The sequence below is a fragment of the Oreochromis niloticus genome, linkage group LG14 (assembly GCF_001858045.2).
Source record: "Oreochromis niloticus isolate F11D_XX linkage group LG14, O_niloticus_UMD_NMBU, whole genome shotgun sequence".
Lineage (NCBI taxonomy): Eukaryota > Metazoa > Chordata > Actinopteri > Cichliformes > Cichlidae > Oreochromis > Oreochromis niloticus.
The window spans coordinates 31,658,103-31,783,413 of NC_031979.2; the positions used below are offsets into that span (position 1 = coordinate 31,658,103).

The 125,311-nt window shown below is 39.9% G+C and overlaps 5 protein-coding genes across 6 annotated transcripts; 2 read left to right on the forward strand and 3 right to left on the reverse strand.

Moving 5' to 3' along the window:
* Positions 1–4,797: 4,797 nt before the first annotated feature.
* Positions 4,798–28,504, reverse strand: cog6 (component of oligomeric golgi complex 6). The gene is made up of 19 exons (XM_003450148.4): positions 28,354–28,504; positions 27,775–27,918; positions 24,533–24,604; positions 24,297–24,355; positions 17,965–18,076; positions 17,080–17,162; positions 16,781–16,851; positions 15,799–15,892; positions 13,099–13,227; positions 12,027–12,118; positions 11,718–11,782; positions 11,546–11,637; positions 11,038–11,155; positions 9,634–9,765; positions 9,314–9,481; positions 8,706–8,813; positions 7,056–7,109; positions 6,888–6,967; positions 4,798–5,297 (listed from the first exon to the last, which is right to left on the reverse strand). Exons 1-19 carry the CDS (start codon positions 28,486–28,488, stop codon positions 5,150–5,152), a joined length of 1,956 nt encoding a protein of 651 aa, XP_003450196.1. The 5' UTR covers positions 28,489–28,504; the 3' UTR covers positions 4,798–5,149.
* Positions 28,505–30,369: 1,865 nt separating this feature from the next.
* On the forward strand, positions 30,370–76,368 carry lhfpl6 (LHFPL tetraspan subfamily member 6). The gene is made up of 4 exons (XM_003450149.5): positions 30,370–30,686; positions 31,566–32,077; positions 72,201–72,299; positions 75,578–76,368. The coding sequence occupies exons 2-4, from the start codon at positions 31,693–31,695 to the stop codon at positions 75,694–75,696; spliced, it is 603 nt and encodes a 200-aa protein (XP_003450197.1). The 5' UTR covers positions 30,370–30,686; positions 31,566–31,692; the 3' UTR covers positions 75,697–76,368.
* Positions 76,369–88,302: 11,934 nt separating this feature from the next.
* Positions 88,303–95,532, forward strand: nek3 (NIMA related kinase 3). The gene is made up of 13 exons (XM_003450194.5): positions 88,303–88,648; positions 88,971–89,064; positions 89,177–89,274; positions 89,357–89,440; positions 91,278–91,345; positions 91,427–91,513; positions 93,602–93,656; positions 93,885–94,085; positions 94,291–94,405; positions 94,550–94,717; positions 94,805–94,924; positions 95,016–95,133; positions 95,321–95,532. Exons 1-13 carry the CDS (start codon positions 88,517–88,519, stop codon positions 95,379–95,381), a joined length of 1,401 nt encoding a protein of 466 aa, XP_003450242.1. The 5' UTR covers positions 88,303–88,516; the 3' UTR covers positions 95,382–95,532.
* A 12,076-nt stretch (positions 95,533–107,608) lies between these two features.
* lpar6a (lysophosphatidic acid receptor 6a) lies at positions 107,609–110,107 on the reverse strand. The gene has a single exon (XM_005455056.4). It carries the CDS (start codon positions 109,253–109,255, stop codon positions 108,200–108,202), a length of 1,056 nt encoding a protein of 351 aa, XP_005455113.1. The 5' UTR covers positions 109,256–110,107; the 3' UTR covers positions 107,609–108,199.
* A 4,753-nt stretch (positions 110,108–114,860) lies between these two features.
* Positions 114,861–123,584, reverse strand: rcbtb2 (regulator of chromosome condensation (RCC1) and BTB (POZ) domain containing protein 2). 2 transcript variants are annotated; one of them, XM_005455058.4, is made up of 12 exons: positions 123,323–123,584; positions 122,291–122,425; positions 121,482–121,632; positions 120,583–120,749; positions 120,345–120,503; positions 119,892–119,999; positions 119,534–119,676; positions 119,087–119,277; positions 118,117–118,243; positions 116,817–116,956; positions 116,575–116,705; positions 114,861–116,462 (listed from the first exon to the last, which is right to left on the reverse strand). In XM_005455058.4, the coding sequence occupies exons 2-12, from the start codon at positions 122,414–122,416 to the stop codon at positions 116,322–116,324; spliced, it is 1,584 nt and encodes a 527-aa protein (XP_005455115.1). In that variant the 5' UTR covers positions 122,417–122,425; positions 123,323–123,584; the 3' UTR covers positions 114,861–116,321. The 2 variants fall into 2 exon arrangements, with proteins under 2 accessions (XP_005455115.1, XP_005455114.1); XM_005455057.4 differs by having other exon boundaries at positions 123,342–123,583.
* Positions 123,585–125,311: the final 1,727 nt, after the last annotated feature.

The following is a 125,311-nucleotide window of genomic DNA, read 5'->3' on the forward strand; positions in this document are numbered from 1 at the left end:
CCGATTCGCCTGCTTGACTGAACATTGCCTCGGTTTCCAAAAAAAATCATCTGGAGCGTTTCTAACACAAGACTTTATTAATCTGTAATATTTGGTCTTATTTCATGTGAAAATTCAAAACGTGAATAGAAACACATCCACCCTTGTTTCACCTTGCAAAGATATTAGTCAACATGAAAGTTGATGAATTTGCGGCAGTGTTTTGCATACATTTATTATGAATATGAAAATTAAAAACTGAAATCTCATGTTCAAATCTCTTCTTCATGTTTGACAGAATATATGAGAAATTTGTCTGCTTGTTCTTGCTAATAAGGAAATGGGTGAAAAAATAAAGCCATTAAGAGTACTTGACATTTAGCTATAGGTGAAGTATGTTCTCATTCACCCAGTACTGTATTTTGTTAATAAAGCAAATCACGCATTTAGTTTTCTGAAGAAAAAGGCAGTAAATAAGATTTTGTAAACAGCATTTATCCCCATTTTATCCTGTAATAACTTAATAGTTGTTTTCCTAAATACAGTGCATTAGAACAACATCACGACACCGTGACAACTCTCACTTCCACTATTTACTACGCCTTGCTTGAGAAAGGTGAGTCAGTTCCTAATAAGGAAGCGGCAAAATTTGGAGCACAGATTTGCTGAAGGATTTCCACAGCGGCTTGAATTTCTCATTTTCCTTTCAAAGTTCCTGCTGAGGCAATAGACAACTGGTCACCTGATGTCTGTCGTTTGTTGCCAGTCACTGGAGCATGAGGAAGAAAAAACAAAAACTCCACATTGTCCTTTAACCCAGATTCTTTTATGTGTTACGCTTCAACTGGCAAAAGCTTGGTATCTGCTGCCAATGATGAGATGAATGCTTGCCACCAGACTTACTGCTCCCTGCCTCTAAGTGCTGACTCCATTACTTCCAGGTGTTTCCACACATTTTCCATTTCCAGTGCCAAACATTTTCACTCTCAAATTTCCAGATTTCTCTGTAGATTTTTGGAGACAGTATAAAATAAAACTTTCAGGTTTATTATGCAAGTAAATGTGAGTACGTTATTGCCACACAATTCCAGTTCTAGGTAGTGTAGATCATACAGATCAACCATCAACCGGAGAAGGCCGGGAAATTGTAAAAACAGCCAATTTTTTCACTTATGCTTGCACTACCTCAACATATTCAATGCTTATTATTTAACACATATTTTTACGCCCTTATGAATAACAATAGAAAATAGGTTTTAAAAATCTGGTTGATTTAATAGTGTCTGTTGGGCCTTGTGAATTCACTTTCTGTGAAAACTGCAGTGAGCATGGCCATTTTTCCAACTCCAGCTGTACATGGGCCAGAGCTGTTTTACCAACTATGCCATTCTTGCCTTGCTTTCCCCGCCACCAAGCTTTCTCGCAGACAACATCTCGCCATGAAGTGTCCTGCTTACATGGTCTCTTCATTTTTGGGAATTCTGAATTTTACGAAACAGAACAGGAGAATGGGTCTGAAAACAAATATTTCTCAATAGTACTTTTATTTCCCATGCTTACCCAGACCTAGAAATCACTAAAACGAAATGTCATCCTTTTCCAACCTGTGTAGGAACCCTGTAGCTCTCACATCTGCTTTCTCATTAATACAGCCATTGGAAGGGCAAAGCTTTCACATGCTGAACTGTGCAGGCCCACATATGTTCACATACAACTTATCTGCAGGTGAGTAAGCGAAGGCAAGCACTCAGTGTATTGCTACACACAAACAGCGATTTGTTATTCAATAACCCTGCTTCTCAAACATCACCGCACTTTCTGCCAAAGACTGCTGTGTAAAAACACTCAAGAACCCAGCTTTTTGCTGAACTGGAACAGAGAACTGGGCTATTTAAAAGGACTTAAAAACGCTGTCCAGATGCTGAACTTTGTGGTATTCCATTTATTCCTAGTACTCAATGTCCTGGCCAATGATATCTGAGTAACATCCGGTGACTGGGGAAATCCTGGGACTCAGTGCTGGCAGTGCTGCCAAGATCAGGCTTGCTGCCATGAACCCTGATGTCAGATAGCAGAAATGAAATGCTCCCTCTCAGACCACAGGCACAATCGATATTCTTATCTTTACAGTTTCAGCGGCGTTTTATTGGAGATTATTTTTGCTGGGCGGAGTCAAAGTTTTGGCGATGTGATATTATATGACGTCGCCAGCCGTGAAGTTTACTGTTGCAAGAGACTAAAAATACTACAAAGATCAACTGTGCTGTGCATGCGTTTATAAATAACTAAGACTGAAGTTAACTTAAGGACAATTCTTTTCACTTGCATAAGTCTGGCCAACCTTATTCCTTATTCTTTGGGTTTTATCGACAGAGAAATCCTATGTTCAAAAAGTTAAATATTCTCTGTGTCAAACCAAAACCCAGTAAGCCTTTTATTTCTACATTACAGGGAGTGCAGAATTATTAGGCAAGTTGTATTTTTGAGGAATAATTTTATTATTGAACAACAACCATGTTCTCAATGAACCCAAAAAACTCATTAATATCAAAGCTGAATGTTTTTGGAAGTAGTTTTTAGTTTGTTTTTAGTTTTAGCTATTTTAGGGGGATATCTGTGTGTGCAGGTGACTATTACTGTGCATAATTATTAGGCAACTTAACAAAAAACAAATATATACCCATTGCAATTATTTATTTTTACCAGTGAAACCAATATAACATCTCCACATTCACAAATATACATTTCTGACATTCAAAAACAAAACAAAAACAAATCAGCGACCAATATAGCCACCTTTCTTTGCAAGGACACTCAAAAGCCTGCCATCCATGGATTCTGTCAGTGTTTTGATCTGTTCACCATCAACATTGCGTGCAGCAGCAACCACAGCCTCCCAGACACTGTTCAGAGAGGTGTACTGTTTTCCCTCCTTGTAAATCTCACATTTGATGATGGACCACAGGTTCTCAATGGGGTTCAGATCAGGTGAACAAGGAGGCCATGTCATTAGTTTTTCTTCTTTTATACCCTTTCTTGCCAGCCACGCTGTGGAGTACTTGGACGCGTGTGATGGAGCATTGTCCTGCATGAAAATCATGTTTTTCTTGAAGGATGCAGACTTCTTCCTGTACCACTGCTTGAAGAAGGTGTCTTCCAGAAACTGGCAGTAGGACTGGGAGTTGAGCTTGACTCCATCCTCAACCCGAAAAGGCCCCACAAGCTCATCTTTGATGATACCAGCCCAAACCAGTACTCCACCTCCACCTTGCTGGCGTCTGAGTCGGACTGGAGCTCTCTGCCCTTTACCAATCCAGCCACGGGCCCATCCATCTGGCCCATCAAGACTCACTCTCATGTCATCAGTCCATAAAACCTTAGAAAAATCAGTCTTGAGATATTTCTTGACCCAGTCTTGACGTTTCAGCTTGTGTGTCTTGTTCAGTGGTGGTCGTCTTTCAGCCTTTCTTACCTTGGCCATGTCTCTGAGTATTGCACACCTTGTGCTTTTGGGCACTCCAGTGATGTTGCAGCTCTGAAATATGGCCAAACTGGTGGCAAGTGGCATCTTGGCAGCTACACGCTTGACTTTTCTCAGTTCATGGGCAGTTATTTTGCGCCTTGGTTTTTCCACACGCTTCTTGCGACCCTGTTGACTATTTTGAATGAAACGCTTGATTGTTCGATGATCACGCTTCAGAAGCTTTGCAATTTTAAGACTGCTGCATCCCTCTGCAAGATATCTCACTATTTTTGACTTTTCTGAGCCTGTCAAGTCCTTCTTTTGACCCATTTTGCCAAAGGAAAGGAAGTTGCCTGATAATTATGCACACCTGATATAGGGTGTTGATGTCATTAGACCACACCCCTTCTCATTACAGAGATGCACATCACCTAATATGCTTAATTGGTAGTAGGCTTTCGAGCCTATACAGCTTGGAGTAAGACAACATGCATGAAGAGGATGATGTGGACAAAATACTCATTTGCCTAATAATTCTGCACTCCCTGTATACTGAGAAAGGTATTGGCCACCTACACAACATTTTATGACATCTCATTCTAAACCCACTCGCATTTTTATGGAGTTGCTTCACCTTTAAAGCTACTGCAGCTTGCATGGAGTGTGTCTATGGGAATTTTCATCCAATCTCCATTCTGGTTCATCCCAAAGGTGTTCATTGAGTTTGAGGTTAGTGTTCTGTGTGGGCCAGTCTGTTTTTAAACACCAAAATCATCCAACCATGCTACTATGAACCTTTATCCGCTGGGGCACAGTCGTGCTGGAACACAAAAGGGCCTTCCCCAAAATGTTCCCACAAAATTGAAAGCATAGAATTGTCCAAAATGTCTCAGTAAACTGAAGCATTAAGATTTCCCTGGAGCTAAAAGACCCAGGACAACTCCAGAAAAAACAATCCCAAAGAATTATTAAATTCAATGATGTGTGACCTAATACATTTGCCCATATAGTGTTACTTTAATTTAAAGGTGTATGCCTACAAATGACGAGAAATTATACTGCACTTTAGGCTGAAAGTTAGTCTAGTTTTATATGTAAATGTATAGACAAATTACTGCTCTCAGATCAAATGTATGGTCAGCAACTAGATTCAGTCTCACTGAACTCATATTAAGGACTGCATGGAAGCCAACTGCACCCATCAAAAAATAAATTCTGTGTTAAAACCACAACTTAAAACAGCTGCGATTGAAATAAACATGGCCTTTGTTGGAGCTTCTGAGGTTCCCCCTTGAAATGCTGTTTAGTTTTTCCCTGTCAGTATAGTGAAGGAAAAATTGGACAAGCCTGTTAAATTATTTTTTGTTTTGTTTTATATAATGTTCAATATTTTCAGTACAGATACTTTACAGATACAATTATAGAACCCAAAGAGTACACAGTGTTAAAACAGATAGAAAGCCGCAGTGAAAACATCATACAGCATATACATATAATGCTCTCTATATTACAGGTCCTGTCTCTCTCTGAGGTCAGTGACCCACATCCCACATTTCCCAGAAAGTACCCCACCTTTACTCCTAGTTTTATATACTTTGATGTTCTTACACTATACAACCTATATGGCTCTTTAAATACCCCGACCTTTGCTGGGCCTGTGCTTCGCCTGGTGTATTTGAGATCAACAAAGTGGCACAAAAGTGTCTCTCAGGACAGCAAGGTCTGAACCTGCTGAGGGGATCTGGGCACCAGGTTTTCTGGGTCCTTGTAAGCATTAGCTGGGCTGGTCAGAGCTGTGTAAACCTCCCCGTAGGCTCGGCAAACCAACTCCGTCGACTGGCGGAAAATCTGCTCCCTGCACAAACAAATAAAACTCGTGAAAACCTAACCGTCAATGTTGCAGTGTCAAATTTAAGCTTTTCTTAATCGGGCAAGTGAAGGCATGTTGCAATTAATCACTGATCGAGAGCTGAATAAAGTCAGCCTTGAATGAGATGTGTCTTTTCATGTGACCAATGTGTGCCGCCACTGCTGTACCAAAACAAAGAGCAACAGTGTGTGGTGCACACTGCCATCTATGGACGCATATTACAGCATTAAGGCACAAGAATCAGGTGACTGCCACAACAACACATACTGACTTGGCAAAGAAAATACCGCTCACATGAGGGACTTTTAATCTCTTTCTCTGATTTCTGTTCCAATTTTACAGACGTCATAATTATGCAATTAAGATCTGGCGCCACTATTCATCTAAAGTTCTAAAGCTCTAAAATGTAGTAACAAACAAAACAAAACAACAATTGGCAACAAGTTTTGACAATTGTACTTATATTATAATAAAGCCATTTTTTTCTATTTGTTAGTATGTTGGCGTTTACAATACTGTGAAAGACATTATTTTCATATATTTTGGGGAACTAATTATAATTGGAAAATAACAAAAAAGGAACATTACTACGTTTTGTTTTAGTTGTGACTTCTTTACCTACAGACAGGATTTGTTTCAGTGTTGTCCAAGAAACATTAAGTGACCATTTTATTTGCAGTGCAGCAGAAACAGAGGATAGAACCACTGGGCTGAAGAGCCTGGTGAGAGGGCTCGGGCACACAGTGGGAGCACCTTGGTTGTATCCCACTCACGCTCTTGAGAATCCATATTTTTAATTGGCCCGCAGAGAACGAGGTGGCACAGTGCTGAGTGTAACACCACACACTCCAAACCAAGTGCACTAAGAAAGAAAAAAAAAAGTGAAGCGAAACGGGTCTAAAATCACATTCCCATTATTTGTGGGCTCCAGGAGCGTTTTTCAGAGTGCAGGCGGCTGTTTATATGTGTTTAGGTGAGCAGAGGAGCGGACGTGAGCGATAGCGGGGAGAGAGGGAGAAAGACAAAGAGGAGGGATGATTTCAGGGAACGAGCGAGGGTGAGAAATGGACCAGAAGCTAATTAATGGCGTCCTGCCCATCAGTCCTCCATGTCCATTAATAGAGAACATTAACCTGAGGTACAGAGTGCTCCTCAAGCCTGCTGCACTTTCCAGTAAACGTAACTCATAGAAAGAGCCCTCCAATGTAGCAGCTGCATTGAGCTAAAAGCATGTGCTTTTTCTGATCAGTAAGACAAATACAGCCAGTCCTGCCCACCGTGCTCTTGATGTGTTGGTGGCTTCAGCAATTTAGTATCCAAACTCTCTGTGCATTTATTCGAGTGTTTTGTTTAGAATGCGGTAATGATCATATTACATCTGAGTAAGTAATGAATGTTGAACATTATTAGGTCGATGCTCCTGTTCTATTTTTATTCACTCAGAACAACGCTCTCCACTCTGTTATTACACCAGGTGATTTGGGTAAACATTTAATTTGAGGCCTGAATATTGCATGTATGCTGTTCTCTGTGTGAACAGAGAAACACCTATCAACATTACGGACAGAAACTCACTTGATGGCTGCACTTAGCAGGAAGTTGAGCTGCGGCATCACAAGCGTGTCAGGGGACGACAAGTACCGATCAAACTGGACCTGTTTGCATGCGAAGGATAACAGCAGGGATCATGAATCAGGTATCCACATGGGCCTTAGCTTTATTAACACATTTAGCATAACTCACCATTGCCGCCTTCACAGAAGAGCTGTCCATGCCGGGGAGGAGGGACAGAGCACCCTAAGAAAAGAAAAGCAACCGTCAGTTCAGAATCCACCTCCAGGTCACAGCGCTCGAGCTGCAACAATGTGAAGAACTGAACAAAGGTAAGGAAGTGGAGGGTCTCCATTTATTCATGTCTGCATGCAGTACTAAAAAGGTTTCTTTGTGTACTGTCTATGCTGCCTTGAGCAGCACCTAAAACCTGCTCTTCTGGCCAAAACTTAAAATGCTTACAAAAAGGTAATCGTAATTGTGCATGGCTGAGCTGACCCCTAGAGAGCTGGCTGGAAAGATGATTTACATTAGGGCTCGATGATATGATCTAAGTGCTATATCATGATAAAATGTCACCTTTATCTCAGCATCTATAAATGTAAATATGCATCCGTGCATGACACTTCCTTTCTTGTCCTTTTTAAAGGCCTAACCGGGTTTGTTGGAGCTATTCCTGATTTAATTATACGTGGTTTAGATGATTTACAATCTGAAATCTGCAAAGACACTATTTTAAGTCAGTAGCCAACCTCTAATTGACCTATAAGACACAGAATGGCAAAATACCTGCCTGTGTAGTTCATCTTTGCAAAATTACTGAAATCAGAAATGCACGCCTCGATTTGTGAAAAAGAGAAACGCCCTTCCTAAATCCTGACGTTAACTACACTGAGTAAATAAATGTCTGACTGTGTGTACACAACAGCAGATACCTTTGAGGCAATTAGCTGCCACTGATTATCCAGAATGGTAACATTAAGTCAAGCTTAAACGCCTAAATTGCCAACATTAAAACCAGCAAATAGAAAGCAGTGCAAGGTTCAAAGCAAAAGAGTCGTTTTATAGGGATATGGATACATTAACAGACATACTATGAACCTACAAAGTCATCTGCTAGCAACAAGCTCTGTGAAAAGCGTCATTTATAATCATAGTTTTGTTTTGTTTTTTTGTTTCTGAAATTTAATGCATCATAAAAAACCCCAAAATACAGCACTCAGTATTAAGGAGTTAAACAGTTGGGATGGAATCAAGTGCAAAAGGCGAGATTTAATCTTTTTCAAAAGACAACCACAAAAAAAACAAGACAGGCCACCCGGGCAGAGAAATAGTCTGCAGAAGATCACAGTTTATGATTGACCTCTGTGTTGAACTGCAGCAGCAGGGTGTGGTGTGTACTGACATGACCCAGAGTCAAAGCTTGCATGCTAAACCACAACTATGGGTCTTAGTCAGTCCAATGGCAAAATGTGTCATAAAGAGGGTGGAAGGCTCACTAGCTCCTATCTGCACAGGACACTACTGGAGAGCCCATCTTTAAATACAAGCTGATAAAATCTGCCCTTCTCTGTTGCCTTCATCTGAAAAATCTGATGGAAATGCTATTATGCCCCAACAAAGAAACTGGTCATGTAACCATAGCAATAGTAAAACCTATAAATGTGTCTCAAAGCGGCAGTGCAAACAATACTGCGGGAGTCTGTATACTATTAAAAAAAAAAAGAAAAAAGAGGAGGACCATTAGTGTGTCTAACAAGAGAAATGACAGAAAAAAAATCCAGTTCTATAAACTCATAAGTGAGCACATGTGAACATGTGTTTAAGTGCTCCGTGTGAGACCTGTTCAGCACTGTGCTGCTGGACACAGTTGTAGATATAACTTAGTCCGGCTCTGGTCAGCACGTAGGATGCCTGCTCGTTGATCAGAGTGTCCAGGTGAGCCTCGATCTGAAAAATGTGGGAGAGAGTGGCTTCAAATTCGAGTCCAAGCCTGCATTGTGAATAAATGGTACTTGTGATTAATGGAGAATCACTGTGCTGTTGATAATGAAGCTTCTACTGGAGCTCTTGTGGTGTTCAATTACACAAAAAAAAGTGCTAAAAATAAAGGGATAGATGGACTATTTGAGCGTGAACAACAATGCACGATGCACACCCTTTTATGAGACAGCAAATTAGATCTCTTTAGTGAAAGATTTGGCCTCTGCGGATTGTAATGAAAAGGATGGGAATAATTATCAGCTATTAATAATGAACAATACAGATGCAGTAATGTGGAATAACAGAGACTTGTGATTCAATAAGTCTTGTTCCATACCAGGGTATGGTTTTTAATCATTGTTATTAGAATCACGGTGTTTACTTATTCATCAAATACAGATACATAAAATGAACAAAACAATGTCTAATTCGCTAATTATTTATGTATGTTTACAACTGGAACAGACCTGGAACTCGAGCATCTCAAGCCTCTTATCTGTAAATTCAAAGAGGGCCAATGTGGTCTTCATGACATACAGTGAGTTGACCATATATGTAGCCATGTCAGCTGTGCCAAGATTACTGGCTGACACAGTACACAACTGTAGGAGGGGGTCCAGTATGCAAGAAAGAACCTGGGAGAGAAAATGTAAAACAAAGCCTTAATCACTTAGTTAAATACGACGTTTTCTAAATTAATAGACGGAAACAAATATTACAATAGACAACAATAAAGGGAGGTTAGTTTAGGAAATAAATTTTTTTTAAACCAGAAACATGTATTTACCTGAGCAAAGTCAGCCTGACGAGCATCCAGAGGAACTACTGAGGAGTCGTGGGAGGCCAACACCTCCCTGAGAAGGGAGAGGGTCTGAGTGAGGGAGGCTGTAGGTCCCAGGTCTGCAGGTGGTAGCTCCACCTGCTCAGGCAGACGGCGCCATAAGACAAGATGTAAGCGAAGTAGAAAAACAACCAAAATGGCACTCACAAAGGTTAGTTGTGTGCAGGCTGTAACCTCCACACAGGCAAGTTGTCACTACACACAACGCTACAACCTGCTATCACACTGATCCTCAGTCGGTTGAGCTGCTTTTTTTTTTTAATGAAGAGGGTTTTGATTTTATTGGCCTCTGGACACACAATGTAGAACTGAGCATGGCCACCTTTGTCCAACTAATAGAGCAAATTATGAGAAAGCTGTGTTCCTGGCATTAGGTGGAATTGACACCAAAACCCTGAGGGCCTCCAATTTGATTAACAGCAAGCTACAGCGATAATTCTTGTAACTGCTATCGATCGGGACACAGCCAGCGTGTAATGTGGAAGAGCTACTGCTCGTGCTGAGGTATATTTGGATGCCAATTTGACTAAATGGTGACAAGTCTGGTGTTTCTTGGCAGCTAGCGCCATTTTGATGCTGCAGCCAGCAGGCCGAAATTGTTTACGAGCATAAGTGGTTCAGAAATAGCCTTGTTGTCTTTGAGGGTTTAGACGTAGAGCTGAAATATACAACGTGTGTCCACATGGTGCAATACTAAACTTCACTACACTGTCATTTAAACATTTTTATGAAAGAACATTGTGAACTTCTATCTCTTTCTTTAGTTAAGATGTCTTAAAGAGGCTAACCGATACTGGCTTTTTGAGGCCGATGATCTTTTTTAGGGGGCAAAAAAATAAATAAATACTGACATTTCACCAGATATTTATTATAATCATACACAAATAGTAAATTGAAGGTTTATCAAAAAAGAAAAGTGATGATGTGACTATTTATAAACTTTCTAACACAGTATTTTACAAACTAGTTTACAATATCAACGAAGATTTGTTACTAGAAAAGCTGATTTTGGCTTCTTCCTTGTCACAAAGAGTCTCCACATCAGGTAGCTCTGGATGTTTTGATTTTTACAACAGATCCCCTTCCTGACACAACCTCAAAGGAACGAGCTGTGTGTCCTTGTGGGATCGAACCAGGGACATTTTGCTTGTATGGTAAATGTGTAACACAAGAGTATATGGTACATAACTAAGACAGAGTGCTCTCTGCTGGACAGACAATGTGGTGACACCTTTTCTAAATTACACTACAAGCGTCCTATTCTGTATTATTATGTCTGCACTAGTGTTTTTTTAAACAGCCACTTCCCCACATATGTGTGAAGGAAAACAATACTGTGGATTATGCTACCTTGTCCATGAGTCTGCTTGCATGAAGGCTTAGACTGTTGAAGAACATCTTTTTGCTGAGTGAGTGCATTTCCTCAATAGTGATGAGCAAGGAGGCCACACTGGTTCCAATGATTGAGCTGGACAAAGACCAAATAGGGAGATAATCAGACAGCCACATTCAGTGTATGTTTGCATGATCAATTACCTTTTGTTTACCGTCCTTTAGCAGAAAAAAAAGAAGAAATCTCACACTTTAAAAGCTTAAGGTAGCATCTTTTGTCCAACCAAGGGCATGAAACCTGAAAGTTAGTGTAATGACTAATGGAAAATAAAATAGAAAAGAGACGAACTCCACAGTTTGCAAAAACCAGTCGAAAAAGCCACAACATTCTTTGTTCTGCACAATGAGTTCATTGATTATTTCATTATTGAAATTGATGTTTTTCAGGTTTTTGTTGCTGATTAATCAACCTTTCATTTCAGCTCTGCGGTTGCTGCTGAGTTATTTGGACCAAAACTTTAAATACCTGATGGTGTGGTGGTAGAACTTGAGCAAGTTGGACAGCTTGTAAAGAAGGACAGCGCCTGGCTCTGCTACTATGACTTGTTCTATCCGAACCTGAGGAACATTAACGGTGAGCAAATCAGTCAAATAGTGATGCACAAACAGCCGCCCAGTTGTTTGATGTGATTGCTTACTTTTAGCGGCCTGCAGACTCCTTCTATAATGTGTCCAACCACTTCCTGCATGTTATCCTCCACGCCTAATGCAAGCAAAAGGCACAAAGACAAAAAAATACATTAGCATTTCAGATCACTGTATATGTAATCACTGTATTCATAAATATACAACTGAGAAAAAATACATAATTCCTTAACTATAACATAGTTAGTGAATAGACCATTTATATGACTTCCTATTGGCATCATACAACCATAGTAGCCTTAGGACAGAAACCTGAACTAAATGATGGGACTATAACTGTGCATTGTATAATTTATCATTACCTTGCAGAGTGACTTGTTTCAGCAGAGCTTCCAGATGCTCTTTCTCTGAGGCAGTGGCTTGGTGCAGCCAGGCCAGCATATCCCCAACATACCTGAAAGGGTGACAAAACAGCATGTAAACAATGGACCGAGCCAAGGCTAATCTTTCCATACCGCGGTCACAGCTACATCAGTGGGCCATCGCGTTTCACTCCCCTCAGCCAAAAAACACACAGCATGAATTTTAGTGTTACATAATGGTAAAAAAACAGGAAAGCTAAGCTTAAATTATTATAGTGTATGTTTGTGTGACTGCGAGTGTGTGAGCGAGGACATAAGGAGTTGAGAAAGAACTTGATGTTCTCAGAACTGTTGGTGCTTCCTATAAAGTGGAGGTGATTTTGTGTTCCAAACATGGCTGGTGTTCTGAGAAAATCTCCCATTTGGCTCCTGGGCAGAGGAGGAAGGGGGAAGATGGAGTGTGTGGTACAACAGGAAACTCGGGCACACTCAGATCCTGTTATTCAATAGACATTTAATATCTTCCTGAATTGGGTTTTAAGAGTCCAAATTCGAAGGAGTAAGGAACAAACTGTGATTGATTTACGCTCTAGAATACTTATAGCCTAAATATTTTAAAGGCATGATTGTGCTTCTGAAGAACTGTAGAGTATTTCTTGATATACAGTGTGAGGCGTGTATGTGTCTGTTTATTAAAGTTCTACTGAATAATTTATTAGAGAAGCTCTCCTTATCATATCATCAAAAACTGAATTTTCATAAGTAATAGTTGTTCAAGATTCTGCAACTTTTCTTCCAATTTTTAAAAAAATTGATCTGTTATTTATGCAACAACATCAAAGAATTAAAGACAAACAGCCATTTGTCTTTTGAGATGTGCAGACCTAGATATTCCTGACGTAAAGGGAAGACTCCCTAAACTATAAAGGACTTACCACAGACCTGATAACTTAAAAATGATCATACTTATATGAAAATAAGCTCTTTTTTTTAAGATTGGAAAAAGCAGTATTCAACTCTTAAATCCAGTTTGAGAACCTAAAGTAAAATTACAGTGTGAGGGGAGTTGTACCTCAAAGGGTCATGTGAATGCATCTCTATAGGGCGGGGAGTTCCTCCTGGCCCACCACGGGTGAGGGCGTCGATATAACCTCGAACCACGGCACACCTGCGTGCAGTGCCAAACTCATCCAGAGTGTACCTTACAAAACAAAAGGGAAAAAAGCAATAATTAACAACCAAATGTAATGTGAAAAAAGCAGCTGTACTGTTGTGCAGGCTGCAGTGTGGTCAGCTGGTAAGATCAACAATGAAGGGAGCTTTTCCAGAAGGAAAGAGTTTAAGGTTGTTCTGAAGACCATGCAGTGTCAGGCTCTGTGACAGACTAAACAGAAGATAGCGCTGACTTAAGATTCCAAAAATTCTCCTATCTTCTCTCTAAGCCTCAACATCCAAAGCCAGAGCTTGACCCTGGAAACTTTGTGGGTGCAGAGACAGGTGCATTTCCGAGAAAGCAGGACAGACAATAGAGGTCTGCCACAAAAACAAACAAAGTGAAAAAAAAACAAAAACGTGTGAAACTTTCACTCGTCTCGTTAATCTCACGGTATGCCTCGGAAAATCTATGAGCAAATATTTGTTCTCTGTGAGGACGAATGACCTTCTCCTGTACTAGAAGGTATAAATTATTTGCAGATACTGATATTCAGTGGTTTAAAACACATGTTGATTCAGCCCTTAAGCTTTTCCTCTTTCTGTGAGTAATATGTTTTAATGTTATTGACTCACATGGTCCAAAACACTGGGCAATTAATTTTTTTTGTTCCTTAGCTTTTTCAATTTAACACGTTTAATTTGGAATTAATGTGTCAAGTCCTAGCTTTGGTCTGAGTGGATTTGCTTCAATAACACAACTGTGCGAGACAGTGACCAAAATGAATTAGCCTGATACGCGATGAAAATTTGATCAATTAGAAATTCTTTGATCCGTAGCACACCTTTATACATTTGAATGCATTTGGCTAATTTTGAGCACACAGAGCATTACCCCTGCATTCATTCTGTTGCTTCAGTCAAAGCATCGATATTTATGCGTGTCCAAGTTGTATTTACAGGCTTACTGTGGATTTAGACTAATGCGCTCAATCTTTGTAGAGCCTACAACATAACCTACATAAGTGGCATCACTGTTAAAAGCATTCATGCTTTTGCATGGAGTTTTATGTGTTAATTACCTTGTGGTCACGTCCCAGTGTTTTGAATCTGGTGTCAGCCACAATAGAAACAAACAGAAGGTCGGGACTTTTTTCCCTCCTGGATCTCCACTCTGTGTTGTGGTTTTTTTCCGCAGAGACAAACATATTTGCCCCTTGAGTTTGTAGCTTTGATATTTCTTTGTACATTCTGGCATTCAGCAATCTCCCTCCACAAATTTGCTGAAATCTGTGTCTTAGCCTCTACTTATGTTGAGGCTATGACTATAACTCCTTATATTGAATGATTGTTATTCTCTCACTGATAAATTCAATAACTGCAGCAAAAAAGTACCCAGAAATACACAGACAGTACTGAATAGGTCGTTCGCAATAGTTGTGGGCTACTTCAATGGAACGTGTAGTTGCATTTCCAGGCAGGGCACATCGGGTTAAGGTGTAGGTTATGTCTTGGTTAGAAAGAGTTTTGTGGTTAACACGTACTAACAGCATAGATTTGACACAGAAGTATAAATCCCCCGTTACAATCAAAAGTCCCTCTCTACTTTTCAGATTCTGTCACTGCTTCTCCTGTTAAATATTAGTTTTTTCTTCCCGCTGTGGCCATAGGGCTTGCTTATAGGGGGTTTTCTCTGTATTATTATAGGCTCTTTACCTTACAATATAAAGCACCTTGAAGCAACTCTTATTATGATTTGGCTTTATATAAATAAAACTGAACTGAATTGGAAACATGTAACTGTACAAAACAAAACAAAAAAACCAAGACTGATGACTATTTCTCTTTGGCTTATGAGCAAGAAAATGGTAAAGATGTTACACTGATTTCTGTAGACTGCAGGGGGAATGATGCAGATAAACAATCAGCAATGACAGAAAGAAAGACTGCTTACACAGTACATTATACTGTTTCAAGGTCTGTTGACTTTAAAAAGCACACAATGTGAATTTTGGACAGGAAAACCGAGTGCAAAGGAAAGTGATTTCCGTCTTTTTTGGATACTCCTTATAAAAACTATGAGTGATGTAGATTTGGAAATGCAAAATACAACCTTTGAATTTATACTACTTATAGAGGATTTTCCAGAAATTTGCAGACATATATTTAAGACTATTTGAGCATTTTTATAATTAGAGGGATTGTTTTTTCCCTTTTAGCAGACCTCCCCTCTCCTCTCCTACAGGCTGCACGAGGGCAACATTTGGTTGTATCGGGCCGTCATTTTATAACTTAGACGCTTTTTGCTTCTCTTTCCAAGATCACAGTGACAACAATGCCCTTAGTTCTCACTATTCACCACTGACTGCCCAAAGAAGACAATAACACAATGCAATACAGTCACTGTGAAAAATACCACATAATTTTGAAGTCAGCATGGATTTGCAATGAATGTTTGTAGATGTATTTTGTGGCCTACTTTGTTATTATTACTATGAAATCGAAAATAATGTTTTAGCCACAATATGATCCTGTGGTTCAGGACTTTAAGACAGGCTGACACAAAGAGAAAGACAAACACAGAGACGTGCTTCTGTTAGTGTGTGTGATTATATGTTACTTGTAAAGAACAGGTCGGTCCTGTAAGGCTTCCATGGCTTGAGTTAAGACAGGGCTGATATCACATGTCTCCTGGGTCAGTCCCCTGCATTCATCTATGGTGAAAGAAAGAAAATAAAACAAGAAATACTTCCACTGGAGCATAATCTGATGATTTTCACAACTGAAGTCTTGAGAGTTATGCTCTAGTCCTTGTTGCTAAATGTTGTGGATCATGGCGACCCTGCTGGGGACAGCAAATCAAGGAAGAAGAAGAAAACAAATTTTCTTTCGTCTTTTTCTTCTTCTTCTATTTTCCCCTGAATCTGGTGACTCTGCTTGTGTTTCACACAGTACAAGCACACAGCCAAGCTTCCAGACTGTGGCAAAACACACAATCCACTGTTGTCAATCTCAACTCAAGCTGGAAAAATAGATAAATCTGAAATTGTATCTGCAAGTAAAATTTGTTTCTCAGTCTTAAACAACTGACAAAAAAGATGTTTCCCCAAAATACATAATTCAAAAATGACCAAACAACGCTCTAACCTGGTGTCACTTCACAGTTAACAAACTATTATTTGACAAATCTCTGTATTTCAGGCTTTTGGCAGGTCTAAACCACAGCAAAACAAGCGTGTGTAGAGCAGCTCATAATTTAGCCGACGCTCTACATTTTGTAATTTCATGAAGACACAAATGAGGTTACTGTGACCTAAACAGTTTATTTCCAATCCATTTGACATCAGTGACAAAACACATGGCTAAGCTGCGGAAAATATTGCGGTCTGGCATTCTTTTGCAAAGACAGACAGGATATGAGTCACATGTATCCTTAAATGTATCCAATACACGCAATTACTCTCACTTGAAAGAGCAAAGTTTTCTGTTTAAATGTGAAACCAAAAAGAACACATCATGATCAAAAGCAATAGAAAATCATACTTTTCTTTGTTTTTTCACAACATGCACATGCCTTTTGTGTATTTCTACTCTGCACTCACTTTGAGCCCAGCGGTAGAGCTGCTCATATGAGGTCTCCTGTAACACTGCCATCTGCTCCATGATCTCTAACCTAGAAGAAGCATGCAAGCCAAGACCACACATTAAACACTCGAGACTTGCTGCATAATGTCAGAAGCACAACAGTGATGTGAATACACTTTACTGGTAATTCTTCCACTTAAATTATTAAATTTAATAGAGATGAATATAGCACAGATTAAATTACTGTAAGTGACATTCTTTTATTTCAGTGAAAGTGGAGACAAAAGGCAGCTACACAGTGAAATGTGCATCCTACCCTGCAGTTTGCTGGTTAGTTCGCAGGAGGATTTTCACATCTTCATGAATGTGCTTCACTCGGTTGAGAGCTTTGAAGAAATCCTGGCAAAATAAACAACACACATATTATGTAATCTGAGCAATAATGCTAGCAGAACTGCAAAAACAATCTGACATTCTGGAAAAAAAACTGCTGTTTTGGGGCATGACAAAACACATGGCATCCGGAGCCTATTCCACCCCGGACAGGTCGCTAATCCGTCCCATGGCTAGCACAGAGAGACAGACAGCCAACAAAACCTACTGTGAATTTCGAATCATCAAATAACTAAACAGTCTTTGGACTGTGGGAGGAAGCCAGAGTATCCAGAGAGAAGAGAGGCACAGGGAGAACATGTAAACTCAACACAGAGGGCCCCAGACAGCTGGTGGATTCAAACAAAGGACCTTCTTGCGATGAGGCAACAGTGCTAAGCACCACAACGCTTTTTAAAAACGTTCTAAAACACACTATGATATTATGTATATGAAGCTGAAGAAGCACTGTCTCATTTCAAAATAAGTGCCAGTCAAACAAAGTTAATTTTAAAAACAACAACAATGAACCAAAGTGTTGTACTCAGTAAAAAACATAAAAACCTGGACAATATAAAGTGCATTTGATCAATAATGCAGTTTTCTTTTTGTATTTGCATTCAGTAGAAATTGTAGTACTGTTCACATCTTACTATAGATTTCATGGAGTATGCAGGTAGTATAGCCTCTGGCAGAAAGCTGATTACTGAAGACAAGTCAAAAAAATTAGAAGTGAAATACAGTCGATCTAAGTCTCCTAAACCTTCCCCTGCAAAACATAAGATTTATCACTTTTTTAAATTCATTGTTCATGACAGTAGAGATTTACCTCAGTAATGGGTCCATCTCGAGACCCTCGTAGTGTGGCCATCTCCTCATTAGATAGCTGGAACTTTGTGAGGAATGCCTGAGCAACCTGAGCCCTCACCTCCAGACGCTGACTGAATGAAAAGAGATAAATGTTGCTCATTTCCTTGACTTGTCACTGCTGCACTGTAATAAAACCTTTTCTTATCCTTATGATGCACTTCTGTTTTAGTTTCTGTTCAGCAGGGTATTTGCTTATCATCATGATGTTTTATGTCTTTCTATAAAACCCTTGTGGATTTTTGTTAAAAAAAAATATTTTTTTTCTTCAGTCTTTCATCAAAGAGTGTTATCACAGCATTTTGTTACGGCCCCTTGTGTTTCCTTACTGCACAAATAAAAAGGTTTGAAAAACGACCTTATATGCCTTCATTTAACAAAAAAGGGGGCAAGCTGTCAACAGGGTGTAATGATCAAAATCCTGCAGCAGATGGCAATCACACTCTTCACACACATACACACACAAACAGAGAAAACTGAGAATAAAAGCAGGGTGGGACACAGGCATCATGTGAAGCAGCTTGAATATCAGAGAAAGACAAGAGACACAAAGAAAGCACAGAGCCAGATACCGGCCAGGTTTTGTCACCAATGACTGCAGAGCGATCGCTATCAGTGTCACGATAAGTGTCTTAACACAGTAGTGACCATGGAAACCGCCCCGGTTAAATGGGGAACTCTGTCACGGGATAGTGGAACAACAGCGTGTCCTCCCTCCATCCCCGTGTGAGCCAACTCCTCTATAATCTCTCTCTTTGGCAAAAGCGCAGAAAGATCAGTAAATCACTGGGTTATTTGGGTAGAACAGAAGAACCCATCTGACAGTTGTGTCTCACATGGCCATTACTAGTGCTCAGCCGGCTGAAAGTAAAGGGTTGTAAAACTGTTACAGAAACTAGTAATTCAGTATTTCTCTGTAGAACTTGCCAAGGCTCACACACACTGTAGGACCTCAAGCAAAGTCTTTATTGAGATTTTGCTGCAGCACACAACAGATCCAGCGGCACGCCTGGATTGCATACTTTAAAAGCTGGCTTCATTACAGCTACCTGTCAACATCAAAATTGTAAGTGGTGACTGTAAAAAGTTTAGTTTTTTTAACTTTTTCAGCAATAAAGCAGAGCAACCCCTACATAAACTGGCCTTTTGTGTTTCAGGTTTTCACCAGGAGATTGTCCAAAGCAGCTCTTTAGACTGTTAGAAACACCTAACAGTACAATATTTAGGTAAAGTAAAAGAACAAACCTATATGTTTTGCATAAGAAGTACCTGCGAGAAGAGAATGCACCGAACTTCAAAAGGCAAAGGGAGGGAAATGGAATGAAAATTGGCTGGAGTAAGTGAAAAAACATCACATTACTGTGAGATAACAAATTAAAACAAGAGGCACTCAAACACTGATATCGCACCAAAATAACAAGCTATGCTAACAAGGTCATTAACTAAACAGAGAGAAACCATTTCCATGTGAACATGCTGATCCTCACACAAACACACTCACTGTTAATTCAAAATCTGTAAACTCGTTTAGGGTGAGGAGCAATGGCTGTCTGAAGAAAAACGATTTTATCACTAATATGCAAATTTATGCAGCAGGCTTTGACAAAAATCTAATTGGATCATCTGTTCTACAGTCAGATACTGTGGTATAAACATGGAATTTCTATCATTTAAGGTACTTGAGTTATTATCTTCACAATGGGAGAGAGGGAATAAAAAGACAAACGCACGGATGTACAACAACAACAAAAAGAAAAATCATTAGCAATTTCTGAAAGGGAACAATGACGCTTACGTGTTTATTTTCAGTTATTATGGGTGAACCACTACTTATTATTTACTCAACTTCCAATTCTAAATAAAATACGACATAATGCGTTTCATCCTAAGGCAGCACTCATACCCCGTTGTTTCGCATCCTTAATTCGTCTTCGCTGTGTGGAAACGCCGAACTTGACAGACATGTTAGCAGCAGCACAAAAAAACTTTGCTCCCGCATCATCAGATTCACCTTTAGAAGATAAGAAATGCCCCCTCACATCCGAGCCAGGAGTGACAGACCCGTTCCTCCAGGATGTAAATCACAACAAAGAGGCTGTACAAGGTGAAAAGAGGGGGATTGTGGGAGCTCTCTTACACACCAAACAAGAGCAAAGGAACAGTGGAGCAGGAGGATCATTTTCTACAGTGCTGTCAGGACATGACACATTCTTCTCAAGACTGCAATTACTGAATACCAGAGAGAGGCAAAGTACTTGAGTGAATCGGAAACAGCACACTGTAAGTATGACTAGAGACTATGGGCTAGTGGTTCAGAAGAAAATTAAGTCAATATTTTAACTTTGTTCTTAACAATATCCAACACCTGCAAAATTGAATTAGAGCTAGGTTACATGACGCGATGAAAACAAGTCACAGTCTGTGTCTTTGCTGGCGTGTGCTCAGATTTACCAATAAGGCCAATTGATTTAGTCTCTTCAAGCATGGAAATTGTTTAAGCAATATAACACTGCACAAGCTCATAAACAGCCTTGTCAGTACCTTCTTAATTACCTCACACTGCCAAGCTCATAGCGCTGCACCAAGTTTATAAAAACTGACAGCCTGATCGCAGAGCACCGTTTACCAATTCCATTTGCTCTTATGTAAGGTGACTTGTTTAAAAAGAATTGCAATATTGCTTAAATTGAAAAACGACTGATAAGCATATAAGCATAAAAAAAGAAAAGAAATAGTACAACTGCTCTCCTTAATAAGCAAATGTCCAATCGTCTCTCACGAGTTCAGAAGCATGTAGGTCGATTATGCATTAGCATCTATCAGGGGCCATTTCAAAGAATTGCAGGGAAATTTGGCACTCACAAAGCTGTTAGCCATGTGCCAACGATCAGAGAGAGCATGCAGTTACATCAGAAAGCACAAAGGCATACTCACAGCCATGTCCTCATTAGCAGCAAGCTGAGTCTTAATAACGCTCAAGTGTCATTTTACACGGGTTGTCATTGATGTCCCTGATTGTTCTCTAAGGGGTTTCAGCACTCTTGTATTTATTAATGACCTGCACCGACATCGTACTGAGAACATTTATTCTCAGGGATCCATATTTGATCATTCATCACATGCTCACGGAATTAATGTGGTAAATGAGTTTCTGCCACAACGGAAATGCAGGTAAATCTTAGCCATGCAGGCAGCCAAGTACGAGTATCTCAGTAAACGGCTCCAACAGTTCATGCCCTTCAGCTCTGGCTCGTGCGGTTACATGGAAACATCTGTTTGTGAGATGTCTAAACTTGTTCAACACCATGACATGTCACACTAAAGCAATGATCACACAAAGCAGTACAGGTGGGTAGCATTACATTTCATTACGGAACAGCACACAACATATCAACCTAATGTGCTCTTGCTGACAGCATCTTTGAACAGAACCAGCTCGAAACAAAGGAGCTCTCTGCTCCCACCTTTGCTTCTGCACACTGTAAGTGATCTGCTGTTGCCTTCCATTTCATTAGTGTTGACAAATGACACAGTGCCACCGGCAGATAAGACAGCAAACAGTAGAGGATAGGCCTCCTCGGCCAAGTAAATACAATTTTGGAGCATCTGCAGACCTTTGAAAACGATTACACTCTCTCAGTAGAGCTGCCCTGTAAGCAAAACATGGGGGATTGTGCGGCAAATGCAGCACTGCTATAATAAGTGTCAACAGGACAAAACATAAAAAAAAAAGAAGAAGTGTCTCGGGACTGCAGAGGGTTGTGTGACCTGAAATAGATCAGACCAAGAAGACTGGAGTGGGGTGGTGCAGTGAGCTGAGTGGTGGGTGGCTGAAGGAAGACAGCCTGACTGCACACTTCCCTTGGCAACTCTTCTGGGACAAAATTGCTGAAGACAAGGTCATAGCCCAGCATCCACACACCGTCCAATCTCGTTGTGGGGGCATTGCGGTTCTGCAAATGAAAATGTCACACAGACAGACAGCAGGTCCCACGGGACTGCTACGCAAAGAAAAAGACAAGGCAAGAGGCCACTCAGAAGGGCATTCTTGTAAAACCTCTGACTGTTCACCTTCAACAGGACCCACTGCACAAAGCGACACATTGTTTTTAAAAAAATTGCCTGCACACGCTCACTGTTGGCTTTATCCCCACCGGTGTCTTTCATTGCTCTCAGTCTCGGAACTCATCTCCTTCCTCTTCAATCTTGCTGCCGCTGCTCCCATGTCACCTTTTTGTCTAGGAGGTCCTGAAGCTGTGCCAGTGGAGCATGGAATTGCCGCAGTACATCACAGCTGTCAGCAATGTCTTTTGCCAGAAATCTACATTATCTACCCCTGCCTCCATGTCAACTCGCAAGGACACTAAGCGCGGAGGTCACATCTGGCACAAATGTTAATGAACCCCACCCAAATTGTCAGCCATCAGCCAACAGGATGTTGGGAGGGGGGGCATTTTATTTTTGCATTGCTGCCAGCACTCTTGTGGCCAAATTCAGATTAATGAAACCTAGATAAAAAATTATTGGAAGCCTTTCAACCAAAAAATATCGATCAGTATTCCAAGAGCTGTAAGACAGTACCCAATATACACTGCGTGTCTTCAGTTTGACTCTGTATCATGAGCTGTACTGGATCTGCATATCTGATAGACGTTAATATGTGCTGTCAGCAAATCTTAATGTACACACACACCCACGCAGGAATGTACTGACGGCTGCTCTCCAGTAAGAGTCTGGCTTCAATTAGATCTGAGAGCGCACAGGAAAAAAACCCCGAAACCTTGATTTTGAGATTTACATTTACATATAAGAGAAGACTGTAAGGATTATTAATACTGTGTCTTGTTCTTCTGAATCTTAACTGTTAATTATTTTACAGTTATATTCAAAGTACAGTTAAAAATGCAGCAACCTATCACAGGTATCAGTAAAATCAAATCACCTAACTGTCTTGTGCAGTAAGGTTTTTAAGTGCAATAATATTACTAAGTTAAAGCCAGAACTTTAAAAAAGCTGACTTACTAAAACATGCAATTTAAGCTTGATTTTGACTTCTGTGGGAAATATTTATCTTAACTTACAAAGTAACCAGAAACTCCTTTCACCCCTACACCGCAAACTTCCACACCATTCAAGTCGCTGTGCTCTGTGTCGACCCATGTAGTTACCTTTCTCAGAAGATGCATGTCGCAGAAGGTTACAGCGTAGGGTTAAAATAGGGTTCCGGTTATGCTGTTACAATGTAGTTACAGTGTAGCTCTGACGCAGAAGTACAGTTCATGTTAGCGTGTAACACTATCACCTAAATGAGTGACAGTCAGAGAACTTTCAGTGATAACCTTCTACTTCCTTTGTATCTAAAGCTGGGATTATACCCGTTGACACGCCACTACTGGAGCCCACCTTGATGACTTGCAGTAGTATTCACTGCAGTATAAACCACCAAGCAACTCAAGACTAAGCTGAGCCCCACATACTTGTGGATATCGAAACTGTAACACTGGAGTAAGTAGGACAGCTGGAAGACAGATGGTAGTTGTCCAGATTTGATTCCCATTGCCCCCGATGGTGTGTGTCAATGAATAAATGAGAACATTGCTTTTTGCAGAGGTGGTATAGAGGTGTTACAGATTTATAAACCATTTATGTGTACAGTCAGCTGAATTAAGAGATATTTCAACTTTTACTTTAGTCATTTAAAGTAAGTGTTAAATAAGTAATAAGCATAACTGGCCTGAATTTGTAGGATTCTGTATTAGTTTTAGTTTTATGGCCTTTTATTGTCTGCTCCTCTTTTGCTGCCCTCAGTCTTATATATACTATCTTATATTGTAAACAATCAGAATAGCACTAATACTACACTTGTATTTTTTTAAAACATGTTCCAGTTAAATGGAGAAGTCCTCTTTGGCATCTAACAGTACGAGACAAATATGGGAAAACAAGAAAGTGCTACCCTATCCTGCATGTTCTGTTTTTCCAAAAAAACCTGGGTCCAATAAAAACCCATCACTTTCAAAGTCAACCATCTTTTTCCTGCTGCAGAATTTTACTTAAGTGCATCAGTGCACTTAAGTATACGCAAGTTATTCCATCCATTAATGTGATAAAAGATATTAAGATTGTCAGTCAGCCATTAAGTACAAATGATAGGCATCCAACTGAATTGTCTATTTCTTTTTGTTTATTCTTAAGGACAATTCACAATTGATTCTTCACCTGTATCCTTTTTCAAAAACATAAATATACATCAAGTTACATAGCTGATCTCCACACACATCCAAATCTACTCACTTTTCTCCTTGCAGCTTGTTGGTTTTCACTATGAGGTCCTGTGTTTGCTCTTTTGCAGCCTGTAGAAGAGGAATTATGTTTAAAAGAGAGTTTACAATAACTATATTCCCAAAAGAAACTCTATAATGACTTGAGTGATGTTTTTGACACACGCCATCAATCCCATAAGACTAAACTAGGTCATGTTTTTTAAACTTACAGGAGAATTTTGAAACATATGGAGCTGATTAACGTACCTTTAATCTATTGGTCATTTCTTCACAACATGTGCTCATCGCCTGGACATCCTCGTGAACACTTTCAAGCTCCTACAGATCATGTGAAATCACAGTTACACCAGCACTGATGCACCTCTGATCACATTCAAAAAGCTAAACACAAGTGGTACTACAGTGTGCCGTGAGAATAATTCTAAAGCTGGCCCAGACCAAACATTTTTGTGTTTTGGATAAAGAAAAATCAAAATTTTAAGCATATTTTTATTTTATTTGACAGGGCACTAGATTTCTGCAAGTCATCTGGGCTCTAAACTCAGATGAGTGACTCACCCAATAACTAGCCTTTTCGCACAAGATCTAGTGAGTTGCATAAAGAGAGATAAAGTGTCTGTAGGACAGATCTTGGATATCAGCTTTCGATTAAGGAATGCACTAATGTGATATTTGGATTGGATAGCAGCCTGATCCTTACTCAAAATGCTTGATCTGGTGTTGTGACAAACACTGATTTAAAAGGCCAATGCATTTAATTCAGTTCTTAGTTTACAGCACCACAGATCAACTGCAGTGCACCAGTTTCTAATGGGAGAGCCAACATAGCAGGGAGGAAGCTCACATCAAAAGGTGAGAAGTTTGGAGGCTTTTCACATCTGTGATGCTAAAAGCTTTTCTCTGTATGTTTGCAAAAGCTTTAACCGTTAACTGTGGTCAAATGAGTTGACATAACTGACAACATCCAGCATGCTTTCCCTAATACAGAAATTCCCCAAGTATGTGAGGAATCAACTCATTAAAAAAAATAAAAATAAAAACAAAAAAAATTAGTCAACTGAAATTTTTTTTTTCCTTACGCAATTTAAAAACTTTAAGCAGATCAAAACACACAATTCTGAAAGCTGAACCTTTTCAAATTTTACCTGACTTACTTCTATAGGATAAAGGGTAAATCAGATTATAGTCATTTTGGTCCAATCCTTGCACAGGTCTATAAAATAAAATTCTTTAGGATTGGCTCCAAATAATGAAATTAAATTTGTGTGATATTCAGAGTTGTGACTACAGGTTTGACTGCATGGCAGACAGTTTTCACATGTCAAAGTGGGCCACAGTGGTCTGAAGTTGGGGGAATAGCTGCCCTCAAGGCACACTCACTCCTAATCTTGTTATGTTTACCGCATCTGTATCTTCTTAGCTCCACTCAGCATGTTGTGTGTGTATGTGAGGTGATGCACCCATAGTGTGACTAAGAGCAGGGAAGAGGAAACTAGGATGACCATGAATTACAGCCATATGCAGTGAAGACTTTAAACTTACCCTAAATGAGACTTGTGCAACAAAATTTACAAAATAACATGAATGCATTTTTTTCCTTCTACCAGTTCATCATTTACCAGCAAATACCAACTCTGTAAAGTTATATTCTTGGAAGTATTTACATTCTACATTTAAGTTCAGTAGGATATGCTGTTGCTTTAAACAAAAGATGAAATGATTCCCAGTTCTCTTCTCTCCTCAGAATAAGTAATGCAGTTTATTGAAACAACAACTGTACTGGATCAGTACTTGATATTGATACCACGGTATCAGTATTGTACTGTACCCTCTCGGTGTATTGTATTTGTGGCCTGAGAGGTCAAAACCACTGGTAAAAACATCCGTTAATTGAATAAATGCTGAAAAAGCACACAAAATACAACTGAAGAAAAATAAGTTAAAAAAAATCTTATAAATAATAAAAATTGAATAAAACCAAAGCTCCCTTAACTGCAACAGAAGTGATTTAAGGGAGATAATAACATGAAGTAAAGACAACATCGTAAAGCTGCTGAAGTGACAGAAACTGAAAGATGCAACGGACTCTACTGAGACACGCCTAAAATAAGCAGGGGATCTGTCAGTGTTGTGAGAGAGAAAAACAGGAAATGCAATAAATAATAAGTCATATAATACTGTAGATATATATTTGCTGTTAGCTGTTTACTGCAGCTGTTCTCTCACGTTATTGTCTCCTCTAAATCACCCTCGATGTGTGTGTGTGTGTTCTGTTGCGTGTTTTGTGAGCTTTTTATTTGTCTGTGCTTTTGAAGTGTTTTTACATTTTAAACTCCCTTCATCCTAATGCTGTTAAAACTGAGGTTCTAGTGCTCGGCTCCTACAGTTTTTCTAAGGAGCTTGGTTAGAACATTGTCGCCCTTACCAATAACAATAGATCGACACCTCACACAGGTCACCCAGTCATGTTTCCTTCATTTCAGAAATATTATGAAAATCAACTTTACAGTCATTCAATCATCTTTAACTTTTAGTACAAACTTGATTATTGTAATTAACTTTTCACGTGCATCTCTTGGTCCTCATTGGCTCGTCTCCATCTGGGGCACAACACAAGCAGCAAGGCTGCTAACAAAATCTAGGGGGTGGTCATATATTACACCTATTCTTGCATCCCTTTACTGGCTTCCAATGATATTTAGAATCCACTTTAAAATTCTGTTATTAACATATAAAGCTCTACATGGACAGATCCCTGCTTATATAGCAGAACTTCTAAGACCTTATCAATGCACTCAGCCTCTCAGTCTAACCAAGGTTATTATTATTAGTGTTATTATTATTATTATCATCATCATCATCATCATCGTTATATTTTCTTAAGTCACAGTGCATTTTTAATTTCTCAGGGCTACCATAGCCTTGTATCAGAAACGGAAAAAACTGAATCAGTGCTTCCTTAGTTTGAGAACAAAAACTAACTTTAAATTATTTTTGGGGCATTTGAAGTATGCACATACCTGTAACTGCCTGCTGGTAAGGGCTTAAAATAAAGGGAAGAGATGTCTATGATTGAATGTTGGCATTTTTCTCCACAGAAGCAACTTTAAAAGTATTAATGAATTAGTTTTGAAATGACATTGGCACACAGAACTACATAAAAGTAATGACTCATTCTTTGTCAGAACAAAATATCAAGTATTAAAAGACTATGAATGCCCAGATAAATTGTTTGGAAGTAGTAGAAGTCTTAATAAATCACTCTTCTCTAATTTCACTCCCTGAAATTTTTTTAGAAATTTTTTTTTAGAAATTAAAAGTCCTAATATTTACTGTTTTTATAAAATAAAGTTAAGAATTAACTGATTCACCTGCTCATTGTGGAAATTCCCAACCCACCTCAGTTACTGCACATATATTTTATACATTTTTCTGGCTATGATCCCACAGCATTTAGAGCTCATCAGTAATAATAAACTCCGTATCACCTCTTTTACTTCTTTAAATATTAGCGCAAACTCCTCGTTGATCGCCAGACTTCGCCTCTCAATATCCCCGCGAAGATTTCTCCTGGTGCGTAAACTGTTTTCAGTGAAGAACACCGACAACGCCTTCAGAGCCTCAAGCATCTCCTGGAAGTACAAAGCAACAAAACCATTACTGTCAGCTGCAGTGTTGTGACAACTGTAATGTCCCAAGCTATCTGCTGCTTTAGCTGACAAATCCACGTATCTCAAAATGAACATAAAATGTGGAAATAGTTTTGTGGCCTGCATTTTCCCACTTGAAGTGTATATTTACCAGCTTTGAGCTAAATAACAAGCACTTTCTGGTGGAATTACAAAAGTGAATGGATGCAGCAAAAAGCTAAGTCTTGGACAGCTAAAGATCTGACCAATGTTATTACTGAGCTTTGATAGAGTCAGAGATGATCAACTGCCACCTAGAAAGATTAACTTCGAAAAATCATTCTAATAATAATGAACGGCTGATTTAAACACGACTTATTTCGTTGCTACATTCAGCTAGTTAGCCAAACAGCAAGAAGCTAACGTCTTCCCACTTACCTTGTCGTTGTCAAGTCTGGTTTCTAATATCTTATTAAGCTTCCTCGACAGAGGATTGTTCGGCTGTGAAGCCGCATTTGCATTTTGTGCTGCAGTCGAGCTGTCAGCTGAAATTTCTACTTTAGTATCAGCCATTGTACACAAACACTTCCACGTCAACTTTCGGAGAGATGTTGTGGTCCGTTTGAAATAAACGTCCGTCTGAATTCCTGACTAGAAACGATACAACGTTCCATCATGTGTGAGCTCAATATTGGCAATAATGCGGAATTAAAATAGAGACTTTGAAAGTTTATATACCCTTTTTACACTCCCGTGCCTTTAAACTACTATAGAGGCTTTGGCTAAACTATTTAAATAAACTTGTTTTTGTTAATTGGCTGCTATGTCCTCGAAAATACTGCAAGTGCGGGACAAGCGCTGAATGAAATGGTCATATTTACTTTTACAAGGAATAAAGTGGGCCCAAGAGGCTTCATTATTTCCAGTTTCTTGTGTCGTCAGTCATATCTGTGTCACATTAACGTTAACACATATGAAGGATGACACAATAATGTAAAGAATTATAGCGTGTTAAGGACAGGCTGAACAACTTCCTCCATCTAGCTGCCTTCACACAACTCACAGGGAGCAATGCTGCATTTAAATGCTTCTGGCAATATTCCACTCTTTAAAATTCAAGCATGAACTCGAATCAGAAATGAATAAATGGGAAAAGCAAACACAAGACATTGTTACTAATCTGAAAATGTTGAATAACCCGCTTTTGCTCGACTGCACCAGACAGTTCAAATGCTTCCTTGGTTTTATGCAATTAGGATACTGGGTAAAAACTCCAAGGAGTTTAAAGCAAAGGAAAAATAATAAAAGATGTGCTTGAAATATCTAACACAAACTTTCAAAGAAAGACAAACTTCCAGGTAGAGTTTTTAGAAAAGTGCAGCCAGCTCTCAGGTTTGTCTTAAATGGAATATATGAAAAATGCATCACAAATATCCTGATTATAGTATTTTTATGATCATTTGCTTTCAGTTTAAGAGAGAAAAAATAACCAGTAATGATGCATAATTGGCACAGTAAGGACGTTTAAGAAGCTGATGCACTCTGGTCACAAAAGAAATTAAACTGGGTTGTTGCAGATCCTTTTTATGAGCAGTTATTACACTACCTTGTAGAGCAATAATTCTACATGTTATGTTTTTGTTAGATAGATAGATAGATAGATAGATAGATAGATAGATAGATAGATAGATAGATAGATAGATTACTGAATGGAAAGTGGAAAGTGCCACAGGTGCCTGACAATAATAGCCTAATAATAGGCTTGTACTGTGAGATGATATGAGCTGATACTATGAGTGCAAAAATGTATATACACAATTATGATAAAAACCAAAGAAAAGTCCAAATTCAGCTAGATTAAAAAAGAACAGTAATAGTGAGACTGAAATTGTAATAGGCAGTAGTGCAAATTGCATTACAAAAAAATATGTACACCATAATTCTATGAAAAATATGTGACCATATGCCTGACAGGTGTGGGGGGTTTTGAGTGTGATTATTTGTTTGTTTGCTTGCTTGCTTGATGTTTATATATATATATATATATATATATATATATATATATATATATATATATATATATATATATATCAGTTATACATGTGTAATGTTCCTTAAGCTATACCTTAAGGATGTCCAGTGCAAATACTGACATACAATGTCAGTCAATATTACATTAATTTACCTGAATTTGAGGTTACCTAACCAAATGCAAAGCTAGATGTGGTAAACATTTTAACATGAAAGTCACTGACAGCTTTTCATGATCTTGAGCATCCCGAAGGATTTAGTACGACAACGTGCATCGTTTTCAAAGGGTCAGTGAATGCACCAGGAGCCTGTAGGAGCGATAGTAGCGGCGAGTCCAGCCCCTGGGTGGGGATTTGTGTGATTGATGGTCGCCTCCTGAGAGTGTTTTATGGACCCGCCCCCCTCCAGCCCTCCCTCGCTCGCTCGCTCGCTCTCTCTCTCTCCGAGGAGGAATGTGGAAACGGGAGTTAAGTCAGACTGCACCGCACATTTGTGCGCCCGCACAGGAGTAAATAATTGATCATCCTTTCAGTTACATATATTGACGAGCACGAAGTGATTCATGAGACAATTCTGCAGTCACTTTTTGGATTTACATTCCAGGACCGAACGCATTTCTTCTGCATTTTCCCTCGTCTGAAGAAAAGTTTGCTTTAAGATCCAACACAGCTGGAGTCTGCAGATGGAAACAAGCTCTCAGTGCACACCGAGCGCACCTAATTTCGGAGGTCTCCCAACATGTAAGCTTTCCTTTGCTTTCCCCCTGTGTTTGCCCTGTTTTCATTCTTTTCATTCCGATAGTGTAGGCACTGCGATAATGTGTTCCTTAAGGTCACCTCTAGCAAAAAATCACTATGTTCTAGAAGTGGCGGCTCATGAAGACAAACTATTTTTCCTGTACTAAACATCTAAATTATGCTGATTTTGTGAGTATGGGTCATAATGCTGTTTGTAGCTTAAGTTTAAAGTTTATTATATGGGTTAGCACTATTTTAAATATCAAACTAAATTTTAGTTATTCTCAGTTATCCCAGTTGTTTCAATTATAGGATGTACTAATTATCATTCATATTTACTTTCTTATTATATATATATGTATATGTATGTATGTATATATATATTCAATGAATTCCTATATGGTAATAAACAGAGAAGCCCAAGAGTAATAAGTGAGATGGAGAATAAGCGAACCTTTAGTTCATCAAACTTGGATTAATTATTGACTGCCTGAATATGATCGTGACTGTGTTTTTTACTCTCAGATCTTAAATCTATTTTAATCATAATTCAGAAATATGTCATTTTAGTCTACTTTAGTCTAGTATACTAAGTTCCCAGTTTAGCTAAGGACTTTTAAAAACACATCTTACTAATTAACAATCAAGCAAAAGACCTGATTAGAGAATAACTGCCTGATGATGTCATAATTGAAGGTCTTTATTTCCCTGATTTTTCTCCTGTCTGTGATTCTTTTCCTCTGCTTGTGTTTGCGATCCGCTTATAAAGACCAGGGAACACATTTCTTGTTTTCAGTGTCACATGTCAAAGCCAGCAACCTGTTCACACAGATGATTTGTCTGGTCAGTGCTCAGTTTGGATGTTTCTCTTCCTCTTGACAGGAACCCGGAGTCACTGAGGAGGTGAAGGCTGCTAGTGTTAAATGCTCACTGCAAGACTTCCCACAACATAGCAACTGCTCATATAACTGCTGTTAGTTCAGTGTGAACCATTTGCAGACTGTTTACCATGGCGTCTAGTCTGACATGTACAGGTGTTATCTGGGCCCTGCTGTCCCTGCTGTGCGCTGCTGCTTCCTGTGTTGGCTTCTTCATGCCCTATTGGCTGCTGGGAATACAGATGGACAAGCCAGTGTCCTTTGGCACTTTCCGTCGCTGCTCCTACCCAGTGAGGGATGAAGAGAGCCAGACCACGGTGATGCTGGAGCAGTGTGGGAGGTACGCCTCCTTCCACGGCATCCCAAGTCTTGAATGGAGAATCTGTACTGTGGTGACAGGCGTGGGATGTGGCCTCCTCCTGCTGGTGGCGCTCACAGCTCTCATGGGCTGCTGCATCTCTGACCTCATCTCACGTACAATTGGTCGCGTGGCTGGCGGTATTCAGTTTGTTGGTGGTGAGTATTTATATGCGTGTGTGTGTTCGTCTGTGTGCGTTTGTGCATGCTCGTACCTGCAGCCAACTCTGAGCCCAACTCTACAATGTGCTCACTGGGTTGTGACTGCTGGCATGCAGCGCAGAAGCTCTGACTGCAGTTATGAAAAGTGAACAGATCACTCATTTGTTACGGTTTGCTTTCTGTTGAAAGATGATTTAAAGAGCCTCTGTAAACTCCTGAGATGTAGATGTTTATAGAGATTATGAAGGATGTAATGCCTTTAATTAACTTCTCGTCAGATTTGGCTCAAACCCATTTGCAGGCACATCAGCAAGGAAAGAAGGCAGTATAGAAGTCTCAATACTTTTCTTGGCCAGCAAACCTGCATTCAGTCCAGTAAAGCCGTTGCTTCCTCGGATACTCGGTGCATAGGAAATGAAAAACCTCCCCCGATATCTTTTTACTTACTTACATTTAATATAGTAAAAGTTACCCAATTTCTACTTGTTGTTGTTTGGAATTGAACAGATTTTTTGTAAAAATGTGTCAAAAAGTGGCAGATCACAAACTAAAAAATTAACATCATCACATCGAGTGTGTTGGTGCCGAACACAGTGTGGGCATTTTGGGGATGTACAACTTTGGTGAATATGCTGAATCAATTATATGATGAAAAAGTTGATTTTTATTATACTTTCCTTTATTTTACTATGATCAGTTGTTTTCCTCGTGCTTGTTTCTGTGGAGCCAACATTTGGTATCAATTTTATGTCTTCTTTTTGTAGTTTGACTTTTGAAATTATACCCACACTTTCTCTTCTGTGCCCCTAAAGTTTAAATGAAACCTCTGGCATTGCTTTTTGTAAAGACAGAGTCGCGTCCTCACTGCAACGTTGGCCCTGAAAACGTCCTGTTATTGGCTGTTTGTTTGAATCCGCTAAGTGGACACTGTTTCGCACAGCACCAGTTTTGTTTGTTTGTGCTGTTGGTTTTGCACTTGTGTACTCCCGGGACGTGAGGTCTGAGGGAAGTCTTCCACTGAAGCTGCGAATTTCTCTGCCCTAGTTTAAGAAGCTGCGGCGTTCCAGTCCTCTCATTAGCTCAAAAACATTTGCTCACATACTGTGGCTCACCACTCTGCTGTTTACAATCCCCACCACTTCACTTTGGCTTCAAAAAGTGATGTGACATAGAAGCAGGTTGCGGGCAGATTTGACAGAGCTGCCAGGTTTTTTCCTGAAGGATAAATCTACAGAGGGCCACTACAACATGCCATGTCCCAGTTCTAAAAAGCTTAGCTACTTAAGAACATCGGTATTAATGATGTATAATACGGGAGATGATTAAGGTGAAGGCTTGCTGCTTTATTCAGAAATGTGTACTTTTATACAAGGAAAGCTCCTTTTAAGTTCACAGCAGCCCCATACGTGGAGCCTTACAGCAAGCTGCTATTTCTGGTTATAGGATTAAAAAATCCCCGTCTGTCTTTCTTGCGATTTCTCTCTTTCATACTCCCAAATCCAGACATGCATGAATTTAGACAGTGGGAGAGTGAAGCAAGGCAGCGCGCAATACAACGAAGATCAGATCTTTTTTAACTCGAATGCTGGTGAGCCAAAGGGCAGAGATGTCTCAGAAGGGCTAATTGGAAGTGACACAACTGGGAAACTCAGTGGGCTGCACCATGTATTGTCTTTTATCGCTAACAAAGTGTTGAAATATCCAGGCAGGGAGGGGAAGTTGAGAGGGAGAGAGAGAGGACAGAAAATACCTGATGACTGAAACACCGAGCATTCACTTCTCATTAACTGAGAACCTGGCTGAGAAATAAAGATCTGCAGCAGAACAGCTGCAGAAGGTGCCGAAAAGTGTGATCAAATATCAGTGATTAGCCAGAGCAAGGACAGTTTGTGAAGCAGCGAAAGTGAAGTGAGCCTAATGGTCCGCTCTCTGATACCGGTGCCATTCTGATTAATGAAGAGCATCTTGCCAGAGAGGCCAGGACCTCTGAGAAGGCACGAGTAAAACATCCACTTTACATCTTCCTGTAATTCATCTCATTCTGATGAAACAGATTAGAGTTGAAAGGAATCAGTTCTTTATCTCATTAGTTGGAGAGAAAGACTTTTAACAATGGCTGTTATTGTTTCTAGTGTTGTTGTTTACCTCTTATAACAGCGTTTTATTCCCAGCTCACTACAGGCAAGGTTGTTCCAGAGCTTGTTAATTGCTAATGGCTGAGGCCCAGATTTCCTCTAGGAAACAGAGCTAGAGTCAAAGTATGAGAGCAGGAGACTGCTCTGGTTCATAAATCCTGTACTTGCACCAAACCAGTGCGTTCACTGTAGCGTCTTGTCTTATACAGCGTTGGGGACTTAAACCGACTGTGGCCCAGACGACAGATTCAAACATTAAGATTCTTGACTCAGATTTTGTTGTTGGGGATTTTGTTCCCCCCCCTGCAGAGCCTTGCCTTGTCTTTTTTGCGTGCTGCAAGTGGAGCTAGACACAGCAGGAAGAAAGCTATTTTAAAGCTATGATTTAAACACCTTCTGTACCTTTTAAATATTTTCTGTTTCCCCCATACCAAAATAAACTAACAATAAGTTGTGTTTTTATGTTTTTAATTTATATGACACATAATTTTCTTTGGATATTTTGTATTTTATCAATTCTTAATGACTAACAATCACAAGTCCTATGACTGGATAACTGCTCTGCCCAAGCATCAGTAAATATTGGATATAATTGATAATAGCCTGGAGCTTGTGGCTGCAACATTGACTTTTTTTTTTAACAAAGTCACTCTGTATTTATATGTTGCCCTGCTTACTGTGTGTGCCATTCAAAGGCAATGCAGACTGTGCGCTGAAGAACTTCAAATATGTTTAAAATCTACTGATGTCTGAAAGCACACAATCCCTGCCTCGGGCTGCCTCTCAGCCCAGATTGAAGTTGGAGGTTTCAGTCTCCACCATGTGCTCTGAATTGGGTCCGATATCAGGATTTTGTCCAGATCTCAAAACCTTGTCTGAGACAGACTAAGTCAAGCAGCGTGTGTGACTGGCCTTAAGGGATTAATAACCTTGTGATATACCCAGATGCCAAACTGCACCATAGCTTAAAAGCCTAAAAATCATTTTACAAAATAGGCAGGAAAACAATGCTGAGATGCCAAAGTAGAGGAAAGCAACCTATTTTTAATCACACCTGATGAAAATACTTGGCGTTATACATTTGTTCAGAAATAACAAAGGCTTGATTAGTATTGTTGTTGCTTGTAAGAGAAGAAAATACAAAAGGATCTTTCCTATCATTTCTTTGTTGCTCAGTAAAGGGAAATTTGAAGACGTGTAATTATTTTAAAGGTATTAGTTCCAACATATTGTTAAGACCAAAGCATAGCAGTTTGTTGCAGTTCAAGTTAATAACTGGAACTGCATTTATATGACAGAAAACTATGTCATATCTTCATTTCAAGGCACTCAATCAAATAAAAAAGTTGTTGATAAAAAAAAGCAAAAAGTGCTAAAGTGACAGTAGTAAAGCATTGTTCCAAAACATAACCTGCGATCTCTCGATATATTGCCTCGACCTGCAGAAAATGTCAGCTGGATTGAAGTCATTATAACTCCTGATAAAAATGTCAGCAGATATAGCAACTCAAGGCCAGTGGGTATAAGCTATATTTTATTGAGAGTGTGTGGAGCTGCTCTGTCCTAAAATTGAAGGTGAAACAACAAGACAAACAATATAATGCATGACAGGTTCTGCTTGTCCTTTTTCAGGGAGTTTCTCAGGACAGTGTGTTTGGTGGGAAAAAGGGGACTTCATATGTACTGCTACAGTTTCAGAGGGGGTGCAGACCTTTGAGGTGTACTGTCTCCTGGGATATAAAACAAGAAATAGCTCAGCGCAGCATTTTCACTGCTATAAGGGAAAGTTGTGGTCAGCAGGGAATCTATAAAGTCTCATTTTTTATCTGTCATTGTTCCATGAAGAACTCTTCACAGTTTGAGGGAAAAAATCCAATGCTATCACTGTGGGATGGGCTAAAAGCATTTATTATTGATTAGAGACATTTAATGTCTATTACATTAAATGTTAGCCCGGGGTTCTGACAGCTCTTTGATGAAATTAGATCAGAAAAATGTGGCTTTTCAAATGCATCACTGTTCCCTCGCTGCCCTGTGAGGTCTTCCAGAGCGAGATGATAAACTTGCAATTTTATGTGACATGTTTTATCCTTTGAGTGTTTGCAAAGCTTTATTTTTATTCTTTCTGTGGGTTTTTTTTTTTTATTTCTTCAAAGCAGAACTGAAGAAAAGACTAAAGCTTCAAATAGACTGAAAGTACAAACAGAATATAGCAAAAGTTGATGAAACCTTATTAGTCCGGTTTGCTTTAGCAGAAGGACTTGCTTATGAGGGAAACCATGCGACACGCTGGCTCATGCCTCTGCAGTTTGCACAGACGTGTTGACCGTCCTGGTTGAATACTTCCCACACCAGCCTCCGCTGAAGCTGCAGTTGATCTGTGATATCAAATAATTGGCCATGTTGCTTTTCAGGATAGCTTCTCCATTTCGTTTTCTGGTTGATTGGCTCTGTTTGAACCTCTGTGCCAGCGACTCTTTTTGGCCACACTGCTGTGGAATGTCGGTCAGTGAAGAATATGAAGCAGCACATCAAATGCACTCAACTCGATCTGTCTCACTCACTTTCCTGAGTAGCTCTGTCATTTCCACAGAAGTGACCCACCTGTCACATATAACATGTTAATACGGTATCCCGCTCATGTGTTGGTGAGGCTGGATGACATTTACTACCATCTCTGTCTGCGCTGCCTGTGTAGCTCAAAGGGTATATGAAGGGCATGGACATGAGTGATAAATTTAAAGACATGTAAATAAATTACAGATGGGCAGCCTTCGTGGCTTCCATAATTTTGCCAAGGGCTATTTGGCACAGCCTTGTGTTGTCCTGTTTTGGAGCCATACCAGCACAGCCAGGAGCTTTGTCCTTGTGGCTGCTTTGTGAGTTCTTGCCAGCTGGATCCCACCCAGTCCCAGAATGCGTGCTTCCACTCCCCTCTCGCCACCAGCACTCATTTTCGAGAGGTTCAACAAAATGAAATCGCATCCATATGAGGGAGGCTTCATCACGAGGGGCTCGCATTTCCCAGGAAATATTCTGTCTGGAACAGTGTCTCTTGACAGTCATGTGTAAATGGTGTCAGATCACAAGACATTTCCAGGGGAGGGGGTTGGGCAATATTTAAATATTTCCTGACATGCAGTGTTATCCTTTTTACTTCCAAAGCCTATCTGTATTCCTCCCTCCTCCCTCCTCCAGTCTGATTTGATGATGATGGACTGCAGTGTCTCATCTGTCATGTAAGCACTGGAAAAAATTAATGAGAAAGCATATGTTTAAGAGGAGGGAGCCAGGACTTTTCACTGTGGACAAGAGTCTTGTGTAATGATGTTTAGAACTGTGTCTTGCTCTTCACTGCTTATGTTTCAGGCCTCTAATGGTTATAAAGTGGAAGTCTCTACCTCTGGGTTGATTGATCACCTAAAGTAAAGACCACTCTTACACTGTAATACGCTCATTTAGCCCGGCAGCTATTTTCTCAGTGCACTGTTGCCTCAAAGCTCCACTAATACCAGGGTAAGAGTGTTTGGAGTCAAAGAGCAGTGAAATGTAGCATGTGAACTATAGGCAGTCTATTGTCTGGAGGGTTCAGGTCTGTCTTTTTCATTCACCCTCCACTCTCTGAACTTGTTTTCTGCCATTCAATTTGGGGGTACTTCAGTATTATTTCCAGTGCTCTCAGTCTTTAACTCTCTATATCACGCCTGTTTCACCTTTCCCCTATATCTGCTTTGTGTCCACCCATCTGTGTCCATCCCCTCTTTTTCTCCATCCCTTTCTCTCGAGTGCCTCCTCCTACTCCTCACAGCGGCACTGTACATTGCTGTTGGCTACAAGCAGGGAAAAAAATGGATTGGGCCAGTAATCAGTGACCCGAAGAGTGGACCTGGTCCAAGACAGAAAGAGTGAACAAATGTTATAAAAAAAAAGAGTGAGGCAAAAAAAAGATAGAAAAGAGCGGAAAGCCCAGCTTCAACAGGGATTTGGTTTTGTCAAACAGGAAGTCTGGGGAACTAAAGCACAGACAGAAGGGTTATTTCAGTCTATTCCTCTGTTAAGTCATTGTTTTCTCTGCTGTAGTTGCAGGCGTGCTTCATATCAGATTGTTTTTTGTCGCGGGGAACATAACTGTGTCTGCATTCGTGTCTGGCTTTGAAGCAGCTGTAATAACAGACAACTAGCAGCTTGAGAGTTGAAGGGAATGGATGATTTGGGGAAATGAATTTCCTAGCAATTAAACTATAAGTTGATTAAATGATTAGCTGAGTTACAGAAAAAAAATCAGCAACAATTTTGGTAATCAAGCAATTATCCATTGTTAATTTATAAGGCATTTAGCACGTGAAACGTCAGAGATTATCCAGCTACTCACAGCTGTAGTTGTTCCTCACTGTTGCCTAAACAAAACATTTCATTTGACCCTCACCTGCATCAACATCAATATTTCCTAACCTTTTTCTGGCATTTTATAGACTAATTTATTAATCAACACTTAACTTAATCAGAGTGCAGTGTTCATCATAGTAGTTTAGTGTGTTAACAGCCAGAGCTGATGGAAATGCCATTAGTTACAGTATGTGGTTTTCTGGTATTGAACAAATTAGAGCTTTATCTTAATAATGGCACTTGATGATGTTACCATCCATTATTCATCCTGGGCCAAAGTGGTGGATTGACCTACCAACACTGCCTTCCTCGAGTTGCGTAACTTTACATATTTATTTCCTGTTTACACAGACTGTAATATTTGTTACTTGTAGCCCTGGACCATCAAAAGTTTGTTTTCTGGGACCTTCTCCTCTATTTTCAGAGAAAGGGCAAAGTACACAGAAAAGTAATTGTTAACACATCTCAGATCTTTGCCACTGACAACTAAAACAGTGAATACTGTATGCATGGATGGGTGAATCAGTGCTTAGACAGATGCTTCACAGATGGTAAAAGGCTCCACTCCTCTGTATCACTGATGACACATTGTGGAGGGCATGCATGATGTCAGCGCCCAGGTCTTTGCTCACAGTGAGCAATACTGAAGTGGCAGGTACAAGAGTAAACTCTTTTAAACAGAAACACAAATAGCAGACAATGCAAAGAAAAAAACAACAACAACACATACCTGGATCACCACATGCTATGTCTAATTGGAGATGAAGAGGACGAAAAGCCCACATTTGACCTGTTAGACGCTTCCGAGGGAGACCGAGGCCATGAGTTGGCTGAATAAATGAATAAGTATAGATTGTATGGATTGGCTCTCAGCCCTATGGGATAAAATAGTTTGCTCAGTATTCATACCCTGTTTTACAGTCTCAGAGGCACCATGCCTTTAACACTACAGTTAATTATACCCTGTTCTTCCAAGTGAGAGGAATGTGAGGTCAGTGCTTCTTTTGTGCTGCTGCGTAGGTCAAATAGCAGGCCGGTGAGAAAATAGAATATATGCTCAATGTATTGAGATGACTCTACAACTAAAAAGGCAGCTAAGAATACTGAGAAGTGTATTTTTGCTTAAGAAATATGTCTAAATTGTGTGTTTTCCATCAAACTGGATCTGCATTAAATTTCAAATTTGCGTATTCAAAGAGCCAATGCGAAGATTCATTTCAGAGTGAGTAATTCCCTCCTTTGACTTGTGGGTGTCTCATTTAATTTGACTTAGGGAAACCAAGCGTTTCCCATTTTTTTTTATCACTGAAAGCCCAGAAATAGCATTAAGCGCTGCATGGCAAGCCGGAGCCGTCAATTTGTGGAAGAGTGTAAGCACTGTCTCTGGGTGAATTAGATCAGGGTCAGTGTACAGCTCTGGGACAGACCCTGTACTTCAGTGGGTCACTCAAACACATGTGAGGACAGGTGAAGATGACATAGAAGGCAGCTGAAGATCAGATCAGAGGAGGACAGAGGTCACCTGTGCACTGCTGCTTGTCTGTATTCACCTAATGACATGGTGACTGTAGTTGCACGTGTGAATGGGACTCTTTTTAACATTTTTTAGCATGAATGTGTTGCTTTTTGTATGCTTTTATTTTCTGGTGGGTGCCTGTAGATAACTCTGCATGTGAGTGAGTTTATTAATGTCCTGTCTGCTGAGTCCTAGGCCTGCCTCTGCTGTCTGCCTTAAGGAATGGTGGGAATTTGGGGTAAATATATTCTGCTCACTAACCGTCCCCAGTCCAATTTTAAGTTGAAGGGCTTTTATTAGTTACTTGTGCTGCACAAGAGAAAGTGTTAAAATTGCACAAATTTCACAGTTTTTCTTATACTATCTGTGTTAAAATTCACATTTATCCAGGGATTTTTCCAATACACATTCTGCACAGAGTGTTTGTGTGTTTAGTGTTCGATATAAGTGAAATGTGCCGTGTAGGCTTTTTCTTTTCTTTTTCTTTTTTTTTTTTTTGAAGCAGGAAAAAATCACCAAAGGCACCTTGGTGTAGTAATAAGCAAAATGTCACTCCCATCATTATCATAAAATGACAACCATGTAATTGTGCCTCATGAAATTATGTCTCAGGGAAAAAGTGTGCATGCCTCAGTTTTTAAAAGGCTGACACAAGCTGAAGAATAATCTTCAATTTGTGGCCCGTGGCTGTACTTGTGTTGACTGCTGAGGTTTGAGTGTTTTGGTGGAAGTAGTTTTCCTTTACTTCCCAGACTCTCATTCCAGCTGGTCAGCAGCAGTTGGGTGGGATTTTCCCATTACAGGATCTGGTTTCCACAGCAGCAGGGGGTGCCGAACCAGAGGAAAGACAGAGAGATAGGAAGAGAAGAGGGGAGAAGAGAGGGTCAACATTTGTCTAAATCCCTGGAGTCTTGTAATGGTTGGGGGTCTGCTTAAGATAAACAGGTTAAGTTACACCACCACCATCCACCACCGACCTTATAGTCCGTTCAGCGCTCAAAGTCTATTTTTACCCTCCTTGGGCAGATTGTTGTCAAGCCTCAACAGCTAAATGGCACCTTGTTGACTGGCCTTCAGGTGAACCTAGAAGAGAGAAAGAAACTGCAACAACAGCAAGGCATAAACAAAGCCCAGCATGAAAAAGCTTGAATTCAGGCAGTTATCCTAACCGCGAGCAGACAAAGGCTGTGAAGGCAGACTGAAATAAGAGACCCCAAGCTGGGACGCCCATTCAGTTCACCATACGACATAGTGGCTGGTTGTATTTTGAGCTACTCGGTTCAAAATAAGCCTCTGAAAGCATAACACAGTGTCTCTGGAATGCACAAAGTAAGCTTCCATCTCTGAGAGAGTTTGAAGAGGCTATAAAGGGGACAGAATACTCCTCTACCCATATTTGTATATGTTTATGAAGATCAGCAGGAGGTGACCATATATAGGATTGTTGTGGAAAACAGCTCTGCAGAAGAGCTGTCTGGGGTTTGGCAGCTGTTACACAAAGTGTCACAAAGGAAAGTTTCTTATAAAAGATAAACTTTGTATTGGAGGCTAAATCAAGGACTTGTTGTGACAAGTTTGGTCAGGTGCAGTGTACAAACAGCGTTGGGGTTGGTGGGGAATACTGATATCAGTCATGATACCTTATCTCTTTCCTCACCTCTTACAAGAGTTGAGAACATTAGCAAGACAGCGTGTCCTGCATGTTGGATCCGCCTGCTATGCTGCCATGTTCATGCACTGTATTACTGTTACTCACATGATTTCATTTTTGTTTTCACGTTCTTCTTGTTTCACCCATGTGCATTCTTTTTGTTTGTTCTTTTATGTCGAACAAAAAGCAAAATGTCACAAAATACTTGGATTAAAAAAATGAAAGCTGAGAGTTCTGCTCCTTTTCAAAGGGAGTATGGGAACAATGGTACTCTTTGACTTTGCTGTCTGCTCTAATTCTGGATCTCACCCATTCTGACTCCCCTGTGTTTTGATCCCAGGCCCAACAGCCCATCTACACCAAGGTCCACGGCAATGGCGACCTGGCTCAAGTTACATCACAACATGAGAGAGTTTTCATGGGTTTGATTTAGAACCACACTGGGACTGAGCCCACATAATCCAGCTAATGCTTGAACAAGCACATGAGTTGATGTCTCTAGCGGGAAATGGTGTGGATCAGTTGAAATGATTGAGTGATGATGAGTTATTCCCAGGCTTTATAGACTAGCCACCATAATGAAAACACCAATCTTCAGTGAATAGCTACAAGACGCAAACACTGACCACCATCATTTTTCTGCTTTGTGTGTGACTGACATTTTAAATAAAGCCTCACAAGATGAAGTGATCATTTCAAATCATTTCATTTCAGATCATTTCTAAGGACACAATTGTATCACTTTTTTTTCTGTCTGAGCTATTCTATCCAACTACTTCACATTATTTTGCAAATGTTATACATATAAATTCCCAAGCCAAGGGGTATAATCATAATCCAGTGTGTCTGCTCTAGGGCCGCCTTCCAGTTAGATGTGCCCAAAACACCTTAACCAAGAGGCATCCGAGAAGCATCCTAATCAGATTGCCGAACAACCATAACTGCCTCCTTTTGATGTGGAGGAGTTGCAGCTCTGAGCCCCTCCTGAATGACTAAACTCTTCATGCTATCTCTAAGGGAAAGCCCAAAAACTCTGTGAAGGAAACTCACTTGTATCGGTGAACTTGTTTAGTTTGGTCACTGCACAGAGCTCATGGCCATAGATAAGGGTGGGAATGTAGATCGATGGGTAACGCAACAGCTTTGCTTCCACATTCAGATCTTTTCTTATTACAACAGAGGGGTACAGCATTCTGCATTACTGCAGATAGTGCACGAAGCTGTCAGTCAATTACCCGCTCCTTTTTTCCCTGACTCGTAAGCAAGACTCAAAGATACTTGAACTCCTCCACTTGAGGCAACAACTCATTCCCAACCTGGAGTGGGCACTCCACCCTTTTCTGGCTGAGAACCATGTCCTCACACATGCTAATTTTCATCTCAACTGTTTCACACTCAGCTAGAGTTCATCGATCGAGGACATTCAAGGGTGCGTGGGAGTTTGTGCAACCAGCCAGTTTACAGGTACATGATTTTTTGGATTTTAGGGAAGTTCGGTTCAGTTTGACTCGCATAGTGCCAAATCACAATAACAGTCGCCTCCGTACTGGAATAGTACAGAGAAAACCTCAACAATCAGACGATCCCCTATGAGAAAATGAAGAGAAGCCAGTATGGGAGAAGTATGCTCTCTCAGTTGTAATGGGCCATTTGGTCCCTGCACAAAAACAATGAGAGCTTGGATCTCATAAATGAGATTATATATCTATGACTCATTTTCAGTGGGGTTTGGTTTGCACCAGGATTCGCCTTTGCCACTGATTCTGTTCATAACTTGGTGCAGCCAAGGGAGGGAGAATGTCAGGCCCTCAGATGGTCTCATCATTTCAAGGCAACTCCAGGCTGTTGTGTAGTAGTATATACGTAAACCTCATTACAGACTCCACACCCTGTAGTCAGTCTCTACCATTTAGCCACCATTACATGGGCAAATTGGAAGGAAACCAGAAAGCTTTTAACAGAAAGCTAAAAACCAGGGTGTCACCTGTTAAGGTGAAGCAGAATGGAGGATTTGTAATTATGAAGTGATTATATATTTGGAGCCAAGCCCTTGGGAGCTGAACCGTATTGCTCCACTGCCAGAGATATCACTCAAATCTACTTATCTCGTGCACCGCCAGCTAAGACTTGAATATTACAGAACATGTCACTATCGTAACTGTCCTGATAGTGCTACTTAATGCCAGTCCTTTGTTGGCATTCCCCTCAGGGCAGCTCCCTTTCCTGCCTCCTGTCTTTTAGCCAGACCACATAAATGCAAGAAAGCTAAAGATATGGCTTTCTTAGTCTAGCATCTGAAATTGAATTTGGCTCGTTTACAAAGCATGCATTGGATGTGATTATTCCGGGGTAAAACTACAAAGATTAAAGACAATTCAGCAAAGTGCTTGCCATCACAACAAAGTTTCAGGGACTGGAAATCAGTCAGGTTAGAAATCAGTGTTTTTTTTATCTAACATCACTGACTTTCTTTGAGAGCTGCTCGATCAGATATTAAAATGCTCCAAAGCTGTTCTGCTCAACATGTTTTAGTCTGACCATGATGTGCTTCCCCATCTGACACTGGAAGATAACCACAGAGTAAGTGGCTGGCCAGAGTGTGGGTGTTTTTTTTTTCCACAAACAGAGCACTCAGTCATACTCATGATGGAAGCTGAATGGGTCGTCATGTGCAAAAGAGAGATAATAGGAGCCGAGAAGTCAGAGGTGCTCCGGCCTGCTGATAACACTGTGCAGACTGTCAGTCAGAGAGTAGTTGGACAAAGCGTAGGTTGTACCGTTTTGATTGCCGGCTTGATATCTGATGTTTGCTCTCAAGCTATACTGACATCTTTCTCTCTCAGTCAGCTTGTTCAGGAAAGATATGTTGCCTTAAATTGTTTTTTTCTGCCTCTATAACTGCATAACCTCTCCAAAGTGAGGCGGTACTGATGGCTATTACAGAGAAAGGTGAGTTTGACATTGGTCATTCAGTATTTGCACTGAACATCAGCCACATACAGCACTAACATCGAGGTTATTCTGTAAGATAGCTGGTAAACTGACAAAGGCTGCGTGCACAAAATAGCAATAAAAGCAGAGACAGCTGTGCAGTGTACAGAGACCCTGCAATACCCCGCTGGGTTTTAGCCGGTAAATGTCCGTTATTATCTTGGCATCTTCTTCTCTAGCCTCCGATGTGTCTGGTGCTTTGCAATCATTTAGCCTCCACTTTCTTGGGCAGTGTACTTGGAAATGAGCTAGATATCACTTTGCCTGGCAGTGAAAGTAGAGAAACAGCTGAAAAGCATGTGGACTCAGTTGCTGCTCATCTGTGCTGGAAATGTCCTCGAGGATATGAGTAGGATTTTTATTATGTATCTTGGCAGGTGCTTCCTGTATGGTTAGAGTGACTTTTGGATTAGATTGCGCACCAAGAGCTGCACCTCTTGATTAAAATCGGGTGGCTCGACATACTGCTTTGTTGAAGACGTTGTAAATTATGTAGTGGATTTTTACTTGTGTATTTTGTTAAGTTGATAGAATTGTTGGATGTGGTTCACTTAATATATTTTTAAAAAAGCCTGATATAGAAAATACTTTTGTTTAGATAATATAATATTAATAAAATAATTGCTGCAATGTTATAACTTTATGGTCATTTTATGTCAGTGGTATAATACAAAATACAAGTGCCTTTAAAGAGTTATGGGCTTTCAAAATATTCAGACTTTCAAATGGAAATTTTAAAAGCAATAATCTAAATATCCTAAATAAACTGAATATCAAAATTATGATAATGTAATGACCTCTCCTGAAATCATCAGAAAAAGCAAACATGTTAGTCATGAGTATAGTTTAATCCTTATTTCACCATTGTTTCTGTGTGTCTATGGATAGCTGTCTAACTCCTTCAAATACTTTGGAACAGCAAATGAAAGCACAGAAGCATTTGACTTGATAAATAACAGCAAAACATGTCTTAACATATTTTTTTCTGTTCATTCACCTTTGGCGCCATGAAAAAAAATGCTAAGGTGCCGCACCCAGGTCTTCTACTGGTAGTGGAAATCCTGCTGTTTACTCTGGCATCATGTTTGCTAATATGTTTGCTAATTACATGACATTTTGCTGAATTAATTAACTTAAAAAAACAACATAGGTTTCACTGTGTACTCAATAACTAACTGACTGAAGCATTAAGATGTTTCTATGATGAATGCAGGATTTAAAATATATATTTTAATAAGAGGGATAAGTGTAGAAACAAACAATGTGAAATTACAAGGTTTGTAAAGAAATCGAGGAGCTTTTTGTTTTAAAAGATTGCATTCCCATGGGTTTGAGGCTTTCGTGTGCTGGTGTTTGTCTCTCTCTTCCTGACATTTCTGCACACTTTCAGCACAAAGGAACGCTTACACTTTAGACAGTTGGCAAATATATGGTTACAGGTCGATCCTTAGCTTCTCCAAGACAATGAAAGTGAAATGCTCGAGGTGAGCTGAGCACTTTTTGTTGTGCAGTCGTTGGCTGGTTTCTAACAACTGGTGCTCGGAGGTCTCCCGTGGTATGCACATTCAGCTTAAAGAAAAACATGTATACTAAAATACAAGCTTCAAACAACAACTGCCGTGGACCGCAAAGTAAAAATCTGTGTGCTTTGATAACAAACAGATACATAAATGGGACAAAGTAACTTGGGTGTGGGTTTTATAGACTCCTTTGGGCAAAAGTTAGTGATTTCCTTCATAGAAAAAAAGAGTTTCCTTTTTGAAAGCTACCCATAAGGTATCCTGGGTTTTCACAAGCATCCTCTTTCTTGGAAGGCAACTGAACAAAACATTTTAAAGTAGCCAGCTTGTACAGCAGTATCAGTGGTTGAAAGGTTTTGTAGTTGTTGAGGCATAGCATTCAAACAATCATTCTTCCCACTGCTTATTGATGGGCCCTCAGCAGGGTGTCGCTTACTCAGGAAGACACCTGCCCTGAACCACAGTAATCTGTAATCATGATCAAAGCTTGGATCTGCCAGCTGGAAGCTCACTAGTGTCCTAGCTCTAAGCATTGTTGTTTCGAGTTCGCCCTCCTCCCCTAAGCTAGCCCTGTGGGCAGTTAAACACGGAACTAGTGGGAATTGTGGGAAGAGAGGAGGGTGGAGACTCCACCAGAGGCCCAGGCTTCTGTAGGACTTATTGATCTCTGAAAAGAGATCTTCATCCTCTCCTGAACAACAGGCACACCACTATTTGATACTTGAGGTAATTATGGAGCATTTGTTGCCTCACTGTTTACTCTCATTTGTTCTGCATTGTTTCTTTCACTGCCTTTGCAGACATCTCGCTCCACATTCTTCACGTGTAGCATTATCTCTCTGTGACATTCAGTCATTGACCTTCCCCTTTTGTCTCTTGTCTTAAAAATCCAACAAATGATTGATCTTACAGTCTGTGCCTGGCAATTAAAGAGCCCCCCCGCCCCTCCTTACACCTTAGCTAAACATATCATCGTCTAACATGCTCCCATGGCTCAGCTCTTTGTGATAATTACCCCAGTGTTAGACCTTGAGCTTGATAAGTAACACCTAACCAAGGGCAACTTGTGTGTGCAGAGAAGGAGTGTGATTCATTGGCATGTATATGGTTGGCTATATATCTCCAGGGAAGGAGTAGTAGGTGGGGGTGGTGAAATGAGCAGGGGAAAATAGGCTGCTGTCACTTGAGTGGCTGCTAATGTGGTCTCTCCAATGATAATATAAAACACTTAGAAAGGCAATCTATTATTATTATTATTTTCTAATGGCCTAAACAGCACAAATGAAAGCTTAACATAGGTAAGGCTTTTTGTTTTGTTCAACAGCCATTACTCAAGGATATTCCATTCACACTGATATTAACCAGAGAAAATGCTATTTAAAAGCTAATAGTTTTACCTAATAAATGTATTTCAAATCTTGTTTATTAAACGATCAGTTACTTGACTAGCAAGGATTAAATATACCTTTTATAATATCTTTATAAACAAGGACAGAATCACACGGTAGCTGCTCCACTTTGTAGTAGAGAAACCTCTCCACTCTCTTTCCCCACCATCCAATTGTTTTCTCCCGTGGCATGTCAAGTGCGATCCAGACCTAATCTACCAGCCCAACAGTGAGGTACCCACAGTGAGGCCCCAAGGCCCAGCACCACCGCTTCATTCGTCTTCAAGACAGGCTACAGGCGTGAGACCATCCTCACGCCTATCCTGTTGCGCTTGCATATGCAAGGGATGCTAAACCCCGGAGCCTTCATCTGGTCTCCAGGTGGTCACTGAAGCAGTGGCCTGTATCTTCCCACATGCTCTGTCGGTGAGCATTTGAAAATAAGTGAAGATTGTCCTCTCTCCCTGCGGAGAAAAGGGCCATCCCCTCCAGCTTCTTCAGAGGAAACAAGCAGGCGTGATACTGCATCACACTGAGGTGATGATGAGCGAATAGCATGGGAAATTTCACTAGCTGTGCTCTTTGTGCAGTTTCCTGTTGTCATGTTTGTCTTCTGTTTGTTTTGGAAGCTGCTCACACATCACACCTACATGTTCGCTCAAACAACATTGAATATATATATGTATTTTTTTTTATTTTCTTCCTGTATATTTCAGTCCTGGCATCACCATGTTGAGCAAACAATCAGTCTTCCAGTTATGCAAACACTTGCAGATGGTGCAGAAACATCCAAAGATGTTCCCCATCCGTGTTTGCTCTCCATTACACAAAGATTTTAGGAAGACAAAGAACTGTTTGCAAGTCATTTGTGTGCTTGTTTGCTTATGTTTTCTTCCACACAATGCACACTAAACTACAGTCCAATGGGTGCATTGTGTGTACTGTCACAGAATGCACCCATTGGATCGTAGCCAGAGGCTTTTACAGCCTGTTATAGCAGCACTATGTGACTCTACATCTTTAGAAGACAGCAGATGAAAAATTTTGCACAGTCTAATTGAACGGTTAATTTTCTTAAATTTGAAACCACATTTTCATTTTCTTCCGTCTCTTAACTACAAACAGCTTACCGTAAACATTTTCCGATTTTTCTTTAAAGAAATAGAACTGAACACAGCCTTGCTGCTGTTTTTTGTTCCAACTGTGCAGAGCACAATGTTATAGTTCTTGCCTTCTGCCGAAGACAGACGGTCAGCCTTATGGTAAGTTGTTTACTCTGGCAAGTACACTCAGAAAGTCTTGCAATTGTGGCAAAATGAATGACATGTTGCCCCTGACAAAGCTGCTACAGGCCGAGCTCACTGTTTGTTCCTTTCAAGTGGAAGTCGAGCTTTTTACAGCTTTAGTAAACGTGATGCCTTAACAGTGAGGCAAAGGAGACAAGCTGCCTGTTTCAGCACCAGCCAGATACTGATTGTCAAATTAGAATTTCCCCAGTTTGAACTTTTTTCAGCAGAAAAATAACCCATGAAATGAGGCATTTGAGATAGAAGCTCATCTTTAACCGTCCCTTCCCTCATCTCTCCCCACTTCTCTCTGCACCGGCACACTGAGTAAAGAATACATTAGAGGGTAATGAAATAAGGGCATTTAAAGAAAGATTTGAATTGAGTGTCAGTCATGGGTAGACGATCACATTACCAGTTGTCCATTGTAATGACTTTCCCTCCCATTAGGAGGTATTATGATCTCCTCTAAAATGTAATTACAGTTGAAAATGGGCTCGTGCCTGTCCTGCAAAAATGGTCAGAAACGGACAGAATTTTATTTCACTAGTCTATTTTTTTTATTGACAGCGCCTATATGAAGACTTCATTAGATCACAAAATCGTGTTTGGCAGCTCAGCTATCCTGCCCTACATTTCCAAAGAGTGTATTTAAATGAAAGAAATTGCCACCCACACTTGTTACCTTTGTGGGAACAAATCCTTGGAAACCCTGCTGCACATCTATATATGATGCAGCCGTTGAAGTCGACAGTGAAGCTGTTTTTTAATACGCTTGTTCCTCTTCTTTGCCTTAGACCCCAGCTCTGTTACCTCCACTCTTTACCCCGCTCTTTCAGAGGCCACTGAAGGTTGATGGAAGCCGAGGCTGGGGAGGGTTGTGGAAGGATAGGGGCTCTGGAGGCCGCCTGTGGAATCTTTGCATACCACCAGAGAAAGTGGGAGGGATTCTTTTTTACCCCCCCTTCCCATTTTCTCCCAACCAGCATCGTAAACTGCACAGCAGCAGCTGGTGTCAAAGAAAGACGGAGCGAGAGAAACGATGCACTGCTATCTCACTTACCATCTTTAAATAAAGGCCAGTAAGCAGAGAAAGGGGAGATTATATAGAAGAGCGGAAGATGTGGCACCCATCCCTACAGCAAATCACCACATGGAGCAGATCTAAATCAAGTTCCCCTTGCTATAAATACAATGGAAAACAGCAGAATAATAAGCTGCAGCATATGCCGTGGTCAACCTCTGTGGGCAGAAAGGAGCGCTATTCTTCCATGCTTTGCATTTCTCCTCTGAATTCATCCATGAAGGCGCTCAGTTTAGCACGCACCACAGCAGAGGAAGCTCTGGCAGTAGGACATGCCAATCAGACCGGTGGCACTATTTCCATGGTTTCTGTTCTGGAGAAAAATAAGTTATGGCCAATATAAATTAAAGTATGCGATAAAATGCTGCATTCACCTTTATGGTCCAGCAACTACTCAATATTACACGAGGCTCACTGCCTTAAAGCGCTGTAATTAAATGATGAACAAAGGGGCTTGTTGGGTTAAAAGCTACTGTGGTTGGGGGTTTTTTTCTCCTCGTATTGAGTATCATATTCTGTGGATGGATGGAGGAGGGGGTTGTTTGTTGGCCCATAAGGATCAATTAAGCCATCAGGAGGAAGAGACAGTAATAAGACATGTAATGAAAGGTCCCTCTTCCTTGGGGAACAGTGTTATATTCATCACCGCCTCTTGTTCACACATTTATCACTGGAACATTACAAGTTGTAATCAGTCACAGATGTCAGGGCTGGTGCTGATTCTCTATCACTCCTTGCGTCTTGACACAGATATGAGTTGCTACATAATGCATTTAATCTACTGTAGGCTCCCGCGATCTGTAGAGCTCCATGAGAGGCTCTCATGTGAACAGATTACTAATTGGAACGTCAAATTCCATCCTGTCTTTGATCATTTTTATTCGTTTTTCTTTTTTGTCATCACTAAAACGACTTAACCAACAGTTACATTTCCCTAGATGTGAGGTGTAACACCATTTAATGCATAAGGTGTGGTCGCAGAGTCCAAATGTTTCGTCTTCATATTATGACACATATTCCGCCTTCCCATCTGGCCAGCAGGGTTGGGTAAGTTGGTTTGAAGATTTCTCTCCGGAGGTTGGTTCACACTTCCTTCCACAAGATGGTTTCATTCTTACACTGTTGGTACCAAAAAGGGATGAGGTTATTTTTCAGACAAAGCACAACCGGGGGAAAATGTTAACCGGGGATGTCTGATGTTGGTGCTCCTCCCAAACTCCTAAGCTGAGGAGCTGACGGACAAGTGTATGTGTTGTGTTGCCAGGGTGAAGTGCAAAAAGAGTTTTAGTCCAGCAGTTCAATATGTACTGACCAAAATACTTTTGCACCGCACCTTGTAATTTCTGTCCTTTGGAATAAACGGTCTGGTTGCACTGCCAAGCCGCAAGTTTCGCTTTGCTCGTTGTGGCCTGGCAAGAATTTCAACCAAGCTGCACAATACTTGACTGACAGATCTCTCCTTCACTCATGTTTCATTATATAGTCTTCCTGCCCTTGACTGGATGAAAATACCACTCATTTGGCTGTCGTTAATCTTTCAATCAGATTTCCATCTTCAACTGGAAAAATATGTGGCAGTTTTTGTCAGCACTTTTCATAAATTGCCCACAAAAACTGGTCAGACATGAGAAAGGCAGCTGCAGTCCCTTATTTGTTTTGCCTTTAAGTAAGACCTGATTTATGATCTCACTTAACTAAGCTGCCCCTGATATTTAACTGGTATGAAATGAATGAGAAGATGCATATAGTGCCGTGCAAAAGTCTTGATTCAGTCCTCATTTCTTTATATTTTCCAAGGAAGAAGGGGAATAAGTGCGGCCATTTGTTGAAACGTGGAAAGTATATGCAGGATATACAGTACATATGGTATAAGGTAGTTTGTGCAATTCTTGGAATGACCATCTTTATTTATCTTCTATTGATGTACCACCTTATATTTATGAATACTCAGTGATTTTATCTTCTAAATTACGCTCTGATGTTTTATTTCTTACTTAATCTGTATTTTTGTTTAACCAGCGTTTCTCATTTCTTAGCTTATTTGTACTCTGTTATGGTCTTATATCTGTTATGTTATAACCTTTTTGTGAAGCACTTTGGTGCACCTTCGGTCTCAAATGTGGTATATAAATAAAGTTGTTGTTGTTGTTGTTGTATTCTTCAACCCAACCTGAAAGGCAATCGTTCTTGTAATTTTTTTAAGTAGTCTTTAGGAATAATTCTCTGGGGTTCTTGGAGCACATTCAAAGCTCTTCTTTGGATGTTGTTGCCTTCTCTTCCATTCTTTGTCAAGATGATCCCACACTGCTTCAGTAATGTTGAGGTTTGGACTGTGGGCTGTCCCTTTGTGTGTGTGTTTCTATCCAGGTATGCTTTTACTACATTGGCAGCATTTTTGGGATCATTGTAATGGCAAAAAAGAAGCGTTTGCCAATCAGATGCTTTCCAGATGGCACTGCATGTTCCATCAAAAAATGATGGGTTTTTCTGCATTCATAATTCCATCAATTATGAGAAGCCCCAAATTCTGTACATGCTGATGATCATTTTAACGAAACATTTTGGTTTGGACTCATCACTCACCTGCTGCCACTGATTTTCAGTTCAGTTCATGTGTAATTTAGCATACTTTAGCCTTTTTTCCCTGGCAGCCTGCATTCCATTTAGACCATTTCTAATGAGGCTTTGGTGAACAGAAGATTAACTGAAGAGCCACATGAGTCTCTCAGCTCCTGTGTCAGGTCTTTGTTGGATTTTTCCCTGTTTTTTGAGCACATGTCTTTCAGATACTGTTCATCTGCTCTAGATAGTTTTTTAGCCCTGATTCTTCTTCTTTTGTCCTCCACTTGTCCAGTTTCCCCAAAAGTTGTTCAAGGACACATTGCACAATATTCCAAGATATACCAAGTGCTAATAGCTCTTTGGGAATCACATTGTCGATGCAAAAATAATATTTTAAACCGTGTCATATTTGGCATTTTTTATGGCTTCAACTAAAGAAATGGGTTCAAGTGATGAGTTTTTGTGACAGGCTGTTAGTAACAAAGTCCCTAAAGTTACAATTAAGAATTGTTTTTATATTGAGTTTAAATTACCTGTTATGTGTAGACACATCTTTGGCTTATCAGGGTCTTATGAGTTAGTTGCCTTTTTATACTTGAATGAGTCATAGGTCAGTGAGAAGTGGTTTAAAAAACAAAATAAATATTCCTTTGAAAATGGTCAGGTACTAGACTAAAAATAAGCAAAAAAGCAGGTAATGTCCAAAGAAAAAACTTGAAAAGACCTTTAGAAAGTCTGGAGGACTATTGCTCAGGACTCCTTATAAGAAAGCCAGAAGAAATGAGGACTTTTGCACAGTACCGTGCATTTCTTGGGGTCATTTGAGAAAGTTTAGTTTAAATAGTCTGTGCTAAGTAGAGCTGGGTGTCACTGATTTCTATAATCGATTTGATTCCGATTTACAAGGTCCCGATTCGATTCAGTTCTAATCGAATTTTGCCTCAGACAGTCAGAAATATTATAATTCTGATGATTTATCAGTACTGACACTTGTGAGACTTCATCAGAGGTGTAAGCATCACAGCAGGTGCCTTTGTGTCAAAGTAACTGAGGATAAAACAGAAAAACACATGAAGGAGATTTTCCTGGCCTGGCGTTTTATAGCAGATAACTGCCTTAAAAATATTCTGCAGTAGATCAAAAACTGAAATCAGCATATGAACATTACCTGATGCTGCTGAGGTGAAGCTGAGCAAAGTTACAGAGGTTTTATTAGAGACACAGCTAAGCATTTTGCAATTTGGTATAATTTTAAGAATTTACATTTCTTCGGTTTTGAACAGCAGGAATGAGGCTTTCTTGTCTCAGGTAAATTTTGAAGAAAAAAAATACAGCGGCCTACAGCGCTGTACACAACGATAGACTGGTGCGTAATAAGCAAGACAAGGCAGAAAACTGAGATTTGAGATTGGAAACTGTTCTTGAAGTGCACTGAGAGAGAGAGAGACAGCTGTGCAGGAAGTGTGATTTTATCGTGGTGGAAGCAAAACAGCAAAGGTAAGAGGGAATTAATGATGATATATATCAAATGTGAAGCATAGTTTTGATCTTCTTTTGCAGCTGGTTCAGTCAATTTTGGTCAGATAGTGACAAAACCTGCTGCATCAGAATCTGTGAGATGTCGGCTTTCAGCCCCGACAGCATGTCCATGTATGTGCCGTCAGATGAGAAAGCCGACATCTCACAGATTCTGATGCGTCGGGTCCACGCTTTGTGTTTGCGTCTTTGTGTTGAATCCGTTTGTCTGCTCTCATTTGCTGTTTTAGCTTTTTGGTGGTTGTTGAAATGAAAGCTTTAACCTGAGATTCTGGCAAATACATTTATATTTAAAAATTGATTCAGGATTTAATGAATCGATATCGCGTTATTCAAGCTAAAATCGATTTTAATCGGAAAATCAATAATTGAAACCCAGCCCTAGTGCTAATGTATCAAATAAATTGTAGTGATTTACATCAAGTTCTTACCTTCCTTACTTTCGTGAGGTTAAATGTTGGAAGCCGCATCACATCCGTGCCCCACCTGTTGTCCCATGAATCCATGGGACAATTGGTGTGGTCCATATGTCTTAGTCTGTATATTTTAACTCATTATTCTATATTTGTATTTTTTGAGAAAACATGAAAACTGGTGTCACTGGCAGGGTCTCAGCTCACTACCTGCTTTGTTGGCCTTGCCATATGGTCCTGGCGGAGAAGCCGGCACCCAGGGTCGGTGCAGCCGTATGGTGGCAGGAAATGCACAACAGAGGAGGAATGCAAACCTTTCTGCAGACCTAACATGACTACATTCACCATGACAGAGACAAATGAATGAGAAAATGAGAAATGAAGGGGTCAAAAATGCCCTTCAAATGGGATTAAAAGCTGCCCATCAGCTCAATTCTTCTTTATTGGAACTGATTTCTTTTTATACATCTCTCTGCGTCTGTCCTTTCTTTCTTGCATTTCATGTCTTATTAAACATTTCAACAAAAGAGCTTTGATAAACCTGTTTTCCTCTATAGTGCCACATGTTTCTCATTGAATTCAGCCCTTGCCACGATATCATCAATGACACTGCAACTCAGGTCTGTTGTCGTTTGACATTTTAAAGGCATTTCTGTTCCTGCCTCTGTTCCACACTTGAAAAGAATGATTGTGGAGCATTCAGAGGATTGATGAGGGACTAAAAGCCCGAGCACAATCCTGCCCGAGGAATCTGTTAGCAGCAGTGAATGGTCGGGTGAGTAGGTGGGGGTGTCTCTCCTGTATTTTATATGACCTTTTCAGAACGGCTCGGAGGATTTTGGTGCCATCTGTGCCCTCCGGGTACCACTAATCCCATTGCTGCTATACTCAGCAGTAATGGGTACCTTAAACCTTTGCAACATGCTCCTGATCTTAGTCACACACACTCATGGGAACACACTCATTTCTTTGTTGCAGTTTTCACTGAAATACATCAACCTTGGTCTTTTTTTACGTCTTCTTGCATTTGTGTCTTTTTAGCTCTAGTGTGAGTAATGGCTTATTCTTACCCTTTGCCTTTCTATAGACTCTGTAGTTCAGCAAAGTTTTTCCATGAAGGGATTCGCCACGGACGATGAACATAGTGAAGAACACTGAAAACCAAACCTCATCTACAAAAAGTGAATTACTGCTGTATTAATAAATGAGTCACCTCAGAGGCATTAAATACTTTTTCTCCTCTTCTTGACATGAACTCGAATGCATAAATTGTTTCTTTTGTTGCTGCCATTTCAGTTTCTCTCCATCTCAAAGTGCCTTTATAGCCAGCGCAGACTGCTCTTCATTGTTCTTTATTCTTGCTTTACTCCATAAGCTGAACTTTGAAGCGCTCTCTCCTTCCTAAATGAAAGTGCACTGCCTGGGTATGTTGACTCACTCGTGCTGTCACATTCGTGTCAGCCATGCCTGGGTTCTGAGAGAAGAAAGGATCTTTTGAGACAGAATACTCTAGTCCCTGCTGAGAGGAAGTCTATTTTAGCTTTGGCTCCATTACAAAAAAACAGAACATGGTGCATAAAAGAATTCCAATCCCTTGTTGGACAAAGGAGCCACATGTATAGTGATTTATGAATTAATTCTCATGTGTGAAGCGATACCTCGTAAGCACACTAATGCACACACCTCACCACTGCCATCAGAGTCAGCATTATTCTTCATATTGGTGATCTAGCCTTGGCATTCTCTGTCTGTGGCAACTTAATTTCCACTCTTGTCATGAGACCTCGCAACGTGTCACAGGGGTTTAAGCAATTTGTTTTGTTTGACACTTGCTTCAGCAGCTTAGTTTCCTGTCGAGGGTGCTGCAGCTGCTGGAGGTTTTCTGCTCTCTTTTTGTGGCTGCTGTTCACCTCATTTTCCTACCGCTCTGCATTCCCTCGTGTGGAAAACCCCAACTCTTATGCCCCGACTCTGTTTTCATCTGAGTGAGATGCAGTGGATGATCAAAGTCTTTCTTCCATGTAGTGATAAAAAAAGGAAAGAAGGAAGCTTGAGGATGTGGCACACATGTCTCTTAGGGGTATTTGTTGTGGACTTTTACAACAGTTCTTCGTGTTGTGCCCCATACTGGTGTACTGGTAATTAATTTTACTGTGAAACCCTTAAAACTGATGCATGCTTAAAATTTAATCAGCCATCAAGAGACCACTTCAAGTGAAACACTTAAGCATAAATTGTGATATTAAACCCCGGGGAAGTATTTGTCCCTCTGCTGGATAATTCCCTTATAATTTGAAATCATTTTCTGAGGAAGGAGGTAATGACAAAAAGATTCATATTTGTGCTGCAAATCAAAGCGACCACAGCGGGATGAAAGAAACAGCCGAATGACAGTCCAGAAGTGAGCGGAGACCAAAGCCAAACTGCTGGATTTGTGCAGCGTCGCTGCATGCATCGCTTGTGATTTATTATTGTGAAGCTTTCATGCGGGACACTTTTTTGGTGTTTTTTATTAAACGGGCTGAAGTGTGTAGTACTTCCCTGAGGAATGATTCATCACTGAGTTGCAACCAAAGCTCGCCTTCCTAATGTATGACCCATTGGCGCAGCCGGAAGAATTTGTCTACCCAATGTCCCCCTGGTTTCTGCGGTTCATTCATCTTTACATTGATTTTAATAGTTGGGGAAATTGGGGTGGGGGTACAACTTTGAAGGATGGATGGTGTGCGAGCAAAAAAGTCAGATTTTATTTATATTTTTTTATAGCTTACAAGGGAAACACTTTTATAACATGGAACTGATGGACTGTGGGAGATTGCCTTTGGGGGTAGTCAAGGCAAAAGTCAGACTAGCGTTTAGTCATGCCCTTTTTCTCAGGCAGAGTTAGTGCACATTTTTCAGATGCTGGAAACAACAGAGCGTGTGCAAAAAAAAGATCTTAAGACAATCCCCCTCCTCCGCACTGGCTGTGTGTCTCTGATCCATCAGATCAGTAGCAGAGTAAGGACGTGGTGACCTTCAGGTTTGGGGGGATGGGGTGTTTTTCTCTGTAGTAAGTTACCCAGCGGGCTGAACTCAACCTCTCCTCCATCAAGAATTCCCATGTTCCCATAGACCAGCGATTGTGTCTTAATGAATTCTCTGAATGCTAATCAGGCAGCCCAAGTCCAGGGGGTGGGGCAGGGCTTGACACAGACAACGTCCTGTATAAATATGCAGAGGAAATTTTTCTCCCCTCGTCATCACATTCCTTCTCACTTAGAAAACGCAAAATGAAAGTGAGGCTGTTCCATTTCAGTTATATTTTATGGTTCATCCTATTTCCTAGCTTGCTTCTGTCCTACCTCTTCTATCAGTTAATAATACACTTGTTTGTCCGATTACAGAGTTGTGACAATTCTGTTTTGATTTAGCTCATGTCCCGCGGATATCCTGTAATTGTTTTGTTCTCGCTGACTTTAGATTACTCCAATTCAGTGTGTGTAAAATATTTTGCTGCTGAGACCCTGTTTATATCAATCTTTCAGCACCACTGGCCAGAGGTTATATCCTCGACCATTAATCAACACTCAACAGACTCTTAATCTTTTATCCGGGTCCTGTTAACCCCATGGACAAACTCTTTATGGCTCAATCAATCAGAGTGACTAGCTCTGAAATGTCCTGTGGTACATTCTCAACAGCCCTTAGCAGCCTATTCAGTCACAGTCAAGCTGCCATAACAGGGTTACAGTAATCAACATTCAAGACAAAAAAAGAAAAAGATGACTGTGCACATGCAGTGACCTACGATCTAGGACAAATCAGTCATAATTTGTGAGTAGGAACAAGCCCCTCTTTGATCCAAAGACACTCAAACTGATTCAATCAGGGGATGTTTTGTGACCCAAGTTCTATTGACAGTGAGTCTTTGTGGATGCATGACATTATGGAGGCGAGAGCCTCATCGCTGAGAGCTTTATAATGACACAAAGTTAATTTTGCTGTGAAATTTCATAGTTTCATTCCACAAAGCAGTTCTCTAATACATCATCAGTGTAGCGGACCCGAGTTTTATCTTCCAATTTAAGCTTCTGAAGACACTGGTTCATGTTCATGAATACAGATGGATCTTAAAAAATTGAATTTTATAACTCTGTTTGTACAGAACTAATACACCGTAGGTAACTTAATATAATATATATATAATTCAGGAAGATTACTGATAATTGTATTCACAATTTGAGATATTGGTGTAATTTAACCCTTTCCAACTAGCGGACCCTGTGAGTAGCATCACAATAAGTGACTGAAATCTATCCTGTACTTCTATTACTTCTGGATGCCGTGTCATTGTGCTTCACTTCTATTGTGGAACATTTGTAAAAGTAGAGTTTCAGTATACTCTGAAACTCTAATCTTACAAAATGTATTTAGTAATTTAGTCCAATTTAATGTATATGTGAAGTGGCAGCTGACTGAATTTTGCATTTCAGTCCTTCAGTTGAGTCCAAGTTTGTTCATTTCGGTCAAAATAGATTTGTTTTATGCATCCACAGGCTTCTTTGTTTGTTTTAACTACAATCTTAGACTTTACTATTAAATTTCAGGGTGTTGCGAAACCATTTAAGTGAGTTAGAAATAATAAATTTTGAGAAATTGGAGTCTAGCTTTGCTTTGCATTGTCTTCCTAATGTTGTTTTTTTAGAGAAACTGAGAGGTCTGTCTGCCAAGTTATACGATACCCAGGCATACACTGCTGTTAGTCCAGAGTTAATTAAGCAGAAGGCAGTGGGATAGTGGAAAATTAAAAACACCATGAGTAGTGGAGCAAACCAACCATGCTTAAAGAGCATTGTTCCCACATCTTACTGCGCGCATACATATATATATATATATATATAAATTCCTCAGTGAAAGGCAGTATTGGAAAGTCCCAGGGAACTATTGATTTTCATTCGTCCTTGTGGCCTTGCTATAATGTGTGGATTCATATGATCCACTGCTCTTATGGCATGAATGCCTGCTGCAGATTGAAGCCATATGGTTGTGGGAGGCACAAGTGTAATAGAGGTGTTAGGGCTTTATTGTCTGAGGCATAGTAAAAAGAAACTTGACCAGTATACCACCTTTTCATTTTCCTTTAAAAATATGATAAATAACCTATCCATTTATCATCCTGCGTTAGAGTGTGGCTTTTTCGCTTTTTCCTAAATGGATGCGGCACTAAGCAAAGCAATGCCATTTCACATGTTTGTGGTTGTTGTCTGTATTTTCTATAATTACCCATATAAAGTGCTTCATTTTCAGCCCACCCGCTATCGCCCAACCCTTTGGGTTTTAATTTGTCGGAGTTCATTCTCATCCAGACGGTTTTATTTCTTTACCTTAAATGTTTTTGATTTAGTCTGCCTAAGGGCTTAACTGACAAATTAGAAACTGTTTATCAAGATGAACATGAAATTTACGTGCATGTCAAAACAGGAATTAAGTCATCACATTTAGCTAGTAGTCTAATGCAGAAGGAAAAAAATAATCACTGGTTTGGGAAACGACTTCAGGGGCTTTGTATATTTCATCATGCTTTACCACGTCGGAGATTTTAACACCAAAGTGACTCAAACAAGTGTCTCTGTGATATCTCTTTTTCAACCGCTCAGTGTCGATAAACTGGACTTTTTTCGGATGATATTATATCATTGGCGAGTCTAACAGCACTGCCCAAAATACAAGGGTTCACAAGGAAGCTATAGTTTAATCTTTACAGTCTCCTACAATGTAAGAGAATCAGCTTTACTTTACCTCAGTACTTAATGCACTGTCATGGATGGCATAGCAATATAAAGTATTGTAATGGTAAAACTTCACCTGAAATAGAACCAGTAGCCTTTTCTTGACATCTGTTTGGTTTCAATCTGTGAAGTCACTGGGGCAGAAAGCTTTTCATCCTTGGGTGGACAGGATAAACCAGATATTATAAGATTATAGGATCACAATACCAATTCGGTATCATACAAAATGTCATGAGCACACACAGCCACATATAATCTGATCTCTGGCTCTCCATTTGCCCTTTTGTATTGCTCACAGATTACTTGACATGTTGCATAATGTGTTCTCATTTCTGCTATTCTCTTCCTCAAGGGCTCTCAAATGTCAATAGAACGGCAGAAGATGAAAGAGGAGCCACTCGAGCTTTATCATATAACCATTCACCATTAATGCTTAAGAAGTTATTTCTTTTTAAAGTAACTTCCACAGGCTTTGGCATTTTTTACTTTAATGGAGTATAATGTGATCTGAATTGGATAAGCAGAAGAGAATGGATGGGTGGATGTAAATAAGACAAGTAAGACACTAAAAAAATGTTTGACTTTTGAAGTTGTTTGTATGTGTGGATGGTAAATGCAAAACTGCCATCATCTTTTAGTTAGCTTAGCTTAGCATGTGGACTGAAAATAGACATTAACTGACAGTATGTACTTATGAAACATTTTTTCTTTTTTCAGCATAAAGCCTTATTTACCTTCAGAAATTGTTTACTACATATTTTATATATATGTTATCTATGTTCTGGTGATATCCATACACATGTTCAAGGCTTTAGAATTGGCCCCAGGTGCTAAGAGAGTCCCGCTCTTGCTGAACGGTTTTCACATCACACCCACACAATGAAACCCTGGAAGCGAGAGTGACCTGTTAGTTTAGGGAATATTTGATTTTTGAGAGCAGAGTAAGGCTGCTTAAACTCAATCCAACTAAATCCCTGGTGGTAAGCTAGCCTGGTGTGTGTCCCAGAAGGCAGCGTGAATGTAGTGGGCCGGGACTTTAAACACAGGCTGTGGAGTACTTTGTAGCTACACTTGGCATTGGGAGTCAGTTTTTCCTTGATCCCTGAAGCGTTGCATTGTCTTTTGAAAGGAGGCTCTTTGTGTTTGCGGTATGGAGCAGCTCACATGATGAGCCCCAGTACTGTCAAAGGCATTTTGATGTCTGGCAGTGTCTGCATGGAGGATACTAAAACATTCATTGCATATTTGGATGCTATTAACATGAATATTACAGCGTAGATTGCAATGTCTTTCATTTGCCTCTCCCTAGAAGGCCTTGTGCTAGCACGCTTTTTGCTCATTATAAAGGGTAATTAAGAGAGGAATGCAGTGCTGTAGGTATATGCTGGCTTTCGGACACATGGCACACCATTATGCTTTTCTGTCAGGCTCTGTCAGTGGGAGGAGGGAGCTACTCGACATATCAGATATGACCCAGTTAAAACAGCTACACAGGACCCTATAAAGTAGATCCTACCCTGAGTAGGATTTTCATCGCCTTTGGCTCTGTTGTGCTCAACATACATTTTCTTCTTCACTTGACTCTTGATGGAAAAGCTATGACTTACACACAGAGATTCCACGCTGCCATGCAGATCATTTCTTCAACACTTTGCCATAGATGCATGTTATTTAGCACATTCCTCGTCTTTTTTTTAATTACTGAAAATTGATTTGAAAGAGGGCTGAAAAAGTGTTGCCCAGAATAGCCTGAGAGTTGTCTTTGATTCCATCTGTGTCATGTGCAAGCAAAGTAGCTTACTGTCACCACCCTGCCACCAAGCTTCACAGTGATAATAAGTCATTAAAATATTGCTAGATAGCTCAAAAGCTAATCTTTCTTTGGATTTTGTTTGGGGGAAAAATGAGGCAGCAAACTGATAACAGTAGAAGTCAAGTGATCCAGGAATGGTAGGGTTTCTAAGATATATAATATGAATATAATTTTCAGGACTAGCTTTAGCACAGAGGTGACTACATTTGAGAGAAAGGTTAAAGTATGCATTGCATTTAAGGAAAACTAAATGAGTAGCATTTGGAAAATAAAAAGGAGAAATTTCTCTTGGATGCTGCTCAAATTCTTTTCTTTCTTTTTTTTCCCATACCTCCTACTTGCACTCTCATCTTAGCCGAAAGAAGGGGGAATGATATCCAATTTGCAGTATGAGATCAGAGGAGACATTGTTACGCTTGCAGAGAGTCATGGGTTTGTCTGTGGAAAGGGTGAGACATACAGAAAATATCTACGCCCTTGTGTGAAAAGCTCATTCTCCGCACACATCCAGAGGATGTTCTCTGTTGAAAGTTACTTGCTACGTATTTAGCACAGCCCATTTTCAGCTTGTGCACATTTTCTGCACCGCGTTGTTTTCCTGGACCAGCAGACCGAGAGAGGTTTTGATCACGCCCGATGAAGCAGAAGTTAATTTTGTTTGTGTAATTGGTGTTTTTATTAATTACTGGTTGTAGTAGGAAACTGTGTGACAAATGAATGGTGTGATTAGATAAGGCCAGCTCTTGACAGAACGCCTTTAGCAAAAGCACTGAAACAGATCAATAAAACACAAACTGCTCTTTCCGCCCAGGGCCAGTGATGTTGACTGATGGGTGGACAAGGAGAGAAATGAGACTGAGTTAACAGCAGAGGGGCACAGGCAAACTAGACCTGCTGTTCATCATTTCTGACTTATTTTTGGTCATCGAAACTGATTACATCAATCACTAAAGTCATTAGTCATTAAAGTTTTTGATTTACTCAAGTTTTTTCCACAGCCCTAACTTATAAGTACATGTTAACTGCCACAAGTTTATCTCTGCCCTAAGTTCTACTTGTAGAAAATATTTGTCATGCCTACTAATGACAAAATTATCCTAAAGCATAGTCCAAATTTTGTCAACTAAACTCTGTAAGATCATCTCATATACTATATATCTCTGACAATGTAAGGAACTTACTAAATTGACTTGCTAAATCAAGCTACAGTTCACAAAATGTTAATTTGATTAGCCACTAAACTGCATAAGGGTTGTTGATGGATATTTAAAACACTCTAATTCGCTTTTGTTCAGTTTACTTTAAAGTCATTCCTGGAGGGCAACTGATGTTCAACAGACAAAAGGCGAATAAGCCAAACAATGAGAGAATACATGAAAAAACTTGTAGGTTTGCAGGATGACATAAAAGTAAAACCACGCAGACATCATATGAGCATGAAATAATAATGTGGGTGTGTGAGTGTTTCTATCAGTGACCTTTTTTGTGGGCCGGAAGCAAATACCAAAGAGAAGATGAGGTGGGTGCGTCATGGAGATGATGGTCACACTCTGAATGAATAGTCAGACCGTGTTTGTCACAGTGCTCTGATCTCACCGACCGGGTCAGTAATAGAGTTTCCTGTGTCTGATATTCAAATTGTGAAGCAAATCATGGAGAAACATGAAACTAAACAGAGGACTGCGGACTAGCAGAGTTTCTGTGTGTAGTCAACCATCACGCAGTAGGCAACAAATTTATTCAGTTTATTATTAGCTGTGACAGTGTGGCAGGTACTGTTTTCACCTCGTGAGTCTGTCTGTCACTTTCATCATGGCAGAAGACGCCATCTGTCGTACTTTGGCAATACTTTGCATGTCGGTCTGGGCAGATTTTGTCAGCATAATAATGACATAATAGAAAAAAAGTGCAGTGAAGGCGGTTGCATTGGCTCACAGCACATGTGATGCAGCATGCACATTGACATTTGAGATGCAAAAAGTCGTTCCAAAGGCTTTTTTCTTAGAATTTGTAGCTTGTTGAGTGGGTGGTTGGTTCGATGGGTTTTTTTTCCTATACATAAAGACAAATAAATGCAATTACAGATCAAACTAAAACTGCAGTACTAATATTCTGCTGAAAGGATTCAATGAATTAGGTTAACTTAAATTCAACTACACTAATGCATCAACCATCTTGATGGTTCTGTTGTCTTTGTTTTCAGTATAATGGCAGGGACACAACAGGCCTACCAGGCTGAGAGGGTGCAGTTTTAGAGTCCTTGGTGTGTCTAACAGATTGCCAGGATATGATGTAATATGATGGATGTAGGGATGTCAGAAAGGGTGCAGTTTTTAAACTTGTAATTTTAACAATAACTGTGCAAATAACAGAGGTAAGTGTGTGTTGTTTAAATGAATATGAAGTTCTGGTTGGAAGTTGGCCATGGTCCAGCCCCTGGGTACAGAGTAAGGATGTTTTTTCACCTGTAGTTCGTTTACTCTGGTCTGAATTATGAGTTTGTAAAGTTGTGGCTTTTTCTAGCAAACAGGAAACACCAAGGGAATCAAAAAAGTGTCACTACAAACCATGTGAGAGCCCTCGATCCACGATCCACTTATTGGCCACATGTGTCTGGAGCAGGGAGAACAAAAGTAAATATAGGAAGAAGGTGCCATGTTCGTGACTAGTGGATAACAGGGAGAATTTACTCCTGCATGTCTATGGTAATCAGCCACTTCCCAGAATGCAAAGCATATGTGGCTATGAGGAAGACATGTTGCTCAAACTGTACCATACACAGTTTGGTAGCTGGGTCAGATCAAGATTGGATCACACTGTACTTGAGTGTGATTGCTGTGTTAACGTCTGCACAAATGGACTGTACCAAGGGGAAAGAAAACCAGATTTCAGTTTCCACAGACTCAACAGTGCAAGTATGAAAACACCTTAAAAAGAACTGGAAAAGTATCTTTCCCACAATGTCTTTTCCAGCTGCCCTGTATGCAGCTATTTAACAAAATAACATGAATAAACTAAAACAAAACAACTGAATATTAATACTTGATACTTTTTTAATGACTGGAAAACCAATCAGAAGACTAACAGTCAGCTGAAGCCAAATGCCAGTCACTTGCAGCAGCAGCAAATATTTATATGCTTCACTGTGCACATCAAATATCACATACTTCACATACCCTATTTAAATCCCTCCTGTCTCTGCACCCCCCTTTTCCTCCATCTAACCATCTCACTGCTCCTTTCAAGTGAAACTCCAGATCCCTTTCTCACTCACAAAAAATTCCCCAACTTTGCCAGCAAAAATGCTCACACAGGAGCAAGCCCTGCTAAAAATGACTAAGCCAGTCCAACTTGAATGACGGAGCCAATCAAAATAAGGTTCTTTTTAAAAAGCGGGCAGGGAAACGGTACATGTTATTGTTTGTCTTGTGTTTTAAATGAAAGAGAATTCATGCCTCGACATGCAGGGACGGGTCTGTGAACAGATTAGTCACACTGGCCTCTTTAGGCTGATGTGACACTCTGAACCCCTGGCTGCTTTTCATTATAGCTCTGGAAGATAAACACGGAGAGAATGACAATGTGGCTAGAGTCACGTTTCATGCATTTCCTGGAGTAATGAAGCAGTTTATTGATCGTGTAGTTTTTTCATCATTGGCATGTTTCTGGTAAGTAAAAGTCTAACACATATGCTGAGCAAAGGGTGCATAAATAGAAGAACAAGACTGTCTTCCCAGGTGTGGTTGCTCTTACATTTCCCTGCTTCTTTTGGATGATCTTCCAAGCCCAAAAGGGACTGTCTTACATTAAGCCAGCTCACTCAGGCACATCCTCACTCCAATTCCCTGGCCACAAAAATTCTCTCCAGCTTTAGCCTCTGCATTTTTTCCCCCTGCCCTTTTTGGCCTCTTGAATGATAACCTTGAATGGTATTGTCTCGGGGCATGAAAGAGGGTAAAGAAATTCCTTGGGTCTTGACAGAGAGCAAGAAAGCTTGACAAAAGGCATCAGCACTGCCTGAATCAGAGAATGTGGGGGGATATGAAAAGGGGGCAGTTTTTCATTCAGGTAAAAAAGCATTGACAGAGAAAAAAAGATGGGGAACAATGGCTTAGCCGTGATGGAATAAAACACTTCTCTGTATGCTTTTTAGGCCGGCAAAAATGTGATTTGAAAAAAGTGCTCAACTGTGATGATGAAATCTGAGGCAAGCAGAGGCAGAAGAAAGATCACTATATTAGAGCAGATTTTCTGGATTGTACACTGATATGTGAGGCTGATTGTATTTGGTTAAATCCATTTAACCCAACTCTTTCAAGTTCATAGAAGAGCCTTTCAGACACGCTATTAGCCCTGACATAGTCATTCCGATAATGACCACACGTAGATCAATTGAAACTCGATCATGAATAAGTTGCCTGGCCTCATATATTCTGCACTGCACTCACTATTCACTCCTCTTCTTCACCCCATCCACCCCTGAAGCTTATAAAGCATCAGCTGGCTGCCAAAGCAACTGAAACAAAACTCCAAAAATGGGGGGGAAAGGCTTTACAAACAGTGGTTGCTGGCGAAATGCAGTAAGGCAAACAAACATACCTCCCAGACAGAGACGCACTTGAACCTCTCCTGATCTCCCGGAAAGCTAAGGGGAATCTTTAAATTTGACCTGAGGTCATGATTGATGCCGCTAAAGAAAGCTAGCTCTTTGGATCCTTAATCACCTCTGTGGAAAGCACACACGGGGTCTGTGGATGATGGTGCTGGCAGATTTCTAAAGATTATGAGTTCCTGCCTTGCCTCTGCAACAGCATTCTGGTGAATTCCACTAACTACCCTATCATGACAGCTTAGAGGAGTGCTGAAATAGTGAGGGTAAAAAAAACAAAAAAAACCCCAAGCTCACTAAGTAACAAATTTGGCTTTTCAGTACAGTTTATTTGACTTCAGTTGCACTGGAGCAGTAGATAAAACTGAATTTTAAAAAAGCATGCATGCAGATCAGTGCAAAACTTTTCAAATATGAGCTCAAGCAACGACTAGTGGACCTAGTAGTTCAGCCGGGCACAGTTGCCATGACAATTTGATATCATTATGTTCAAAGTGTGGCTGTTAGGGAAGCGCATTTCATTACCCCCCAGTAGTGAAAGGACACATTTGCTGGAGGGAGAATACCAGGAAGGGCTACAGGTTTTGCAATAATGCACAGAACAGTTGTGGAGATATAATGTGACCTCCTGTTTAGCTGATTATTGCTGTAACAAACAAGCATTTAAGAAAATCCAAAGATGCTTCAGACAGCTTTATTGTGGCTTGGTCTGAAGATCATCTGTAACAATTTTGGCAAAGACTGGGGAAAAAAAAGGCAATTTTTTAAAAACCTGCCTGTAAAATCCAATCTGAAGACAGTCTATTCCAGTTTAAGTCAAGACTAGAAAAATATCATAGCCTGTAAAAATGTACCAACAAAATTTCCAACATACCAGAAACTGATGTCGCAGGATACTCTAAACTAATATCTCATTTTTGAAAACCAAATATGTGTTTCAAAAGTTATGTATGGAAGCCCGTTTCCGCCACTAAAAAAAAAAAAAGGAACCATAACTCGAAATTTCGAGTTAGCTCTGCCAATCAGTAATCTACATGAATGACGTCATTTTCTTGTTACCCAGAAAGATATGGCGCAGAGGAATGCACACTCAAAACCGGATCGCAACAAATTGGCGCTTTCGAGAGTACATTTGCTGATAGGAAAGCCATGTGATTCAGCTAATAACGCAAGGATTTCATCATTTGTGCAGCCACGCTGAAAATAATCAGCAATTTGTGCATTCATGACTGGCTGTAATACTGGTAGCTTAGCTGTAGCATTTGTAGCTGACGGCTTCAGATTCCGGGTAAAAAGGAAATGACGTAATTCACATAGATTACTGATTGACAGCGCTAACTCGACATTTTGAGTTACTTTTCTCAAAATTTTGAGTTAATAAGTCGGAAATTCGAGTTATGGATACTTTTTTCTTTTTAGTGGCGAAAACGGGCTTCCATAGTTATGCTTATAATCACACCTCCAACTTTGACCTATGGGTGGCACTCAAGAGAGCGTTAAATGTTAAAAGAAGAAAGAAGAGACCAATGCAGGAATACTATGGTTTATCCAACAGCTCTGCTGTTTGGACCCTATTACTGTAGTAAGTTCAGTAAAAAGCTTGAACAGGTACCAGCTGAACACAGTATAAAAAATCAAGTGGACAAGTTTGAGAGAGTATCTATAGAGACAGTAAAGAAACACAAAGCACATCAACATATATTCTACATAATGTGGTAGAATATTTATCAATAGAGATAAATGCTGTACAACGATCATTCATAGCATATATGGACTATTATAGTTTAATCATAACATTACACTAAAAATCCTCGCAGTGGTTACAATGTTCATAAGCAGTGCATGCACAAAAGCTCTCTCTGACATAACCTCCTGTCACCATCACCCCATCTGTGAAGAGAAATCTGCTCCACATGCTGAAAGCTACAGGAGGAAATCTGAGTGGTTATTAAAGTGACAGGCTACAGAATAGTTCGTATCTGTAATGGAACTTTTATGTTCGCTAATTCTTTGCTTAAGAGGTAGATTTGATCGCACAGACATTTCAGCGGGTCAGTTTATTTATTTTTTTTCGTATTAGGTGTGATAACTCCCTCTGCCTGCCTCTGCCTCTGTGTGTCGATGCAAGCTGTTGTTGTATATTTCTCATATTTGTCATCCTTTCTGTCAGTCTCAGAGTGTCATCTAGCTGCAGCAAAGGCTCTGTGACAGACTTGTGGTTTATTCCACTAACTATTCTCATGACAGCTTATAGCGGAGTCCTGCAACGATTTCATCATGAGACCATCTGCTGTTCATGTTGTCTGAAAGAGACGATTTCCTTTCTGTGCTTTGGGAAAAGCTCTGAAATACCTCAAAGACCTCAATGAAACGAAACGACTCGGAATTCAAGACTTTTAAATTCTCTCAAAGAATCTGTTTTGCAGCAAAGAGAACGTGAAGTTCCGTGCAGTAAAATGCTGTTTATGGTTAATTAGCTTTAGTGCTTGTGACCGTCGTGTGTCTGTAACTTGAGTAGGTTTCACACCACGACTCAGGACATTAGATTTAGGTCACAAAATGTGAGAACATTTTGAAACATTTAAGAAAAGTTGCAATAAAGGAAATCTTCAGTCTCACTTGGAAAGGCACAAAAGGTCGAGAAGCATATCTATAGCTGACAACCACACGCTAACTGACACAAATCCCCAACTGTGTGTTTGTGCAGATCGGGGTGTAGCAGTGTTAGCTTAGGACGGGATAATAAGAAGGATGAGAAGTATCTGACTATAACAGCATGCATGCAGAAGGAGAGCCCGAGGTAGCTGCCTCTCACAACAGCACACTTCTTTCTAACAGCTTGGCTCATGAACATTATGTGAAAGAATGTTTTTGTTTTTTTTCTTTCTCTGTAATCTTTTTCCTACATCCCAGTCACCAGCCCCCCTACCTCTGGTTTTCAATAACCCACGTAGTGAGTGTGGAGGATGGGATTTGATGGAATTAGCCATCGTGAGGGAAAAAAAATAAAGAAATCAAATAAATAAAAGCCAAAAGAGAAACGTGGGACCTCATATGATACTGATTTACACCTTAGTAGTGTGCCCATATTTTTTGTTCATCTGCTCCCACAGTAACTGTCTTAATAGTGTTACGGTAACATGTGAGCGCTCACGTTTATTTCAGCCACTGCAGCGTTGCAGACTCTGGGAGTTTACTTCCAAAAAACAACAGCCAACAGTGACAGTTCACATGGAAACCTTTGATTTTAGGCGCTTACACAATGAACTCAGCTCCAGTCTTTGTTGTGGCAATAATTCCCCTCCCGCCCGTAGTCTTGGAGCAATTTCCAGCATTCACTGTCATCATCATAATCTGACCTGATGTGGAAACTATGCAATGAAGTCTTTCTTTTCCCATTCTACTCTGTTTGGTGCCTGCTGCAGAGCTGAGCAACTTTATGGTTTTGATCGTTTTAGCAAACGTGTTAACCAAAGTATGATTGAGAATTGCCATCAAGTTTGATTTTTCAAATGGAAATATTATACCTCACTGGATAGAATAATAACATCTTTGGGAAATAAAGTCGGGTTTTTTTTTTTTGCTCTTTTTTCTTTCTTTTTTTTTTTACCTTCTCTCATTTTGCTGCAAGGAAATTCAGTTTGATTACATGCTGCTCTATCTCTGCATTACACAACACTTGAAAGAGAATTTTAAATTATGTTAAATATTAATCATGAATACATTATCATGCTGGCATGCTTTACAGTCTTTGCTATTACAAATTTGAATCAAAACATACTGAGTAACATTATGTAACCGAGAAAATTGAATGGCTGCGTGAATGCGCCCTTCCTCCTAAATACATTTTTGTACCTTTTAAAATAGTGGGTTTTTAGACTCATCAGGTATCCATAGTGGCTGCTTGAATAGGGATTTACATCAAATGCTCCTGTTTCACGTTTGCTGCAGTGCACGGGCTAAAGGTAGTATTTTTAGGTCTGAAGGAGGAACTCGTCTGAAGTTTTCTTAAGGGTTTGAGGGAGAAACAGCTCAGTTGTTATGTATTAAAATCCCTGGATCCCCTCTGATCCTGAGCTGTAATGACACAGACATGGTCAGAGCCTCTTGCTATCCCCTCATTCTCATCAACATGCCAGAGTTTCACCCAATTGATTTTCTAACACTAGTGCCATATAGACAGCCCGTTTTCGTTTGTCCTTTTGGCTGCGACCAGGGACAACACAGATGTCTCTTTCACTCTACCTACTCCTCCTCAGATGTTAGCCAGTTTGTCTAGCCCATCCTCATTAACATGTGGACTAATTCCTGCTTGTTATCTGGTCTAGATGCAATAAGGCAGTCCTGGATGGCAGGGGTAATCATGTTGGAAGGCAGCGCTTTCTTCCCGTCTCTCCCTCTGCTGCCATCATCACATCCCATAACTGATAGCAGAGCAGACACATCTGAGGGGATTAAGCTAATGTGATGGCAGAGCCACCTACCAGGGGCCCCCACAGGGTAATTTTAAGAGACAGGCCTTGACATCCAGGGAATAACTTGTCAAGACCTGGCTTCAGGCAAATATTGAGGATATTAATCCTTAATGTAATGGCCTTGACTAGATTTTGCTCTTGTCTCTGTGCGCAGCTTTAGGCGTAATCATAAGTCTCTTTAATCACTGACATAAAGAAGTCCCTCAAGGATTTTCCAGAGTTTTACAGTAATTATTGTGTACCAAAAATGCTTGTTTTTTCACTGTTGCCTCAGTGAGAAATTGCCACGTTATTTGCATATGTTCTCATTCATTTGTTTCAGTTTTATGAGCTGCATGGCTGTGGCGCTTTGTTTTGTTGCCGTATAAATGTGATAGAGTGGTAAAATCACAGCCCGTGTCATGTACCAAAGGATTGCGAGTCTTAGTTCAGAGGTAGAACTGATGGACGTGGTGAGCGCTGCCTCTCTGGCGATACGTGCTAAAACATAATAGGAAGAACAAGAATGAGAAGCTGCGGATAAGGAGAAGGAAGAACCACAGAGGTGAGGTCACACATATGCCTGTAGAGCAACAGCTCATTGTCTCTTTTTGATCATTTTAATTAAATCATTGACCAAATAATGAGGGAGAATCCGCACAAAACCTGAGGTTAAAATTAATTAAACCTTGCTTGATATCTGGATGGAACAAATAAGAAAACATGTGGCGCTTTGCATTTTTATTCACAGCGCTTAAAAGATTCTTAAATTATAAAACCCCCTCCGGAGAGGCGAGGTTTCCTAAAAACAATGCTGGCCTTCGTCAAGGAGCTGAGCGAGCACCTTGATGATGAGTTTGTCCTTGCTACAGGTTTTATCTCGTAAACGGTGTCTTTGCAGCCTGCTGCCACGTTTTGTGATATTTTTGAACCCCCGGTGATCGGTCTTTAGTGCTATTCCCTCGTCACCTGACCCGACTGTCCTCCTCTTCATCTCGTTCTCAGGTCTGCTCATAGGATCGGGCTGCGCTCTCTATCCACTGGGATGGGACAGCGAGGAAGTACAGCAGACCTGCAACAACAGCTCAAGCCAGTTTCAACTAGGTAAGATGTCTGCAAGGGAGATCCATCACACACACAGGCTTTAATTACACACAGATGGTTCATAAATTTGTGCCGTGCTCGCTGGATCTTTTATTCCCAGAAACAGACAAATCGCAGAAAACGTGAAACAGACGACCGATATTTGTCTTTATGTGTTGACATGCTGCCTTTTGTCTCTCTCTGGTAGTCAAAAAAGATGTGATTTCTTGTTGTTTTGATTAATGCATTTGGAAAAATTAACAGCAGAAGATCCAGTAGCTGTCCATTTCCAAAATGTTTTATAGCTTTAAATGTGTGCCGAGAATAAGCAATACTTTGATTTGTGCTCTGCATGCAGCTGGTATTATCAGGACTATCTCACAGACAGTAATATGCTACTTTATCAGACACGAGGGAGGTGGAAAAGCTTTTCATACTGCGGCTGCTCCTTTATTTGATACTAATCAAAGAGTGTTTGGTTTTTCACTAGATGTAAAATATTTTATTGGGAACTTGGATTAATATTATTAACAGACAACACAAGAATACATGAAGATTTTTTTGATGTCACTGGATTAAAATGAAAAGGCTCATCCTCGCTGAGGATCCCTGGAAGCATCCCAGTCCATTTTGATATTCGTCACCCACATGCTTGGATCTTGACTTGATCTGAATGCTTAGTGGGGTTCACTAAAAACACCGAGTGTGGACCATGAATACCCAAAATCAACCTCAAGAAAATTCAGCTCTTATGTTTTTGTCCAGAATCAAAGCGTGCCGTAGGGAAAAGAGCACCAGAGAACCACTAGTCCAGGGGTGGGAAACCTATAAAAACAGATTTTTGAATTAAAAGAATCTGTATGGAGCTGCACAAAACATTTGACCTGCATAATAAAGGGGACACAGATTATCATTATCACTATAGATATAGGTAATTAAAGTCTACTCTCATGTGAATATTCTTCAGTTTATGAGATTTTTTCTATCCTCTTCACTACAATCATATTACGTTTTACATTTCATTACAAGTTTAAAGAAAAGAAGAAAAATGTGTATCTTTACTAAATTTTATTACCAATAAAAGAAAACAAATAGTGGAGGGAAGAAATATCTGTTAGGATTTATAGGCCTGCTAGCTCTAAAGCTTCTACCAGGGTTCACACAAATTAAAAGTGAACAAGTTTGATTATAAATGAAAAAAAAAAGTCAGTGAAAAACAGATCAGTTTAAATTTCATTTTGATTAACGTGCAGTTTGGTTTGCTTTCGGATGTCTTTTTTCCTTCAGCGACATACAGTAATCAATCTCCAAGACAGACTTTTTTGGGGAAACTTCTGCTAATGCTAATTTCTTGGTAGTGAAAGCAAACAAATCTGCCCATGCACTACTTTTTCCTTGCTTTTTTTAGGTGGGATTTGAAATACCCAGGGGGACTCGATTATCTATGTTTATACATCCATTCTACCATTCTGCATAATGGTCAAAGAAGGTGCCGGGCAACAGACGTATGATGCACATTTCAGTGGATGCAAACATTAAAACTTAATTCAGCACATAGGTTTTTTTCTTTTTGCAACTGGAGAATATGAAGAAGCACTCACAGCGATTGTAAATAAATAATAAAATGTTAAAAAACTAACCACTGTTTATTTGCTTATTCATTCTAATCAATTTTCCGACTGGAAATGGGCAAAATAGCCGCAGGTTGTAGTATTTGTATCCCATTTCATGACGATATGCTCTGTCGCTGCTGAGATGATACTCTGAACAGATTAATGAAAGACCAAACAGCTTCACTGTCCTCTCCAACTGTTGCCACAAGAAAAAAAAATGCAAATGTTGCTAATATGAAGTTAAGAGTTGCAAGTTAATAAATGCTAAGCAGCCAGATGTATTAAGAACACCATCAGCAAACATTAACTGTGATTTTTAATACATTTTCTGTCATATGAATTATGGATTCACACCGATTCTGCCATTCTAGCAGCATCTACTCTTAAACCACATAATCCAAACAGATTTCTCCCTTTTAAATTTCAAGAACACATCACCACACGCTATCAGAGGTAATTATGTTGAATGTGCAGTTTTCATTTTATTTCCTCTGTGGAAGAACAGGCACATATACGTTTGTGTTAACAAGTGCTTTTGGCTGAAAGTTTTGTTCAGAGCAACTGGCAACTCAAGTTTTGTCTCATTTATGTCCACACCATGATAAGATGGTGACGACAAATGACGCTTTCACCACATCTGAAGCCGTCCTTCATTAATTCATCTCTCATTAATTAGTCATGAAGGCTGTAGTCAGTGCTTGAAAACTCCGAATGCCGCTGCAGGAGGCATTAACTGCGTACGTGTTCATTTCCATACCTGAGTCCAAAGAAGCAAAGCATGAAGGATCCGAGTCATTCCTTTGATGGGATATGTTTTGCAAGTGCAAAATACCCTTGTCGTTAATTTGAATGAATAGATAAGCTACAGTCACATTTAAGAAGAGGGGATGTACTTTTTGTTAATGCCACAGAAAATGAGAAATAAGTATTTTCAACACTTTCAAAAGAAACTCAACCACTGTATCCTATTTCATAATGCATATAATTACCTCTGATGATTATGCAAGGTGTGTCTAAAGGAGGCACTTAATGGTTTAGGTTTTATTTGCATTTCAGCATTTCGTTGCATTACTGTAATTTCCAGAGACTCAATTTCTGCATTTCTCCAAGTCTCTAATTGTTCATCTCCCACATAGCAGACTGTTTGCACATGAATTGGGGCTCTGTTTTGTGCATATTTTCAGTGCTAGCTGTATTTCACAAGAAGATGGAAACATAGTAGCCTGGGCAGAGATGTCAAGCAGTTGCCACCATTCTCTGTGATTAACACTAACACGTTAATGTTAGATCTAGGGCAAGATCAAAGGCGCGGTGCGGAGTTCTCGTGATATATCTCAAACAAAATGATTGTGCATTTCAAACTAACGTCTGAATGGTTCGCTGTGTTTTACATAGCGTAATGCTCAATTATCATTCAAAGCATGGGTGAGCTGTTAGGTCCAATTTTACAGTGTAGTTGATCTGAGTGGAGTAAACATGCGAGTTCCCCTTCATCGCAGAAGTGATGTGAGATTCTTAGGCAGTTTTCCTAAAAAGGGCTATACATGCAGAGTAAGCTGTGTCGTTCTCCATTAAAATCAAGCGACTGTCTTACTGGCTAAAGACCTATTTGCCCAGATTAATTTAAATCTGTTACAATGTTTTTCTAGAGGGTGAAAAGACCTTTTCTTTTTTCATCCTCTGCAGGTTCCTGTCAGATCGGCTGGGCGTATTACTGCACAGGGGCAGGAGCGGCAGGTGCTATGCTGCTGTGCACCTGGCTGTCCTGTTTCGCAGGGAAGAAGCAAAAGCAGTACCCTTACTGAAGAGAGCATGAGAGAGACGGGGACAGGCAGAGACCTCGGGCGGTACGACAAAAGGGAGAGGACTCTGTGCACTCACACCAGTACAGCACATCAGGCACCAAAGACATCAAGTCATTATGGTGCTCTGCACATCATGGGACACTACTCATCTGACAACTGCAGGGACTGTTTCATAATGCAGCACACACACATGGCTTTGAAAAGTGGTACTTCTCTTAAAAGCTGTTCTTAAATGAAAAATGTATGGACCAATCCTGTTTGTAAGATTGTTACATAACTATTTCTTTAATGAAAAGAGTATTCTCCCTCTCTTTTTTTTTCTTTTGTCTTCCTCTTCTTTGGTCTTTAATGTTTATGTGATAGTGCGCCCTGTGATGAACAGAAGTAATATTGCCTCATTGTTACGTGAAGTGTTTGCGGTCTCCTCTTCATCACTCATTCTTGCCTTAAACACAAACAGAAATGCAATAATCCCTATAATGTAAAGCAATCCGACACTGGCTGCCTGCTTCCTCGATTCAGACCCCAAAAATCTAAGCATAGTTTATTTAACACATTCATAAGATATACATTGTGTATGGTAATGTATTTTATCATTTTATCACATTTTGTATTCACCCTCAAATTATTCTTTGCCATTATTTTTGTTTTGTAAATAAATGTTTATTGGAAGTCTGGTTTTTCAAGTCTTCTTTGAGTCTACGCCCCGGAGCAAAAACGAACAGTCGTGCATTCCTAAAAAGCTTTTTTCCCATGACTTCTTGATCTTGATAGTGTTCGCTACATGCGGGAGTCCTTTTTTTTCTGATCAATAAAGAGGATAAGGATGGGCAGTGCTGTGAATTTAATTTTTCCACCTTATTGATAAGTAAATTTAGTAACCTCTAGTCAGAGTATTTGCCTTTTGATCAGGCTTCTCAGCTTCAAAGCTTCAGAGTCTTCCAGACAAAGCCTGAGATGCAATCATACCCTGGGAAATTGAGGCGCTCTGCGTCCGTCGGACCATCAGTTTAATGTCAGGGGTTATCTCGTAGCTCCTCACCCTGCCTTCACAGTGTGAATAACAATAATGGCAACCTTTTCTTAGCAATTACCGCCGCTGTATGCGTGTCATTAGAGGTGTGAGCTGCACACAGCTTTTCAGTTACTATTTTTAGGCATTTGTTCTCTGTTTTTCTTTCTTTGATTAACAAACACCACATTCGAGCTCAAGTGCACAAAGTCAGCTCATTTACAATGCAGCTGTTCTCGATGTGTTTTGGCCCTCATTAGCATGCCCATTTTCTCACAATTCTCAACATCACCCAGATAATGGCAACGCCCCCTCCCCTCCATCCTCACTGGAGAAATATCCCTCTCAGTACTTGCTCTGTTTAATATATTAGTATGGCTCCTCTGCATTCTGCTCTCTCCCTCTCTCTGATCTCCTGTGCTGATTGATATCAGCAGTGATTGTTACAGAGAGTCAACCAGATGCCTCATCAGCAGACGCAGACACATTGGGGTCACGGTGGAGCATTCCTTCTTTTATATCTGCACCCGAATCTCAGACTGACAGGGTGTACCATTCAATCTGAGGTCTTGTAACAAGTAAGAGGCTGATTGTCTTAAAACATGATAAATGAGTGGCGGCTGAGAAATTCAGTTGCTCGCATCAGCTCCTGAATGAAGACATATTACAACTGACGTAACTGACGTGAATTTAGACTGACTGGTGCTGATGTTCACCTTGAGCTGTACATATTTTTTGTGCTCTAAGAATCACAAACAGATTTATAGACACCTCATTTGTGCTGGAATAGAGCTAAAAATAAGATTAGATAGCAGAAGACAAAGAAGTTTGTGTTTTTTGTAAGCGAGGGTGATGATTTAAAACCCCAATGGAGTCAACAAACAAATACAAGTTAGCCAAAGCTTTAAAGACCAAGTACAAATGATGAACAAAGTAGCCATGTACTCAAAATACAATACAATGATTACAAGCAGGATCATGTCACCACAAATGTAGTAGTATACACTCACCAGCTGACTTTATTAGGTTAACCGAATCAATTGTTTGCTATTGCAAAAATCTAATGGGCTAATCACATGGCAAAAACTCAGTGCTTTTAGGTATGGATGAGACAACATCTCAAAGTTCAACTGAGCATCAGAAAAAAGGCTATTTAGGTGATTTTGAATGTGGCATCATTGAATCTGATGCGCCACAGCAACAGAAGACCACACCAGCTGCCACTCCTATCAGCTAAGAACAGATAACTGTGGCTCCAGTTTGCACTGGCTCAACAAAATCGGACAACAGAATATAGGAAAATCATTGCTTAGTTTGTTGAGTCATCGTTTCTCCTGGGACATTTGGAAGTTTGGACTAGCTTAACCATAGAAGCATGGATCCATCCTGACTTGCTTCACTGGTTCAGACAGGCCGTGGTGATGTAACGATTTAGGAGATTTTGTGTCGGCTCCTCAAGACGAACTGAGCATCCTTTAAATCCACTGTCTACCTGAGCTGTTTTGTTGATCACATCAATCCCTTTGTGACCACAGTGTGCCCATCTTCTGATAGCTTCTTCCAACAAGAAGAAGGCATGTCAAAAAAGCTCAAACAACCTGAATCTGGTTTCGTGAACATGAGTTCACTAGATCGCAATCAAATAAAGCATCTTTGGGGTGTGGTGAAACAGGAGATTCACATTATGGTCGTGCAGTCAACAAATCTGCAATAGATATGTGATGCCATCATGTCAATATGAACCTGAGAAATGTTTCCAGCACCTTTTCAAATCTGTACCAAGGCAGTGTTGAAGGCAAAAAAGGGGTATTTATTTTTAATATTTTAAAGGTCAGCCTAAGTAAATTTAATATAAACATAAACAAAGAAAGACTACGTGGACTGGATCCAAAAGAACCCTAAAGCAAATTGTCTATTTCCCAATTACTTTTCCTTTTACCTTTAAGGAAACCATCAAGAGATGAAAAACAACATTAGGAGAAATCAACAAAGACAACATAGTGAATGTTGCTTAAATTAGAGGCAGTTAAAACTGCAGCATTTTAGGAGGATTACAACGCCCCTGAGAGCTTAACACACTGCAACTTAAGAAGAGCACATTTCTGTATTGTCACAGCGGCAAAGATGTTTTTCTAATGTGTTGAGCTCCCGGTGCCATGGTAATTATTTAAGAAAGAGAGTCCTAAATAACCTTGAGAGAGTTGAACTTAAACTGCCAGATAGATACATCAACATCAATTAATTCTTGTAATTATTAGTTTTTTTCCACCGACACTTTCGGGCAAGATAATTGCTGCCCTTAAGAACAACCCTGTTTAAAAAAGGTTTTGTGCTTCTATACCACCAATCTCCATAAAGATATTGCATAATGGATATTGCTGCAGGATAGCTGGAGAGCCTGTATAGAAAGATAGCGGAGTGTCACCCTCACTTTCCCCCCAGAGCAGTTATTTTGTAGTGGAATATTTAAATGTACAGGCGGCAGCATAAATAAAAACTACACAACCAACTTCAGTACTAATGCGCATCCCACACAACATCAAACGCAGCTACACAGGTGGATCACATTAACTAGAATGTAAACTAACTTTGAAGTTACTCCATCTTATTAATTTCAAATAAAATCCCACCCACATTTTTCCGTTCTTTGTTTCCTACTGTGATTCACAAGTCCCTGCTCTACTTAAAGGAAGTGCCAATTAGCTGTGTATGTCTTCTTTTAGAGATCTTACAATTACCGTGTTAATATGGGCAGGGAAGTAAAGGGAATTCATGATAACATAGACCAGACAAACCACATCAGCAAAGAGGATCAGAGGCTGTTACTCAAAGCTCACAGACAGGGATAGAGGGATTACAGCTCAGGGTTCGCTGGTTCACCCTCAGGGATATATGGAGGCTCTGGTTAGCGGGGTTTCAAAATTAGCAGTTTGTTTGAACTTAGTAAAAAGGTAAAGCCCATACGGAGAGAGTATATTTGATCAAGGAAAAATGTCTGCTCTATATTATTAGTACCTCTGTTTACCTTCCAGAGACCACACACACACACACACACACACATACATACACACACACCCATGTGTGTTTTCCAACATGGTTTACCTTCTAAATGAATAAATCCCTCTTGGACTTTATTGGCTTTTTGGAGAAGGGGTTCTGTGGATGTACCATTCGGTTTGACAGGTGATCCAGCTGCGCAGCACATCATAACTTGACGACATCACTTAAGATTGACGCTGTGTAACCAAAGCTTTCCCGTTTGGCAGCTTTGGGTCCTTCATCCCTGCATCTCTTCCTTACATCATTCTGTCAAATCCCTGCTAAGACTAGCAAAGACATAAGCATGTGACACAGGTGAAGAAAATGAGGCATCTGGCATAATTAGAATATATCTAATCTAATATCTAATAAAATATCTAGACGAATTAACATTCACAGTATGTCAATGAACTATAGCTAAAAAAAAAACAACAACAAAAATCTTCATGGCCCTCTACAATTGCACAGAACCCCAGTAGCTGTACAAATGATGCCATACCCAACTCACTCCCCTCTACTCCACTCCACCCCTACCCACTTGAACACAAGGTGAGAGGCTTATATTAAGCCTGCTAGTTATTGATTATGGCTCAGCATTTAACACAATAGTCCTTTTGGGGTCACTCACTAAACTGAGTTACCTTGGCCTGTACTCCTCCTACTCAAGAACTTGTGGTACCTGGAATATCATCACCTGGATGGGAAGCTTTACCCAACAGGACCGCTTGGCCCTCAGGAAGGTGGGTTACTCAGCTGATAAGACCATCAAGGCCACTCCCCTCAAGTCTGAAAGGAATCTTGAATAAACAATGTAGAACAAGAGCGAAGAGGATTGCTGGGAACCCCAACTCCCAACGACAGATTGTATTCTCTGTTGCTATCAGGGAGACGCTATGGTCTACTGGTGACCAAGACAGAGGGAACAGGAGGAGCATCTAGCTCAGACCATCAGACTGTTAAATGAGACAGAGACTCAAGCTCCTCCCCCGCTACGCCAACATTCAGTCTTTGACGTCTCTTATGGTTGCACTGTTGATCATTTTGGTTTATTGTTTATGTTGGCAGATTTATGTTGGTTGTTTCCTTCTTTTCCTCATGCACAGTCAGTTAGGTACATACCTGACTATACTGTGTGTGACAAATAAAACTTAAACTTGTATTGCATTTGGTAGCATTTTGCAGTATGTAAGTGAGTGAGTACAGTTTTTGGTCAGTCTGACCCACAGTCCTCTGTGCTACAGCTGCAAGGTCATGTTATGACAAATTGGTATGTCTTAGAGAATACATATTACACACTTTGTAAGGCCAGCGGTACTGAAAACAAAAAGAAGATGTAGTTGCAGAAGTATGAGATTTAGACTTGGGGGTGATAGATGATCGTGAGCCAGTGCAAACAATATTTTTCTGTTGCCTTTCCTGTTGTAACATCCCAAATTGATTCCGTGTGCAAAGTTTTACTCTCTGAGAGAGATATCTTGTCTTTTTAAGACCTCTAATGAGCCAGAATACTTAAATCACCTAAATGGGCCTAACATGGGTGTGCATAGAGTTAATTAAAATGTGGTTATAAAGTATCAGACAGATAAGGATGATCTATATGCAGAATAGTGGTGATACAGTTTTTATCTATCAGTTTTACTATTTAGGGCAGCACAGTGGGGTGGTAGTTAGCACAGTCGCGTCACAGCAAGAAGGTCCTGGGTTCAAATCCACCATCTGGCTGGGGCCTTTCTGTGTGTGTGAAGTCTGCATGTTCTGTCTGGGTACTCCAGCTCCCTTCCACAGTCCAAAGACATGCAGTTAGGAGGGTTAGGCTAATTGGTGATTCTAAATTGGCCGCAGGTAAGGTTATGAGTGAAGCTTTAGTATGAGCATTAATATCACACAGGGCAGAAGACAGCTTTGCTGTTGCGCTCTAGCTCTCTGTAGATTTCACCATGTTGCACCTCACACCTACTTGGATCTTTCAGTCACTGGTTTCTATTTTCTTATAAATAGACATACCAAATCTGTCTATTTTTTTTCCAGACATCAGTAATAAAATAAACCTGTGGGCTGTATGTCTGCAGCACTTCATCAATAACATTCCAATTTCTCATGATGAGAAAAACACCCAAATCTCAGATGGCCTCCACATTGCCTCACTTCTCCTCTTCATAACTTCATTTCACAAGTTCTTCCAAATTATTTCCTAGTAAGAGGAGACCGGCTCTGAGGGATGGGAGTAAAAGAGCATTAGTGAAAAAGCATTGGTATCCTCAGACAGATGTCTTCCTTGTGTGCACTTGCCATCGCCTTTTAAGACACTTCAGTCAAAACTCAAACTAGAAAACTAGCAGTAGCCTATTTCCAAACCTGGGTGAAACCTGGCTACAAGAACTTTATAGATAGTTCCTAAATACCAAAAGTTACTGCATCACAAATTTTCCAGAGATCTGAAACCATATCTCTAGGCACTGTCTCAAAGGAAAAAGAAAAAAAACACAGAGAGCTTCCCAAAGCTTGCAGAAATGGCACAGTTTTCATTACAGGCTGAACAGAGTTCTGTTGCACTAGAAAAGCAAAAAAGAAAAATCCATCTTTAATGTCTTCTTGTTACTCAAAAAACACAACTCCTTACAAACACAGCATCCAAAAAAGTGCAAATATTTTCAGGGCCATATAGAGAACCTATACTGTAATACGAGATATATGCAGAGAAGATGTATGAGGAGCGTTCTCTGAGCTCCTATCTAAATTGTCACAACACCGAGGTATTGTTTGGCGTAATCAACTCTGCTATCAACCCTCTGCAGCACAGAAGGCCTCCCAGGAGAAACATGCTGATTCTTTTATCTGTCTCCAAAAGCTCACGAGTACAGGATTCCAAATCTACTGCCATTTTAATTCTATTTCGAATCACAGCGAACCTATTTTATATGATACATATATGAAGCACTTCAGCCATCCCTGAAAAGTTGTTGCAGCTGATTTACTTCAGGTGGTCTTGGATATTGTTAGGGCTGGACAGAGAACCAAAATGAAGAATACAGGAAGAAGTAGGGTGTAGCAATAAAGCGCAAACTATTCACATGTTAAGTTAATACTGAGTCCAGGGGCCAGGAAGAAAGGTTGAAGTTGGCAGCTTATGGATTTACCAGTGCAGGACAAGGGAGGGGAAATGGAGCCCAGCGGTGTCAAGCCCAGCCAGAGAAAGAGAAGAGAGGAGCAGTCAGAAGAGGGAAATACGTACAAGGAAAGTACAATGAGAGGGCATCAGTGGCTGGACTCAGGCTGGTGAAGATGGATTGTCTACAGTCTGGTAAAGTAGTGAAGTCAGAGACCCGTACGTAAGGCTGGAAAGATTACGGATGATTTGCAGCTGGTTGGCACTTCTCACACACCTGATTCCACTTAGTAGAGAGAGTGAGAGTCAAAAATCAACAAGCTTTAGAGCTGGATATTTGTCTCCAGATCAAGTGAAAAATAATACACTTTCCCAGTGAAAAATACCAGACCAGAGGAATGGAAAAGAAAACAGCTATTGTTAGCAGCACAATTTTCCTCCGGGAACTGCTCCCTGATGCTGGTACTCTGAGTTTATGAGGTAACTTCCTCTGGCATTTTGGTGGTTGTGTGGTAAATGTTCCAAAATACTGCACAAGTCTATGAGCACTAGAATAGTGCCTCTGCAAAACATCACATGACTGCACATGGTGTACCAGCAGCACAAAATCCCATGACGTCTATGATATATTTCTCACAATATTTCAGAGTTTTATTTGTAGATGTGTCAATTCTTACTGCTTTTGCATGACAAAATTCAGCCCTCGTTTCGTTCTCCAGCTAACCTGGAAAATCAGTCATCTCGATGTCTTTGATATCTTGGTGTCTATCTCTTTACACACTCAGAAACGTGTTCCCTTTTTTGGATGTTGTTTTGTTGTCTGCTCTGATTATGAACTACTATACACATTTTATGAACTTTCTTTCATTTTGCAGAAGTGGCCCGTGCTATATTTGGTTCATTATCTCTGGGGGAAAAAAAATGCATTTATCTTTCATTCTTGAGGAGATCACATAGGTCTAGGCATTCCACTGAGGCTGTTTAGGTGATTTAGTTGTCTGATAATGATGTTGTTATGTCTTTCCCCACTTCCTGTATGTCTTAAATGTGCTGTTAAGTTTCTTTGAACTGCCACAGAAGCTCTCAACCACTAATGTCACCCGGGATGATGTGAACATTAGAGGGCGCATTAAGCAAAGTACCACACTACATATACTAACCTCTGTAATGAATTACAATTTTTAGATTACGTAGCTTTAGTTTTGTCATTTTATGCTATTTTGTAGATATTTTTCCCTTTCCTGCCTCACAGGTGTATCTTTTTCCTCCAGCGCCCAAAGAGATACTGCTTCTTTAAATCTCCTAGCCGTTCACCTTTAAATATGATACACAGTGTTTCACAAAACACCCACAGATGTCTCTTTTGATTCTTTGGATGGCAGCAACATCTATATTGCAAGCAACTACACTAAATTACACAAGCAGTTAAAAATAGCTGGACTGCAAGCAGTTACTACTGAAAATGTTGCATTGGTATTAGCCACCTAGGAAATCGGTATTTTTAATAGTTTCTTATAATGGATCTATTCTTTAATTTTTTAGTAAGTGAAGGAATATATTCTCTTTAGACTGTTTAGCCTGTCCTTTTTACTCAGTAAGATTCAAATCCAAAAATATGTGAAGGATAATTATCTTTGAGGAAAGTGTAACAAGAAAGAGGGGCAAGGTGAAAAATATCCCAGATAATTATCTGAAGGACAGCGCTGTGGTCTAAGGGGAAGGACGGTAATAAAGTGTTGCTTTATGTCTCTCAAATGGACTTTATAATTCAGGTGAACTTTAGATCTGCCCTTCATCACCCACACGGTGCATTGAATCATAGTTTTGCTTCTTTGATAGCTGATCATTGGATTGAATTCATTCGATCCAATTCTGTTTGAACAGCTGAGCAGCTTACAGCTGTGGGTAATTGAACAATGGTTTGAAGATATTGTACTCATCATCTTTAATATTTCCTCCATGAAGTGGCTTATATCAATGAATATTTAAAAAAAAAAAAAGCTTGCTCCTTATAATTTGCTGTTTTTATTAAACAAAACTGCTCAGAGCATTCATTTTGAAGATTTATTATTACTGTCCTAACTTTCTCATACACATGCCACCTGGGCAATGCGCTGTTGTTACAATATATTGCAGCAGTATTTCATGCCCTGCTTTTTTTTTTTTATTCAAACACTACATATTACATCTTATGCAGGTTTATGGTTCCCTGATGGACTTAAACATTCACCTTCACTGACAATGGATTTCCAATTGTTCCCACGACCGAACATTTGATGGCTTTCAATATACTATAAGCTTCTCGTAGAAATTAAATTGGCAAGACATCAAGGGGGTTTTTTTTTTGTTACAAAAGGTGTATTTCACTTATAATGTCAAACATAAAAAATTAAATGAAGCTTAAAATTTTTATGACATAATTTCTCTTAAAATATATTACAGTGAAAGAAGGTCATCCGTGCAGGTTTTCTTTGTCATTTTCGTTCCTTGGCCTGTGTTTTTGTATTCTCTTTCAAGAACATGAAATGTAAATGTATTGCACTGTAGACTGTATTGCACTTTGATGTCCTCCCTGATTCTGTCCACATATCATACAGGGACCAAATCCTGAATTGAGAAACCTGTAAGCTAATTTTTAATTTTTATTGCCCCACAGCTGCTTCATGCCAGCCGTACATCAATTATGGAGCAGCACAAATTAGATGAGTCACAGCATCTGATACCGTCTGATACCACAAACGCCTACAGCGAGGCCATTCATATAGAATCTGCAATTACCTCACAAATCAAACGTTTAATGTGATGTAAAATAGCTCTGTCACAGAAAAACATAAACTTTTACAGTTTGGTCCTCTGGTGGCCAACAAACTTTGTATTTAAAGCATGTTTTTAGTTTTATTTGAGAAACACTATTCTGTGGAATTAGATGAAATCGCCAGCAAGAGGCTGAACTTCATCCGTTTTCTAATTTACCTTTAAATTCTGTAATGCAAAGTTAACAGCTTGTCATAAAGAAATAGCTCTTCCATGCTGCATATAGTCCCCCAACCATTTATCAGTATAGGCTCTACTGAGAGTTTGTCAGGGCTTCTTTCCAGACTAAATGAGACATCATTATATGTGCCAAAATAAGGAAAAATGTCCATCACATTTCCCCAGACAGCTTGTGCAGCATAAACCAGAAGCTGTAAACAAACTGTCGGACCACGATTCGTAATTGTCTTTATTTTCCTCCTGAGGAGGATCAGCTATTTGCTAATAGGTGCAACCAGAGCAATACCAAAGAGGGGGAAACATATCAGAAGGTAATGAAACAAATAATTTGTGGTTCTATGGTAAACGCAGCCACCTGACTCTGAGGCATTTGGTTTATAAGAAGATGCTGTTTGGGGGATTCTGCTGATCATTAAAGCACAGCAGAGGTGTGTGCTCAACTTTCAACTCCTGAGCTACAAATGACACTTATTTTCTTTGCACAATTTACACATTTACACACCAGTTCATTCATTGCCATCTGATATGGAAGTTAATTAGCAGACTCTCACAAAGATGCTTAAGTTGGTGTGATGCTCTGTAGACTGATTTCAAAACGCTGCACTGGCAGGATCTTATATTTAGAGTATTATAGCTTATGTATGTGAATGTAAACAAGTGAAAATGATGGATTGCATTGTTTCTGTAAAGAATCTGACATCTGGTGGAATATCTCACAACTAACAAGGTTAATTAGAAACATGGCTGGGTGTAAAAATCTCGCAGACGCTGAGTCTTTTAGAAGTAAAGCTGGGAGGGGGGGGCTTCATCAGCCTGTGAATTCAGCATAAGGAACAATGCAACAATATGACAGTAATATTATCAAGTAGAAATGGAAAAATGGCAAATAATTCCTTATCTGTGGCACATAATATCATTAAAGGATTAAGAGAATCTAAAAAAAAAAACATCTCTGCAGGCAAATGCCAAAAAAGCTCAAATAAATAAATAAATAACAATAAAAATCTTCACAGCTTCATATCCCGAGGCAGCACTACACTGAAGAATGACAGCTGCGCAATGGAAACTATCCAATATCTACTGTCAATATTAATTGTATTTGAATTACTGCCTCACAGCAAAGAAGGTCCTGGGTTTGAATCCATCTTGCAGGAGCCTTTCTGTGTGGACTTGTTTTCCTCTCGTCTGTGTGGGTTCTCTCCAGATATTCTGGCTTTCTCCTGCAGCTCAAAGACATGCAAAAGTGGAGGGTTCCCATTCAGCTTGCTACCACCTGGTACTGGGATGCACTGACATACTGATAAATCGTTATTGCCAAATGATTCCACCTTTTTCAGCAACAGGTTTGCTTATTTCAGCAAGGCAATGCCAAATTACATTCTCCACATATAACAGCAGCATGTCTGTGTGGTGAAAGACTTCAAGTCTCAGCTGGCCTGCCTGCAGTGCAGACCCGTCACCCACTGTGATCATTTGATGCATAATGAAACAAAAAGATATGACACAAACATGCCCTAGAACTGTTGAGAAACTGAAATAGTCTCCCAAGGAAGAATAGGAAGATATTTCACTTTCAAAACTAGAACACAACTGGCCACTGCAGCTCAGAGTCTTACTGCATGTTGTCAAAAGGAGGGATGATGTAACATAGTAGTAAACAGGCCCCTGTCCTCCCAAATCCCAAATACCTACTTACCTTCAAATAGGCTTTTTGGGGGGGGGGGCAAAGTCAGATTATTAACATTTGACGTGTGTTTTTTGTAGTCATTTTTGTCGGTTGGTTGCCAAATATTTTGTATTGCATTTGCTAAGAAATGCAAAACAGGATCATTTATGGTGGACTTGCTTGCTTGAGGGGTTAAACTTAAAAACTTCTGTTACCTGATCAGAAAGGAGCTTAGACCCAGAACTATTGTATCAAAACAGTCGTTTCATTATGATGAATAGTGACAGTCCCTTTCATTTCCATTATATCATTGTGGACCTCTTCTTCCATGTCATTACCCTGCACGCACACACGTGTTTTACTTCAGCTTAATATGCTTGTGATTCACAAGTAAAGCTGACTGGCTCACTATCAGTACCTAACTGGGTCCCAGCACTTTATTTGATTAATTAATAAACTTATATTTCCCTGGAAGTGTATATGATGTCGAGGAAACAAGTGTTGGTATTCAAAGAGTTATTATTACATGGCTGCTCAGCTATAAACATCACTTTTTATTAGTTAAAAATATTTTTTTCTATATCTTATAATATAGAATCATAATATCATATAATACAAAGTAAAGCAAATGCATAACGTAAAATTTAAAAAATAAAATACTGCTATATTTGTTACAATACTTTTACAATATCACTGCACGACATATGAAACTATTAGTCTGTTTTAGAGGTTGTGTTCTGCCATCTAGCGGTCACGCTGGGTAGCACAGTGGCGCTTCGCCTACGTCATATAATAATAAGGAAGTAGTGGCCAGATAAACCGCACTAGTCTAGGTGGAGGTTATTTTGGGACGTTATTCTTCTGCATGTATTGTAAAAATTCCCTGTGCGAACACACACTGCTTAAAAAAGCAGTAATGTGAAGGGTCCGCTCCATCGGCTCATCCCGCTGTGGCTAGTTTTTTCCCCCCAGTGTGCTCTCTCTCTTTCCCTCTTTGTCTTTTATGTGGAGAAGATCGATGGAGAAATACTTACTTGTTAAAGTGATCGGTGAAGGCTCCTTTGGCCGGGCCGTGTTAGTGCGATGTAAAAGCAGTCAGGAAAAATATGTGCTGAAGGAGATTCAGCTGCCAAAGGTATGTGCAAGGAAAGGAGGGAATGTCTTCACCTGTTTGGAGCAAACGGATCAGTCTGATTCAAATCTTCCCCGGAAACTATAAAACATTCAAGTAAAATAAGACTTGTTGGAATTCCAGGCGTGATGCTGCAGCCTGGGGTCGGATATGGAAAATTTTATTTTAGTTTAGTTTAGTTTAGTTTTTTGCGCCTTGCTGATAACCTGCCAGATTGCTGCTTACACTGAGACATGGAAGCAGTTTGTTGTCAGCCTGCCTTTGTTTGTTTGTTTTGTTTCGCGTTGTATGGAATACAATCATGTTTGCATTTGCATTTTTATAGAATCGGTCCAAACTGGAGAATTCGAGGAGGGAAGCCATCCTGCTGTCCAGAATGAAACATCCTAATATTGTGGCTTTCAGGGAGGCATTCGAGGGTAATCGTACACACGAACAACACTCGCTTTAAAAGTCATTACAAAACTTTTATGAGCATACAGTTATGATTGTTTGGACTGCAAAATAGAAAGTGTGATTGTGTTTGTTTAGCTGATGAACTCCTGTGTATTGTGATGGAGTACTGCAGCGGAGGAGATCTGCTCCAGAGGATTAAGCAACAGAAGTCAAACCAGTTCAGTGCTGATAATGTACGTCCTGACTTCCTGCACTCATTATCACAATTACCCTTCCCTACTTGTGTTTCATGGGGTTTTTTAATTCTTTTTTCAGATCTTGAAGTGGTTCGCTGAAATGTGCGCAGGTGCAAAGCATATCCATGATCAGCGAGTTCTGCACAGAGATCTGAAATCCAAGGTACAGTCACTTCTAGGTATTCTAGCTTATGCATTTTACTTTGTTCAGGGTACATTAATGAATGTGTCTTCTGGTTCATTCAGGTCAAACCTGCCTTCAACATAGAGAGAAGTATCAGATTTCCTATGTTTGTTCTCTCAGTCTGAACACTCGTGTCACTCGGCAGCATTTACTGAACAAATTCAGTTCTGTAATTCCAGATTTCAGCTAAATTACATCTTAAAAAAGGATATTCAAGATCAGCATATTTTAGCCCAGTTTGTAAAAATATGCAACAGCCCCAAAGACAGTGGCTGTGCTTAGGAATCACTGCACCTAGTGCTCCGATTACCACTTGGACCACTGTTACCTTCACCCTTCATATCTTCTTGAGCTCTTCTCTGACCCCTTGTTACTTCTCTAGCTTCTTGTGTTCCTTCTTCCTGATGTTGCTATCATTCGGTATCGCTACGTCTATCACTACACCCGTCTTCTGCTTCTCTATCGGTACTATGTCCAGTTGATTAGGCAGCACCATTTTGTCCGTCTGTATCTGGAAGTCCCACAGGATCTTAGCTCGGTCATTCTTGTCCACCCTAGGGGGCGTCTCCCATTTTGACCTCGGGACTTCCAGGCCATATTCGGCACAGATGTTTCTGTATACTATGCCGGCCACTTGGTTATGGCGTTCCATGTATGCCCTGCCTGGTAGCATCTTGCACCCTGCTGTTATGTGCTGGATTGTCTCAGGGGCATCTTTGCACAGCCTGAAGCTGGGGTCTTGCCTGGTGTGGTAGACCCCAGCCTCTATGGATCTTGTGCTCAGAGCTTGTTTCTGTGCTGCCATGATTAGTGCCTCTGTGCTGCCTTTCAGTTCAGCTTTGTTCAGCCACTGGTAGGACTTCTGGATGTCAGCCACTTCCTCTATCTGCCTCTGGTACATACTGTGCAGAGGCCTATCCTTCCATGGTGGTTCTTCTTCTTCCTCCTTTTTCTTGGGTTTCTGCTGCCTGAGGTATTCACTGAGCACGCAGTCGGTTGGGGCCATCTTCCTGATGTATTTGTGGATGTTCGTTGTCTCATCCTGGACCATGGTACTGACACTCAGCAGTCCCCGGCCTCCTTCCTTCCGCTTAGCATACAGCCTCAGGGTGCTGGGGTGAATCCTCCATTCATGGTCAGGAGCGTCCTCGTCTTTATGTCAGTGGCTTCTATCTCCTCCTTTGGCCAGCTTATTATCCCAGCAGGGTACCTGCTCACGGGCAGGGCGTAGGTGTTGATAGCCGGATCTTGTTCCTACTGTTCAGCTGACTCCTCAGGACTTGCCTGACTCTCTGCGGGTACTTGGTGGTTGCAGCTTTCCTTGCAGCCTCTTCATGGTTCCCATTTGCCTGTGGGATCCCCAGGTACTTGTAGCTGTCCTCTATGTCTGCAATGTTGCCATCTGGTAGTGTGATTCCCTCAATTCTGACTACCTTCCCTGTCTTTGTTACCATCCGACTACACTTCTTCAGTCCGAATCACGTTCCAATGTCGTTGCTGTATATCCTGGGTTTAGGCTATTTCCTGAGTTCCTGCATGTTGTTCCCCTTTGCTCTTCCTACTACCGTGCTGCCAAAAATAAAGGCCCAAAAAACCCCATCTATTATTATATACCATATAGTATAATGTATATTATTATTATTATTATTATTATTATTATTATTATTATTATTATTATTATTATTATTATTACTGCTGATCCAGATCAGAAACATTACAACCCACCTATGTGTTATAACCTCATTTTGCCATAATTGGCTGTACCTATATCTTGTGTCATGTTAAATCATCACTTATCTTTCATTTCCTCACCCAGAACATTTTCCTGACAGATAATGGGACAATCAAGCTTGGAGACTTTGGCTCGGCCTGTATTCTGAACAGGTAAAGAACCTGACACTGTTTAGCTTTTTAAAATTAATTTTGAGTGTGTCGATTTTAAATTTGATTGTAAATTTGTTCCAGCTCGAAGGCTTACGCTCATGCATATGTTGGAACTCCGTATTATGTGGCACCAGAAGTCTGGGACAATAAGCCGTACAACAATAAGAGGTATGCTACTGTGAGCGTTTGGCTGGATCCTCCAGTTTATATCAAACAATACAGAGATGAAATTATTTTTCTTCTCAATAGATCAGTGTCTGTGTGTGGAAAATGTGTGATTATAACAAGAAACGTTAAAAGCTAAAGGAAAGCAGAAATGTAAATATACGCTCACAAACCACTTCATTAGGTACAGCTTGCTATGACTGGGTTAGAACCCCTTTTTACACTCAGAACTCCCTTAATTCAATAGGAGGGTGGAAACATTTCTCAAAGTTTTTGTCCATATTAACATGATAGCATCACACAGTTGCTGCAGATTTGCCACCTGAACACCTGTGCTGCAAAATCTCCTGCTCAGTATGCTGCTCAGCAGGAGATTTGCATGCTTTCATGCTGCTCATGCCAGATTCAGATCATGCCATCCAAATGTGGCAGCAGAAATTGAGACTTGTGAGACCGCACAATGTTTTCCTACTACTGTTGTTCAATTTTGGTGCGAATTGTGGCCTCGGTTTCCTGTTTTTTGCTTACAAGAGTGGCACTCGGTGTATTCATTCTCCTGCTGTGGCCCAGCATTTTCATGTTCAACATTTTGCACGTTCAGAGATCCTGTTCAGCATACTTTGGTTGTAGTAAGTGATTATTTGATTTACTGTTGCCTTCCTATCAGCTCAAAGCAGCCTGGCCATTCTCCTCTGACCTCTGGCATCAATAAGTCATTCTGACTCATATTTTCTCTTTTTTCTGACTATTCTCTGTAAACCCAGAGGTAGTTGTGTCAGAAAACCCCCAGCAGATCAGCAGTTTTATACAGATTAGCCTGTCTGGCGCTAATGTGCCACATTTACATTTAAATCTCCCTTCTTCCCCATTTTGATTCTCGTTTTCAGCAGGTCGTCGTGTACCCACTAAAATAGCCGGTGAGTGTATGAATTGAATAAAATGTGCTACCAAGAGTTTCTCGGCATGTTTTCTACATGAATAAAATTTGTGAATACGGGTTAACAGTAACTAGATCAATGAGAAACGAAACAGGAACCGATGCTAGAATAGTGCACAGTTGTGTGCAAAAATTGTTGGCAGTGCTGTCACTGCCCATACTAAATTTGTATGTTTGCCACTAAAAATGTTTTGAATCTTACAGAACCCTTGTGTTATTCACAATATCAAAGAAACATGTAAAAATAATCTAAATAAAAGCTGAAAAATAAACTTGGGCCATGACTGTACATAAAAATAATACATCTGTTTAACCAACTGTGTGGTTTTTATTTTTAAAAAGTGACATAACAGAACCAAATTTGGTGGTGACACTAGAGCACCTGCAGAGAGTGTGTACATATTTGTACGTACATGCAGAAATATGCGGAATTGCTGTATGTGATAATTATAGCTCATTCGAATGCCTACAGTAGTTATTAAAAGTATGTGTGAAATCTGCACTACAAAAATATCCAGAGATCTTAAAGGACTTGGATCACCAAGTGCTAGCCCTCGAGTGGCCCTCGAGTGGGCCTCGAGTCTGCCGCTGCACATTTCATTCAGCCACACTTCATGTCGTGTTACGATAGAGCGGGGCAGAATGATACCAAGGGATCATCTCTTTTCAAATCCAACTCTTCTGTTCTTGCCATCATAGCCGACTGAACATTCCTAACACTGACATATACAGCTAGCATCAAGCACTGTAACACCCACTTGAGTAATGCTTGAATAACAACTGTGAACCAGAACAAAAAGTGACTCTATAAAATGAAGAAATAGCAACATAAAACACTGTCATCCTCTGTAGAGAGACAGTGCAAAGACTAACTAAAAGTTAAGTCATATTCTGGCTTCTTTAAGTGGGACTAAGTCATTAAAACTTTGAGAACCCCCGGCTTAGAGTCTCTCTGCAGGCTTTTTTTCCCCCCGACAGCATACATTTACATGTTATTTTCAGTCTCTGATTTAGTTTGAGTTCTCTGACTAAAGGGGCTCAGCAGTGATTGTGTAACTCATGCATGGGTTAACCAGTTCTCTCTGACTCTGCCAGTACATGATGAAATGTCTGGTGTGAATGAATAATCATTTCTCCCTTTGTGTGTTCTGCAGTGACGTGTGGTCTCTAGGCTGCGTCCTGTACGAGCTCTGCACCCTGCGACACCCGGTACTCCCTCCTCCACACTTCATGCACAGTGGCTCTGAATGTGGGCATTTCTCCAATTACTGTCAGTGAATCATTGTGTTAAATATCTCTGCTGTCATCTCAGAGCACTCTGAGATACTGCAGACGCCCTATATCTTCGGCTCGGTTGGATCACCCGTTGTGTTTTTTCTGTGGCTTGGTTGTTGCGATGTGGTTTGTTGTGTCTTCACGCTTTACTCCTGTGTGCAGTTCCAGGCATCCAGCTGGAAAAGCCTGATTCTTAAGGTGTGCCGGGGTGCATACCCTCCTCTCCCCAGTCATCTTCCTTATGAGTTGCAGTACTTGGTCAAGCAGATGTTCAAGACAAACCCAAAAGACAGACCGTCCCTGCACACCATCCTGACCTCTCACAGGGTTTCTAGACTCTTGCGTATACACCTGCCCTCCCAGGTAAATTCAGTCTGTTGAACCTGATTTTAGGGCTGCACATTCATCACAGTCGCTTGCTGTTTTGACGTAATGGTGGCATGAGAATTTAAACTCTTACGCAACTTTGCCAGCTGTGGTTATCCAATGTGGACCTTTTGTTTGTTCAGATGGCCGCAGAGCTCGTGTTGTGCATTTGATTCAGGGCGGTGTTTTGAATCTTTTACAGGCCTCAGAGAGGGAGGAGCAGGCGAGGCATACAGGTCGATGGAACAGAGAGGACGGAAAGAATGTGGCTCGTCTTCTGGGAGAGAAGAGTTTAATAAAAACATCAACATCTGAAGGTGGAGTCAAAGCTAACAAAGTTATCTTGAGGAAAATGATCTGCTGTTGCACTGCTGGCAGGGTTACATTATTGAAATTTTTCTCAAGACTGACCTTTGAATGGTTTATCACCAAAATATGTCTTAAATAACCCTTTAAATCAGGTATGGAGTTACCAAAAAGCTGCTTCGAAAGCAGAGACCCCGCCCCTCGAAAGCAGTGGTCTACTGAGCCATCAGACACCATGCTGCAGGTGTTAGCTAATGCCAGTCTGGTTTCATCTGACAGCATGATATCAACTGCCCAAACCTCCACTAGTTCTGCTCATGAAGGTATGGTAGCAGCAGAATTTCATTTCCTGAAAGATCCAAAAATAAGCAGTAGAGACTGAAATGCCAAACCAAAGCATTCTATTGCAGGGGAGCCAGAGGACAGCAGGCAGAGAAGAAGATGGGAAAGAAATCCTCCTGAGAGGCTTCTGAGTCTGCTGGAGAAGGCTCAGCTGAGCAAAGCCTCCAGCACCTTCATAGTAAACAGAGGTCTGCCGATCTGTGAGCAGACTCTTATCTCAATATAAGGTGTAGATAGCCCAGCTGAAATCTTTAATGTGTTCATCGTGGTGTTTTTCAGGTGAAAACCCTCTGTTGGGACCCCTCTCCCATCCTCAGGGTGATGACACTGATGGGCCCGAACAAGAGCTGGTTATAGACGAGTACCGACTGCAGCCACGCTCTGATGATGAAGACACGTAAGTAACCCTGACCTATTGTTGTGTTTAATATCCCAGCATTAATGCAGAGCATATTAGATGATGTTATACAGCAGTTGGACATAAAGGGAAATAGTTACAGCAGTGTTTTAATTCATTTTAATGTGAACAGGGTGAGAAAAAGACTGAAATGGAAAGTGTTGACTTGTTTGTCCTCTCACTGCAGGGACTTTGAAGAAGAATCTCCATGTGACTGGATGGATGAAGCTGAGAAAATATTTTTGTAACACTAGGACCTTTTTCCTTCTGAGCCTGTAAAAGAAGGCAAGGTTAACTTTTAAATGCTGCAACAAGAAACTAAAATTTTAACTGTGTTTTTTTTTTTTTTTTTCAGCTTGCTGTCAGAAAATCTTGTGCACATAAAGATGTTTGAAAGTTTTGTGTGCTCTGTTTAATCAGTTGTCTTCGCCCCGGGTTAGCAGTGATAAACATTCCTTGCAATTTGAGGCCACTGGGAAGCTTCTGTTTGGCTTGTTCGGAAAACAGGAAATATTAGAGTCAGAAAGGTTATGTCTCCATGCAGTCACACCAATTTGAGCCTGCCTGCACCTTTTGAAGTCTGTTTCTTTTGCAATATCAAAAGCAGACTAAACATCTTGTTGCTGTTATATGGCTTTTATGCTTGTGACTAAACAAACCACATATCTGCCATTTTCAGCTGCTTTGTTGTTTTTCATTTTCTAGTGAGTGCTTACAGGGCCCATCCTTCCTGCGCTCGATTTGGTTTATGTACCACTAGGTGGAGTTGGAATCCCTTTGGGATCCCATTGTGTAGAATGGGAAAAGCTATCGTGTGGTTCAGATCAGGGTAATTAAAGTTTGGTAAAATAAACTAAAAACTAAAATTAGATGTAAAAAATGTGTTTAGTTAACAAAATAAGATTAAAAATCAGACTTTTGCGGGGGGGGACAAACTGAAATTGTTTTTTTGAACTTGGAAGACTAACCAAAATAAAATAAAATATGGGAAAATATATAGGAAATAGCTTTAGTTTCAGACTTTCTTTGTTTGGTAAAAATTGTTATCAGAGTTCACCTGATGAGGCTTTGATGGACTTGTTTATTGAGACTGCATTCTTATAAGATGTCTGTCAACTGCTTTCATAAAGTGTCTTTTTTTTTATTCCCGTGCTGATTTTCCTCACTTTACCTCTGACATATACAATAATACTACTTATCTTAACACTGACCAAAAAACCCCAAAACAAAACCCGAACTGAAACGAGCAAACCCACTCTGGATACTAACTGAATCTAAACTGAAGTGAAAACAAAAAGTCAAAAATGAAATAAAAATAAAAACTAATTAGAAAATACAAAATTATAATCATTGTTTCAGATGTGATTAACCTTCTAATTAGCAGTTGCAGTGAAATAAATCAGTGAGTCCCCATGCTGCATAAAGACGTTATAAATACAAAGGAGCAAGTGGAACATGTGGTTTTCCAAATAAGAAGCCTGACAGTATGGAATAAGAACAGACAATAGAACAGCCACGTTTGGCTACAGACAGACTTAACCCAAGCCTCGCCCATTACAGTTTGGGCTGAGCAGGATAGGGATACTACAGCCCGTTGAGTCAACAAAACCATAATGATTCACCAACAGTCACACCAGAGCTGGATTATCCAGCTGCTGAAGTTCTTCCAGTGACTTAGAACTCCTACTGGCTGACACGAGCGCTCCATGCCATGCGAATCTTTTACCAGATATCTGCCCACGATGTGTTTTACTGAGGAAGCGCAGGGCTGCAGCTCAACCCTTATCACAAGGGCACAATGAATCCCCTCTCCAATGCTCACAGTTCATCCCCCCTGCTTTTTAGAATTAGAAAAAAAGCACCTCCATAGCATAGATGTCCATGTTTGGAAAAGATACATGTGATGTGATGTATCATAGCACAGCTGCAACTTCATCATGTTCTGTGTCCTGCAGATAGGAGGGTCTCCCGCCAGTGGCCATGATGAACTGGGGAGTGTCTTTATATATATTGGTCTTATAAACTGAGGGGTTGGAAGTGTATGAATTTGTCTAAAAGAGTTTATACTGACTGTTTGAACTTTCTTTCACCTCTGAGAACTTAGGATTAACAGTAATAGTTAACATATAATATAAGTATTTCCTTATGAGCATCCAATATGAGTACAAAGACTGAACTGAAACTCAGAGGTTTGCAGCAAATGATCACTTGCTTAGTTTCAGTTTACTGAAACTAAGGTGAGCAAACCTATGCCTTCCAGTTAATCTCACATGAGAGATATCACAAAGAGAGAGGATACACGAAGATCAGTGACTAACTAGAAATCAGTCAAGAGAGGAAGCAAAGTTGCAGCAATACTAAGGAGGTGAAGTAAGTGTATCGCTCATTAGTGCAGCAGTGGTAATGCAAATAAAGTAAAATTCGCGACCAGTGAATTACATGTACAATATTGCTCGGAAAAACATATCTGGAAAATTTAGCTTTGCTATAAGCATGAAGCAAACCTTTCTTCAGTGGAAATAAAAAGCATGTTTGGCAGGAACCTGGCCAGACCTCACACAGGGAAAGAATAGCCCAGTTAGTGAAGTATGGATGTGGGAGAGCAATAATACAGGCATTCATGAGTGCAAAGGGTGTTGGATAGATCAGAGACTGCATCTTAAATCATGTCTTTGTGGATATTTTAAAATACGCCTAACAAGACGCCAAGTGTCCTGAAGATAAAAAAAAAAAATATCCAAGCCTGATTATGATCAAGTGCAAGCTGCCAATACCACACAAGAGGTTTTAAGGAAGAAGAAAAAGGTGAAATTGGGCAAGTATCTTGCCTAACTTACATATCAGATTATTATTATTCAGTATTTAAAAGAGGAAGGCAGAGCAACACAGGCCCTGAAGCAATATGCAGCTGAAAAGAATGTCTGGGGAAAAGGAGGAACAGCCTTCAAGAAATATGTGAAACACTGCATGCTGAATCTCAAAACAAAAGGATATAAACAATCCCGAGAAATGTTCAAGCTTGAGCAATGAAAGGAGTAGCTACTTTTGCAGCATAGAGATATGATTCTCTATACTGCATTGAATCACTTGTAAGTTACTGCAGTCCCTTTTTGCATGCTGTGTAAGTGTGTCCTCTCTCTGCGGTATTCAAATTTCCTTATAAATTATTTCCTTTTTTAAAAGTTTCTTGCCAGTATTATTGTATTTAAAACCAGAGTTTCAAAGAAATCTAAACAATGAAGTGCTGTTCGTTTGCATGTGCCAGGTATACCTGATATTTTGTCCACCTCATTTAACTACTGATGCAAAAGGAAATGAACATGAACAGAGGTTTCCTCTTGCAGGAAGGACGTGTGTGCTGTCTCCAACAGACATGTCTGCTGTATAAATGTGCCAACAAAACAAAAAAGAAATTTAAAAAAACGATCAAAAAAGCTGTTTAAATAAATTTTTCAAAACTCCTGCACTTAAAGTTGGGTTTGTGAGGTCATTGTGAAAATGGTGTGTGCGCTACTGTGACTCAGCGGTTTGACTAAGACATACACCGAGAAGGGCAACTATCTACAGTGATTTGTAACCCACCACCTTGGTGCAGTGTGCTTGTGAACATTTGGTGACACCTTTTTTGTTGAAGTATGATCAAAACCACAATGCCCTAGATTGTTCCTTGCAAGCAAGCTGAGCACCACATATGAAAACATCAGAAAACACTCAGGCGTGCATAGTGATGTAGCATTTCCTTGCTCTCATTCGAATGTACTCACTTTGAAACGTGCTGTTTCCGGTTTTTCATTATGTGCTCAGATCTGTAGTGAAGCTGCACTTCTCGCTATTGTTCAGGCCCTAATCTGAGTTCCCTCACTGATTTTCTTCCTGCTCATCGGGGTGACCTGATAGCAAACAATCCAGAAGCACGTATGTCTGTGTAGGTTGTCAGTCATCCAGGTCATGGTCAAGAAATGACTGGATTTCTTTAAATTTCTTCAAGATGTTTCAACTCTCATCTGAGAAGCTTCTTCAGTTCCAAGACCAAATCGTTGACCTGTTATTGATAATGTGCCTCATCACATGAGTCAAGCTGTGGGTCATTATCAGCATTATCGCCCAGTAACACCCATTCTTATCAAATGATGCACAAAAGACCTTTCATTGTGCCTGGTTGTGAGATTGTCCACACTTCGACCCTCAGCTGCTGTCATCACCTTTGATGAAAAATTGACTTCCTATCTGCAGCAATCCCTTATTCCCCTTTTGTCTCCCTGTTTTTGTGGCCTCCTTTTTGAACACCCCCAGTTTCACTCAGGAAGAGCTGTGCAGATGCAAGATGACCCAGTGATCTCAGTCTGGCTACTGATGCTTAGAAAGGCATTTTCTAACAGATTCCTCTCTCAGTTTTCTTATTCAGAGCAAACTATCAGTGCAAAAACAATAATAATAATTTGCTGTTTTACTCTTTGTTTGTTTTATATAAATGTAGCAACGTTTCTGCGCTATAGTTGAGTTATTAGTGGACATTTATAGCTTCAGTGCATAGCAGCAGACCATGAAACCTTCTGTCATGACTCACCCAGTAAAGAGGAGTATTGTTTATTCTTCATGGGGAGCCGCTCTTCCTGTTAATAACAAAGCACTTAGGCGCTGCAGTTGGGAGTCTCTTTGCAACTATAAATATGGAAGCTGTCATTGTTATGATTATTTCAAGCCCTTTGCAGTGACCCTCCATTGTCTGTTGCCAGTGTTTTGTAGTGATGTATCAGACAATATGAGACTGGCGTAGCCAAGTAGGGCTTTGTCATGGAACTGCACAATTCATCAGCTGCTCAAAGTAAAAAGGTCAAGAACAGTTAAATCTGGATCCCGGGTTATGTGAAGTGGGACACTGCTGGCTCCAGGCAGGTTGGAGAGTCATTTGTTGTTATAAATGCTGCTATTGTTCGTAGCTTAAACGCCTGTTGACTCCTGATGAGTTGGACCACCTTTAAGTAAGGTCATAGGCTCTGCTGTCTCCTCTCCCATCCTCTCATCAGCCACTGCCAGGCACGTTTGTTCAACCGCTCACTAAATTCGAACATCTATACCAGCCAATCATATGGCAGAAGAACTGTGGGTTTAGGTGTGTAGACATGGTTTAGATGACCAGCTGAAGTTGAAGAGAGCATCCGAATGAGCAAGGAAGTTGATTAAATTATTTTGAATTTTCAGTTATTTAAATGTGGCATGGTTGCTGGTGCCAGACGGGCTGCTCTGAGTATTTTAGGAAATGATGTGGTTTTCCATTAGAGTTTGGAGAGAATGGTCCAAAAAACCCAAATATATATGCTATCTAAAAATATATAACACTTTTCTATTCTAAGTGCTTTTTATCTAACATTCATACTCCAACAGGAGCAATTTGGGGTTAGTATCTTGCCTAAGGATATTTAGCATGCAAACTGGAGCAGCCAAGGATCAAACCACCAACCTCCCAGTTTGTAGATGACATGCTCTACCTCCTAAGCCACAGCCACCCCTGTAGCACATGGACAGCTGACCATGTCCATCCATTTATGGATCACCACATCTTCCGATGGCTGCTTCCAGCACGGTCCGTGTCACAAAGCTCAGACCATCTGAAACTGATTTGTTGAAGGCAAAAGACGGACCAACCCATTATAAGCAAGGTGTCCCTAATACTCACATATTTGCATGTTGCATGTTGCAATCATATATAATGTTTATTACGTGGCTGTTTTTTTGTGCACTGACAAAAAGAACAACACTTCTGATATTGCTGAAACAACACTATTGAAAAAACAGTGTCAAAACAACACCTTCAACGCCTTTTTTTCCCCACCTCACTGACCTTAACGTGACACTTATTTTTAGCATACTCTGCATCTCTTGAATGAAGCAGCATGTATCACCCACTGCTTAGCCTATATCCTGTGAATAACCGAATTGTGAAGATGATTCATTGTAAACACCCACGGTGAAGAGGGCCTCAGGCCTATATGTTTGGCACTGAATTAGATGACTGAGAAAAATACAAACATTTCTTCAAGCATGAAAAACAACTGATTCTCATAACTTCTCATGCACTACTGGACTTAAAAAAAATAATATTTTACAAACTACTAAAACAAGTAAAATACTCTCATAAATCACAATCACAAGTCTTCACATAAAATATTAATAAAGCTTGAAGTTGAATCTGAAGTCAGAATTATTTCCATATAATTCTAGCTGATGGTGACATATACAGTTTTAGCCAAAACATCTTAAGCTTAGCTGAAAAATGTGCATTCATCTGACTATAGGTTAAAATTTTCATTTACCTTTAAATAAGCTTTGTGTTGGATTTCATATTAAAATTTTGTTAAGAAAAAAGTTGGTTTAATGTGTCACACAGATCCATTCAAGTATGAAAGCAAGATTACAGCAGTGCATATGAATTGAATCATTCATTGTTTTGATTGTGTCGATTTGTGTTATGTAAGTTTAGAATAGTGCAACCTCCTGCACAAATTGGTAAAGAAGGAGAGTTAATGGCTAATCGCATTTATCAGTCATGTAACTTCGGTGACACATTGCTTGAGTAGTGTTTGCATCATAGCAAATGTTTTACAATAAGAATGTACTGTTCTAGTGTTTGAGATGCATAACAAGAATGCTTCAATGTTTCAGGTTTTCTTGTGTATTTCTTCAGTCTCCACCCATTTCCATAGAGAATTTCTCAAGTTTTCGCTTTATTCAAAAGATCTAAGCCAGCAATGAAGAAGCTAAAGAAAAACTCAGACTAGGCTACTCATGCAGTGGAAATGTACAACAAGCAGAAATGCTCTTGCGCAGTATGGTGCTTCACGTCACTATTGTGACCGCTGGAATTATTTTCGTCTTATGTCTTTTAGCTGAGGTTAATTGTGTCTCATGTTTCTGAAGCAACGATAATAATCTTGGCAAGATCAATGAGCCTAATTACTCACAATCTGAAGTCAGAATATCAGTTGTCTCTGCAAGATTGCAGCTAAAAAGGATGTGGAAGCTGTATTTTAAGCTTTCCATGCTAAATTTGATGAGGAACTTGAAATGTTTTTGTGTGACAAATGAATCATTGCTAAAAAAAATAACTCCAACACTTAAACAATAAACCTAACAGGATCTTAGGTTTAGCAATTCAGTTCAGCTAAATGTGGAATTGAATGGGGATTTTCTGTGGCTCCAGCACACTAAATTCTGCTGAGAAAGAGAGGGAAGGTATTGTGTGGTCTGAGAGGCTCTGGGGAAATTCCTTATGTGGAACATGGTGACCTCAAAGCTGACCTGTCAGTGTCAGCTTTTATGTGTGGATGTGCTAGGGAATGAGCTACAGGGATGTGTTTTGGGAATGCCTACTGCAGTATTAGCAGGGCTAATGATACTAGTAGTGTCATGTGCATAATGGAACTAAGGTGTAAAAGTTCATGCTGGATTTCAGGTCAGTATAACTTTTGCAGATCATCTCTCTTTTTTTACAGCTCCATTTAGAATTTTGAATCCTCTCATGGACTGAGAGGAACCCCCACATCCACCCCCACCCCAAGAAAGAAGCCCTTCAAGCTCATCTGAAATGTGCAGCTTCCCAAACATACAGGCCAAATGCCTTTTGAAGAAAGCTTTATGGTCAGACTGAGAAAGCCTGAGGTATTTGGCCACAATGGCAAGAGGTATATCTGGAGGATTAAAGGTGAGGCTTTCAAACCTAAGAACACTGTACCAACTGCCAAGCATGGTGGTGGTAACATTATATTCTGGGGCTGTTTGGTTTTAAGTGGATGGATCTTGGTTTTTTTTGTTTGTTTGTTGTTGTTTTTTTAAAGTTCACACATATTAGGACATTCACACCAGTGATGACCACATGCAATCTTCTTAGCACAACTGTAAGTATATAGCAGGGCTCACAATTTGTATAAATAGTTATAGTATAAACTTTTTTGTTTAAAAGTAACCATATGCTCCTTAAAATCATGTTCCAAACTAAATAAACCTGTTACTACAAAAAGCTAAATAAACTAATATATATATTCATGAAATTCAATAATGTGATGTGTGTACATACAGAAGATTAAAGGAAATGAAAGATGCACATGATGAACAAATGAGATCGCCCACAGGTTTGTGGCTGTTTGTTTTTTTTCTTAGACTTCCAGTTTTGCAATGAGAGTATGGTGTGCCAAGTTTGTAAGCTGACTAGCAAGTTGTATCCATAGAATACATGGATGCACTGCACAGATGCACTCCAGATACCTGCTAATTAGTGCCAATAACTGAAATGAATTAGCTGAGGTGAAGCCTAGCAGACAGCTAAATACCTAGTTAGCATGCACCTGTCGCTCAGCAGGCCACCTTAATAATAAAAATTTGTTTTGGTCTGCTCTAAATTTGGGCATATGTGCAGTCACTCATTCTGTAGCCTTCCTCAAATAGTAGGTTGAGGAACTATAGTTTCTTGCATGTGAGCCACAGAGGTTGCTTCACTTCACTGACAGAATTTAAAAGGGCAGAGCTACTATTATTTGTTTTTAATTTAATGCTTTAGGAAAACTCTGCTTGTTTTAACAGAAAATTGTAGTTTGCAACAGTTTAAAAAAAGGACTCAATACGACATTAAATCATGTCGATTGTCTTAAGTACACATTATTATTTGCTACATGGGCACTTTAAAAGTACATACAGTCTTGTGTGTGGCATGGCCCAGTGACCTTTACTTTCTCCCACAAGACAGTCGGTTGCAACAGTAAGCAGTTTCCTTTGGTTAGAAGCTGTAGGTGGGGATTAATGCTTTCACACTGGCTGATCAGACATTGCCCGAGCCTCCAGAAGTCACCAGGGGAAGGTCTTCCAGCAAAAGAAACCCAAACTTATCCCATCAAGCAGAACACACCCAGTGTTAATGTCTTGTTTATCTTTCTCCAAGAGACTGTAGCACCATGTTAGATCAGGCTTGAGACATAAAGGCTGAAAATTGAATGTTTTGTTACAGCTTACATGTATGTGCACTGTATGCATGGGAAAGAGACAAACTTTACTGAGCTTTAGTGGCAGTAGGGTGTGTCCAAGACATTAATCTGTCAGCCCAAACTATGAAATACTTGATTGTCACCAAGCAAGTGATTTAAGCAAGCGATTAAATGTTTACAGGAATTTCCAGGTGATTTTGCAAGGATTTGATTTGTCAGAATGTTAACCTTTCCCAAAAATGCCTCTTGCCATGCTGGGACTTGCTTCTGGTCTTACAGGAAATTGAACTGTGGCTTCATTTCTAATGTATTTTAACATTTTTTAAGGGACCATCACACTTCCACCAGCATCTTCCCACACATAGAAACAAAAAAGTAAAGAAATGTAGTAACAGAATTTCCTAACCCTTTCTTATTCTCCCAAACCTCCTGGCATGGTTTTCCCAGTTTGAGCAATAGAGCTTTGTTATCCATGAATCATCTTGCATCAGGGTTCCTGTCACCTGTACTAATCGAAAACAAGCTGCAACAGGATGTATTCATTCCTAGAGGTAGACTCATGCAGTCATTAAAGACAAGAACAGTGATGTGACTTGTGCACATGCTTTCAGTTAAATCCAGTCAAATTGTCTCTATTTAATTTCCTGCCTTCATTGCTGAAATATACGGGAGACCAGAATGAACTTTCCTCCCCTAATGAGCCGAATGCTATTTGCGCTGCATGTTTTGCTAGACACCATGGTACCCTGACGAAGGGAGTGTTTTATCAACATGCTGGTCATGCTTTGTTTCATTCCCGAGACGTTACTGCCAAGACATTATTCAACCAAAAGCTGATTTGGACACAGAACTCCTCCAAGGGTTGATAACGTCTGTTTATAGTCCAAGGTGACAAGAGAGTGAAGGAAGATAATTTCTGTCTGGTTATTTAGCCTGCCTGCCTACCTCCCTGCACACACTGTGCTCATTCCACATTTGGTTATTAGTTAAGTGCTGCTTCTGATTTTAGATACGTGAGTGAAGTTCTTCTATAGCCATGAGTAACATCCTTTTTTCAAACCACATCCTGGCAACTCATTAGCTAAAACTTCTCCTTCTCAGGCAGGAAAAATGCCTTGAAGCTAAGTAGCCTGGTGCCCACCCCACCTTCTCTTATAATGATGATAATGCCAATTTTCCAAGAAAAACAAACAAACCAAGATGAGCTTGAAAATATAAGATATGATATGTATGGTATGGTATATGAAGCTGATTCGGAGAGAACTGTGGGGAAACTGGAGTAGATACAACAGGCAGTGTCCATATCACGACGGCGACTTCCTTTTTAAATGTTTCCTGTAAGACATGCAGGGGGAAAAAACGGCTGATGATCCTCAACAGAGACCCTCTTTCCTCACATCCATTTAGGCACTGTCATGTGACAACTTCACCCAAATCTCACTACAACCCCACCCAAAAAGCACACACACACACACACTGACACAGTCAAGCCTCTGTAGGTGTCTGAGCAGAAATGACTCTCAACACAGACTGAGAGAATATCAAAGCTGCCCCTTCAGAGGATCCATGTGAGTTGGATTTCTCACATGGGAACATGAACCTAAAGCTAAAGAGTAGATCCAGACTTGTTTTTGTCTCTACTAAGACTTGCAGTTTGACATTAACTGTAATGACCCTGATGCAGGCAGTACAACAACCCAAACATTGTTGCTGCTTTGTATGACCTTGGATGATACCACTAGTCCTAAATTACTTGTTTACATTATGGTACCTCTACGTTATGGTAAATGTGAAAACTTGTCAAACTTTCTTTGCATGTTACAGTCTAAGAAGCAGTAGTACTGCTATTGATGCATTATCTTTGCATCAGTGGCACAATAAAATCTCACGTCACACTGCAGTATGCTTTGATGAATGCTCCCATGCAAAATTACCAGAGCAATGCTGAACAGTTTGTATGTGCTGACAAGCAGTGCCGTGTCTGTGTTTTCTCATCCTGCAGCCTGCTGGGAAGGAGAGGTCAAGCTGATTAGATAACTGCTGTGGAGAGGATCCTGCTGGGATCATGTGAGGAGTTTAATCCCTGACACAGTGACTTTGCACCGGTGTTTGACTTTTTTTCTTTTACACAATCCATGAGATTAAGCAGCATGCTTAGAAATTTTCAATAAAATGGCAAGTTGGATCAGTCACTGATACAGAAAGACAAAAGTGTGAAGCAATGTGCAAAATGTATGCTCATAAAAATGTGTGAGGTTTAAATCAGCTTTAAATGTGTGACTTCCTGTATGGCTTCCTACATCACTGTTCTATCTGTGCTGACCTTTGCTTCGTCTATCAAGTGCTGTGAAAACCTGATGGTTAGAGTGCATTAGCTAATTACACAATCTTATACAGTCACACATAGTGACGGATCCGTAACGTGCCGTTGTGTTTTTTGACTGTTAAAATGTTGCTCAGTAAGCATGTGGTCATGTGTTCATGATGACGGCCTTCTGCGTAGATACTTGTTTGTCTTCATAACATCCCAGGTTTTTAATCCTGGCCTTGACTCAGTCACATGGCCTCAAAAGCAGAGATGGGGTATGTGGCGTATAAATAAAGTGCAGTTGACTGACCTTTGAATTCAGGCTATGTCAATAAAGTTAGGGGGCTGTGTGCTGGCTGTTCTCACATGCTGTGCGTGCTCCTCGCTCATGTCTTATCATCGGTGCAGTTGTTCACAGCAAGAGTGAGCATGTGTGAGAAATATTTCACACAGGCTTTGTATTTACACAAATGTGTGAGCGATTATTTGTTATGTTGCCTGGCTGGTAGAAATGTAATCTCATGTTGAAAAAAGACCCCCTGATTCACTGTACAAATTGCACAATTCTGTGGCAGACCTCTGGGTTGTATTATAGTCACTTTGTCCCCTTGTAGATGAGAAAAACAAAATGTTCCAAGATGATGAAATGCAATCTCTATCTAACTTTAAAAAAAGCCTAAATGGCATTCGTTGAACTCCTGTTGATCCTCTTTCAGTGTTTAAACATTGATCATTATGGCACACACAAGCTTCGATGTTCTTAATGCTTCTTAATACAACACTTCCTTGTATTTCTTTTACAAGTTGTTTGCTGAAAAATTTTAAGGGTATGTTTTTGTCAGTTAGCAACAAAAACACTTCTTCTTTTTCCCGATCTCCAAAAGACTTTCTACTTCCACAATTGAACAACTTTGCGTGCAAGACTAATCCTCGAAACATTTTTAGCAACTAGACAGTCAAAGGTTTTGTTCTGTTTTGTTTGGTGCAGGATGCTACAACAGTTTTGAACTTTGTAGCCACCACTGGAACTGGAAGTCTGGTGTCACAGCAGTTAAATGCAAATAAGCATGTAATGTGCCAGTAACATATTTATATATTCCTGAGCTGCCACGTTTAACAATACAAACCACAGAAATTTTAGCATTAAGAGCATGTTGTTCATTCAAATGACAAAAAGTTTCAGATGCAATCATTTGTTTTAGGTATTACATAACTTTTATTCATTGCTGTGGCATGAGTGCAGCATGAGGAACTCAGTCAGTGCATTTATGGTCATTAAAGACATCGAGTCCAAACATGAAATACCAGCCAAACACAACAGGGCACTTATATGATCTATCTGTACATGTTTTTAAAAAGCCCTGCACATTTATAGCTTGATATACCTTTATGTTAATTAAATAGATAACAGTCTAAAGTTAGCACCACAACTTACCACAGAAATGTACAAACGCACAAGCATATGAAGCAGTCAGCTTCATAACTGTCCTGCTGTTCAGTGATCACTTTCCCTTAAATGTCATAGGCAACTTTAATTGTGCTTTACATAATTACATTTCACTCCACAGGAAATGAAAATTAGAAAGTAGTAATATTAAAACCACAGTTGTGAAAAAGTTCATATGTTAATACTGCAAAACAGAGGCTGTGAAGACCAGATCCGGACATTTGAAACCTAAAACAGATAAAGCGCTCAAAAAAAAAAAAAAAAAAAAATCAGATCTGTCTTTTTTTAATGGATGGATGAGTTTTATCTTTTCCACTGGACGTAGTGACCCCATTGTCACACTGAAGACTCACCGTGAAAGACTTTAGCTTTTAGATGACTTAGGCTACACTGCAGATTGGTGGTGGATTCTGATTGCAGAGCCTCAGAGAACTTGCTCTCATAGTTAATGGTGGCCTGAGACTTCCTCTTGAAGCTATTCTGAATGGTCTCTGAGGTGAAGTAGTAAACAATGGGATCAAAGCAGCAGTTGGATACAGCAATGCAGAGGGCTACTGGATAGATGGTTCGAACCACCGACTCCTCATAACAGCCTCCTAAAATTTTAGTACGGACTAGAGCATAGAAAACCAGGTTTACATTGTAGGGGATAAAACAGAAACAGAAAATGGTAAGGTGCACGATTATCATACGCAGGATCTTTTTCTTGTTCAAGTTCCCACCACGGCTGATAGTTTGGGGACGGCGCAGAGTCTGTAACACCATGATGGAGCAACATACGTTGAGTAGCAGGGGGATGAGGAAGCCTACTGTCTCTATGAAAATCACCACTTTAGAGAGGGATGCTTTCCACTGCTTGGATGAGAAATTCTCAAAGCAGAAAGTGGCATTTCCTTTTTCGTTTGAGGTGGTATCCAACAAGAATCCTGTGGGGATACTGCCTGAAAGCACCAGCACCCATACAGCAATACATACTATTTTAGCATTGCGCTTGGTCCTGAGCGTCCTCGAGCGAAAGGGGTGCACAATGGCCAAAAACCTGTCCACACTAATGCAGGTGAGGAAGAGAATACTGCCATACATGTTGGTGTAGAAAAGTGACACAGACAGTTTACAGAGAATCCCTCCAAAAGGCCAGTTCTGGTTGATGAAATAGAAGACCCGTAGCGGCAGGGTGAAGACAAACAGAAGGTCAGACAATACCAAGTTCATCATGTAGGTTGTGGTCTCATTTCTCATTTTCAGAGAGCAGGAGAATATATAGATGGCCACAACGTTGGTGATAAGTCCAACAACAAATACAATACTGAAGACCGTACTGTACAGTGGATATTTGAACCCATCATTCTTGACGCATGAGTTGGATATTGAAGAGTTGTTGTACATTATCATTATCAATTTTAAGATTGCAGGGATGGGAAGTGTTTGTCATGCAATAGCTCTTCAGGGAAAGGTATTTCCAGCACGATCAACTGACCATGAATGAATTATAAAGAAGAGAACAATTCAGTACTGAGAGATACTCGATCCATTAGAGCAACTTTTTTTTTTGTTGTTGTTCAACAGAGCGGTGCATATTGCTGCATGTTTCCCTCCCTTTTCTGGATGTTATTTCGGGGGTTACCTCAGTTGAAAAGACCCCTCCCAGAGGACAGAGATCCAGGCTGGAGTGTCTTCCCCTCCCCCTGCCCTGTCTCTCGGCCAGACTGCACCCCACAAGTTAGAGGGTTAGCTTTACTTACTCAGATAAATCAGTCACATGAATTTGCCACCTTTTCGCTCTCAAGGTCCCAAATAATCACGAGCTGCTCAATCCACAAAGAGAGAAATGGGAAATCCACATTCAGGTCCATTAGAGAAGTGACCTCATGGCAGGATTCTTGTTCTTTGTCAAAACCCAGCCTTGTGGTTTTGTTCTTCTCAGCTCCAAAGCAGCAAAGTCGTCATAAGCTTTCCATCTCCCACATGGTCATGACCACAAATGACCATGGTTGTTTCCAAGCAGAGCTCTCAGTGTGACAATTCAATGTGTTTTTGTCTTCTGTCTGCCCTCAGTTTCTCTTTCCTTTCCCTTCTTTGTTTTACTAACCTAGTTGCTCAACCAGTATCTCTCTCACTCCTCTTTATACAGCCTCGGGGTCTTTTGCGCACCACTCATCACACCACTCAGGCTCGACTACTCCTTTGTACCCGGCAGTTTTTTGCAGTTTGGGTAGAAGAGAGAGAAGCTGTAGTAACTCCTCCCACTGCCTCTGGTCCTCCTACTCCTTTGTCTGCTTTACAGTCAATCACACAAACAGAAGTGCATTGAGAGGAAACTTAATTTAAAAAAATGAGCTCATAGTGACTCTGAAATATTGTCACAGATCTACAGATCTTGAAACACGGATCACTGAAATACATTTAAAATAAAACGTTCAAGTTTTTCAGTAAATTTTAAGCTTGTAATTGCTGAATAATTTGGTTTGTTTGTTTTTTTTAAAAGCACTTAAAAATGTTCATTTATTGAGACAAGAAAAATAGGTAAAATTATTTGCTTTCTACATATGGTTTACATCAGGGGTGCCCAATCCCAGTCCTCGAGAGCTACTGCCCTGCAGCTTTTAGATGCGTCCTTGTTCCAGCACACCTGAATCAAATGAATGGCTCGTTATCAGGCCTTTGCCAGACTTGATGGCATACCGAATTGGTAATCCAACTATTTGATTCAGCTGTGTTGGAGTAGGGATGCATCTAAAAGCTGCAGGACAGTAGCTCTCGAGGACTGGGCACCCCTGGTTTACATGTTTGGATAATAAAATATATCACGCTGTACAACATAGGCAACAACATGTCTACGGCTAAAAATACTGCACTTCACCTCCTCTCATCACTACCTACTTTGAAATTGAGTTGGGAAGTTGGAAACACTTTTTTTTTTTAGCTTAATAAGAGCTATTACTTTTGTTATTGTAACACTTTTTACTGCTAATATACTTTTCCATTTTAAAAAGGCTTGTTGATTTTATTATTTTTCCCCTCATTAGTTAAGCTGTTAATAACAGCAGGAGGCCAAAAGTGCCTGAGAAGTTCTCTGAAACCCCACAGGGTCTCCACTGGTCTGACAGAAAGTACGGGAAAATTCAGCTGTCTTCTTCTTGTTTGTGACGACCTGTGAGGGCAGCTAAAGCTTCTGCTGAAGAACCGCATTTTATTTACAAAAGGACATTAGTAATGAGAAAGAACAGAAAGCTCTCTTTCTGTCCAGTAGGGTTTTTTCCTCCTGCCCTTGTCACTCCATGGACACAACTTTCTCTTCTTGGGGCATTGTGGCTATCCTTTTGCAGGAACTCTCTCCTTGGCAGTCAGTAAAAAACGTTGGGGTATGTGTTGTGAATGAAGTAGCTTAGTAGGGGGGAATGTGCAGTTTAGAACTAGTCTCGGGCAACTTAAAAGCGTTCTCAGCCCCTTGATCAGGCCTGTGGTGAGCAAATGCTATATTTGTGTTGGCTGCTACTGTGTCAAATAGGAAACAGAGTACCTGGTTAGTTTTCCTGGCAGTAAACAAATGCTTGTCTGTGAGATCAAGCAACTGTTTTTCTGCCAGATGTACATTTTGTAATTCAAAACACTTAGGCAAAGATAAGAGAACCTACTTCGCTCGTTACTGTTTACCATAACATTTTCCTGATATTACTGACATAAACATGACCCTGAACCCTAAGATGGTTAATTTAGACTCGAGAGCTACCAAAAATAGTCCAACAAGAGGTTGTTTTATGGCTCAGCGTGCGTCTCTTTGTCAGCCTACCACAAAGCAAACATGATCAAGGCTAGAAAGCAATGTGCAAGAAAATAGAAAAACCTGTACTATTGTCTTTCCCTCGCAAAGTTGTTCCATGGAGCACATAAAAACAAGCTGTTCACATGCAAGCATGTGGTCACTAAACAAAAACATGCGCCTGAAATCCCTGGACTGTTAAATTTCTCACAATGCCTGGAAATTGTCTGGCACCCCCAAGGCCAAGTCTTCGAATAAAAGCAGTGTTTTATGACACGTGTTGTTGTATAATGTGGTCAGCAGCAGCAATGACAACCTCATGCTGTAAAAAGAAAACAACAAAAATAACCAACCTGAATTTATTTTTTAACTCTCTATCACATCAAGTCACAAACCTAAAGTCTGTGTGAATCAAAAGATGGAGACTAGGGCTTACTTCAGTGACATTAAATATGATTAAATTGCTGTATCATTTTAGAATACATTGAAAACAATAATCCAAATCAGAAAGCCTGGCTAAGTTTTAATTCAAACTCTTGAAAAAATATCTAAAATAACACATTTTTAAGCCACAAAACTGCCCAAGATGAAAAGAGAGCAGTCCAAAAGAAAATAATGTTTAATGTCTCGGCAAGAGCACATTCTGATGAGTGGCTAGTCTGAGAGTCAAACGGCTTTCATTTAATTGTGTTCCACTCTCTCTCTGGAAACAGTGACTTTACAAACGCTGTGATGCCATCTACAAGTATGCTAAACCACAGCAGAGCTGTATTCAATATACACAATCCACTGAGGCATCCCAGCACAACAAACCTGAACAAGTACACAATCATTCTGTTACATTAAAAACATATTTTTAAACTGTTTTAAAACCTTTTTAAAAACCTTTTTCCAAGACAAATGCCTTATCAGCCTAAGTGGATAATCAAAACATGCCCAGAAAGAAATTTCCCCACTGCCTGCATGATGTAAGTGAAATATATGGTAATTACAACTTCATTATCATAATCTTCATCTTTTTGGGAAATTTCTTTTCTTCCTACGTATGCTGAACCAGCTTTGACATTTGAATATACACTTTGCAGTAGGTCTGTGGCAGAATGAAGGGCAGCATGCTCCCCCACGCAGCCTTATCAGCTAAAGCTTTCGTCTACTTTGTAAAACAAGTACTTCCCACCCAGCTACCCCTTTCCCTCACTGAAACTTACAGTGGCCTGTACTGTACTGAAAAAATTAAGTCATTGTAACTCGTGTCTTTTTTTAAACTTAGCAGTCTTTCTAGTGCTAAATTTATAATCTTATCTCAAACCGTCAAGGTTTATACATATACAAAATGCAGCAGAATATGAAGTGACAGTGAACAACTTGCATGTAAAAGTGCTTGAGGCTTGATTGTTACAGCTCTTCATTAACCGCTACATGCTGAATCTAGGACAGTGTCACATGCAATCACTGTATGTCCTAAATGTAACTTAAGTGTTGCATGCAAGAAAACTGCAAGTACATGAACTCAAAAGCTTCAAAAACCAGTATTACTGGGACCCTGACATTGTATGAACTTAGTAACACTCTCCCCAGTACACAGAGATTTTTTTTGCCATTTTCATTTTTCTGTGTTTTTATTCATTTGCAAGCCACATAGCCTTCTCCCATCATTGGGAGGAAGCTGATAAAACCACAGCGTTTAATTTTGGCTCATGGGTAAAAAAAACCCCAAAAACTCTACTGCAAGCTTGAATAGAACAAGCTATTTTGCATGGCTGAATAGCTATGCAGAGTGGTGTTTGGGTTGTTTCTAGGGCAAAGGCATGCCTGCATTTCTTTCTCTCTTTTTTTAAAAAACAGGTTTCACAGATACTAAGTCACGAGACTTATCAGAAAGTGCTAGCATTCTGCTGCAGCAAGGATTTGATGTACAAAAAGTGTGTGATTTTATAACTGTGATGTACACAAAGCGGGTAGATGAACCAACCGCAAAAGAGCCACAAACTGATATTGAAAGAAGCCCTGTGACATTAAACAGCAAACAAGTTAAAGAGCTCTGTCAAACCAACAGCTTATTCCATTTACAAAATACATCACTGGAGAAACTGCTTTATTTTTAGCTCCAAGTAGACTATAAGAGGAAAAGTAAACAAACTGTAGATTACCCTTTACTTTGAACTACTGAAAGTAAGTAGTGGAAATGATGGTGCAGGCATCTACTAAAGCACAATTATGAGGTCCTTCACTTTTTGCTTTTATATAAATCTTTTCTTTCTTCACTTCATTCCATGTGGTATTCATCTAATCAGAGGGTCATATTATGCCAAAATAATTCAGAAATTCAAATGGCATTTAGCCTCAGTAAAGGAAGATTTGTACATGGCAGAGGGCCAGTTACGGTTAGCTGTTGCACGTCCTTCCTCATTCTTTGCAAAACCACGTTGAGTAATTGTACATGATGTACACATGTTCTTTGGGAGGTATAAGGTTAATTCAACACAAATACACACACGAAAAAAGAAAAGTACCTTTTAGTAATTCCACAATTTAAATGTTATGGATGGAACCTATGAGATATTGGAATTTCCCTGAGTGGTTTGGCAGCAGGATCGTGACTATCACAGTGATTCTCAAAGCCGCGTGGACATAAATTGATCATTTGTTCTGGGAGTGGCCACCAGGTGGGATCAAGTAACTGTGAACTGGAATCTCTTCCTTTCATCATAACCTGTCCTCAAACACACTTTCTGTCAGGCAGAGTTGTGTCAAAGTAAAAGAATCAACAAATTCTATTACACTTGATTATATCAACTTGTATGGCATCTTAATTTTGACCACATCCTGTTGTTCTGTGGAAGGTATATGAAATCTCACTTGATGATATGATACTAAAGATGTACCTTCAGGAAACACGCAGACACACATGTGATGTTAGACTCTCAATCTTGCAGGAAGAAGTGAAAAAGAGCCTGTTCCGCTTCTTGATGGAAATGAAGAGCCAAACTGCACTGCATGTGCGTGTCTTAAAATTCTGATATCATACCTACCACTTACTGGTTAATGGCACCTGCAATGTTACAGGTTGTTTTTTTTAAATTCGTGACTTTCATTTCCATACATTTCACTCTCACCCCAAAAAAACCAAAGAAACAAACAAACAAAAAAAGAACACCACTTCATGTCAAATGTTTCTAAAGCAATTGCACGGTAATGACATGACAAGAGCTTTTTAAGAACACCCTCAACAACTTATGTTGTTATTTGTTTTAATATACTTTTGTAATTGCCATTTTCCTATATTCCCATTAGTGCCAAAGTCAGCAGGTTGCAGCTTGCTTTCCATACAAATTAAAAACATTACCAAAAAGTTCCAAAAGAGAAAAAAACCACAAACAAACAAACAAAAATTCCAATCAGCTTGTTTAAGTGATGACATTTAGTTACATCCATTTAAGCAGATTTGGGAATTCCTGATCTAATTATCTGGTAACTGCATTTAAAGACCATGAGGTCCTTTATGAGACTTGAGCTCCAACAAAGTGAGTTGGCACAACTATATACTATCCAGGGATGCATATTAAAAAAAGCAAAAATTTTGTAAAAAGGGAACAGAAGCTTGCTGCCAATATGTTAAGAATAGCAATAATTACAAAAACAAAACACAATTAACAAAAAAAAATCTGTAAACATACAATGAAATGCAGCTGTAAAAAATCAGCTGCATCTACTGTACAGTGTACATAAGACTCAACACATTTGTGAAAGTCAAACTTTGTTTCCAGCTGCATAGAGAGGGTTAGTCTGAACAACTGTACAAGTACACATGCAATAGCATGCTATCTTTGCCAAATGTGTAACTCACTGCTCCTTTTCCTATCAGTCAGCATATGGTGGGAAAAACAACTTTCTACAGCAAAAAAGTGCAAGTTAGTGAACACAAATGTCAGACCACAAGTTTGGATGGTATATGAAGAACTGAAGAATAACTCAAACTTAAAAAAAAGTGGCAAAATATGTTATGCAATCATAACAAATATAATCATTAAGCAGATAAAAACAAAAACAAATGGGGGGAAACGGGTTATAGTTTTACATGTGTTTCCCTCATAAAATGCCTCCAAATCCAGAAAGTTTTAGAATGAAGGCTTCAAAGAAAAGCAGCACAATGTGAAGAGTTCATTTATAGCTGACTTGCTTAATTTTTAGATCCTGTCTATGCTGATCGCAGATAACTTACGACACACTGATTGCATTAGGAACTGTTAAAACGGCAGCATGATAAAAACGATTCAAATACCAAATCAAACAATTCTATCACAACAGATTACGTTTCGTATGTTCAGCATTTTCAGGTATCCAGTCCAAGCTGATTACTGTGACATATCCATGTACTGGCTGTCTTGGTAAACAGGCGACCACTGTGGCACATCCTTTTATTCAGCCTCAGCATTGTGTGGTTGTTACAGGACTAGTGGCATAAACCAGTATTTATGTTCCAACCAACCACCGTGTTTGGGCTAGCTTCAGAATGGTAACAAAGAAGAATCACTTGGTGAGTGCGGCCTTAAACCATTTACCTCTCAAGTATTTACATCCTTAGTGCCACGTGTTTGAGGCGCTGATCTGCTGGGTGTTTACTTTGGTCTAGGATGGACTCTCGTCACTGAGATTAAACCTTAATGTGCTGAATCCATCACAACAGGGGCCCAGTAGTCAGTTTTTGAAGGCCCCATAGCGACTGGCTTTACTAATGAAGTTCTTGAGCAGGTCGTGATCCATGTCTGCAAAAGCCTGGGTCTGCGTGACAGCCGTTAGGTGGTTGACACAAAACTTGAAGCAGAACTCCTCCAGGTCCTAAAAATGAAGAGGGCTGTCTGGTCAGTGCTGAGGAGTATAACTGACTAGCTACTGTGCACACCTCCACCACCATAGTGCTTTGACTATGTGTCAGAGGCTATAAGCTTACCCGCGCCTCATACTTGACAGCAGCAGAGAGCAAAGTGATGGCGTTTTCTTCAGAAATGCCTCTCTTGATCGTTTCCTGGCACAGCCTCTTCAGTCTCGTTTCTCGGTAGAACGTGGCCAAGTCAAGCAACCCTGTACACACAAAAACAAAAACACACGTGATCATGTTCAGGATTTCTGCACTGACTTGTTGCAGTATTTCCTGGGCTGTAAAGAACTGGTCTGATCCAGGTCTATCCTTACCAATAGCATCCTCTGGTGGCAGGTTTATAGTGTCAGTGTAGAGATACTCCAAGAAGGCTCTGTACACCAAGTATGAGAACTGATGAATTTCTATAGCATCCTGGTCAGTTTCATTCAGCAGTGTTCGGAAATGCTCACACCTGGGGAGAAAGACAGCAGAAGACTTGTGACAAAAGCACGTTTAACTAAAACTAACAACTAAATTAATTGGCAATCACACTTTATCATGTGGAGGTGACAAAATATAGTCTTATGCCATCAGGAAACTGCATTACCAAATTAAAAAGGAAATTAGCAAGAAACTTTAAAAAAAAAGGAGGTTTAAAAAAAAAAAAACAGATTCTTTTTGACTATGCCTACTAATACAGGCCAAGTGCAATATCTTTTATTCCTTATGAGCTCCTACATTAATTACCACTAATGACCATTTATCTTTTTCTTTGTTTTTTTTGCTTCAATTTTCTCCACACTGCTAATCTCTGATGGCTCAAAACAGTGCCTCTACCATTGCTTCTCAGGACACGGTTGAACAAACAACTGAGTCTTCACTCTCTGATGCATCTTAAACATATCATTTGCATGTGATCTTGCGCAAGCAGACAGTTTCCACTGTTGCATATTCGTGTGAGCCAGTGGACTAAGGTTAAAGCTGCAGACAGTCTGGCTCCTTCCTACTGACGGTGCAAAAGAGCAAGGGACTGGAATGCAGATACTCTGTGTTCAAGTGTGGTTATAAAAAGAAACTCGGGAAACAATAGGCCTGTCTTTGCTACCCCGTGAGTTTAACAGGAAGATAAGGAAACACTGTCTAGCATATGAAGTTTGAATATAGGGAAACCAGCACAAATTAAGTATTTGTTATATATATTTACACAGAAAGATGGCCCAGTGTTTTTGCTGCCATGATTAAATTGGTTGTCTGGATTTTATGTTTATATAAACAAAACAATACACCCATGTGACCAAAATGAAAGTGGAGGTTGGAGAAGCAGACTGTCCATTCATATATATATATATACATTTTTTTTTAAATTTTTTTTTAAAAACAGTCATAGTGTGGTGGCCCAACAATAGAGAGCAAGAGCTGCAGACATTGTCTCTGTTCCACAGATCATTATGTGCACTCAAAGATAATGATACACCACATGTTACACCCTTCATGCACCAGCTGCTCAAAATGCCACAAGACTGGATTAGCTTTTCCAGACTTCCATGGTTAATGAGTCTACATTCTCCTTAAAAAAAAGAAAAAGAAAAAAAGAATCACCTAAAGGACTCTGAAAGTTCTTGTTTTCTGTACCTGATTTTCAGCAGAGCTTTGTGAACATGGATGCACTTTCCATCAACCAAGAACTTCAGATCAGAAATATCTGGACTGTCAAACTCCTTCTTCAAAGACTGGGCAACTGTGAGGTAATCATCACCATCTGGCAAAAAATACATAAAATTATTATTATTATTATTATTATTATTATTATTATTATTATTATTATTTATTTTATTTTTGTTAAAGACAAGCATTTGGTTTGGGTTTTTTTTTTTTGCTCTTAAAAACAAACATAAATTTGCTAAACATAAATTTAAACAACTTCTCTTTAAATTTCGGTTGTAAATGTTCACAGCAAAAGACAGTTATATAAGGCATTTATATATAGGGAATGAAAAGATATTTCTCTTCTTTTTCAGTTTTACAAATACTCTCCAGGCTGGCTATTAAACTATGTGACCTTGGCCTGCACTCCTCTCTGTGCAGGTTGATCCTTAATTTCCTGACTGGCAAACCACAGGTGGTACATGTAAACCACAAAGTGTCATCTGCTTCCTCCTCTCCTGTACTTCCTCTACACCTACCACTTTATGGGAACTTGACGAAGTGGCCACAATCATCACCAATTTCGCTAACGAAAAAGCAGTAGTGGACTTGATCTCGAAACAGTGATAACTCTGCTTGACGGTTAGAGATCAACCACCTAAGTGACTGGTGTAGGGAGAAAAACCTTAAGCTGCAAGTCTGTAAGACCAAGGAGCTAATAGTTGACCTCACAAGGAAACAGCTGAAATGGGCGACAGAGATGGATGCCATTAAGACCACCCTTCCCACAAAAATAACGGGGAGAAACTTTTACCGTTAGGCAATCATGTTGGGTAGTATTCTAATGAAAAAAACATTTTATTTTATGTACAGCTGGATAGGTATATAAGTATTTCACTGTTAATTTCTGCATGTTCATCAAATAACTAAAAAGCGTATGGTCCTATAAAACTCTTACCTACTGAGAGGAGGTGCCACGTGACTGCCGGTGTGGCAAAGCAAGCGAACACATCGTCAGTGCTGCTGAAATGTGTGAGATGTGGACTGGCTACAGCCTGACCTCGACACTGACCCCACATCAGAACTTGTCCACTCTGTGTCTTGGCTGCTGACGTGTGACTGGTGTGACATGCAGCCACTTCGACTATCCTATCGAGAAAAATCACAAATCTAGATATACATTTGATCTTAAGACAGAAAAAGGCCCATATGAAAAGTGAACATTTCTCTAATAAAGTTCTTTTACAGTCAACAATCAGTCCCTTACTACTGCGTGGCATTAAACCACAAGTGTAAGAATTTGTAAGAGTTTGAGACGTTTGGTTATTGTAGGGATCTGTGACCTATTATGGTAGAAAAGTACTGCTGGTAATTTACAATGGGAACAAAGTAACAAAGTACTAACCTCTCCTTGTCTGTGTTTATAGGAGTGGGGAGCGCTTGGTTACTCTTATTGCCTGTGCCCAACTGCCCGTATGAGTTGGCTCCCCAAGCATAAACAAATCCCTCATCTGTCAGTGCCAATGTGTGTGCATATCCACAAGCGACCTGTGTTTGAAAAAAAAGAAAGAAAAAAGAGGGTATTTAAGATACATACTAACAGAAATAAGTAATCAAAAACAATGTTTTATAAGTCTCCAAAAGTTGAATCTGTTCATCTGGACGTAGCGTTTTGTGGGAGAAACGTTTCGTCACTCATCCAAGTGACTTCTTCAGTCTCAGCTGAAATGTTTTATAAGATTTATCCCTCTTTAAGCTCTTACCTGTACAATGTTTACACCCTGGAGGGCAGCGATTCGGCATGGTGTCTGCTGGTTTCCATTATTGCCCAAACCTAGCTGTCCATTGCAATTATAGCCCCAACCATAGATCTGGAAACAACGGACAATTTTGGGATATGCACATACCCAATTATCAATAAGTGTGCGGAACATCACAGTACTTTTATTCTTGGGTTTTTGTTGGATTAAATCTGAAATTCAGATTCTGATTTTGTGTGTAAAAACAAATGCAATACTATTTTAGGTCTTCTGAGAGAGACCTAACGTTCATTTTTTAAACTATACTGTCTCCACTCACACTCCAGGACCGTTCTTCAATCTGACATCATTCAGATCAAGTGTAAACACAAATTCATTTCAGACACTGTTAGAAATCAAATTTGTTTTTCGCCGTTTCATCATGGTTAACACGTATAGATGGATGTGACCAGTTACCTCTCCATTGTCCAGTACAGCCATAGAGCAGAGCTGACCACAGGCTATGTTTACCACGACCTTGTTTTGCAGGCAGCTGCTGACCCGACGCGGTGTCGGTTGGTTGGCAGTAGAACCTGAACCAACTTGTCCAGAGTTGTTGTAACCCCACGCGTACACCTGAACACAAAGATGAATGCTCACCATCCAGAAAAATTCTCAGATTAAACAGAAACAAAGCAAGAAGAGGAAAATTTACCTCTCCATCAGTTGTGAGGGCAATAGTGTGGTGGGAGCCACAGGCCACTTCTGTCACTCTCTTGCTGAGGAGATTAGTGGACACCAGGGCAGGGGTCAGCCCATGGTTGGTGGTGCCATTTCCGAGCTGGCTGTAGCCATTGTGGCCCCAGGCATACACTTCTCCATCTACACAGCAACAAGTGCAAGTTTATTGATGTTGTCACAGAAGTTAATATTTTATTAAAAGATAAGAAGCAGTCTATTTCACATGATATACTGCAAAGTTAAGCAGCCCTACTTTCATCAGACATCACAGATATTGATTAAATGCCTGGATTCATGTAATTTAGTGTTGCATTGACTCAATATAAATGAAGTACACAAGAACATATCCATAACTAACTTTTTTGCAACTTCAATTACTGTAAATGGAATTGAGCAAAGATTTTTCCGCATGTAAATAAAAAAACAAAAAAACCCAAACTGACTGGCCTCCCTCAGATGATGTGGAGTTAGTTAATCATTACCACATATTACAGGAAAACAGATACCTTTATGTCGCTTTAATCAAAGTTAAAGGCGCAATCAATTACCCAAATAAATAAGAATGCAATAATCATGTTGAAAGCAACTCTCAGACATTTTCATTTAATATTCCTAACGGCAATTAGTGAAAATTGAATTTGTATTTGAAATTTAACAGTTTGAATGCATTTTTTAATCGTAATTTAAGTATGCATGCAACCACATCTCTAAATTTTGGCCAAGAAGTCCACTTTGAACAAAAAGAATCACACAATCACAAAATATGAATTTTGCATGTTTGGACTCATTTGCTTGTGATCTTACTCCTCTGCTTCCGGAGGACATTTCTCCTTGGTGACACACACAGAAATAAAGGTTTTGGAGCTATATTACCTGCAGTGGCGATAACCACATGTGGCCCCGTTCCATAGCTTAGAGACACAATCTTCTTTCCACACAAGACATCAATCCTGCGTGGCTCAATAGTGCTTTGAAGATCTCCGAGCCCTAAACAGCCGCTACAGTTGGTCCCTAAAGCAAAGACCTGCAGAGAAAAAACATTAAAAAAAATGTTTTTACATCTTTTTTTAAATATATAAAATTACAAATAAGAATTACTCGATCATATTTATTGTGCAATTTTTTTTTATATCACAAAATGGTGAAGTTGTCTTAATCCAATCTGTCTAAGCTGGCAAATTGCAAATTCATCGCTACACCAAAACAAACTAACTACACTTGAAACCAGGCTATAATAATTTGTGAGACTGTCTTTCTAAAATTATGACTGAAAAAAAAAAAAAATCAGCAGCAAGCACGCTCATGCTGGTGCAGCTCAATGTGATGTACGGCATAATTTAAAGTGAAATCCACCAAAATACAATTTAACGGTACAGTTGGCTGTTTCAAAACATCAAACAAATAAGCAAGGGTGGAAAGATTAGGCATGCACTGCACCTTTCCAAAGGCTCAGGCATTAAGCTCATGTGGCTAAAGATAGCCTCATTCTATCTGCTTATCCCTGTGCCTGTGCACCTCATATCAAGCAGAGAGCAAGAGGCCTGGAGCATTTTTATATCCACTTCAAAACAAGAACTACTCAAAAATCAATACAGCAAAATGAATGACATCTGTGCGTGCTGCAGGACAGCTTCATGTAAAGAAGAACAAGGAGGCAACCTTGCTTAAACTCCAAATGTTACCTCATCATTAACTGTGACATAGAGGGCTTCATTTGCGGCACTGCCAAATACACAAGCCTGCCGGATAAGCCGGAGTTCCTCAGGAGGAAGAAGTGCAAACACTGGCCACTTTCCCACGTCCAGCATACTACTCAGCTGTGAAAAAAAGAAAAAACATGGAGAAGAATATGAATCTAACTCACAATGGAATAAAAGAAAGGTTGATTAGATAAACTGAAAAACACAGATAAAAGCAGGAGTATGTTTTCATGTTAAATACTTTGATGGTCTGGTTATTAAACTGGATAATAGGAACTTTCTGCCCTGTATCATGGAATGCATACATATATGTTAAAGAACAGATTATTACATTTCCATCTTTATCATGCCTCGAGTGACCAGCAGCATTCAGATTTAGATGGGCAGACAGATTAAAACGTGTACATCTGTTCAATGACCTTTACTACCACAGAAAGTAAAGTCAAAATTATGTCATCTCTAAAGTCTAACATAATATTTCAAATATAACGGCTTCAATGATTGCACCATTACTCTCTATTATCAAACCACACAGCTGTCTATGGCTGTGTGATAAATGGAAAACTGCAATCAACAGTAAAACCTACTCGTCTGATCCTCTGTGCATCATTATTTGTAAGGCCTATAAAAGGTAATTATCTTGTATTGCTAACAATATATTTCGGTTCCGTTTTTATTCACAAAAACAAACAACCAACCAAACCTGTTTTTATTGCCGCGTCTGACAAATTTACAGTGTTGTTGCATTGTTTTGCATATCAAGTTGCACTTTCCATGAACCCAGACAACACCACCCTAAACACACACATACACCACCATGACCACCAGCTGCTGTTACTGCTGGTAAGATGTCCCACACGTCAAATCAGCAGACACCAAAGAAAACACAAAGCACCGCAAAACTAAGTGTGTTGGTTTTGATATATAAACTTCCAGCAATGAAACTACAACCTGAAGTTAACCCACAAAAACTATCAAGCTAATTAGCGTAAAGAGCGGTGTTGTTGCTGGTACCTCCAAGTGTTGACGTTACCTTCTAGCTAGTGCTTAGTCCGCGAGGTCGTTTTCTGATTAAAAAAAAAAAAAGATACTAAAACATGTCACCCAACATATTTTTCAAATAACTTTGCCGGGGACGTCATGCCGACAAACTGGTGTAGGTCTAGCTTCACGTTAGCTGCTATGGTTGCACTTTGTTGTAGCTAGCTTTAATCGCTACACCACCGCCTAAAAAACATACACACAACACCACACTTCCTGTAGTCACTTGGTGCGTTTACTGAAAATCGGACCTGGGAGCTTCAAGGTTAAATTGGTATTATACAGTAATTAGTGACAGACTGTTTAACATTTAAATGCTTTGTTAAGCAGTTTACAGCTTAACATAGAAAAAATAAAGGTTTCAAATTGCATCATAGTTATATTATCATTATTATTTTTACAATAGAAATACGATCTATTATGCAAGATTAAATAAATCAAATAGTCTTTAATTTGTGAAGTTACATTACTGGTCAATAGACTATAACGACCCAAGACTTTAAGTCGTTTGGGTTATAAGTTTAATGGAGAATATTTTTGCATGTTGTTTAAACATCTGTGGCATACATTGTATTTATTTATTTATTTAAGAAAAAAATATTTCACCCTACCTTTCAGGAGTTGTTGATATACCAATATTAATTTTGTGTGGAACTTTAGGAAACAATTGCTGGTGTGAAACAGATGTGGGTGATACATTTCTGGCTGAGTCATCCTGTACCATTGCAACTACAGGCATAGTTTCAGTATCAATAGAGAGGTAATCTCCTTTAAGTTAAAAAAAAAAAATAGAATGTAAACAGAATGCACCATAGTCACTTCCATGCTCCTGACACACAAAAATACGCTTGCCCACACACATAACATATGTGACCCTAACTGACCAATCACGGTCTTTGACCCATAAAAGGTGCATTTTGTTTAAGTTAGTATAAGCTTGTGTTATTGCGTGGTTTATTTTAATATCCCATCATTCTGTACTCTAAGACACAAAGGTTCTCCTAAGGACCCCCAATCCCCGCTCCAAAAATGTGATTCAATTAATAAAATGAGTATTAAATGCTGCAGCTGCCTGAAAAAAACAGATCATTTGAATCAGACATGTTACAGCAAGAGAGCACCCAAAAAAAGAAGTCCTCAGGGAGCTGAAAACCACTGCTTTAGAATTACTGCCTCCAGAAAAGTGATCCAACTGCATGATGATGCTGTTGTAAATTTGCTCCCTCTTCATTGTCCTCTTACATTTACTTCCTCATTATGTTTCTCATTACTTTGTATTATATTTTGTGTTCTGCTGCAGTCCTTGAGGTAGGTTTTTCATCGTGCATTTCTTCTCAAGTCTTAAAATGTATGCCCCTTCATCTTCAAGTGTGTGCAGGTGTTTGCATATAACTTTGCTGAGTGTGAACTTGTTGAGTATAGATTTGGACAACAAGTCTATGTGCATTTCTGAAACTCACTGCATCCCAAGTTACATGTCTTGTGTTATTACATTAAAAAAATAAAATAAAATAAATTCACGGTGTAAAATAAAATATGTGTTGTGTTCGCTGTTCACTCATGCCATAGAGGGTTAATGCATTTGCACTAGTGTTTATCATGTAACATATCTTTCACTAGATGTCGATGTAGGCATTATTTTTATACATTCTTTGCTATTTTGCCAATTAAATCCATCTGGTTTTATTCTTTCGTTCAGTCCCTGCAATTACACAACTATCTGCATATTTCACTGATTACTGTATAATCAGTCTGTCTTAAAGAGTCAAAGAAATTTATGGAAAGGTATCTTTTTTTAACCTTTATTTCATCAATTTGGGGGAAGATGACTCTCCACTGCATATTTCATTGAGAACTATAGCAGAAACAATGGGGCATTCCTTTATTAAGTCCAGCAGGTGGAGTCATTGATAACCATCTTGGTGTGTATCAGTGATGGGATCGCAAATGGTTTTACCAAAG

Bases quoted from the DNA above. Each gene is read 5' to 3' on its own strand.
- cog6 (XM_003450148.4), bottom strand. From the start codon at position 28,488: ATGGCTGATACTAAAGTAGAAATTTCAGCTGACAGCTCGACTGCAGCA. The intron at 24,605-27,774 runs GTGATACGGAGT...CATGATCTGTAG, and splicing joins TATTTAAAGAAGTAAAAGAG to GAGCTTGAAAGTGTTCACGA. The intron at 11,638-11,717 runs GTAAGCAATCAC...AATGTTCCTCAG, and splicing joins GAGTCTGCAGGCCGCTAAAA to GTTCGGATAGAACAAGTCAT.
- lhfpl6 (XM_003450149.5), top strand. From the start codon at position 31,693: ATGGCGTCTAGTCTGACATGTACAGGTGTTATCTGGGCCCTGCTGTCC. The intron at 32,078-72,200 runs GTGAGTATTTAT...TCTCGTTCTCAG, and splicing joins CGGTATTCAGTTTGTTGGTG to GTCTGCTCATAGGATCGGGC. The intron at 72,300-75,577 runs GTAAGATGTCTG...CATCCTCTGCAG, and splicing joins CTCAAGCCAGTTTCAACTAG to GTTCCTGTCAGATCGGCTGG.
- nek3 (XM_003450194.5), top strand. From the start codon at position 88,517: ATGTGGAGAAGATCGATGGAGAAATACTTACTTGTTAAAGTGATCGGT. The intron at 88,649-88,970 runs GTATGTGCAAGG...GCATTTTTATAG, and splicing joins AGGAGATTCAGCTGCCAAAG to AATCGGTCCAAACTGGAGAA. The intron at 94,925-95,015 runs GTCTGCCGATCT...GGTGTTTTTCAG, and splicing joins CACCTTCATAGTAAACAGAG to GTGAAAACCCTCTGTTGGGA.
- lpar6a (XM_005455056.4), bottom strand. From the start codon at position 109,255: ATGATAATGTACAACAACTCTTCAATATCCAACTCATGCGTCAAGAAT.
- rcbtb2 (XM_005455058.4), bottom strand. From the start codon at position 122,416: ATGCTGGACGTGGGAAAGTGGCCAGTGTTTGCACTTCTTCCTCCTGAG. The intron at 120,750-121,481 runs GTAATATAGCTC...GTTGCTGTGTAG, and splicing joins TGTGGTTATCGCCACTGCAG to ATGGAGAAGTGTATGCCTGG. The intron at 120,504-120,582 runs GTAAATTTTCCT...CTTTGTGTTCAG, and splicing joins CCCTCACAACTGATGGAGAG to GTGTACGCGTGGGGTTACAA.